The following is a 139,827-nucleotide window of genomic DNA, read 5'->3' as shown; positions in this document are numbered from 1 at the left end:
GCCACCCGCCGGGTGTCGGGCACCCAGGGAGGCGCAGCCCGCTTGGGGTGGCACTGAGGACAGAGGCTCAGGACGCGGCCTCACCCCAGCCCACTGCTGTCAGGCGCGCTCTCCTGTCCCCGCTCCGCTCCCTGGGACCGGGTTTGTTAGGTTTACCAGCCGAGTCCGTGCCCGTGAACTTAAACGTGGGCCCCACCACGAAAAGCAGCTTCTTCAATTTTCTGTTCTTTATTCCCCACCCTCCCCAAACCCCCCAAAACGGACAAAAACTTAAGAAAGAAAGAAAAAAAACACACCTAACTTTCAAAGACTGAAATCTAGGGATTTGCATAATTCAGTATCGGCCTTGCCCGGCTGGGTGGCTCCGTGGGTGAGCGTCGACCTAGGAACCGGGAGGTCAGGGTTCGATTCCCCGTCAGGGCACAGGCCCGGGTTGTGGGCTCGACCCCAGCGTGGGGCGTGCGGGAGGCAGCCGGTCCATGATTCTCTCTCCGTTGATGTTCCCATCTCTCTCTCCCTCTCCCTTCCTCTCCGAAATAAATAAAAAAAAAAAACATAAATACATAAAAGTATCTGCCTTTGGAAGTTTTTTCCAAGGTTTAGGGGCCTTCCCTCTACAGCTGTGGGCAAACTACGGCGCGCGGGCCGGATCTGGCCCGTTCGGCTGTTCTATCCGGCCCGCGGAGCCGAAAGAGCGGAGGGTTCTCTTGCTCTCCCCTCCGCTCCTTTACTTTGAATTTATATTAGTTCACAAAACACTCCATCCATGCTTTTGTTCCGGCCCTCCGGTCCAGTTTAAGAACCCATTGTGGCCCTCGAGTCAAAAAGTTTGCCCATCCCTGCTCTAGAACATGCACGGACTTCTCGGTGAAGCAGCCCGCACCCAGCCCCAGCCCCAGCCCCAGCCCCAGAGGTCGCCGCTTAGAAACGCTTAGAAACGGGTAAATAAAACGTCCTGCGGCTGCTCTGGGAGGCGCTCCTGGCGTCTGTTTGTTCGTTTTGTGTTTCCTTCTCTCTCTGTGTGACCCGCGCGGGGTCTTCGCAGCTGCGGGCTCGCGCTGAAGGTGGAGGTAACGGGGTCGTTGTCCTGGGTGATTCCCGCAGCCATGCCAGGGCGGCCGCGAGGCCGTCGGATCACCATCCACGGGGAATCGACTTGTTTCTCTCTCTCTCTCTCTCTCTCTCTCTCTCTCTCTCTCTCTCTCGCAGTCGCCCACGTTGATAAACACACACACACACACACACATTTCATGCGGACGGCGTGCTAAGAATAATTGCCACCAATATTGATTGGCCCTCGGGGAGCCGGCTGCGTTTAAAAATTGCAGCCTGTGGACTCCCCGCGGAGGCAGCCTCGGGGGGGTGGCGGCTTCTTTGTGACACGTCCCTGTGTTTCACCTCATCTGTGGAAACCGTGCAGGGAGCACCCACGCTGAGCACAGCCGGCCGGAGACACCCGGCTGTAACCACGGCGATTCCTGTTCTGCCAGTCTCCCTGATGATGAAGTCCACTTCTTTCTTTCTGTTCAGAGTGTCTTTTTATTGATGTGAGAGGGAGAGGGAGAGAGAGAAACATCCATGATGAGAGAGAATCATGGACCGGCTGCCTCCTGCACGCCCCCCGCTGGAGATCGAGCCCACAACCCGGGCCTGTGCCCTGACCGGGAATCGAACCCTGACCTCCTGGTTTTTAGGTCGATGCTCAACCTCGGAGCCACACGGCCGGGCGTGATGCTGAAGCGCCTTTCTGAGGCCACAGGCCCTTCGCTTCCTCGCGTCCCCGTGGTCTTGCTGCGTATTGTCAGGGGCGGGGCAAGACGTGAGGTTTCTCTCTCTATCTCTCCATTATTTTGCTGCCGGTTCCTGGGGCAGGTGGTGCCCTCACGGGCCCTTGAGGTCCCTCCGGCTCAGTGTGAACCTACCGCAGTTGTGTTCGGAGCCTCTCCGTCACCCTCCGCGCCCCGCACGGGAGGCTGGGAGCCAGTTTCCCGAAAGGGCTTTCGTCCGTTCACGGCAGCGAGGAAAGCGCGCCGGAGCCTTAACCTCAGATCCACCTGATGAGGCTGCGAGGTTCAAGGGCGAGGTTCGAACGTTTCTGAGAGTAGTCAGCCAGGAAGGAAGCGTGTACCCTGCTCCTTCCTCCTTAAATCACACAGAACTGCGCTTTGCACCCACACGGACATATGTGGCTGATGATGGAACTGGAGGGTGTCACAGGCTGTGGCCGGGACGTGAGTGACAGCGGCGGGGAGCTCACAGCCGCTCTCCATCTGCCCGGCGCTCGCTGGCCCGCGTGCTGTCACAGTCCTTGCAAATCGCATCTTCCTCCTCCGTCCCCCTTCCCACGCTCCCCTTCCTTGAATTATGCACAGATTGAAGGGCAGCTTTCAAGGAGCCGAGGCCACGGCATTTAAAAAGGAAAGAAAACGGGAAGAACACGCAGCCACCCTCTCTGCTTTTTATCTGGTTACCGGAGGCCCGGTGCACGAAATGCGTGCCCTCGGGGGAGCGGGGAGGTCCCCTCAGCCCGGCCTGCGCCCTCTTGCAGTCTGGGGGCCCTCAGGGAATGTCCGACTGACGGCTCAGGCCCGCTCCCCGCCGGTCTAAGCCGTCAGTCGGGCATCCTTAGCAGCGCCGCGGAGGTGGGAGAGGCTCCGGCCACTGTGCTCACCGGCCGTGAGCCCGGCTTCTGGCTGAGCGATGACGCTCTCCCGTGGGAGTGCCCTGGCAGCTCCTGCATTGAGCTTCTGCCCCCTGGTGGTCAGTGCCCATCATAGCAACCAGTCATTCTGCCATTCGGTAGATTTGCATATCCTATCTAATAAAAGAGTAATATGCAGATTGACCATCACTCCAACACACAAGATGGCTGCCCCCATGTGGTCAAAGATCCTGCCCCCATGTGGACACAAGATGGCCACCACAAGATGGCCAGCAGGGGAGGACAGTTGGGAGGGACCAGGCCTGCAAGGGAGGGCAGTTGGGGGTGATCAAGTCTGCAGGGGAGGGCAGTTAGGGGTGACCAAGCCGGCAGAGGAGGGAAGTTGGGGGTGACCAGGCCTGCAGGGAAAGGCAGTTGGGAGGGACCCAAGGCTGCAGGGGAGAGCAGTTGAGGGATACCAGGCCTGCAGGGGAGGGCAGTTAGGGGTGACCAGGCCTGCAGGGGAGGGCAGTTAGGGGCAAACAGGCTGGCAGGGGAGCAGTTAGGCATCAATCAGGCTGGCAGGGGAGTGGTTAGGGGGTAATGAGGCTGGCAGGCAGAAGCGGTTGGGGCAATCAGGAAGGCAGGCAGGCGAGCAGTTGGGAGCCAGCAGTCCTGGATTGTGAGAGGGGTCCCAGATTGGAGAGGGTGCAGGCTGGGCTGAGGGCCCCCCCTCCCCTGTGCACGAATTTCGTGCACCAGGCCTCTAGTTTTATTATATAGGATTAGTTGGTGGGTTGGTTTTGTTTGCTCTTTGATGGTAGTTTTTCACTTTTATTGAGCATTTTACTTTGTTGTCATCCTGGGGTTTCTAACAAAGGGCCCTGATTTCACGAATCTAGGTCCTAACTTATGAGTAGGAACGTGAAAGACACAAATGCAACACACACACACACACACACACACACAGACACACACACAGAGACACACACACACACACAGAGACACACCGACACACACACAGACACACACACACAAACACACAGACACACACACAAACACACACACACAAACACACACACACAAACACACACACAAACACACACAGACACACACACACGATTTCACAACACACACACACAGACACACACACACGATTTCACAACACACACACACACACACACACAGACACACACACACGATTTCACAACACACACACACACACACACACACACAGGATGTCACTGCTCCACGTTTTGAAAATAGTTTTTTAAGTCACAAACCAGCTATTTCAACGAACACGTTCCTGTGCACTGGAGACCAGCAGGAAGCCATTCTAAACTCATTACGCCCCGACACAGGCACGGAGTGACTCAAACAGCAACGCGGCTTCCTTTCCTACCGGCCTGCCCCCTTTGTGCTGGAAACAGAGCGTGAGCAACGGAGATGCCCGGAGCCCTGGCCACGTGGGCACACGGTTGGCTCCGGCGCTGCTTTCGAAGCACGCATCGCACATGGCTCCCAGCTGCGTCCCCAGGGGTGCTGACACCTGTACAAAACATTGGAGGGCCTCGGTGGGGAGGCCGCGATGTGATCTGAGAACGGAGACGGAGCCAGGTCACCGTGCGTGGGCCCCGCTGTCCTGGCAGACGTGTGCTCAGTGATGCCTTGGGTGCGGGGTACGGGGGTGGGGGAGGCCTGGAGGTCCCGCGTCCTAACAGCTCCTCCGTGAGGCTGAGGTAGCCCGGGGGTCAGGTCAGAACGTGAGTGAAGTAAAGGAAGGAGCAGATCTCAGCCTGAGGTCCTGGGGCCCTGCGCCTCGGCGGGCAGGCATGGGGGCTCTGAGTGCCTGGGGGACCGTGTTTCAGAAGATGGAAATCGTCCTCCTGAATCCAGTAGGTGCCTATTTCAGGAGCCACCCCGTCTGATCCGTCCCCTGAGCCCCTCAGGAAAAGGCCAGGCAGGAGCGATGCGCACCCGCCCCCAGCTGGCCAGGGCAGCCTCGATGCTGACAGGACGTCTCTGCTGCATCAGCGTCTCCAGAAAAGCTGCAGCGGGGCCCAGATCAGGGTGCAGGCCCCGCCTCCTCAGCGGCCTTGAACTCTGCTCCCCAGGCTCCGCTCAAACAGCTGGAGCACCCTCACCGTGAGAACGAACACAGCACGCTCTCCGCTCAGTCCTCCCTCGCTCCAGAAAGCGAGAAGCAGGTCACGTAAAAAACAAACAAACAAAGTAGCCCTGGTTGGAGTGGCTCAGGGGTCAGGGCTCAGGGGTCAGAGCATCGGCCCATGCCCCGAAGGGTCCCAGGTTCCGGTCCCACGCCAGGGCGCATACCTGGGCCTCAGGTTCCTCCCCAGCCCCTGGGGCTCGTGCAGGAGGCAGCCCATCGGTGTGTCCCTCACATCGGTGTTTCTCTCTGTCTCTCCCCCTCTCTTCCACGATCCCTAAAAATCGATGGAAAATATCCTCGGGGGGAGAATTTTTTTTTTAAGAGAAAAAAAGGGCCAAAACCGGTGTGGCTCAGTGGATAGAGCGTCGGCCTGCGGACTGAAGGGTCCCAGGTTCGATTCCGGTCAAGGGCATGTACCTTGGTTGCGGGCACATCCCCAGTGGGAGGTGTGCAGGAGGCAGCTGATCGATGTTACTCTCTCATCGATGTTTCTAGCTCTCTATCCCTCTCCCTTCCTCTCTGTGAAATATCAATAAAATATATTTTAAAAAAAAAGAGAGAGAGAAAAAAGGATGCCCTGGCATTTCCGGAGCTGCGACACCAGGCAGCAGCCCGCCCGCCTTTCTTCCTGGAGAAACAGCGCCACCTTCAGGCCACAGTGACCGCAACGAGCAGTGGCGATGCGAGCTTTGGGGCCTCGTCCCACATATGTGGGTGGGGTGGGGGGCAGGGGGCGGCTGGGCTCCAATCAGTGTGTGTGGACATGGAGCTCGGCTGAGCCACAGGCCGCAGGGAACAGACGGTGACCTTGGTCTAATAACCAGCCCCCACAAAGGGAGTCGCCCCAGAGCAGCTCCTGGTGGAGGCAGGAGGAGTGGCGCCCCTGGACCAGCTGAAGCCCTGAAACCAGACCAGGACGCACCCCTCCTCTGGGCCGCAGGACGGCCCCACCTGCTCTTCCTTCAGCGCCACGTCCCCTGGGAGACACCGCTGGTGGATGCCGCTCAGAAAGTCACAGCCCGGCCGGCGTGGCTCCGTGGACAGAGCGTCGGCCCCAGGACGGAAGGGCCCCAGGTTGAATTCTGGTCCACGCATGTGCCTCGGTTGCGGGCTCCATCCAGGCCCTGGTCGGGGCGTATGTGGGAGGCAACCATCCATGTGTCTCTCTCACCTCTCTCTCATCTCTCTCTCTCTCTCTCTCTCTCTCTCTCTCTCTCTCTCTCTCTGTCGCAGAGCAGTCCGGCCAGGGCAGCTACAGGAAGCAACCGCTGAGTGCAAAAATAAGTGGAACCTCAAAGCGATGCCCCTCTCTCCCTCTAAAAATCAATCCATTTTAAAAATGACAGCGCCCACGCGTGAGTGAGTACCATTGTCCTCCCGGCCAGTGCTCCTGGAGCCACCTGCACGCGGCACAGAGCTGAGGGCTCCACACACTCACCCGCGTGGCATGTCCACGCTAGCCCTTGCCAGGCAGGCGCTAAGGTCCCCCCGTGGCAGCGCGAGGACACTGAGAACCAGAAAGCCCCGGCGAGGACGGTCTGCCTCCCTGCTGGGCGGCGCGGGCACACACATGCACGCGGTCCCCTGAGCGAGGAGGGCCCCCCCCCCCCCACGAGGAGGGGCAGCCACTGCCGCGTTCAGGCGTATCCCTCAGCCGGCGCCGCTCTGCCCGCTGCACCCGGGGTTCTCAGGTTAAGGCAGGTCAAGACCTCAGTTTACCCCTTTTTTTAAAAAATGAACTTTATGTTGTTGATAGTGTTAGATATCTCCCCCTTTCCCCTCCTTTACCCCCCTTCCAGCCCCTCCCCTCCCCCCAGGTCTTCACCCGCTATGGCCCGCGTCCAGGGCTGTGCCTATAGCACATAAGGTCTCTGCCTTATCTCCTCTCGTCCCCATCCCACATCGAGGTGTGTCAGTCTGGTCCATGGGCTGTGCCTATAGCACATAAGGGCTCTGCCTTATCCCTCTCGTCCCCATCCCCACATCGAGGTGTGTCAGGCTGGTCCATGGGCTGTGCCTATAAGGACATAAGGGCTCTGCCTTATCCCTCCCGTCCCCATCCCCACATCGAGGTGTCAGTCTGGTCCAGGGCTGTGCCTATAAGCACATAAGGGCTCTGCCTTATCCCTCTCGTCCCCATCCCCACATCGAGGTGTCAGTCTGGTCCATGGGCTGTGCCTATAAGCACATAAGGTCTCTGCCTTATCTCCTCTCGTCCCCATCACACATCGAGGTGTGTCAGTCTGGTCCATGGGCTGTGCCTATAAGCACATAAGGGCTCTGCCTTATCCCTCTCGTCCCCATCCCCACATCGAGGTGTCAGTCTGGTCCATGGGCTGTGCCTATAAGCACATAAGGTCTCTGCCTTATCTCCTCTCGTCCCCATCACACATCGAGGTGTGTCAGGCTGGTCCATGGGCTGTGCCTATAAGCACATAAGGTTTCTGCCTTATCCCTCCTGTCCCCATCCCCACATGGAGGTGTCAGTCTGGTCCATGGGCTGTGCCTATAAGGACATAAGGGCTCTGCCTTATCTCCTCTCGTCCCCATCACACATCGAGGTGTCAGTCTGGTCCATGGGCTGTGCCTATAAGCACATAAGGTTTCTGCCTTATCTCCTCTCGTCCCCATCCCCACATCGAAGTGTCAGTCTGGTCCATGGGCTGTGCCTATAAGCACATAAGGGCTCTGCCTTATCCCTCCCGTCCCCATCCCCACATCGAGGTGTCAGTCTGGTCCATGGGCTGTGCCTATAAGGACATAAGGGCTCTGCCTTATCCCTCCCGTCCCCATCCCCACATCGAGGTGTCAGTCTGGTCCATGGGCTGTGCCTATAAGCACATAAGGTCTCTGCCTTATCCCTCTCGTCCCCATCCCCACATCGAGGTGTGTCAGTCTGGTCCATGCCTCCGGCTGCGGGTCTCATTTTGTTGGCCAGTTTGTTTTGTTCATCAGACCCACAGGTGAGCGAGGTCATGTGATCTGTGTCTGCCTCGCTTTGGCTTATTCCACGAGCATCGTGCTCTCCAGGTCCCTCCGTGCTGTCCCCAAGGGCGAGCGCTCCCCCTTTTTACAGCCGCACAGCGTGCCACGGAGCACCTGTCCCACAGCCTCTATCCGCTCGCCCCGGTGGCCCCGGGCTGTTTCCGGCTCTTGGCCGTGGCAGGCCTCGGGTTCCTTCTTGGGAGTGTGATGCGCACACCGAGGACGGCCCTGCCCTCGCCCTCCGTCCTCCCGCTCCCACACCGCACGGGGCTTCTCTGAGCCAAGCACGTTGAACTCGCGGCCCGCGGGCCCCACGCGCCCGCAGCAAATACGCCGCGGCCCAGCCGATAGAACGGTATGTAAGAAACACTTCAATCAAATTTCCGTAACTTAATCTTTACAACATCCTGTTATACATAATTATTAATAACGAACTACAACGTGTGCTAATGACTGGTGACTATCATTGTGTTGCATATTCGTTTCCCTGTGGGACACCTAAATATGAAGGCACTGCCTTAGCCGGTGTGGCTCAGTGGAAGGAGTATCAGCCTGCGGACTGAAGGGTCCTGGGTTCAATTCTGGTCAAGGGCACGGAGCATGTGGGAGGCAACTCATCACATCAATATTTCTCGGTCTTCTCCCCTCCCTTCCACTCTCTCTAAAAATTAATGGAAAAATATCCTCGGGTGAGAATTTAATATGTATGTGCTAGAGGCCCGACGCATGAAATTCGTGCAAGGGTAGGTCCTCGCAGCCCCAGCTTCATCCAGAAGGTCATCCGGAAGGTCATTCCACTGTTTGGCCGTTCAGTCGATTTGCATATAATGCTTTTATTATTATAGACTAGAGGCCTGGTGCATGAAATTCATGCACGGGGTGGGGTGTCCCTCATCCCAGCCTGCACCATCTCCAATCTGGGACCCCTCGAGGGATGTGCAACTGCCCGTTTAGGCCCGATCCCGGTAGGATCGGGCCTAAACGGGCAGTCGGACATCCCTCTCACAATCCAAGACTGCTGGCTCCCAACTGCTCACCTGCCTGCCTTCCTGATTGCCCCTAACCACTTCTGCCTGCCAGCCTGATCACCCCCTAACCACTACCCTGCCAGCCTGATTGATGCCTAACTGCTCCCCTGCCAGCCTGTTTGCCCCTAACTGCCCTCCCCTACAGGCCTGGTCACCCCTAACTTCCCTCCCCTGCAGGCCTGGTCCCCCTAACTGCTCTCCCCTGCAGGCCTGGGTCCCCCCAACTTCCCTTCCCTGCAGGCCCAGTCGCCCCCAACTTCCCTCCTCTGCTGGCCTGGTCACTCCTAACTGCCCTCCCCTGCAGGCTTGATCGCCCCCAACTGCCCGCCCTTGCAGACCTGGTCCCTCCCAACAGCCCTCCCCTGCTGGCCATCTTGTGGTGGCCATCTTGTGTCCACATGGGGGCAGTCATCTTTGACCACATGGGGGCAGCCATCTTGTGTGTTGGAGTGATGGTCAATTTGCATATTATTCTTTTATTAGATAGGATGTATATGTATGTGCATGTGTGTATATGTATATGTATATGTATATGTATATGTATATGTATAAGTATATGTATATGTATATCTATGAGGGCACTAAATAGCTATTTATGTATTCGGGGTAAGGAACAGGGCCCGCAGGCAGAGAGCAGGCGTTACCCGAGCTGGGCTGAGGGCGTATCTGCGGTGACAGCTGAGCTGTTGTAGGGTGGAGCCTGCGGGAGGAGCCCGGCTGAGGCGGGTGAGGGCCGGGCCCTGAGCTTGGGACATGGTGGGTGCAGGCAAAGTCCCCGAGGGAACAAGACAGCCCAGCTGGGGGAGCTTTGGGGAAGGAGAAGCTCTGATACAGCATCACCTGAGCGCAGGCAGAGGCCAGGAAGCTAAAAAAGACGGACATGCTGCGTAGGCGGGAGCTTCTCCCCGTGAGACATCTCCGACGAGAGGGGTGGGGCCCTCCGCGGTGAGGGGCCGCCAGGCGCAGCTGGGCGTGGAGACCGCGTGCCTGGCGGTGGTTGCCTGCTGTTTGAAGGTCATCAGAAGGGCAAGGGGGGCTCCGTGGTCCCCGGAGCCAAGGCTGAGGAGGAGGAAGCGGAGGGAGCCCGCCCGGCTCCGGGCTGACATCACGGAGCCGGCACCAACGGCGACCGAAGCAGGAAAGCCGAGCTGTCCACCGGCACGCGTCCCTGAGAGCGTGGGTGCCGCGGCCACACGGGCGCAGCGGCGGATCGGGGCCCATCGGAAGCTGGCCCGCCCTCAGGCCCGCGGTGATGAGGGTAGGGGAGCACGCTGCGGTCACTGGCCACGTTGTCCTTGTTGCTAACCCGCTGGCCTGGCCTCCCTCGTTCCCACTCACCCTCAGCTGCCCAGGCCTCCTTCTGGTTTCTTTATTTTTTATTTTTTTAAATGGATTTCAGAGAGGCAGGGAGCGGGAGAGAGAGAGAAACAGCCATGATGAGAGGGAATCATGGACCGGCTGTCTCCTGCACGCCCCCCACTGGGGATCGAGCCCGCCACCCGGGCCTGGGCCCCAACCGGGAATCGAACGGTGACCCCCTGGTTCCTAGGTGGACGTCAACGTCTGAGCCACGCAGCCGGGCCCCATGCCTCCCTTTTACAGTCTCCTCTGCAGGAGGCCGGGGCAACCGAGATCGCACTGGTCACCACTGCGTGCAAGCTTCGCAGGCCCAGGCCCTGCCCCCGAGCGCTCTTCTCCGAGGCGCCTTCCTCTGGGCGTGGCGGGGCCTGGAGGGCGATGTCGCTGCAGGGGGGGGTGCCAGGGATGAAGAGGTGTGCGCAGGAGCGAGGGCTGGGCGGTGGGCGGACAGCGAGGCTGTGTCCGCTGTTCCCATGGCGGGAGGGGGAGCATGTTTTGGAAAACAGATTCACTCAACGACACGTTTGTGGCGCATCTGCTAAGCGCCACGCACTGGGCATCCAGCTCCGACGGCAGCAAACGAAGGGGGCAGCTGGAAGGGAGGCGAGCAGCGGGCACGCGGGCATGGGGAGGCGGGCGTCTGTGCAGGAGGGTGAGCAACCACTCCCTCGGGGGCCCCCAAGGAGGGGAGTGTGGTTTTCGCGCACGGAGGCAGCGGCCTGTGGGGAGCAGATAAGGGGGTGCTGGGTGCCGCTTGGGGGCAGGCAGGCCTCTGGGCGGGAGCAGCCCGGGTGGGGGCTTGGCGAGCGGAGGACGTGTCGGTGGGAACCAGGTGAAACCCACAGCCCCCGGGGCGCGAGCCCCAAGCCCCCCAACCCTGCGCCCCGCGTGCTCGCTGCCCGGCATTCACTGGCTTGTTCGTCTTCCTGACCCGCTTCCCTCAGCCCCCTGCCCGGCCCCTCAGGCCCACCTGGCAGGTGACCGCCTCGCGTGCTGTCCAGCCTCCCCCCCCCCCCCCCCCCGGTTTTCCACGGGGCGGCGGCCGGCCTCTCCCACCAGCTCAGGGCGATGACGGGCTGGGGTCTCTGCCCTGAGCACGGACGCTCCCGGGAAGCAGGGTGTGGGCCTCGGTTCCTGCCGTGTCCCCCGCCCGGGCCGCACACAGGAGCTGCTCCGGATGCGTGTGTGACGGGTGGTGGGGGGACACGCGAGGAGTCCCGGGAGCCCCTGTCCTTGGAAGAGGCGGCTCTGACACCCGCTCCCGAGGAGCAGCCAGGTCCCCCCCAGCCGGGCCGGAGGGAGGCGGGGCTGCCGGGCCCGGGGCTGTGTGCGTGTGTGTGTGTGTGTGTGTGTGTGTGTGTGTGTGTGTGTTTGGGGGGGCGCTCTGTGCGCCCCGGGAAGACGGAGGCTCCGGGGGCCGCCGCAGAGCCCTCTCAGAAACGGTTTCTTGGGCGCCTACCACGTGCCAAGCACATCCCAGGGCGGGCGCTGCCGTCCACGAGGGCTGCACAGGCGCCCACCTCGCTCGGCGTGTCCCCCCCCCCCCCGTGTGGGGGGGACTGGACATCTGACTGCGGCGGGAGCTGGACGTCTGACTGCGCTGCGCCCTGCGTGGCCTCGGGACTCGCTGCCGGGGGACCAGCCTTGGTGATGCGACTTGACGGCGAGAGAGGGGGGCGCACAGCATGGAGCCAGCTCACGGGGGACGGGCGCTGAGCACCCACATGCACAGGACACCGAGCTCCCGCATGGAAGGGGTCTTGCCCGCAGACGGCTCCTGGGAGCGCTGGCTCCGGGGGACGCGCAGGGTCATCGGCGGCTGGGAAGCTGTGTGCGCTCCTAACCCACCCGCAGCCAGAAGCTCGCACAGGCGGCCGCGTGTCCCACGCAGGGGGTGCAGCCTCGGGTCTCCCCACCCCCCTGCCCTCCATGCACGTGGGTGCAGTCCCGGCCCTCCCCACCCACCCCCCGGCTTTCAGCCCCGCCCCACAACCCTCCCACCCACTCTTAGTCCAGCCCCGCTGGGCCCCAGGTGCTGAGCACGCCCACGTCAGCCCTGAGGAGAGGTGCAGGGGCCGCAAAGAGCCCACCGCCTCTGCGCCCCCCACTTTACAAGGCTCCCAGGGGTTCTGTGAGGAAGCCCCCGAGCGCCTTTGTTTGTTTGTTTGTTTGTTTGTTTGTTTGTTTATTTATGGGCGATAAACAGCTCGGGCCCCTCCCCCTGCAGCCCGGGAGTCCAGGGTCCAGGCGCACGTGGTCAGGGAGGGGTGTGTTCAGGCAAAGGCCCAGCAGGGAGCCATCGCCCAGCACCAAGCGCACAGACAGGACCCAGGGGCCCGAGCAGCCCTGGCCGGGGGCTCGGCGGTTAGAGCATCTGCCCCCCCACCCCCCCGCAAAGGGTCACGGGTTCCATCCCGCATGCAGAAGGCAACCAGACCATGTGTCTCTCACCTCCTCCCTCCCTCCCGCCCTCCCTCTCTGAAAAGCAACGGGAGAACCCTCACTGAGGATTATAAAACACAGTGACCCGGTGCACGGATTCGTGCACATTGAAAGGAAATTAATTAGAAGGTGGCCAGCCGGGCAGGACTGGGTGAGACGGGCTGGACACACCCTGGAACCAACCTCCCACGGTCCCTCCCTGGCCGGCCACACCTGGGGCGGCGCTGCAGCTCGAAGGGCGTCTGTGGAGTGAGCAGGGTCCCTGTGGCAGGTGGGGTCCCACGGCAGGTGGGGTCCCTGTGGCAGGTGGGGTCCCGCGGCAGGTGGGGTCCCTGTGGCAGGTGGGGTCCCGCGGCCTGGTGGGGTCCCAGGACCCTGCGAAGAATCAGGCTCCCTCCTCTGGTTCCGGGTGCATCACCCAAGAACCACAGCTGCCAGGTCACGGCAGCTCGGCAGCTCCCGCGGGAGCGTCTGCCCCCTGGTGGTCAGTGCCCATCATACCCACCCTGGCCGGGCGGCTGCCTAGCCTTTTATGTAGAGATCATCGTTGTTGTTACTTTAAAAGAGGGCTCTGTGTTCGTCTGGCCGGGCGGCCGCAACAAAGTCCGTCCCCGCCCCGCCCCGCCGTGACCCCGTGACCGTGGGCTGCGGGCGGTGCTCTCGGCCCAGGGGGAGCGGCTCTGGCACAGTCACCTGCACTGCGGCTTCGCCTCAGCCCGCCGGGGGCCGCGGGCCTGGCCGATTGGACCAGCAGTCACCTCACCAGTTCCTGCTCTCACCACCCCCCCTGCAGGGCCTGGGGGTCCTGTGCCTCCCTCCCATCAGTGCTTCCAAATCGGCAGCGCGGGGACGCTGGTGGTCACGGGGTCGCTTCTGTGGGTCCCAGACATCATTGAAGAAGAAGGGATGGGATGGGATGAATGCAGCAGGGGGAAAGGGAGGGGAGGGGAGGGGGGGAAAAGGGAGGGGAGGGGAGGGGAGGGGAGGGGAGGGGAGGGGAGGGGACCTGGCACAGGGGAAGGATGAGTCCTGACTTATTTATGTGTGTATGTGTATGTGTGTTATGTGTATGCATGTTATTGTTGTGTGCGTTGTGTGTGGTGTGTGGTGTGTGTTTGTACGTTATGTGTGTATGTGTGTTATCTGTATGTGTGTAATTTGTGTGTGTTTATGTGTATGCATGTTATGTGTATTGTGGTGTGTGTTTGTGTGTTATGTGTATGTGTGTTGTGTGTGGTGTGTGTATGTGTACTATGTGTATGTGTGTTCTGTGTGGTGTGTGTTGTGTGTATGTGTGGTGTGTGTTGTGTGTATGTGTGTTGTGTGTATGTGTGTGTGTGTGCGTGTGCGTGCTCTGTTGTAGCTTTTCATCAAACCAGCTGCCAACACGGGCAGAGAGTGGGCGAGCCCAGTGACTCAGACAGGGAAGCACAGAATGGAGCAACTGGAGAAACTCCGCCTGAAAACCGAGGAGGGGCCGATGCCCCAGCCGCCCCGATGGGCGGGGATGACTCAGAGAGCGGGGGGGGGGGGGGGGGGGAGAGGGGGGTCTCTCTCAGCCAACTTTCTGGTTAATATTCAATCCAGCTGACACTGCCCTGGTTCCAGCCCCGAATGGACTGGGCCGCGGCTGACAGTGCCTCACCCGCCCAGAGCCAGCCCTGAGCCCAGGCCGGAGCCGCTCAGCCCCTCCCAGGTCCCGTGGGAACTCGCTCTGAGTTTGCCTCCTGGTGATACCAGCTTTCCTGGAACTGTTAGAATGTCCGAGACCGGTTGGAGTTGTTTCTTAAAAACAAGAAAAATATTTTTTCACCATAGCCAGTTTGGCTCAGTGGACAGAGCATCGGCCCATGGCCTGAAGGGTCCCGGGTTCAGTTCCAGTCAAGGGCACAGACCTCGGTTGCAGGCTCGATCCCAGCTTGGTGGAGCTGTGTGGAGGCCACTAACCCATGTGTGTCTCCCACATCGATGTCTCTCTGTGTCTCTCCCTCCCTTCCACTCTCTCTAAAAATCAATGGAAAATACCATCGCGTGAGGCTTAACAAATATATATATATATTTTTGCAACGAAAAATTGTGATGAGGAGTTTTAATTTGATAATATTTCTGTTCTGTGTGCATTATATGCAGATTCTAACAAAATTATGAAGTTAAATGAATCGCCTTTGTGGGAAGAATTCCATTTTTCATGGCACTGTCCTAAAAAATCCAGGATGTAAGCTGCCACATAGCAAGTGTGTCCACACACACAGGTCCGTGGGCCCAGACCCCGGCTGCCTCCATCCCCCTCCCCTCCCCTCCACACACTCTCCCCTGACCCATGTGGCTGTGTTACAGAGAACCGGAATAAATCAAGCAATGCTCGGAGAGTTTGGAGTCACACTTTATTCACCGGTGGGCTTAGAGAAAATGAATTCAAATTCTAAGCAAAGGTACAAGCAGGACTTCCCTTTTTATTAAAGAGCCAGCCCTGTGTGCACTTAGTGGTTATCTCGCTGCTGGCCTTGAAAACAACACAGTTCTATCCAATTAAAAATGCACCTGGCATGGCATTGAGAGTATGGGCGTATCTAGTCTCTGGCCTACAAGGTCAGAAGGCTAAGTGTATCTTCCTCATTATTCCAGCAGGCTAAAGCAGGCTAGAAAACAGTTATTTCTTTAGAATAAAGGGCCGTCTAAAAAAAACAGCAGAGAATTCCAAAGAGGAGTATTAGAAAATAGGGGTCAGCCTTCTCAGCTGAGGGCCCCGACCCGGCTGCCTCCATCCCCTCCCCCCACTCCACGCACTCTCCCCTGACCCGCGTGGCTGAGGGCCCCAGCTACAGGCTCTGAAAAGCGATGCACACGTGGGTCTCTGCAACCGAGGTCCGTGCCCCTGACCGGAATCGAACCCGGGGCCCTTTGGTCCACAGGCCGACGCTCTAGCCACTGAGCCACACCAGCCAGGGCTCCATTCGTCTTCCAAAACAGCCCTGCTGACCCTGGCACCACCCCACTGTAAGGTGCCAGTGCTGGCACCGCGGCCCAAACCCTGACTGCGCTTCGGGGGAAACCCTGCGCCTTCACGCCGCTCACCCGGGCCAGACGCCCACCCAGGCGCCGGCTGGCTCCTCGACGGGTATGCACCCAGCTGCTACGTCACTTTGTTTACCTCCCAACATAGCGACTTTGGTCCCCGAAGCAACTTTTTTTGAGACTTACCAGCAAAAATGCACCGTTCTGATCGCTTACATAAACACAGGGTGGGGCAAAGTTAGGTCCGCAGTTGCTCCTCTGGAAAATAAAACAATAATTAACGGATAATCGAACCTCAGAGGGAGGGGGAGGAAAGAGGTTAAGCAGAGATCTTGCCTGTGGCCACAGAGGGTGGGGTGAAGGCCTGGGGTGGGCTGGGAGCCAGGCAGGGGCGGCAGGGAGAAAGGAGGACATCGGTGATGCTCTAGCAATAAAGATTTACAATCATTATTATTAAGGTAACAGTGATAAAAAGGAGTAAACGGGCGCACACACTCAGAACTGCAAACCCCCTTGTGCGCCCCTGGATGCAAATGGCTTCTGTTAAGCAGACCTCTCGGTAACGAACTCTAAGTGCATGCACAATCTTTAAAACCCCGCACTGAGCAAATGCCCTCCCTCCTGGCCGCCCCCCCCCCCCCCCGGACGCCCGCCCCGGCTGAAGCTACATTTCTCCGCTCTCACCTCTGATGCACTTCCCCCCCTCCCCCCCCAAGCCTCTCCCACCCCCCAAGCCTTCCCCCCCCCAAGCCTCCCCCACCCCCCAAGCCTTCCCCCACCAAGCCTTCCCCTCACCCAAGCCTTCCCCTCCCCTCCCCCCCCCACAAGCCTTCCCCACCCCGGGGGAAGTCCCAGGAGGCTCCTGTCTGTCTCCTTCCCGGATCCGGTCTCCAGGCCAAGGATTACCTGTTTGTGTGGCTGTTGATGGAGTGCCTTTCGTTTTGTCTGCTGCTGTGGAAGCAGCCCTGAGGGGGGAGGACGGAGGCGCCCAGCTGGGGGGGGAGGGGGGCCAGCGGTGGGGACACAGCAGCCCTAAGGGGGGAGGACAGAGGCGCCCAGCTGGGGGGGGAGGGGGGCCAGCGGTGGGGACACAGCAGCGCTGAGGGGCGAGGATGGAGGCGCCCAGCTGGCGGGGGGGGGGGGGGGGGGACAGCGGTGGGGACACAGCAGCGCTGAGGGGCCAGGATGGAGGCGCCCAGCTTGGGGGGGGGGGGGGAGCGGTGGGGACACAGCAGCCCTGAGGGGCGAGGACGGAGGCGCCCAGCAGTGGGACAGTTGGTCAATGTCTAACAAGCCAGTTGCTGCTTTCCTTTCAACTGAGATGCTGGTTGGCCCAAGAGAAACCCAGAAGGGACCGTGGGGGGAATGGATGAAATGATGGAAAGCTCCGGGGGGGGGGGGGGGGGATGAGTGGGTGGGGCTGTGTGAGGGACAGGGCTGCGGGCTGCGGCGGGAGGGAAGCAGGACGTGGGGGGCTGACTGTGGCAGGGACTGTGGGCTCTGTGCTTGCCCCCCCCCCCCCCCCCCGCCGCCGCGGCCGGGCCAGACAGCGCCTCCCTCCGCGATGCCCACTGGGACCAGCCCCGGAAGTCCTGGCTTTCCAGAAGTCGTGCACGGCGGGCCTGCGGTCGACTCCCGTCTCTGACACCCCCTTTGCCAAACCTCCTCCCGGGGCCCAGGATGGAGAGAGGGCTGGGGAGACGGTTCTGCCGGGTGTGGAGGGCCGGAGGGCGGCAGGGGCCCGGGCGGGTCAGGGAAGACGACGGGCAGGTGGGGGGCGTGGGGGAACGCAAGGAGGCGACCGCGGGCTGGTTAGGGTTCTGTGCTCCCACGTTGGGAGGAGGAGCCTGGACGGGGGCATTTCAAAGGCTGTCCGCCCAGGTGCACAGGCACAGTGGACAGGGCGGGCTGGAGGCCCAGAAAGCCTTTTGCTAAAGAAGCTGCAGGCCTGGGGCGTGACTGCCCGCCAAGACCTGCCCACTTAGGACCCGCCTAGGGATTTAGGATGGACTCCCCTATGGGGTCACTTTCCACAGAACCCCTTTCTCATCCACCGGCCCACCAGCATGTTCTAAATCAGGGGTGGGCAAACTTTTTGACTCAAGGGCCACAATGGGTTCTTAAACTGGACCGGAGGCCGGAACAAAAGCATGGATGGAGTGTTTGTGTGAACTAATATAAATTCAAAGTAAAGGAGCGGAGGGGAGAGCAAGAGAACCCTCCGCTCTTTCGGCTCCGCAGGCCGGATAGAACAGCCGAACGGGCCGGATCCGGCCCGCGGGCCGTAGTTTGCCCACGGCTGTTCTAAATATTTCTTTATTGATCTCAGAGAGGAAGGGAGGGGAGAGAGAGACAGAAACATCCTTGATGAGAGAGAATCATCGATCGGCTGCCTCCTGCACGCTCCCTACTGAGGATGGAGCCCACCACCCGGGCCTGTGCCCTGACCGGGAATCGAACCATGACCTCCTGGTTCCTAGGTCCATGCTCAACCCCTGAGCCACGCCAACTGGGCCATCAGGCTGTGCTAGATGACCAAGCTGATTCTAATCTCCTCACTTCCTTTTTTCTTTCCCTTCATTTCCTGCTTTCACCCACTTCTCAAGCAAGCCTGGGGTGACCTGGGTCTGTAGGACTGCGGGGGCCGCAGGCCCTGACACCTGAAGAGCTCTGGTGGGTGAAGGTGAGGGTGCCGCTGGCTTAGCAAGAGGCGGAGGGGGTGGAGGGGATGAGTGATTCTGAAAACCAGGGAGGAGAGTGTCACGTGCATGGGTGTGACCCCTGGGCCGAGCCGGATGTGCCGGAGGCCACTGCCTCGACGGAGCCGGCAGACGGTACCGAGAAGGGGCTGCAGCACTTCCTCTTTCTGCAGCTGCTGAGTGCGGTCAGGGAGGGTTTCTGGGTCGGAGGCTCCTGGGAGGAACCGGCCCCCACCGTCCTCATACGCACACGCTGGGGGGAGAGGTCCCAGCTTCTCGTGGGCCCAGCCACCCAGACCTCAGCCAGGACCTGCCGAGGGGACGGGAACGGGGGGCCTCGGGCCTCGGGCCTGGGAAGTAAACTCGACGGAGGAGAGGCTCAGGCAGAGTCCACACCAGCCCCAGTTCTCCCAACGCCTAGCGACGCCCTCTCCCTGGCTCTTGGGAAGAGCCAGGAGCCGGGGGGGGGGGGGGGGGGTGCTCTGCGGGAGGGTCGACCCCCATCAGAACGCTCTCCAGCCGGAGCGGCCCCTCCCTCGGACACCTGCCGGTCGATTCTCCGTATCCGAGTCTGTTTCCATGTTGATTGTGAGTTTATCTTGTTCGTTAGATTCCACCTCTGAGTGAGATCACAGGGCACTTGTCCTCTCTGGCCGGCTCATGCCCTCAGCGTACTGCTCTCAGGTCCCCCCCACGCTGTGGCAGAGGGTAGGAGTCCCTTCCGTTTACCGCCGAGTGGGGTTCCACGTGGGGACGCACCGCGCTGCCGATCCGCTGTCGGCGATGGGCCGTCCCAGACCTTGGCTGTGGCGAATACGCTGCCGTGAGCCCCGGGGTGCGTGCCTTCTTCCCAGCGTGTGGCTCCTGCTCCTCCCTCTCCGCCGACAAAGTCCGCCACGGGGACACTCCCATCCCACCTGTCCTCCTCCGCACACCGCCCTCTGGCCTCCTGCTCACCTCGGACTCTGCCCCACGCTCCCTGCAAAAAGCAGAAGCGGTCAGACTCTCTTACCTTCCGCCCAAGTCTCCCCACTTTGTCTGCCTTCCTTTCCCCCCCCCCCCCAAAAGAACAAAAGGTCCCTGCTCCTGCCTCAGACCAGCCCCACGGGGTTCCCTCCCCCTCCCTCCGCAATGGCTTCATCCTGCCTTTCTCTCTCTCTTCCTGTGATCCAGTTATCTCTTCCCACAGGCTCATTCTCAAGAGACTGTGAACTTGCATCATGATCTCCATCATAAAAACACCCACCCTTTGTTTAAATAGCAAGGAGGGCGCTAGCCGGTGTGGCTCAGTGGATAGAGCGTCGGCCTGCGGACCGAAGGGTCCCGGGTTCGATTCCAATCAAGGGCACGTACCTCGGTTGCAGACTCCTCCCCAGCCTGGGCCCTGGTCTGGGCATGTGCAGGAGGCAACCAATCGATGTGTTTCCCTCACGTGGATGTTTCTCTCTGTCTTTCCCTCTCTCTTCCACTCTCCCTAAAAGTTAATGGGAAAATACCCTTGGGTGAGGATTAACAACAACAACAAACACACACACACACACACACACACACACACACACACACACACACGCCAAGGAGAGACCACCTGACGTCTGTTAGAATAGCTAAATCCCAACGCAGACAACCCTAAAAGCAGGTGAGGATGTGGTGCGACAAGAACGCGGGTGTAAACTGGGACAAGCCACTTGGAAGTCCCGCCTGACAGTTTCTTACAAAACTAAAACGATCTTTCTTAATGCATTTACGGGGGTGGCATGGGTTAATGCAATTAGGCAGGTTCCAGGGGTACAATTCTCTGCATATTGTACTGTGCGTTCACCACCCCAAGTCAAGTCTCCTTCCATCACCATTTCCCCCCTTTCTTTCCCCTCTCCTCCCGCCCCCACCCCTCCCCTCAGGTAACCACCAGCTGCTGTCTGTGTCTGAGGTGTGGTGAGGAGTTGACACGCCCTCCCCTCTGACAGCTGTCGGTCTGTTCTCTGTCTCCGTGAGCCTGTTTCTATGCGGGTGGTTTGTTTTGTTCATTAGATGCCACCTCTGAGTGTAGAGGGCCCCCTGGGAAGGCACATGGGCGTTTCTTTCATTGGTGTCAGCTGAACTCAGGGAGACAGGCCCCGGGGACACGCTTTGCCAAAAAGGCAGGAGTGTTATCAGTTTGGCCTTCATGTCAGCCCAGGTGTCGGGGAGTGGACTTTGATATGCAAATCCAGTCAAGCACCAGGAATGCTCGGGCCTGCTCAAGAATGCAATAAGCTCCTTGGATCCCAAGTTCTGGTGAAACCCCCTGGTATTTGGGTATGTGGGGTATAAAATAAACTTGCTGCGTCGGCGCTGGGTCCTGTCCCTCCATCAGAGAGGACGGCGGCGTCCCACCCGGCTCCCAGCTTTCTCTATCTTCCTGTCTGGTCTCTTTCTTCCTTTATGTCTCAATCCCCAGCTCCTCTGCTCAGGAACCGGACCCGCTCTTTTCCGTGCTGGACTCGGAAAAGAGAGAAACACCTACATCTGAGTGAGATCCTAGGACGCTGTCCTCCGGATGGGCTCAGTGCCCTCAGCAAACTGCTCTCGGGTCCCTCCACGCTGTGGCCAAAGGTGGTAAGATCTCCTTCCTCTGTGGGATGCATCGTGTACACGCACCATCGTGTTTAACCCCTCGTCTGCTGACGGGCACCCTGGCTGCTTCCGGACCTTGGCTGTTGTAAATAACACTGCGATGAAGACGGGGGTAGATCTGTTATGACCCCCCGTCTCGCTGGGTGGCCTTCCATCGTGCGTGTCCTGTGGGGCCCAGGGGGCGGGTCCCTTGCTCACTGAGCCGGGTGCTCCAGGAATGCCCCCCGAGTGGGAAATGCGGGCCCTCCTGGTGGAGGCGAGTCTTGATTGCTATCGGCCTGTTCGTGGCCCCGGGTCGACCCTCAGGGCTGGCTGAGTGTGAGCACGGGGTCTGAGCCGCCGTGCAGGGCTGACCCGCGGTGTGGGATTCGCCCACGCGGGTCCGGTGCCTGCGAGCTCTCCCCCTGGATACGCCGCTGGCTCGGAGGCTCGCGGATCCCGCTCCCTGGGAGTGCTGGTTCTGGCTCCCGAAGGGGCCCCTGGTCCAGGCCCACGTCCGACGCTGCCCGGACTGGCTGGGTGGCCTGTCTGGAGCTGCACAGCATCCCAGGTTGTGGCGTCGCGCTCGGCCTGGTGTGTGGGAGGACCGGCTGTGCGCGAAGGCTGCGCTTACCAGTGGCAGCGGCATCCCTGCGCCAGAGGGTGGTGGCTGTGATTCCTGGTCAGGGCGCACGCCTAGGCTGTGGGTTCAGTCCCCAGCTGGGGAACGTACAGGAGGCAATCGATGTTTCTCTCTCACATCAATGTTTCTCTCTCCCTCTCTCCCTCTCTCCCTTCTTCTCTCTAAAATCAATAAAAGCAATCCTCAGGTGAGGATTTAAAAGGTCCCGAGCACCCCGAGATGCCCCTCCGCCCGCCCCTGCCTGCTGGCTGTCTGTGGGCCCGTCGCAGCCGGAGTGTCGGGCGGTACTGGAGTCCCAGGGCGTAGGCTCCCCGGAGTCACCAGATGGACACTCGGTGCCAGGGCTGCGGCTGAGGCCCCGCAGCAAACGTCCCAGGCACACCAGTCCTGGGGGGGGCGGGGGGGGGGCCAGGGAGTCGTCAGGGTGAGGCCAGCAGCGTTTATCAGGCCCGAACAAACCAAGGTCTGGCTGTGCGGAGGGAGGGCACTGCACCCCCTGGGGGAGAGGAAAATGGCCCCATCCTGGGGCCCACAACTCCGTCTGTCCCGGATTCTGCCAGAGCCCCATGCCAGCAGGTGAGGCCTCCGGGAGCCGGGAAGGTGGGGCTAGCGGGCCTCCCGTGAAGGCGAGGCGCTCGTCAAGTTCATGGGAAGGTGGGGGGAGGCCCCAAAGCCACGACTCGGTACTAACATCTCGCTCGGTGCTCTGGGCTGGGAAGGCTGGCTTGGGGTGTAGGGCCCAGGCTTTGCAGGGGGAACCCCCACAGCAATGTCCCTGGGAACCTCGGCTGCCCCTCCCCCTGTGCAAGTGGACACACACCCTGTGCAAGTGGACAGTCACCCTGTGCAGGCGGACAGACACCCTGCGCAGGCGGACAGACACCCTGCGCAGGCGGACACACACCCTGCGCGGGCGGACACACACCCTGTGCGGGCGGACAGACACCCTGTGCGGGCGGACACACACCCTGTGCGGGCGGACAGACACCCTGTGCGGGCGGACACACACCCTGTGCGGGCGGACACACACCCTGTGCGGGCGGACACACACCCTGTGCGGGCGGACACACACCCTGTGCGGGCGGACACACACCCTGTGCGGGCGGACACACACCCTGTGCGGGCGGACAGACACCCTGTGCGGGCGGACACACACCCTGTGCGGGCGGACACACACCCTGTGCGGGCGGACACACACCCTGTGCGGGCGGACACACACCCTGTGCGGGCGGACAGACACCCTGTGCGGGCGGACACACACCCTGTGCGGGCGGACACACACCCTGTGCGGGCGGACACACACCCTGTGCGGGCGGACAGACACCCTGTGCGGGTGGACACACACCCTGTGCGGGTGGTGGACACACACCCTGTGCAGGTGGACACACACCCTGTGCGGGTGAACAGACACCCTGTGCGGGTGGACACACACCCTGTGCAGGCGGACGGACACCCTGTGCAGGCGGAAGGACACCCTGTGCAGGCGGACGGACACCCTGTGCGGGCGGTGGACACACACCCTGTGCGGGCGGTGGACAGACACCCTGCGCAGGTGGACAGACACCCTGCGCAGGTGGACAGACACCCTGCGCAGGTGGACAGACACCCTGTGCAGGCGGTGGACAGACACCCTGTGCAGGTGGACACACACCCTGTGCGGGCGGTGGACACACACCCTGCGCAGGTGGACAGACACCCTGCGCAGGTGGACAGACACCCTGCGCAGGTGGACAGACACCCTGCGCAGGCGGACACACACCCTGTGCAGGCGGACACACACCCTGTGCAGGCGGACACACACCCTGTGCAGGCGGACACACACCCTGTGCAGGCGGACAGACACCCTGTGCAGGCGGACGGACACCCTGTGCGGGCGGTGGACGGACACCCTGCGCGGGCGGTGGACAGACACCCTGCGCAGGTGGACAGACACCCTGCGCAGGTGGACAGACACCCTGCGCAGGTGGACACACACCCTGTGCAGGTGGACAGACACCCTGTGCAGGCGGACGGACACCCTGTGCAGGCGGACACACACCCTGTGGACACCCTGTGCGGGTGGACAGACATCCTGTGCGGGTGGACAGACACCCTGTGCGGGTGGACAGACACCCTGCGCAGGTGGACAGACACCCTGCGCAGGCGGTGGACAGGCACCCTGTGCAGGTGGACAGACACCCTGCGCAGGCGGTGGACAGACACCCTGTGCGGGTGGACAGACACCCTGCGCAGGTGGTGGACAGACACCCTGTGCGGGTGGACAGACACCCTGCGCAGGTGGTGGACAGACACCCTGTGCGGGTGGACAGACACCCTGCGCAGGTGGTGGACAGACACCCTGTGCGGGTGGACAGACACCCTGCGCAGGCGGTGGACAGACACCCTGTGCAGGTGGACAGACACCCTGTGCAGGCGGTGGACACACACCCTGTGCAGGTGGACACACACCCTGTGCAGGTGGACAGACACCCTGTGCAGGCGGACGGACACCCTGTGCGGGCGGTGGACAGACACCCTGTGCGGGCGGTGGACACACACCCTGTGCAGGTGGACACACACCCTGTGCAGGCGGTGGACAGGCACCCTGTGCAGGTGGACAGACACCCTGTGCGGGTGGACAGACACCCTGTGCGGGTGGACACACACCCTGTGCAGGTGGACAGACACCCTGCGCAGGCGGTGGACAGGCACCCTGTGCAGGTGGACAGACACCCTGTGCAGGCGGTGGACACACACCCTGTGCAGGTGGACACACACCCTGTGCAGGCGGTGGACAGGCACCCTGTGCAGGTGGACAGACACCCTGTGCGGGTGGACAGACACCCTGTGCAGGCGGACACACACCCTGTGCAGGCGGACAGACACCCTGTGCAGGTGGACAGACACCCTGTGCGGGTGGACAGACACCCTGTGCAGGCGGACACACACCCTGTGCAGGTGGACACACACCCTGTGCAGGCGGTGGACAGGCACCCTGTGCAGGTGGACAGACACCCTGTGCGGGTGGACAGACACCCTGTGCAGGTGGACACACACCCTGTGCAGGCGGACAGACACCCTGTGCAGGTGGACAGACACCCTGTGCAGGTGGACAGACACCCTGTGCAGGTGGACAGACACCCTGTGCAGGTGGACAGACACCCTGCGCAGGCGGTGGACAGACACCCTGTGCAGGTGGACAGACACCCTGTGCAGGTGGACAGACACCCTGCGCGGGTGGACAGACACCCTGCGCGGGTGGACAGACACCCTGTGCAGGCGGTGGACAGGCAAGCTGTGCTGCGTCCCGACAGTGGGACACTCACTGTCCAGCACCAGAAAGAAACGAGCTGCAGAGCAGGAACAGCCGTGGAGGAAGCGTAGGGAGCGTTGCTAAGCGAAAGGTGCCCATCGGAGAGGCCACACTCCGCGTGATTTCAACAACATGTCACGCAGAGAAAAGCCGAGCCACGGAGACGGAGACAGGATCAGTGGGCGCCACGGGTTAGGGGGAGGGGGGGGGTGGGTAGGAGGGGCATAGAGGCTCTTTAGAGCAATGAGCCCGCTGGTGTGATCCTCTGATGGTGGACACGTGGCCTCATTCCTGCACTTGTCCAAACGCACAGAACGTACAACACAAAGGGTGAGCCGTCACGTAAACCAGGGCCTTCGGTGAATAACCAAGTACCAATATTGGCTCCTCAGTTGTAACCAAGGGACCTCACAGCGCGTGTTATTAGGGGAAACTGAGGGAGGGACAACAGAGGCGCTCTCTCTACTTTCCACTCAACTTCTCTGTCAGTCTAAAGCTGCGTTAAAAATAAAACTACTCAGCCCGGCCGGCGTGGCTCAGCAGGGCACAGGCCCAGGCTGCGGGCTCGACCCCCAGTGGGGGGCGTGCAGGAGGCAGCCGATCCATGATTCTCTCTCGTCACTGATGTTTCTCTCTCTCTCCCTCCCTCTCCCTTCCTCTCTAAAATCAATAAAATAGATTTTAAAAAATAAATAAATAAATCTATTCATTTTTAAAAATAAAAATATCCACTCTTGTCCCCCGTACCCCCCCGCCCTGGCTCCCATTTGTTTATGGTTTTGTTTGTTTCCCTTGCCCGAGAAGACGTATCCAAATATGTACCGTATCACTAAGCAACGTCGGAGGGATGGTGCCTACGTGTGGGTTTTCCGCCAGGACTTTCATGGTCTTCCATGTTAAGGCTTTAACCCATTTTGAGTTTATTCTTGTATGTGGGGTAAGAAAGGGGCCCGGTTTCATTTTTTGTGTGTTTGTTCATCTATCCAGTTTTCCCAACACCATTTATTGGAGAGACTCTGTACCCCATCGTATGTTCTTGCCTCTTTTGTTACAGGTTAATTATTATTATTTTTTAGTTAATTTTCTTTTTTTTTAATTGTTTGAAGTATTACAAATAGTAGTACATATGTCTCCTTTTTTGTTACAGGTTAATTATTATTTTTTTAGTTAATTTTCTTTTCTTTTTTAATTGTTTGAAGTATTACAAATAGTAGTACATATGTCTCCTTTTTTTGTTACAGGTTAATTATTATTTTTTTAGTTAATTTTCTTTTCTTTTTTAATTGTTTGAAGTATTACAAATAGTAGTACATATGTCTCCTTTTTTTGTTACAGGTTAATTATTATTTTTTTAGTTAATTTTCTTTTCTTTTTTAATTGTTTGAAGTATTACAAATAGTAGTACATATGTCTCCTTTTTTTATTTTGTTACAGGTTAATTAACCATAACGGTGTAGGCTTGTTCCTGGGCTGTCTATGATGTCCCGCTTACATACGTGTCTGTATTTACGCTATTTTGATTACTATGGCCTTGTCCTATGGAGCCTGCAACCCAGCAAGTGCCCGGGCCGGGAATCGAACCCTGACCTCCTGGTTCCTAGGTCGAGGCTCAGCCCCTGAGCCACGCGGCCGGGCTGTCCCGGCGTTTTGAGACGGAGTGCATGGGGTCCCGAGGGCGTGGGCAGGAGGGGCCTTCTAACCATGTGGCTTCTTGTCATCGTTCGTTGAGCACATTTTTACGGAATGAACAAAACGCGCCGGGCATTGTGCTGAGCGCCAGGCGGTAGCCTGAGGCCCCCGCGGGACACCCCACAGCCGAACCCCGGGAGGAAGTGGGGCGAAGGGCGCGTGCGGGGGCGGGGGCGGGGGTAGGGCCGGGGCGAGGCGGGTGCTGTCAGCAAATGTCAGTGAGCTCTGTGATCCGTGTCCCCGCCCCCCGCGCGCCCCGCCCACGACCCCGAAGGAGGCGGGCACTCCGCGCGCGCACCCGCGGGGACTTCCCCGCGCCCGGGGTCTGGGGAGGACGCGGAGGGTCCCGCCCGGCGCGTCGGGAGCAGAGTCTCCAGGCCCCACGGGCCGCTCCACCCGCTGTGCCGGCTCGGCCCGCTCTGCCCGCTCTGCCCGTGGTGCCCGCGCCCGCGGGAGGGGTCGCCGCGGGCACCGCCGCGGAGCCGGGAGCGCGGAGCCCGGCTGCAGGGGGCCCACGGCCCGCGTCCCGACCGGAGAGGCGACCCCAAGCTGCCAAGGTAATGCGGGGACCGCGGGGCGGCGGGCACGGGAGAAGGGTCCACCAGCGCGGCGACCGCCCGGCCTGTGCGCGCCCGCAGCCGCTTCCCGGAATCCCTGCGGGGCGCGCCTCCCCTCCGCGGCCCGCGGGCGTCTGTCTGTCTGTCCCCGGCCGCGCTGGGCTGGCCTCATCCCTGTCCCACCTGGACCTGCACCCTCCCTCCCCGGCGAGGATGCCCGAGACCCCCCCACCCTGCCCCACCCCACCCCACCCCCGCACCAGGCTCTGGGCGCCGCGGGGTGTGCGCGAGCGGAGGGGGGCGCAGAGGAGCGGCCGGGCCCAGTGCCCCAGGTCCTGCCGATCCGTGGCTGGGGAGCTGGAGGGGGCGAGAGGGAGGGGGTCGGGACGGGATGAGGAACTGGGTGCGAATCGAACTGCCTTTCAACCCCGAGCAAATGGACCAGTTAATTAATCTCAGTTCCGAGTTCTGTCCGGCAGCTCTGTCCGGCGATGGCCTTATCGGAAGCGGCTAGCTGTCCGCCTCCTTTCAGCAGTTCATTCATTGACGCCTTGCTTCCTCGTTTATTTTTCTAGAGGTCTTACAAATGCCCGGTGGTCAGATCTGAGCGGCGAGGTGGGAGGGGCAGAGGCAGGCTGGGGGAGTCCTGGAGTCCACCCCCCACCCCCAGGCCCCACTCCCGCTGGGTGTCACAAGCCACAGCTGGCCCACACTTGGGCCAGGCTTCTAAGCGCCCTCCCCAGCCCCACACACCTGGCCCTCAGGTGTAGGGAGGAAAGGGGCCGGGGCCGGAGCCGCAGAAAACCCCTGGGACGCCCTAGCCACCAGGGGTGCCTGGGGAGACGTGGCCACCTGTCCCGGGAAAGGGCTTGAGCGTGCAAATGCTGTAGTTCACACGTTGTTTTTTCATTTCTGATCATCAGAAACCTGCATGGCTCTTTTATTCTTATCTGCATTTCCTCTAACGTTTCTCGGGTGTTTGTTTGAAAGTGAAAGACAATCTGCCTCGAATTGGGCTCCTAGGATTTGACAAATGGTCATATGTCTTAAAAAAAAAAAAAAAAAGGAATTAGAAGAACCACCGTCCCAGAGGCACTGACTTAGGAGTGAAGCTTTCCGAAACCCAGCCCCAGGCCTCCCACCTGCACGCAGAGCCACATGGGTCTCTTCCTGTTTCCGGTGTAAACCGTCCCGCTAGGGCAGGGGCCGTGGCACATAGATCCTATGTCTCTCGGTCATTACATTTCACCAAATCTAAAATGCTGTTGAGCCGAAACCGGTTTGGTCAGTGGATAGAGCGTCGGCCTGCGGACTGAAGGGTCCCGGGTTCGATTCCGGTCAAGGGCACGTACCTTGGTTGCGGGCACATCCCCAGTGGGGGGTGTGCGGGAGGCAGCTGATCGATGTTTCTCTCTCATCGATGTTTCTAACTCTCTATCCCTCTCCCTTCCTCTCTGTGAAATATCAATAAAATATATTTTTTTTAAAAATCAATAAGATATATTTAAAAATACATGCTGTTGAGCCCTAGCTGGTGTGGCTCAGTGGATAGAGCGTCGGCCTGCGGACTGAAGGGTCCCAGGTTCGATTCCGGTCAAGGGCATGTGCCTTGGTTGCGGGCACGTCCCCAGTGGGAGGTGTGCAGGAGGCAGCTGATCGATGTTTCTCTCTCATCCATGTTTCTGACTGTCTGTCCCTCTCCCTCTCTGTAAAAAATCAATAAGATATATTTAAAAATACATGCTGTTGAGCCCTAGCTGGTGTGGCTCAGTGGATAGAGCGTCGGCCTGCGGACCAAAGGGTCCCGGGTTCGATTCCAGTCAAGGGCACGTACCTCGTTTGCAGGTTCCTCCCCAGCCCGGGCCCTGGCCGGGGCTCGTGCAGGAGGCGACCGATCCATATGTCTGTCTCACATCGATGCTTCTCTCTGTCTCTCCCTCTCTCTTCTACTCCCCCTAAAACCAATGGGAAAACATCCTCGGAGGAGGCTGAACAAAAAAAACCTAAATAAAATGCGGTTGAGTGTAAGATGCCCTTTTATTTCCTGTGACCAAGTGAGAAACGCACTGTGGGCCACACCGCGGGGCGCACGCAGATTCCAGGGGTGTCCGCCTGTCCGGAGGAGGTGAGCACTTGCGATCTGGGAGACACAGTCAGGCTCCTGCTGGGATGGGTGCAGGCGGGCCCAGGGAAGGTGCTGAGAACTGGGAGAAGAGGAAAGAGAGGGCGAGCCCAGCTGGGGCTGCAGGCACACGCCCGCCCGCCCGCCCGCCCCGTGTCCCGCAGGCCGGGGCTCTCCAGCCGTACGGGGGAGAGGTACTCCTAAGCATTGCCGTCGCTGTTTTGGTTCTGAGGTTTGAAAAAAGATTTAAAAGGTGCGTGTGCACAGCCACCAGAAACTAGACCGGGGAATCGGCGCGATTGAAAGTGCCCCGACGAGGAGGGAAGGAGGGAAGGGCTCCTTTTCTGACAGAGCAGCAGGCCCTTCGTGCTGGTCAGAGGCCAGGGCGGTGGGCAGGTCCCTGGGCGAGCGGGAAAAGCCAGCCCGGACCCAGGAGGCCCTCCCGCGGACCAGTGGTGGCCAGGAGCCGGGAACCTGCCCGCAGAGAGCCTGCCCGCAGGACACTCCACAAAACCGTCCCGGAGGGTCCAGGCATTCCCACCGAGGTGCACCCCCTTGTCCCCATCCCAGCACCACCCTCTGGCCACAGTCTTTACAGAACAGCCCAGCCGGCCGCTGTGGGTCAGGGGTTGAGCATCAACCTAGGAACCAGGAAGTCGCGGTTCGATTCCCGCTCAGGGCACAGGCCCGGGTTGCAGGCTCCATCCCCAGTGCGGGGCGGGCAGCAGGAAGCCGATCCATGATTCTCTCTCATCACGGATGTTTCTATCTTCCTCTCCCTTCCTCTCTGACATCAATAAAAATGTGTTTTTAAAAATAAGTAAAGCCTTTCCAGAACAAACTGGAATTGGGCACCGTTGTGAGAAGCGTCAGGATTCCACGCCGCTGCATCGCAGTCACAGGTGGCAGCCGCCGGGTCCTCGGAGCGAGGTGGGCAGAGACGCGGGGGGAGGACCGTGCCCACAGGGAGGCACAGGCCGCGCCCGCAGGGAGTCTGACAGCAGAGGAAGTCGCGCTCTTGTTCGGGAGGAAATGCCTTGCGATCGCCTCCGATCCTCCACCAACTTGATAGCAGTAAGAATGCAGTGAGCCCTGACCGGTGTGGCTCAGTGGATAGAGCGTCGGCCTGCGGACTGAAGGGTCCCAGGTTCGATTCCAGTCAAGGGCATGTACCTTGGTTGCGGGCACATCCCCAGTGGGAGCTGTGCAGGAGGCAGCTGATCGATGTTTCTCTCTCATCGACGTTTCTAGCTCTCTGTCCCTCTCCCTTCCTCTCTGTAAAAAATCAATAACATATATTTAAAAAAAAGAAAAAGAATTCAGTGAAAGGAGCGCAGAGGTGAGAGAAGAAGGCTGCAGCATCGAGAACGAGCCGAAGTCGCCGGAAACGTGCCAACAGCAGAAACGGGGAGCCGCAGGCTGGGCCCTGCCGGGCAGGCGCATCCACCGCTGGCACAGGGATGGCGTCTGAGAAGGAACCTGGTGTGGGGCACACGCAGCCCCCCAGGCCGCGGGGCGCGGGCTGCCTGCGAGGGGAACCCGCCAACGGGACCGCCCGTGCCCGTACGCACGGGATGAAAGAGATGGTGTTGGAATGAAACAAAAATGGTCCTGGGCCCGAAGGCAGCGCCGGTCCCGGAAGAAGGCCAGCCCCGGTGCTGCCCGTGAAGCCGCTGCGTGTCTTCGTCTGCGCCCCAGCCTGGCGTGTGAGACTGCCACGGAGCGCCATTCGAGCTGGAAAGTGAAGCTCTGAACCAGGCGCCTGCTTCCCCGCCTGCTCTCCGCTGTGCAGCCCCATCCAGTGCACGGACGCGCGTGGGGAGTCCCCGAGGCCACGCTTGGCATTTCCGAGCGCCGCCTGGACAGGGGGCCCGGCGCAGGGCCAGCCCGAGGGGCGCCCGCTCCTGACGGACACCCAGGCCCGGAGCACCTCCCGCAGGCAGGCACCGGGGCCCACGTGGCGACTCTGAGCACCCAGGCCCTCGGCCTGAAGGTGCCAGGCCCTCACCCAGCCGGGGGGGCTCGCGGGAGTCAACTCTCCCTCCCCAAGGACCTGCCCCCCAGGCCTCGGCTGGCTGACAGTGCCCGAGGGCCCTTACCCTCCGCTCCCGCCCTCTGGGATCAGGGCGGCCCTGGATGCCACCCCCGGGGAAGCCGCTGCCCCCTCCCTGCACACATCCCGAAGGCATCACGGCCACGTGGGCTCCCCGGCCGTGGGGGCCCCCTCAGCCTGCAGAGGGAGGACGGGGAGCCAGGCCGAGCGAGCCCAGGGCTCGGGGTCCCGTGGGGGCGTCCGGCTTCGCTGACAGAAGACCATTGGAAGATGAAGTCATTCAGAACTTGGCACGGCCACCCGGGAGCAGCCACACGTGTGGGCCCTTCTGCGCTCGGGCCTGGGGACAAAGCCGCCGGCTGCGGGGGATGGTGGCTGGTCTGCTGTCGTCAGGGGGAGACAGGCAGCTTCGGGAGCAGTGTGGGGCGGGACGCCAGGGCGAGGCAGGGACCTGCGGAGGGAGCCAGCGAGAGCCCAGCTCCCAGGCATTCCGGTGGGGAGCGGGGTGTGAGCCCCACGGGTGTGGCTGAGCATTGACCCATGAACCACGAGCTCACGGGTTCGATTCCAGGTCAGGGCACATGAGGAGTGGGGATGGGAGGGGGGTTGTGGGTTCGATCCCCAGTGTGGGGCGTGCAGGAGGCAGCGGATGGATGATTCTCATCATTGATGTTTCTCTCTCTCTCTGCCTTCCTCTCTAAAATCAATAGAACATATTTTTAAAAAGAGCGGGGGTGGGGGTTAGTCACGGGGAACCACCAGGGGGAGGGGCATTTCCTGGGTCCTCTGGCCCAGAGTCGGAGAACAGACTTCTTTTTCTATTGCCTCAAAATGTTTTAAAATCTTTATTGTTGAAAGTATTACATGCGTCCCCTTTTTTCCCATCAGCCCCCTCCACCCCACCCCCACCCCAGGCCTTCAGCACCCTATTGTCTGTGTCCGGGGTTATGCAGGCATGCACACAGTCACCTTCCTGCCCGCCCTCGGAGATTTGGAGAGCGGACTTCTCATTGTGTGGCTGTGTGTGTGTGTGTGATTGTGGTTGTATGTGTGTGTGTGTGTGTGTGTGTGTGTGGTTGTGTGTGTGTGTTTGTGTGTGTGGTTGTGGTTGTGTGTGTGTGTAGGGTGTGTGTGTGTGTGGTTGTGTGTGTGTGTGGTTGTGTGTGTGTGTTTGTGTGTGTGGTTGTGGTTGTGTGTGTGTGGTTGTGTGTGTGTGTGGTTGTGTGTGTGTGTGTTTGTGTGTGTGGTTGTGGTTGTGTGTGTGTGTAGGGTGTGTGTGTGTGGTTGTGTGTGTGTGTGGTTGTGGTTGTGTGTGTGTGTGTGGTTGTGTGTGGCTGTGTGTGGTGGTGTGTGTGTGGTTGTGGTTGTGTGTGTGGTTGTGTGTAGTTGTGGTTGTGTGTGGTTGTGGTTGTGTGTGTGGTTGTATGTGTGGTTGTGTGTGTGTGGTTGTGTGTGGTTGTGTGTGTGTGGTTGTGTGTGTGTGGTTGTGTGTGTGTGGTTTGTGTGTGTGGTTGTGTGTGTATGTGTGTGTGTGGTTGTGTGTGTGGTTGTGTGTGTGGTTGTGTGTGCGTGTGGTTGTGTGTGCGTGTGGTTGTGTGTGTGTGGTTGTGTGTGCGTGTGGTTGTGTGTGGTTGTGTGTGTGTGTATGGTTATGTGGTTGTGTGTGTGTGGTTGTGTGTGTGTGTGGTTGTGTGTGTGTGTGTGTGTGGTTGTGTGTGTGTGTGTGTGTGGTTGTGTGTGTGTGTGTGGTTATGTGGTTGTGTGTGTGTGGTTGTGTGTGTGTGTGGTTGTGTGTGTGTGTGTGTGGTTGTGTGTGCGTGTGGTTGTGTGTGGTTGTGTGTGTGTGTGTGGTTATGTGGTTGTGTGTGTGTGTGTGTGTGTCTCAGCTGCTCAGGGCACTGAGCTAGCTCGGTAGATGCAGACGCAGGGCGGGGCCCCCAGGAAGAGCCCGCGGGGCGAGCAGACACGCATACAAGGTCTTTGGTTGCTTACCTCCCGCCCACTCCCCGCAGCAGAGGCCCCGGGGCCGGTGGGCACAGGGAGCCACCGGTGGCATTCTGCAATGTGGGTGCGCCCCGTCTAAGGAATGGCCCTGCCACGCTGGCCTCTGCTGAGGGCGTGGGGGGCGCCACGGGTGACAGAGACAGCTCTGTGGGCGTACCGAGTGGGTGCAGGGTTAGGGGCTGCTCTGGGGCAGAGGGGCCTGGGATCTCGCGGGGGTGGGGGGGTCCTGGAGTCCCAGGTCCCTCGAGGGGAGCACCTGCTGGCACCCTGCCCTGCCCCTGCAGGCAGGAGGACTCGTCCTGTCAGCGTGAACTCAAGTCTGCCCTTTGCGGGCATTTTTCCTGTGGAGGGGGCTTGCTGCTGCCTCGTGCTGGGCCGGGGACGCCACGCATCTACAGAGCCCCCGTTTGGATGCGGCGGAAGCTCTGAGGGCGACACGTCCCTCGTCACCTCGGAGGAAGGAGGCTTTCGGAGGCAAAATGCCGTCGCTGAGGAAGAAAACTCCTTTAACTCTGCAAACACAAAGCTCAGAACCTTCTGCGTGGTTCGAGAAAAACAAGCACAAAATCCAGCATCAACAAATCGATGGGCAACTGGCAAGGAAAGGAGAGAAAAGGGGTTCTCACCCCCGAGGGCCGGGCCTCCTCCCGCCCCCCCCCCCCGCCCCCCACCGAGGGCAGCGTGTGCGTTGCTGCGGCCACCAGGGCGAGAATGCGGCCTTTCCCGTGGGAGTCGCAGCCGCAGGCCCTCGGTGCCACTGCCGGTGCCTGCCGCTGCCCCCCACACCCGCCTCCACTCCCCGCCCTCTGCTTTGCCCAGGATCCTGTCTTCTGCGGGGACAGCCACCGGCACCCTGCTCGCTGACTTCCGGCTGGTTCAAGCCCGAGGGGAGGGCGGGAAGACCGTGGGGGGTCGTTTCTCGGTCCTCAGCACCCTCCCTGCACGTCCCGTCCGGGGCTGGCTGAGTCTGGCTCCGGCCACAGCCTCACACGGGGGCCTCCCCTCCCAGAGCCCTGAGCTGGCACCGCCCCTTTGCCCCTTGAACCCAGCGTGGGAGACAGCCCCTGCCGTGGTGTCTTTCGCTGCTGCATTCACAGTTTGCCTACATCCTGTTCACACATTTGGTTAAAGACTGTCTCACCATTCCCTAACGTACAGGTGCCATTTGCTGTGGGGACTCTGACTCACAGGCCCTTTGGCCATCGGTCCAACCTGTAAAGTTCCCTTCACTCAGACACGCCCATGAGCAGAGGCGTGCAGGAGGCAGCTGATTCTCTCTCATCATGGATGTTTCTATCTCTCTCTCCCTCTCCCTTCCTCTAAAATCAATACAAATATCCTATATAATCCTATCTAATAAAAGAGTAATATGCAAATTGACCATCACTCCAACACACAAGATGGCTGCCTCCATGTGGTCAAAGATCCTGCCCCCATGTGGACACAAGAAGGCCACCACAAGATGGCCAGCAGGGGAGGGCAGTTGGGAGGGACCAGGCCTGCAAGGGAGGGCAGTTGGGGGTGATCAAGCCTGCAGGGGAGGGCAGTTAGGGGTGACCAGGCCAGCAGAGGAGGGAAGTTGGGGGCGACTGGGCCTTCAGGGAAGGGCAGTTGGGGGGGACCCAGGCCTGCAGGGGAGAGCAGTTGGGGGTGATCAGGCTGGCAGGCAGAAGTGGTTAGGGGCAATCAGGAAGGCAGGCAGGCGAGCAGTTGGGAGCCAGCAGTCCTGGATTGTGAGAGGGATGTCCGACTGCCTGTTTAGGCTCGATCCTACCGGGATCGGGCCTAAACGGGCAGTCGGTCATCCCTTGAGGGGTCCCAGATTGGAGAGGGTGCAGGCTGGACTGAGGGACACACACACCCGTGCACGAATTTCGTGCACTGGGCCTCTAGTCCTATATAATAAAAGGCTAATATGCAAATCAACGGAAGGGCGGAACGACCAGTTGCTATGACGCGCACTGACCACCAGGGGGCAGACGCTCAACACAGGAGCTGCCCCCGGGTGGTCAGTGTGCCCCCACAGGGGGAGCGCCGCTCAGCCAGAAGCCAGGCTCACGGCTGGTGAGCACAGTGGGAGTGGCGGAAGCCTCTCCTGCCTCTGCAGCAGCGCTAAGGATGTCCGACTGACAGCTCAGGCTGGGGAGCAGGCCTAAGCCGTCAGTCAGACATCCCCCGAGGGCTGTGAGAGGGCTCAGGCTGGGCTGAGGGACCCCTCCCGAGTGTACGAATTTCGTGCACCGGGCCCCTAGTAATAATAATAATAAAAGTAAGTTTTCTAAAGGAAGCAAATCTCTGCACTGTTCCCTTTTTTTGTGTGTTTAAAATTTCGGAACCAGATTGCTGTGCTACCTGCTCAAGAGTTAAAAAATTTCTTCCTGCTGAACCCGGTTTGGCTCAGTGGATAGAGCGTCAGCCTGCGGACTGGAGGGTCCCGGGTTTGATTCCGGTCAAGGGCATGTACCTTGGTTGCAGGCACATCCCCAGTGGGGGGTGTGCAGGAGGCAGCTGATCGATGTTTCTCTCTCATCGATGTTTCTAGCTCTCTATCCCTCTCCCTTCCTCTCTGTAAAAAATCAATAAAATATATTTTTTTTAAATTAATTTCTTCCTGCCTCGGTGGGGACTTGGTTGCTCGCAGACGTGGGGGAATGGTCCAGCTCCCAGCCGTCTCCCCTCATCTGGCCTCCGCCCATTTTAACGAGACACTTCCGAATTTTGATGGCCCGATATTGATTCCCTTTCAGATGTGAACGGGAGGAAGGACGTAGGAAGCCACAAAGATGCTGTGGACCCGCAGTGCTGTTGCGATGAGACTGGCTAGTTTGTATCTCATGGGTAAGGGACACTTTTTATCGTCGCTCTTGTGGGAGCCAGCCTGTGACACCATCGTCACTGAGCCCGGGGCGGGGGGTGGGGGGGGAGGGGGAAACGCCAGCACGCTGAGACCGGTCTCGGCCTGCCCGCGGTCCAGGGCCAGGGGACGTGGACAGGAGGCCGGTGCCGATAGGTTTCTGCCTGATGGTTGCTTTTATTTTTTTTTTTTAATATATTTTATTGATTTTTTACAGAGAGGAAGGGAGAGGGAGAGAGAGTTAGAAACACCGATGAGAGAGAAACATCGATCAGCTGCCTCCTGCACACCTCCTACTGGGGATGTGCCCGCAACCAAGGTACATGCCCTTGACCGGAATCGAACCCGGGACCCTTCAGTCCGCAGGCCGACGCTCTATCCACTGAGCCACACCGGTTAGGGCTGATGGTTGCTTTTAGGAAAACAGACAAGAACAAGAATGACCGAAGGCTCGCTCGGGACGGGACCCCGCCTGTGGGCCTGGGGGAGCCGTTTCTCTTAACGCCTCCTCGGGGTCCCCGGGGCGTGAGTGCGACTCCGATTGGGAGCGAGGCCAGGCCCTTACCTCCGAACCTGGGCGTAATGCTCCGTGTATTATGGGTTTTCCTCCCGTCGTGTGTGTGCCTTGCTCCGCCTCTCCGGTGACTCTGCTTTAGCATCCCTGTGTCCTCTGTCTGTCACCTGTTCCGGGCAGGACTGCCCGTCACCGCAGCGTACCCGCAGCATCCGTGGCCTCCGCGGGCGGAAAATGTCCCCAGCTCACCGTGACATCCGGAGGGCAAAGGACAAGCGAGTCCCCATCCCCTGCGCCCTTCCTCCCCCCCCAGCCCCCCCGCACCCTTGGTGACCATCCTCACCTTTGAGGTTTATTAACGAGCAACATGCTTCTTTATATCCGGAGGATTTCTCCAGGCGGATGACTGCTTCTCCGACAGTCCCTCAGCCCGCAAGGCAGCCACCCCTGTGCTCCGTATCCGCTCCCACGCCGCTCTCCCGTGGGGTCCACGCAGCCAAGGAGGTCTCCGTTCCGTGCTTACACGCGCGTGGGAGACAAGGCCCGACGCGGAGCGGCAAGTGTGCATTGAGCCCCGAGGATGTGCCGTCTGTCTAACGTGGCTTTCTTCTTCCTAGTGCACGTGGGGCCCGCGCTCGGCACTCCGCAGGCTTGGCTTGGTAAGACACGCCTCCTGACGGGCTAAGTGCTGTAGCAGGGGTCTTCGGACTTTTTAAACCGGGGGCCAGTTCCCTGTCCCTCAGACCGTGGGAGGGCCGGACTATAGTTTAAAAAAAAACTATGAACAAATTCCTATGCGCCCTGCGGGCCCGGGACGCGTCGGCTGCTAAGCAGGACAGGCAGCGGCCCCCGGCGGGCCAGATCCGTGTCCTCGGTGGGCCGCATGTGGCCCGCGGGCCGTCGTTTGAGGACGCCTGGGGGGGTCGGAGGTTGGGGTGACCGTTCAGACGTCTCAGATGTGGGAAATGTTCTTTCCCATCCCAGATCTGTTGCCCGTTTCGTTCGAATCTTTTTTCCCAAATGCTTGTCTCTGTGGAAGGAGCCAATCTGATGTTCCCATCTGCCTCACAAAATTATCGTAAGAAATGAACACCAGAGGCCGTTTTAAAACCCCTTAGAAGATTCTCCCCTTTCAAACCCCTTCACAGAAGAACGAGGGAGACGCAGGCTATGCCCAACAACAAAAAGGATCCAGGAATAATTCCCCTGCATTTGGCATCCTTCCACCACTTACTCCATGCCCGGTGCCAGATAAAGGAAGGGAAGTTTTTAATTGAACGTATGGGGGTGACACTGGTTCATAAATGTACACAGGCTTCGGGTATACACTTCCACACACATCATCTGTGTATAGTATTGTGCATCTACCACCCCACGCCGAAAATCATCTTTAAACTAAACTTCTTTTTTATATATATATATATTTTATTGATTTTTTACAGAGAGGAAGGGAGAGGGATAGAGAGCTAGAAACGTCGATGAGAGAGAAACATCGATCAGCTGCCTCCTGCACACCTCCTACTGGGGATGTGCCCGCAACCAAGGTACATGCCCTTGACCGGAATCGAACCTGGGACCTTTCAGTCCGCAGGCCGACGCTCTATCCACTGAGCCAAACCGGTTAGGGCTAAACTAAACTTCTGGCGCACACATGCAAACCTGTCCACCAACCCTCGCCCCGTGTTAAATGCGTGTCCAGCTGAGACGGTCTGAAGCACTGTGAGCAGACCAGGCAGATTTGACAGGCGTGGCTTCCAAGCCTTGGAGCTCCGGGTCCCAGCTGCCTAGCCCTGGGTGCCTCGGGGCTCAGTCTCCCCGTCTGCAGAATGGGTCTGCAGCCCTGCGGCAGCATTGCTGTGGGGACTCTGCCTGGGGCACAGGTTCTTCCCCCGCTCCCCCCGGGATGGGGAAGGAGGTCAGTGGGGGATTCCCGGAGGAAGGGCCTGCGGGGGGCGGGCGGGCGGGGCAGCGTAGGAGGGGCCGGGAGAGGAGGTGGAGGGGAGCTGAGGGAACGGGGGGGGCCAGGGCGGCACGGGCATTGGGGTCCAGTGAGCCACTGAGCTGGGTGAGACTGGGTGGGCCCGGCGCCGTGTACACGTTGCTGACGGCCTGTGTGTGCCCTGAGCGCGCCTGTTTCCTGTGCTGCTCGTTGGCTAATGCGATCAGGAGAGCCGTTGCCGTCCCGAGGGTTCCAGAGCCCCGGGCTGGCTCCCGGGGTGCTGTGCCGGGAATGTGGGCTCCAGATCGCAGGGGGCGGGCTGCATGGCCAGGACCCGGCCCTGGGCTCCCCGTGTCAGCCTCATGTGTGTCTTCTCCTGCTCCCCTCTTCAGATGAATCCTGCATTTTCAGCCTGACCCTGAGGAACTTCCGGCCCATTTTATCCTGGGAATTGAAAAACCGTTCCATTGTACCAACTCACTACACGTTGTGGCACACGGACATGAGGTCAGTTTCACGTCTCGTTCTTCTTGGCTCAATACATTACCGTTCCACTTGGTGGGAGGGGAGGGTCGACCCTGAGACAGAGCTCTCTCTCTCCCTCTCTCTCTCTCTCCCCCCCCCCTCTCTCTCTCCCTATCTATCTCTCTCTCTCCCCCCCTCTCTCTCTCCCCCTCTCCCCCTACCTCTCCCCCCCTCTCTCTCCCCTCTCTCTCTCTCTCTCCCTCTCTCTCTCTCTCCCCCCCCCTCTCTCTCTCTCTCTCTCTCTCTCTCTCCCCCCCCCTCTCTCTCTCCCCCTCTCCCCCTACCTCTCCCCCCCTCTCTCTCCCCTCTCTCTCTCTCTCTCCCTCTCTCTCTCTCTCCCCCCCCTCTCTCTCTCTCCCCCTATCTATCTCTCTCTCCCTCTCTCCCCCTCTTTCTCTCCCCCTCTCTCTCCCTCTCTCTCCCCCCCCTCTCTCTCTCCCCCTCTCCCCCTACCTCTCCCCCCCTCTCTCTCCCCTCTCTCTCTCTCTCTCCCTCTCTCTCTCTCTCCCCCCCCATCTCTCTCCCTCTCTCTCTCTCTCTCTCCCCCCCCCTCTCTCTCTCCCCCTATCTATCTCTCTCTCCCTCTCTCCCCCTCTTTCTCTCCCCCTCTCTCTCCCTCTCTCTCCCTCTCTCTCCCTCTCTCTCCCTCTCTCCCTCTCTCTCTCTCTCTCTCCCCCCATCTATCTCTCTCTCTCTCCCTCTCTCCCCCCCTCTCTCTCTCTCCCCCTCTCTCTCTCTCTTTCTCTCCCTCTCTCCCCCTCTCTCTCTCTCCCTCTCTCCCTCTCTCCCCCTCTCCCTCTTTCCCTCTCTCTCTCTCCCTCTCTCTCTCTCCCCCCTCTCTCTTTCTCTCTTTCTCTCTCTCTCTCTCCCTCTCTCTCTCCCCCCCCTCCCTCTCTCTTTCCCCCTCTCTCTCTCCCCCCCCTCTCCCTTGCTCTCTCTCCACCCCGAACCCCCGCCCTCTGGGGGGTGGAGGTGTGTGTGGGTGTATGGTGTTCTATTGGGAGCTTTAAAAACCCAAAGACAAACGCACACCCTTGTTTGATGGAGTGGCACACGTGGACAGTTCCCGGCTGTTAGGGACAAAGCTCACACTGATGACCAAGCCAGTTCCTGCAGCTCGGAGCCTCCGGCGCAGAGGATGCTGGGGTGTGGCTCCCACGGTCCCGTCCTCACCGGGGACGGGGCTGTGTGAAAGGGCGCCCAGAGGCCGGACCAGCGCCAGCGATGGGCTCCCTTCGCTGAGCTCGGGGAGACGGAGACACAGGGAAAGGCTCCCGGGCCCAGAGTCCGACTTGGTCGCCGTTGTGACCCTGTGGCCCGGTGACCCTGTGACCCTGTGGCCCTGGCCACAGAGCTCCGTCTGAGCTAAGCCTTCCGCCTGGGGGCCTTGCAGGGTTAACGATGTGATGGGAGCGCCTCCTTTGCTCTCCCCTTCCCACGTGGGACAGTCACCCCCCCTTCCCGCGTGGGACAGTCACCCCCCTTCCCGGTGGGACAGTCCCCCCCCTTCCCACGTGGGACAGTCACCCCCTTCCCGGTGGGACAGTCACCCCCTTCCCGGTGGGACAGTCACCCCCTTCCCGGTGGGACAGTCACCCCCCTTCCCGGTGGGACAGTCCCCCCCCTTCCCGGTGGGACAGTCCCCCCCTTCCCGGTGGGACAGTCACCCCCCTTCCCGGTGGGACAGTCACCCCCCTTCCCGGTGGGACAGTCACCCCCCTTCCCGGTGGGACAGTCACCCCCTTCCCGGTGGGACAGTCACCCCCTTCCCCCGTGGGACAGTCCCCCCCTTCCCGGTGGGACAGTCACCCCCTTCCCGGTGGGACAGTCCCCCCCCTTCCCGGTGGGACAGTCACCCCCTTCCCGGTGGGACAGTCACCCCCTTCCCGGTGGGACAGTCACCCCCCTTCCCGGTGGGACAGTCACCCCCCTTCCCGGTGGGACAGTCCCCCCCTTCCCGGTGGGACAGTCACCCCCCTTCCCGGTGGGACAGTCACCCCCCTTCCCGGTGGGACAGTCACCCCCCCTTCCCGGTGGGACAGTCACCCCCCTTCCCGGTGGGACAGTCACCCCCCTTCCCGGTGGGACAGTCACCCCCCTTCCCGGTGGGACAGTCACCCCCTTCCCGGTGGGACAGTCACCCCCTTCCCGGTGGGAGAGTCACCCCCCTTCCCGGTGGGAGAGTCACCCCCCTTCCCGGTGGGGACAGTCACCCCCCTTCCCGGTGGGACAGTCACCCCCCTTCCCGGTGGGAGAGTCACCCCCCTTCCCGGTGGGAGAGTCACCCCCCTTCCCGGTGGGACAGTCACCCCCCCTTCCCGGTGGGAGAGTCACCCCCCTTCCCGGTGGGACAGTCACCCCCTTCCCGGTGGGACAGTCACCCCCTTCCCGGTGGGAGAGTCACCCCCCTTCCCGGTGGGAGAGTCACCCCCCTTCCCGGTGGGACAGTCCCCCCCTTCCCGGTGGGACAGTCACCCCCCTTCCCGGTGGGACAGTCACCCCCTTCCCGGTGGGACAGTCACCCCCCTTCCCGCGTGGGCCAGTCACCCCCCTTCCCGGTGGGCCAGTCACCCCCCTTCCCGGTGGGACAGTCACCCCCCTTCCCGGTGGGACAGTCCCCCCCTTCCCGGTGGGACAGTCACCCCCTTCCCGGTGGGACAGTCACCCCCCTTCCCGGTGGGAGAGTCCCCCCCTTCCCGGTGGGACAGTCACCCCCCTTCCCGGTGGGACAGTCACCCCCTTCCCACGTGGGACAGTCACCCCCCTTCCCCCGTGGGACAGTCACCCCCTTCCCGGTGGGACAGTCACCCCCCTTCCCGGTGGGACAGTCACCCCCTTCCCACGTGGGACAGTCACCCCCCTTCCCGGTGGGACAGTCACCCCCCTTCCCGGTGGGACAGTCCCCCCCTTCCCGGTGGGACAGTCACCCCCTTCCCGGTGGGACAGTCCCCCCCTTCCCGGTGGGACAGTCACCCCCCTTCCCGGTGGGACAGTCACCCCCCTTCCCGCGTGGAACAGTCACCCCCCTTCCCGGTGGGAGAGTCCCCCCCTTCCCGGTGGGACAGTCACCCCCCTTCCCGGTGGGAGAGTCCCCCCCTTCCCGGTGGGACAGTCACCCCCCTTCCCGGTGGGAGAGTCCCCCCCTTCCCGGTGGGAGAGTCCCCCCCTTCCCGGTGGGACAGTCCCCCCCTTCCCGGTGGGAGAGTCCCCCCCTTCCCGGTGGGAGAGTCCCCCCCCTTCCCGGTGGGAGAGTCACCCCCTTCCCGGTGGGACAGTCACCCCCTTCCCGGTGGGACAGTCACCCCCTTCCCGGTGGGACAGTCACCCCCCTTCCCGGTGGGAGAGTCCCCCCCTTCCCGGTGGGACAGTCACCCCCCTTCCCGGTGGGAGAGTCCCCCCCTTCCCGGTGGGAGAGTCACCCCCTTCCCGGTGGGACAGTCACCCCCTTCCCGGTGGGACAGTCCCCCCCCTTCCCGGTGGGACAGTCCCCCCCAGGTCCCATCGGAGCCCAGGAGCCCCACGTTGTGCCCTTTGGTTCTCTGCTTATTTGGCATCAAGCTGTTGCCACTCCTGACGGACACGGGGCGCCTTTCCTTTGTAAACCGTATTTTCATTTCAGAGGGGAAGGGAGAGGGAGAGGAAGATGGGAACATCCGTGATGAGAGAGAGTCACGGATCGGCTGCCTCCTGCACGCCCCACACTGGGGGTCGAGCCCACAACCCGGGCCTGTGCCCTGACCGGGAATCGAACCCTGACCTCCTGGTTCCCAGGTCGGCGCTCAGCCGCTGAGCCGCGCAGCCGGGCCTGGAGGGGCCTGGGAGCCTGCCGCTCTGAAGCCGAGGAGACCGAGGCCGTGCCGCCCTCGTGGCACTGGCCGGCTGAGCACAGGGCCTTGGGGCCCTCAGCTGGGGAGAGACGGGGTCTCGGCGGGGCACCCGGGTTGCCCGGCAGGGGCAGGGAGCCCCAGGGCCTCCCCCATGAACGCCCCAGGTTCGCTCGCTCATCCATCGGCGGGTGTTTCCTGAGCGCCTGCTACATGCAGGGGACCGCGTGACCCCGCGCCCTGCCTGCTGGCACACGCCCTGGCAGTAGGCGCAGAGGCAATAACCAAATCCCGATACCCTGAGCAGGTGGGACATGCTCTGAACGGACACGCACGGGGAGGGGGTGGCGGGGGAGAGGGCGGGACAGGGGGGAGAGACTGGGACCCCGGCCGCACCCCGGATGGGGTCTCCTCACGTGAACACCCGTTTTCCTTGCCCCGTTTCTTTTCCCATCCAAGTAAAAGAGTCCCCCTGGAGCTGGTCCCGGGGTGCACCAACATCACGCGGCCCTCCTGCGACCTCACGCACCAGTGGCGCAGCCTGGCCGAGATGTACCTGCCCAGGCTCGTCGGGTCCCGGGGGAGCGCCACGCTGGTCGACTGCGGGGGCTCGGTCTACCCGGACGTGGACAGTGAGTTCCCCGTTTCTCAGCCTCAGCGTCGCCAGGAGCACAGTGTTGTTTTCTGCCGGGAGGCAGGCAGGTCTGCCAAGGTGCTGGTCCAGGGGTGGGCAAACTTTTTGACTCGAGGGCCACCGTGGGTTCTTAAACTGGACCGGAGGGCCGGAACAAAAGCATGGATGGAGTGTGTGTGTGAACTAATATAAATTCAAAGTAAAGGAGCGGAGGGGAGAGCAAGAGAACCGGGTAGAACAGCCGGATCCGGCCCGCGGGCCGTAGTTTGCCCACGGCTGTGCTGGGGCCTCGGCCCGGGCTCCCCTCCCGGCCGGCCGCGGCCCGGCTCTGTGGCCGAGCGGTTCCTCGCTGCTCTGAGCCTCGGTTTTCCTGCCCGGACAGAGGAGCGGCTCCCTGTGGGAGGCAGACACGGGCAGTAGCCGCTGCTGCCTGTTGGCTTGCTTTTTGTTTTGTTTTGTTTTATATATTGTTATTGATTTCAGAGAGAGGAAGGGAGAGGTGGAGGGAGAGGTAGAAACATCCGTGATGAGAATCATGGGTGGGCTGCCTCCTGCACACCCCACACTGGGGATCAACCCCGCAACCCGGGCCTGTGCCCTGACCTGGAATCCAACCGTGACCTCCTGGTTCGTAAGTCCATGCTCAACCCCTGAGCCACGCCGGCCGGGCCATGTTTGTCTGTTTCACCGCCTGATGGAAGTGGCAGCAGTTCCCCCCGCCTGTTCCCTGGGCTGTCACCCCTCTTGGGGCCATGTTCTCCTTAGTCCCTCAACACCTCCCCCCGATCCCATCTCAGGAGCCTTTGACATGTGGGCGCCGGGCTGGGCATGCCCGGGGCCCAGGCTCAGACAAGGCTGTGCCCGGGGTTGCGGGGGGGGGGCTGCCCTCCCTCCGCTCCTGAAGGCGCCTGTGTAGGTTCACAGCCCCATGGCAGTGGACGGCGGCCTCAGCCAGACCCCTTGGCTTCTTGCTTTCTCAGTGTCCTCGTTGGCAACCGTTTCCAAGAGAAAGATTCGGTTTTAGCTCCTGTGGAAGGCAGCCAGGGCGTGCTCAGCAGAGCCAGACAGCCGCCTGCCCCCGGGTGGGCAGTGCTGATCCGAGGAGGCCCCGGAGGTGGGCCGTTCCCTGTGGGCGTGTCCCCACGCAGAGAAGAAGGAAAGCATCACTCACAGGCCGTGGCAGTGCGGGCATTAAAGAACGTTTATTAAAGTAATAACAAGATCCCCGGCCGGCGGGGCTCAGTGCTCAAGCATCGACCTGTGAACCCAGGAGGTCGAGGTTTGATTCCTGGTCAGGGCACACGCCCGGGTTGTGGGCTCCATCCCCAGTGGGGGGTGTGCAGAGGCAGCCGGTCCATGATTCTCTCTCTCTCTCTCCCTCTCTCTTCCTCTGTGAAATCAATAAAAATATATATGTATTTTTAAAAGAAAGTAATAATGAGATACCGTTTTTCAAGACTCCGAACGGCAGGTGTTAAAAATATATAAATGCCCAGGTTTAAAGGAAAGATAGGGCGTTTGGCACCGTCTTTCTGAAGGTATTACCGTGAGTATTAGAAACCTGAACACCTGCCTGTCCTAATCCACAGTTCCACCGTAGTGATGTACCCTAAAGAGATGATGGGCAAAAGCAAAGGCTGAGCTCCAAGAATACTCATGGGGCCGAAACCGGTTTGGCTCAGTGGATAGAGCGTCGGCCTGCGGACTGAAGGGTCCCGGGTTTGATTCCGGTCAAGGGCATGTACCTTGGTTGCGGGCACATCCCCAGTGGGAGGTGTGCAGGAGGCAGCTGATCGATGTTTCTCTCTCATCGATGTTTCTAGCTCTCTATCCCTCTCCCTTCCTCTCTGTAAAGTATCAATAAAATATATTAAAAAAAAAAAAGAAGAATACTCATGGAGACACAGATTCTATTCAGGAAAATTAGAGTCAGCCTAAGTGTTCAGAGCAGTGAGTCCGTTCCATCGCGGTGCGGCCGCCTTGCGGGAGAGAATTGGCCGTGAGAAATGGTGAGGAAGGTCAGGGGGTCAGCCGACTCTCTGTTAGGGCCAGAGAAAAACACGTTGTTAGACTGTGTGGGACACATACGGTCTCTGTGACATAGTCTTCATTTGTTAACAATCTTTCCAAAACTAAAAACCCTTCTCAACTTGCAAGGCTGTGCAGAAATTCACCCACAGGCCAGAGTTTGCCAACCCTTCATGTAGATAAATATGCGTTGATGTATGTATGAAATAAGTGGAGGCATGTACCGTGTAAAGCAGTGTGGGTAAAGAATGGTTTAATTTCAGCTTAGGAGGGTGTGTGGGTCTAGTTCAGCCGTGGGCAAACTACAGCCCGCGGGCCGGATCCGGCTGTTCTACCCGGTTCTCTTGCTCTCCCCTCCGCTCCTTTACTTTGAATTTATATTCGTTCACACAAACACTCCATCCATGCTTTTGTTCCGGCCCTCTGGTCCAGTTTAAGAACCCATTGTGGCCCTCGAGTCAAAAAGTTTGCCCACCCCTGGTCTAGTTCCATTTATATGTGTCTGTATATGTGTACACACATACCATAGAGACAGAAGATGACCAGCCACATTCAGAAACAATTGTCCGTATTCTCTGATATTTCTGCAGTGGTTGTATATTACCGTGGTTGTTAGGGTTTGGCCGGTGTCTCGGGCTGTGAAAGAATTCACACGGAGAGAGGAGATGCAGAGAGGAAATTTATATTACTTTCCGAGGGAGGAAAGGGCCAAATACTGCTGCTGGTTGATTCAGGGCAAGGGACAAAGGGTGGCCTGATCTTTTAAGCAGTGGCTGTTGCTAACCAACAAGGAAGGGAGGGGGTTTGGGGCTGGGTTGAGCAGATACCAGGGGCTGTCCTGAAAAGTCAGTTTGTTTTCTAGCAACCAGGCAGATGTCCTAGGGAAGTGTCTTATCGCTATTTTCCCCAACCCTGTAAAACATGCTTAGAGCAAAGGTCATAGAGTTCAAAAGAGGCCTGTTTGGAGGGGAGGGGAATGGGACTTTGCTTCCAACTAGAGATTCCTTGGTGTGAATTATCCCTGAGTTGTAGAAACAGCAGGGAGGAGGGGGATGCAAGAATGTAGCCTTGAGAGTAGCTTATCTTGTCCCGTTTGAATCAGAGGAGCCCTCGATCTTGGGGTGTAATTACCAGGTGCTTCTCATAAATTGTGGGAAGGCCACAGCTAGGAAAAAGAGAGGCCTTTGTCCCGTCCTTACGATTGTAATGGGGAAGGAAGTCACTTTTACTTCTGTATTTAGAATATAGCCGGAAAATTGGCTAAGGACTGACTTCTATCCCACTTCTTGCGGTAATAGGAAGCAAATCGCTTTTGTTGGTCCCAGCTTTCCACCAGTTAAAAAGGGAACTAAAAGAATGCGTCTGAAAAATAATTAAAAACAAATAAAACCCGGGCCTCAAGGAGGACCGCAGGCAGATTGAAAAGAAGACAGCTGGCCCTAGCTGGCTTGGCTCAGTGGATAGAGCATCAGCCTGCAGACTGAAGGGTCCCAGGTTCGATTCTGGCCAAGGGCACATCCCTGGGTTGCAGGCTCGATCCCCAGTAGGGGGCGTGCAGGAGGCAGCCAATCAATGATTCTCTCTCATCATTGATGTTTCTGTCTCTCTCTCCTTCTCCCTTCCTCTGTGAAATCAATAAAGAAATATATTTTTTAAAAAAAGAAAGAAAGAAAGAAAAGAAGACAGCTGGGTGGAGGAAGGCCCTCTGGGGACGCGGGCGCGATGGCTGACTGGCATGGGGGTTGCTTCTGACTCTGTTTTCTGCGCAGTGACTTTGGAACCCCCCGAGTTTGAGATCGTTGGCTTTGTGGACCACATTAACGTGATACTGAAATTCCCACCCTCCTTGCCCAAGTTGCCACCTGGGGAAGGATTATGGCTTCACTTGTCACTTTCCATAGAAGAGGAGTCAGAGGGGATTGTGAAGAAGGTAAGAGGTCAGAACAGTTCTGAGTTGGTAATGACACGCTTTTACAAATACACTAGGGGCCCGGTGCACGAAATTTGTGCACTCGGGGATGGGGGGGGTCGCTCAACCCAGCCTGCACCCTCTCGCAGTCCGGGAACCCTCGGGGGATGTCCACCTGCCAGCTTAGGCCGTTCCCCGCTGCACTCGCCATCTGTGAGCCCGGCTTCTGGCTGAGCTCCACAACTCAGGGATAATTGACCACCCGGGGGCAGCTCCTGCGTTGAGCGGGATCAGGCCAAAACCAGCTCTGTGACATCCCCCAAGGGGTCCCAGATGGCGAGAGGGCACAGGCCAGGCCCAGGGACCCCACCGGTGCACAATAGGGGATGCGGGAGGTTGGCCAGCCGGGGAGGGAGCACGGGAGGGCTCCAGGGCATGTCCAGCCCGTCTCACTGAGTCCCAATTGGCCGGACTCCAGTAGCAAGCTAACCTACCAGTCAGAGCGTCTGCCCCCTGGTGGTCTGTGCACGTCCTAGCGAGCGGTTGAGCGGCCTTAGCATATCATTAGCATATTATGCTTTGATTGGTTTGAATGGCCAACCAGTTGACTGGACACTTAGCATATTAGGCTTTTATTATATAGGCTATACACTTTTTAAAAAAAATAGAGTTGTTTTCGCCCTAGCCAGTTTGGCTCAGTGGATAGAGCGTCAGCCTGTGGACCAAAGGGTCCCGGGTTCGATTCCGGTCAAGGGCACGTACCTTGGTAGCAGGCTCCTCCCTGGCCAGGGCCCTGGTCAGGGCTCGTGCAGGAGGCAACCAATTGATGTGTTTCTCTCACATCAATATTTCTCTCAGCCTTTCCCTCTCTCTTCCACTCTCTCTAAAAACCAATGGAAAAATATCCTTGGGTGAGGATTTAAAATAAATAAATAAAATAAAATAAAAATAAAGGTATTTGTAACGATTTGAGCAATTAGGCCCGTAGGGTCGAGGTCAGTGTGGTCTGATTTCAGGAAAGAGGTCTCCAGCGTTCGTTCATCATGGAACTACACTGACTTGGCCCGCAGCGCAGACTCCGTCCGGGGAATTAGCCGTGTGCAGGGGACACACAGGAGAGAGAGGGGCGTACGGTGCAGGTGGGAGAACAGGCACATCTCGACACTCTGGGGAGATCTCTGAAGGGGGTGGTTTAGCGGCACATAGAAGGCATCTGCCTGTCCCGCTCCTGCCCCCACGCACTGTAAGGGACAGGGCTGTTCCCGCCGCTCTGCTCCCTCCCCATTCCCCCGAAGGACTAACTGGAGGTCAGGAGCCTCGGTGATTCTGGTGTCAGAGAGACCTGGATCTTCCGTGATTTGTGCTCTGGATTAGTTCCCTAAGAATCTTGGAATGAGTCCGGCCGGCGTGGCTCAGGGGTGGAGCGTCGACCTATGAACCAGAAGGACACGGTTCAATTCCTGGTCAGGGCACATGCCCGGGTTGCAGGCGCGATCCCCAGTGTGGGGCGTGCAGGAGGCAGCCGATCCGTGATTCTCTCTCATCATTCATGGTTCTGTCTCTCTCTCCCTCTCCCTTCCTCTCTGAAGTCAATAAAAATATATATTTTTTTAAAAGATGCTGGAATGAGGGAAGATGGACAGCCCGTGCTTGCTGGTGGGCCTTGCCAGAAGAGCGGCTCACATTTGCATCACCAAAGCCCTTGCATGTCACGCCAAAACACAGCCTGCCAGGCAACGGGCGGGGCATTCCAGGCAGATGGCACAGGAGGTCAGAGGGCCTGCGGCCAGAGTGGGCCCAGTGTGTTTGAGAAACAACAGGAGCTGGAACGGAGTGACCGAGACAAGAGAATAGAAGGAGGAGAGGTCAGGGAGACGTGGGGCCGGAATTGGCAGGTTTTTGTGGGTCTGAGTCTTTGGAGTAGCATGGAGCATCCTGGCTGGGGTGTTAGGAACAGACCAGAGGGCCCAGCCGACGTGGCTCAGTGGTTGAGCATCGACCTAGGAACCAGGAGGTCAAGGTTTGATTCCCAGTCAAGGGCACATGCCCGGGTTGTGGGCTTGATCCCCAGGAGGGGGCGTGCAGGAGGCAGCCGATCGATGATTCTCTGTCATCATTGATGTTTCTATCTCTCTCTCCCTCTCTTCCATCTGAACTCAATTAAAAATATACGGATTTTTTTAAAGAAGGAACAGACCAGAGGGAGATGGTGGAGGAAGAGGAGGCACCCAGACCTACATCCAGGGGGGCTGCCAGGTGCTCCTGGGAAGAACTCACCGGCACGGAGGTGCTGGCCAGGCAGCCACTGCAGGGCAGGCAGCGCATCCGACCAGAGTGTGGACGCTTGAGAAACACGAACGAGAAGCTAAAGAAAAGACCCAGAGACGTGGTGCTGGTCTCGGGCCGTGGACACAGCTGAGGAAGAACGCGAGGGGCTCACCGGGCCAAAGTGGGCCGTGCCTATTTCGAAACCAAAAAGATAGCCCCGGACTTTGAAAGCTGTAGATCGTTATGCAAAAGGACCTTCCTAGCGTCTAACTCAGCCGTGGGCAAACTACGGCCCGCGGGCTGGATCCGGCCCGTTTGGCTGTTCTATTCGGCCCGCGGAGCCGAAAGAGCGGAGGGTTCTCTTGCTCTCCCCTCCGCTCCTTTACTTTGAATTTATATTAGTTCACACAAACACTCCATCCATGCTTTTGTTCCGGCCCTCCGGTCCAGGTTAAGAACCCATGGTGGCCCTCGAGTCAAAAAGTTTGCCCACCCCTGGAAACGGCGCGGAACTGCCTGGGAAGGAAGAGGCCAGGGTTCCAGGGAGGAGCCAGGGAGCCAGGCATCAGCCTCGGTTCTGCCCCAGGCTGTGTGGCCTCGGGGAAGTTGCTTACCCTCTCTGGACTCCAGGCGCCTCCTCCGGGCAATAGGAATGACGCCTGCTTTGCAGACTGTTCTGATTGTCCGTGAGCGCATGTTAAAGAGAGCACTTTCTGCCGAAACCGGTTTGGCTCAGTGGATAGAGCGTCAGCCTGCGGACTCAAGGGTCCCAGGTTCGATTCCGGTCAAGGGCATGGACCTTGGTTGCGGGCACATCCCCAGTGGGGGGTGTGCAGGAGGCAGCTGATCGATGTTTCTCTCTCATCGATGTTTCTAGCTCTCTATCCCTCTCCCTTCCTCTCTGTAAAATATCAATAAAATATATTTTTTTAAAAAAAGAGAGCACTTTCTGGAATGTAAAGTGGAAGATACCCTTAATACAACAAGGTCCCGGATGGCGCAATAAGACCGGCTTGCGAAAATGACTTCACGGAGACTGTATTCCTCCTTGGGGCGTTCTCTCCTCGTCTGTAGAATGCGATTTCATAGCGTAGACATGTGAGCGTGTGTAGGCGTACATGTAGATTCGTGATAAACGGCTCGCCCCAGGTGACACGTGACCCCCTTTCCTTGCCGAGCGTCGGATCTTCCTACCCCTCTGTGAGGTCTGAAGGCCGCGCCCCCAAGGGGCTCTCAGAGCTTGCTTCCCAATAAAACCCCACGCCACGTCGTACTGACCTTTTGTTTTTGCTTCGTCTTACAGCATGTACTCAAAATAGGTGAGCACACCACCGGAAACTTCACCTACGTCATCGACAAGCTAATTCCAAACACGAGCTACTGTGTGTCTGTTTCTCTGCGGGGCAACACCCTGTCCAAATCACTGAGGTCTCCCTGGAAGTGTGCCCGCCTCCCGCCCAGACCGGTCACAGGTACGCCAGGCCCTCAACACCCCGCTCCGCTTCCCCTCGGAGGGTTCGCCCGTCGAAAGGGAGGACCCTGAAGGCGGGGGCCCTGCGTTCTCCTCCGCAGACACGGGCTGCGGGCTTCCGGTGGGTGGGCAGTCCCCGCTGCGTGGCGAGTCACACGTCTGCCGCCGAACCCCGGGGACGGTCTGAGATCTACCTGCATAAGGTCCGCCACCCTCCTGCCGTGGGAACACTTTGATGTCAAGGAATCGGGATTAAATTCAGTTCTTTTCTTTTTTTTTAATCTTCACACGAGGATATTTTTCCATTGATTTTTAGAGAGAGTGGAAGAGAGAGAGAGAAAGACAGAAACGTTGATGTGAGAGAAACACATCGATTGGCTGCCTTCTGCATGCGCCCTGACCAGGAGAGGACCCCGGGGAGGAGCCTGCAACCGAGGTACGTGCCCTGGACCGGAATCGAACCCAGGACCCTTTAGTCCACGGGCTGACACTCTATCCACTGAGCCACACCGGCCAGGGCTGGACAGGATTCTAAGGGGGAACTCATAGTAGAACAGAGAGAGTTACTCAGAGCCCGGACTTGGGGTCCTGGCGTGACCCCAGTCCACCTGAGGGTGACCAGCTGTTGATTTTAGGCCGAACCCCGTCGCCCACTTCTTCCCGCCCACAGCGCACACGGACATGTGGCCCGTGTGACTCAGAAGCTGAGGGGTGTTTTCCGTTTTGATCGATTGAATTTCAGTGGTCACGTCACGTGTGGCTGATGGCTGCGTGTTGGACGTGCTGTCACAGCGTAAGAATAAAGCAGAAGCGCCTGGCCGGCGTGGCTTCGTGGCTCCGTGGCTGAGCGGCCACCTAGGAACCAGGAGGTCGCTGTTCGATTCCAGTCCAGGGCACACGCCCGGGTTGTGGGCTCGATCCCCAGTAGGGAGGCGTGCAGGAGGCAGCCGATCCATGATTCTCTCATCATGGATGTTTCTATCTCTCTCTCTCTCCCTCTCCCTTCCTCTCTGAAATCAGTAAAAATACGTCTTAAAAAATGAAACGGAGGTAATTTTACTTTTAAAAATTAAATCTTGCCGAAACCGGTTTGGCTCAGTGGATAGAGCGTCGGCCTGCGGACTGAAGGGTCCCGGGTTCGATTCCGGTCAAGGGCATGTACCGTGGTTGCGGGCACATCCCCAGTGGGAGGTGTGCAGGAGGCAGCTGGTCGATGTTTCTAGCTCTCTATCCCTCTCCCTTCCTCTCTGTGAAATATCAATAAAATATATTTAAAAAAAAAATTAAATCTGTCGTTTTTATCGTTGGAAAACGTGTATTTGGATTACTTTCCATCTTCACTGTCATATTTCACAGGAGTCTTTCCAGCTATTGCTCCTTCGACGTCCCCTTCGCCACCAGACCCAGGGGCCTTTGCCCCCCCCCCCCCCCCCCCCCCCCCGCGCGCGTTTGTCGGATTTATTTTGAAATAAAGCCCTTTAATTTTTCACCCGCAGAGTTCTCAGAATCTGCCGCGGTGGGAGGCCTGGTCGTGCTGTTTTTGCTGGTCGCCGTCCTCGGTAGCGCCGTCACAGTACTGAAGCGGGTTGGTTACGTCTGCTTACGAAGCAAGTTCCCCGAAGTGTTGGTATGTGGTGGTTGTTTTTTCATTTCTGTCTTTTTTTATTGTAGCTTAAGAACTGTTTTTTTCCGGCACTGGCGTATTTGCACAGCCGGATGTCCCATTTTCCGAAGACACCAAGGTGTTCCGTGGCTCCGTGTTCTTTTCCGTCCTCGGAAACACGCCTTCTGCATGTTATGGTTTCCTTTCCACGTTGCCCACGTGTCGCTCTCGGGGCTCACACGGTATCCCGTTGGCATGAATGTACCGCCTTGCCCTCCGTCATATCCCAGCTGGGGAGCACTGACCTGGATTTCCTTTTCCTTTCTTTTCCTTTCATTTCTTTGGCCATTAAGAATAACACAGGGGCCTGGCTGGTGTGGCTCCATGGTTGAGCATCGACCTAAGAGCCAGGAGGTCACTGTTCGATTCCCGGTCAGGGCACAGGCCTGGGTTATGGGCTTAATCCCCAGTGTGGGGCGTGCAGGAGGCAGCCGATCCATGATTCTCTCTCATCACTGATGTTTCTCTCTCTCCCTCTCCCTGCCTCTCTGAAATCAATAAAAAATATTTTTAAGGTTTTTTTTTTGTTTTTGTTCTTTTTTTTAAATATATTTTATTGATTTTTTACAGAGAGGAAGGGAAAGGGATAGAGAGTTAGAAACATCAATGAGAGAGAAACATCGATCAGTTGCCTCCTGCACACTCCGTACTGGGGATGTGCCCGCAACCAAGGTACATGCCCTTGACCGGAATCGAACCTGGGACCCTTCAGTCCGCAGGCCGACGCTCTATCCACTGAGCCACACCGGTCAGGGCAATATTTTTAAGTTTTAAGAAACAACAACGCAGTGAACGTGTTTGTACAGGTGACCTTTTTACTTGGCATTACCGCAGTGGCGCGTGCACACCACGTGGACTTACCTGATCAGAAGGTAAAGAAGGAGCTTAGACGCCAGTGCTGACACAGGCGTGCACCCCCCTCCAAAGCTCTGCTGACGTTGATCGGTCCCAGGGACCCCTTCTGCCCTCTGTCGGTGGGTGATGCCCCCACGCATGCTCTCCTCTGCGTTCCCTCTGTTGTCAGTTGAAACCAGCCGGGCTTCTTCCCTGCGCTTCCCGAGGCAGCGTTCCGGCTCAGAGCCTCTACGCATCGCCCCGTCTGGGTATTGTACATGTTCCTAAAACCTCCTCCTGTCTTCGGGCTCAACTGCGTCTGCCCATCCTTTATCATCTTCCCGATCCCGCCGCTTTCTCCTTTTTTAAAGTATATTTTTATCGATTTCAGAGAGGAAGGGAGAGGCTGAGAGAGAAAGAGAAACATCAACGATGAGAGAGAATCATTGATCGGCTGCCTCCTGATCGAGCCTGTAACCCAGGCATGTGCCCTGACCGAGAATCGAACCTGGGACCTTTCAGTCTGCAGGCTGACGCTCTATCCACTGAGCCAAACCGGCTTTGGCTGTGACCTTCTTCTTGGTTCACAGGTTGACGCTCAGCCACTGAGCCACGCCGGCCAGGCCCACTGCTTTCTTTCTATATTAGTTTTGTGATTTTTTTTTTATTATTCAGGAAAATCTTATTTTTCTACTAGAGGCCCAGTGCACAAATTCGTGCATGGGTGGGGTCCAGTCAGCCTGCCCCGATGGGAGCCCCTCGGGCTGGGCCGGCGGGGGGGAGGGGCCACGGGCAGTTGGCCAGCTGGCCCCGCCCCCAATTGGGGTGTTGGGGGCTGGGCTGGCCAGGAGTGAGGGGTGGGGGGACACAGAGGGGAGCCAGTCAGAACCCGCATCAGGCTGGTTGGCTGCTGCAGTGTGCGTCCTAGCCACAGGTCGTTCTGGTCATTCCACTATTCCCGTCATTGGGCTTTGATATACATGTAGATGTTTGAACTCATTCACCTTACACTTGTAATCTTTTAACAGCCGCATATTTAAATATCCCTCCACAGTTGATAAAATTGTACTCTTCTTCCTCTTGCTGTTTTTATTGGTTCGGGTGGGTTGGGGGAGGGTTTATTGGGGCGGTAAGTGTACTTTTGGAGATTTTAATCCCCGTTAGTATTTGAGCTCAGCTGGCATGGCTGTGCCTGTGAGAGGCAGCCGGCTGGGTGGGGTTTCACCCGCACTGTGGTGGGAAAGGCAAGACTGTCTGTGTTTTAGAAGCAACACGGGGTTCCCTGGGGCCCTGGGGTGAGGAAGGGTCTCAGACACAGGAAGCAGCACCGTAAAGGAAGACACCGTGACGCTTTCTGACATGAAAACAAAGAACCCCCTTTTCTCCTCGGAAAGAGAGCAAATGATGACACCACGGACGGGGACAGTCCAGGTGACATAACCAACAGGTAGTCAGCATCCGGGTTACGGGAAGAGCTCCCGTGAGTCACTAGGGGAAAGGTGGACAGCCCAGTAGGAGACCCACCCAAGGCTGGGTCTGGGGAGCAGGATGTCGGATGCAGGCCGCCGGGGACCAGAGAGAGCATGCTGCCGGGGCCCGGGCCCGCAGATAGCCATGCCCAGCTCTGTGTCACCGGCCCTCTGTGGTCCGTGGGAGACAGTGAACGCTCACCCGCCTGCGTGCTCCTTAGTCTCTCCTGTGTGTCCTGGAGGCGTCTTGGCTAAAGGCTGGACTAGAGGGGGCCCCAGTCTCAGTTCCCCAGACCCTTTCGAGGTCAGTCGGGGGGCTCTGACACCAATGGGATCAGCTGCCTCAGTCTCTCCTCAGTTTCCTGACACCCCTCTAGAATGTCTCGGCAGTCCAGAACTGGGGTGTCTGGCCAGAATGCAGGTGGCTGCGAGGGGCAGGTGCAGGACAACTGGCCCAGACGTGGGCTGAGCCTCAGGGGCTAGTTCACATCTCAGGTCACACTCACCATTCATGAGCCCTGGGTGTTTCTTAACCTGTATGCCTCATTTTCTCATCTGTAAAGTGGGGGTAAGAATAATAAGCTTAGCCCGGCCGGTGTGGCTCAGTGGTTGAGCGTTGACCTATGAACCAGGAGTCACAGTTCAATTCCCCATCAGAGCTCATGCCTGGGTTTCGGGCTGGATCCCCAGTGTGGGGCGTGCAGGAGGCAGCCAATCAGTGATTCTCTCATCATTGATGTTTCTATCTCTCTCCCCCTCTCTCTTCCTCTCTGAAATCTATCTATCTATCTATCTATATATATCTATATATATATCTATACATCTATATATATATCTATATATCTATCTATATATCTATATATCTATATATAGATATATAGATAGATATATAGATATATATTTTTTTTTTTTTTTTAAGAACAGTAAACCTACATCCCGGAGCGGGTGTGAGGATGAAATGAATGCCAAGTGCTCGGCCATGCCTGGCAATCAGAAAACGTTCTAGAACTAATCGCTGTGATTTTTGTTGTTGCCATCACCACCCCCATCTCTGTGCAGTTCATCTCATTAAGTTTTTCATTTTATTTTGTTAATCCTCACCCGAGGATATTTCTCCATTGGTTTTAGAGAGAGTGGGAGGGAGAGGGAAAGACAGAGAAACATCTATGTGAGAGAAACACACTGATTGGTTGCCTCCTGCACCCGCCCCGACCAGGGCCTGGGCCAGGGAGGAGCCTGCCACCGAGGTACGTGCCCTTGACCAGAATCGAACCCGGGACCCTTCCGTCTGCAGGCCGACGCTCTATCCACGGAGCCACACCGGCTAGGGCGATCATTCAACTTTTATTATATCCAAAAATGAAAAGCAAATACTCAGCTCTCTCTCTCCCCCCGCTCCCGCTCCCAGAACTTCTACGGTGTGGCCATCTGGACGTTCCCCGAGCTGCCGCCCCGGGAAGCGCTGGCCGTGGCCGAAGTCGTCCACGTCCACAGGAAGAGGAAAGTGTGGGATTACAACTACGACGACGAAAGCGATGGGGACGATGAGGCCGCCCACCGAGCCAGCGCCGGGGGCTACACCATGCATGGGCTGGCAGTCAGGCCTCTGTGCCCGGGGTCCCCCTCCTCGGCCACCCTGGGGGGCGGCGAGGAAGCCGAGTCCCTGATGGCGCCGGGGCCCGGGCCCTGGCCAGCTGAGCGCACAAGTGGGGCCTACGAGGGGAAGGGGAGTTGGGGGACAGAGCACACGAGTGGGGCCTACAAGGGGAAGGGGAGTTGGGGGACAGAGCACACAAGTGGGGCCTCCGAGGAGGAGGGGACCTGGCCGGCGGACCCCTTTCCCAAGGAGGACAGCAGCCCCACCGAGAGCCCCGGGGACCGGATCTTCTTCAACGTGGACTTGAACTCCGTGCTTGTGAGGGTCCCTGATGGGGACGACTCCGGAGCCCCCGCAGCGTTCTGTCTTCCGGAGGAGAGGGCGGGCTTTGATGACCCCGAGGACAGTGCCGCCGGGCCTGAAGATGCTCCTTGTGATGAAAAGGACACCTCCAAGTCCAACACGGGCATCGGGGACGGTTATATGATGAGATGATCCCAAAATATGGCCTTCCCCGGCAGCGACCTCTCCCATCCCTCGCTGCTCCCGTGGCGGGCAACTGTTGGAGGGGGCAGAGCGCCCCTTCCTGGGACATCACCTATGCAAATCCCCGTGTGGGGAGGGGAGAGGAGGGAGGGGAGACCGAGTGTCACAGTGTCTTCGCCGGGGCCTCTTTTACATGTTCAGAGGGACAGGCTTTGGAGGGAATGCCCTGTCCTCTCGACTCACACACTGATCCCGTTTCTGCCTCTGTCTCCCAAAGGAGCAGGGTCCCCTGGGGAGTAATTAAAGGGGCAGGGGAGGGCGTGGGGGAGAAAGCAGACAGTCCGCAGTGGCTCCCGCGGGCTCCAGGACAGAGCAGGAAGGCAGGGGGAGGACCCCGGAGGCCTTCCTGGCCTCAGAAGAATGAAGGCCTGAGATTCCTGGACCTTTAGCCATCGCCGTGGGTGCTGACTCCAAATGCCCTGCTTGTGACTACAGTCCTGTGGAGGGGGGAGGGGCAGGCTCCAGAGTCGCCTTAGTAGCAAACGCCCAGGTCTCCTGCCTATGAGCCCATTGTGCTGTGTGGCCCTGAGCACGTGGCTCAGCCTCTCTGAGCCTGTGAAATAAGGAGACGGGACCAGATCATCTCCGAGACCCTGTGATGCTGGGAGAAATACTAGGAAGCTAGAGGCCCAGTGCACGAAATTCGTGCACCGGTAGGGTCCCTAGCGGCTGCCAGCTGCCGGCCGGGGCCTCCCTTCATTCCATACCGCTCCCTGGTGGTCAGCGCACATCACAGCGAGCGATCAAACTCCCGGTTGGTTGAACTTCCAAGGAGACACTGCATATTAGGCTTTTCTATATATAGATACCCAGGCCTGATGACGGGTGGAGGGGCCACAGCCCAGGAGGCTCCGGGGTGAAGGGAGGGTATAGAACCCCCCCGCTGCCCCCGGCCTCAGCCCCTCACCCAGGAGCAGGGTCCTCAGACCTTCCTTCTGGATCCTTTTGAGGGGGGGAGGACCAAAGTTTACAGCAGTCCTACTAGGTCAAGGACGTTGAATAGGTTATTTTCTTGTTGCTCTAAAGCAGTGGTCGGCAAACTCGTTAGTCAACAGAGCCAAATATCCACAGCACAACGATGGACATTTCTTTGGAGAGCCCAATTTTTTAAACTTAAACTTCTTCTAACGCCATTTCTTCAAAATAGACTCGCCAGGCCGTGGTATTTTGTGGAAGAGCCACGCTCAAGGGGCCAAAGAGCCGAGTGTGGCTCGCGAGCCGCAGTTTGCCGACCACGGCTCTAAAGTAACTCAAACGACAGGTCCGAGAGAGAGGCGGCGTCGAGCTGATGGGTTCTGTAGCAAAGGGACAGTGTCATAGACCAGCGGTCACCAACCTTTCAGACCTCACGGACCACCGGTTGGCGAACGCTGCCATCGACGTCCATCTCTCTGCCTCCCAAGTGCAGCGGCCGGCCGTGCCTTGGAAGATTTCCAGAGTGACCTTTCCTGGAAACCTGTCTTTGGCAGCGTGTATACCCGTGTTTTTATTTTTTTTATTTTTTTTAAATATATTTTATTGATTTTTTACAGAGAGGAAGGGAGAGGGATAGAGAGTGAGAAACATCAATGAGAAACATCGATCAGCTGCCTCCCGCACACCCCCCACTGGGGATGTGCCCGCAACCAAGGTACATGCCCTTGACCAGAATCGAACCCGGGACCCTTCAGTCCGCAGGCCGACGCTCTATCCACTGAGCCAAACCGGTTTAGGCATACCCGTGTTTTTAAATTTTGTATAAGGGTTGGAGGTTGGGAAAGGATAATACAGAGATACTTTTTAATACAAATGTGGTGTATTTTGTTTTCTTAATCCTCGCCTGCCTGCGGACATGCTTAGAGGGGGGGAGGGAGAGGAACATCAGGGTGACAAACATGAATCGGTTGCCTCCCATGTGTGCCCCCACCAGAGGGAACCGAAGCCAGGCGTGCGCCGCACCCTGACCAGCCGCCTGTGGGTGCACAGGATGCTCAACCCACTGAGCCACCCAGGCCCACCCAGCGAGCCCGCTTTGAGGGCTGTTTCCCAGGGAGAGCGCACATGCCGTGGACTGGGGTTCTGCTGGCATCGCCACGTTGCACCAACAGCCTCACCTCTGCGGGAGGACCTGTGGGAGCCCTTGCCTCGGGCATATGGGTGTCTCAGTGGCAGACACGGGCGGTCCGGTCCGGCCCTGACCTGCCCAGGGACTCCCAGTCTCTCCCTGTGCAAGTTTAAAAAGAGGAAATTAACCCTTTCTCGGCAGCTTGTGAGAGAGATGAGTCGTTGCCAAATGACTGACGGGTCTGTGTCTCTTGTTCCCGGAGGGGAAGGGGAAACGGGATTTGCCAGTGAACTGCTGTAAAGTCAGCGCGTGTGCGGGAAGGGGACCGGGACTCGGGGATGGGGACTCGCTGGTTCACGGAGGACAGGGTGCCAGGACACACCCAGCCAGGTGATGCCAGCAGACACCCAGCCAGGTGATGCCAGCAGACACCCAGCCAGGTGATGCCGGACACACCCAGCCAGGTGATGCCAGCAGACACCCCAGCCAGGTGATGCAGGAGACACCCAGCCAGGTGATGCCAGCAGACACCCAGCCAGGTGATGCCGGACACACCCAGCCAGGTGATGCCAGCAGACACCCCAGCCAGGTGATGCAGGACACACCCAGCCAGGTGATGCCAGCAGACACCCAGCCAGGTGATGCAGGAGACACCCAGCCAGGTGATACCAGCAGACACCCAGCCAGGTGATACCAGCAGACACCCAGCCAGGTGATGCCAGCAGACACCCAGCCAGGTGATGCCGGCAGACACCCAGCCAGGTGAAGCAGGAGACACCCAGCCAGGTGATGCCGGCAGACACCCAGCCAGGTGAAGCAGGAGACACCCAGCCAGGTGATGCAGGAGACACCCAGCCAGGTGATGCCGGACACACCCAGCCAGGTGATGCCAGCAGACACCCAGCCAGGTGATGCAGGAGACACCCAGCCAGGTGATACCAGCAGACACCCAGCCAGGTGATACCAGCAGACACCCAGCCAGGTGATGCCAGCAGACACCCAGCCAGGTGATGCCGGCAGACACCCAGCCAGGTGAAGCAGGAGACACCCAGCCAGGTGATGCCGGCAGACACCCAGCCAGGTGAAGCAGGAGACACCCAGCCAGGTGATGCAGGAGACACCCAGCCAGGTGATGCCGGACACACCCAGCCAGGTGATGCCAGCAGACACCCAGCCAGGTGATGCAGGAGACACCCAGCCAGGTGATGCCGGCAGACACCCAGCCAGGTGAAGCAGGAGACACCCAGCCAGGTGATGCAGGAGACACCCAGCCAGGTGATGCCGGACACACCCAGCCAGGTGATGCCAGCAGACACCCAGCCAGGTGATGCAGGAGACACCCAGCCAGGTGATGCAGGAGACACCCAGCCAGGTGATGCAGGAGACACCCAGCCAGGTGATGCCGGCAGACACCCAGCCAGGTGATGCAGGAGACACCCAGCCAGGTGGCGCCTCGGACGGCCTGGCCTGTGTGAGCTCCATTCCGGGATCCTGAGCGCCAGTTTCGCAACCCGTTTCACTATATCGGTGTTTTCCACTCACCCCAGGGCGGGCCTCAGGCGCTGGGGCGCGCGCGGGGAGGGACGCGCGGCGGCGGGGCGGGACGCGCGGCGGCGGGGAGAGGGGAGGCGGGGAGAGGGAGGCGGGGCGGCGGGGAGCGGGGCGGGGCGGCGGGGAGAGGGAGGCGGGGCGGCGGGGAGAGGGAGGCGGGGCGGCGGGGAGAGGGAGGCGGGGTGGCGGGGAGCGGGGCGGGGCGGCGGGGAGAGGGAGGCGGGGCGGCGGGGAGAGGGAGGCGGGGCGGCGGGGAGAGGGAGGCGGGGCGGCGGGGAGCGGGGCGGGGCGGCGGGGAGAGGGAGGCGGGGCGGCGGGGAGAGGGAGGCGGGGCGGCGGGGAGAGGGGAGGCGGGGAGGGAGGCGGGGCGGCGGGGAGAAGGGCGGTGCCAGCGAAGGGGCGCCGGCGGCCCCGCCCTGCGAACCCGGAAGCGGCCTCGGGGCTGGGCCGCGGTGCGTCGTCGCGGAGGGGACACGGGGGCGCGTGCGGCCGCCTGCCCGCCGCCCCCAGCGCCCTCGGGGCGGGGACCCCGGCGCGGCCATGGCGCGCGGCCTCCGGAGCTGGCTGGGCGGCTGCCTGCTGGTGACAGGTGAGGCCTGCGACGCGGCTGGTCCCCCCCCGCCCTCACCCCCACCCCCAGGCCCGGCCACCTGCGCGCGGACCGGACCCGCGTGGGCCCGCGCGTCCCGGCAGAGGCCGCTTGGGAGCCGGGGAGCCCCGTGGCGACGTCGGGCAGCGATGACCCCAAGGGCCACCCTGAGGGGTCCCCTTAGACACCCTGGAAGTAACCAGTGTTCACTGGCCCACTCGGCGCTCTGCACCCCACCATCTGAATTCTGCCCCCCAACTCCAAGCTCTGTGGTTCCGAGTCCTAAGTCCAGGGAAACCTTTCCTGCCCTGGACGGACAGAATGGGTCCCCACCCTCACCCCTCGCCTCACCCTCACCCTCACCCCTCGCCCCCCCCCCTCACCCTCACCCCCACCCCTCGCCCCCCCACCCGGCTGCCAGAGCAAACACTAGACAGGGGCGCAGGGGAGAAACACGGTGCTTCATCCTGAATGGCGCCCCCAGGAGGACGGGAGGCGATAGCCCAGCTCCCCAAAGCCGGGGAGGTAACGGCCTATGGTAGGGGGGCGGGGGGGCCCTGCGGGGAGCTGGTCTCTGGAGGGGCGGAGGTGAGGAGCCCTCTCTCCCCGGCTTGGGGCAGCTGACACCGCCCCTGTCTGCCTGGGCTCCCCGAGAGTCGCCAGGGGGTCGGCCCACCCCAGGGCTCAGGAGCTGAAACCGAACTGAGGCCCAGGTGTTCCCTTCCACCTGCCGGGGTCCCACTGGTGACCCGACCTCCGGCCAGGCTGCTGCCCTGGGGGCTGATGATGGGGGACCCGGGCTCCGAGGGTGTGGGAAGCGGTGGTTTCCAGGCGAGGATCTAAAACAAGGCGGTCACCGTCCGAGCCCCTTGTCTCACGCTTCTCGGAACGGCCTCCCCGACACGGGGACAGGGGGACACGTCTCTCCCGGAGTCTCCATCCCCTGTGTGTTCCCACTCGGACCCTCTACCCTGCCAGCTCCTGGCCAGGTTCGTGCGGGGCCTGCCTCTCCTTCCCCGCACCCGTCCTTCAGCCGCACCACGGGCCACGGCTCAGACCCCCCTCTGCCGGCACTGGCTGGGTGACGGGCCAGTGGTGGTTTTTTATTCTCATCTCTGCTTTTATGGATGTTTGACTTTTCCTATTAAGTTTAAAAAGGGTTCCCATCTCTGGCCCAAATCTGCCCTCGGTGCCTCGGAGTCACTCATCCCGCCGTCCCAGACACCCCTTGGGCATGTCTCCAGCACCCCAAATCTCGTGCTGCTAGAATGGGGCGCTCGCCTCCCCTGCCCCCAGCCCCACCCCGGCGTCAGGTGCTCAGGCCAGGGATGGAGATTAAGTTCCCCATCTCCACTGCAGACGTGTCTGAAATCTAGAGTCGATGCCTCTGGGAAGTGTCTAAACCAGGGGTGGGCAAACTTTTTGACTCGAGGGCCACAATGGGTTCTTAAACTGGACCGGAGGGCCGGAACAAAAGCATGGATGGAGTGTTTGTGTGAACTAATATAAATTCAAAGTAAAGGAGCGGAGGGGAGAACAAGAGAACCCTCCGTTCTTTTGGCTCCGCGGGCCGGATAGAACAGCCGAACGGGCCAGATCGGGCCCGCGGGCTGTAGTTTGCCCACGGCTGTCTAAACCCATCTGCCCACCCTTACCCCTTCCTCTTCCTCACGCTGCGCCCCTATGCAGGCATGGAGCCGTAGGAGAGACCTGAGGGTTGGATCTGGTCATTTTCTTGGGCGACCTTTTTTTTTTTTTTTTAAATCCTCACCCAAGGATATTTTTCTCATTGATTTTCAGAGAGAGTAGAAAGGAGGGGGAAGGGGAGAGAGAGAGAGAGAGAGAAACATCAATGTGAGAGAGACACATCGATTGGCTGCCTCCCACATGCATGTGGCCCAACTGTAAACGGGGATCGAACCTGCAACCCAGGTACGTGCCCTTGACTGGGAATCGAACCCTCGACCCTTCGGTGCACAGGCAGGCGCGCTAACCACTGACCCAGCTGGCCAGGGCTGCGGGGACCTTCCAGAGGGGAAAAAGTTGCAACCGTTTCCCCTTTATTTTTACAGCCTTAGGAATGGTGCCTCCTCCAGAAAACGTCCGAATGAATTCCGTTAATTTCAAGAACATTCTGGAATGGGACTCGCCTGCGTTTCCCAACGGGACGGTGACTTTCACAGCTCAGTACCTCAGGTGAGTCTGGGACGTTGGTGGTGGGAAGGCGCCGAGGACGGTGGCCCTGGGCCTGGGCCTGGCTGGGCCTCGGGCAACGCGCCTGCGTCACCCACGTGACCGTGACAGCCCACAGAGCCGCCTGCGGCCTCTCCCTGCCCAGGACGTGCCTGTGAACGCGCGGTCCCGGCAGACAGGTGAACCACGTTTTCCTTTGTCCGGGTGCCTGGCTGGGCAACCGCAGGGACGGTGGTAGAGGGAGGCGGTTTACCACAGGGACGTGGAGGCCGCTGGCCACCGTGGTCACCGACGACGATGAAGCGAGCTTCTCGGGTTTGTCACCTGGGTTTTTTGTGTGTTTTTTAATAGGAGACATCTCTCTGGGACTGACACAAACCGCAGTTTTTAAATTTTATTTTATTTTAAAACTAGTGGCCCGGTGCACGAAATTCGTGCGCAGGGGGGTGGGTGTCCCTCAGCCCAGCCTGCACCCTCTCCAATCTGGGACCCCTCGGGAGATGTCTGACTGCCGGTTTAGGCCCAATACCTGTGGGATCGGGCCTAAACGGGCAGTTGGATATCCCTCTCGCAATCCACGACTGCTGGCTCCTAACCACTCTGCCTGCCAGCCTGCTTGCCCCCAACTGCACCCCCCTGCCAGCCTGATCACCCCCAACTGTCCCCCCTCCAGCCTGCTTGCTCCCACCTGACCTCCCCACCGGCCTGCTCACCCCCAACTGCCCCCCCGGCCTGATTGCCCCCAACTGACCCCCACTGATGGCCTGCTCGCCGCCAACTGGCCCGCCCCTGCCAGCCTAATCACCCCCAACAGCCTGATCACCCACAACTGCCCTCCCCTCTTGGCCCCTAACCACCTCTACCTCAGCCCCGCCACCATGGCTTTGTCCAGAAGAACATCCAGAAGGTCTCCTGGAAGGTCTCCCAGTCTAATTAGCATATTACTCTTTTATTAGATAGGATAGAGGCCTGGTACACGGGTCGGGGCCAGCTGGTTTGCCCTGAGGGTGTCCCAGATCAGGGTGGGGGTTCCCTTGGGGGGCAGGGCAGCCTGGTCCAGGGGCCTGTGGTGGTTTTCAGGCCAGCCATGCCCCCATTGGGGTGGGGGTCACCACTGAGGACGGTGCCAGCCTGGGCAAGGAGCTGGGGCAGTTTGCAGACCAGCCACGCCCCCATGGGGTGAGGGTCCCCGCTGGGGGGCGTGGCCAGCCTGGGTGAGGGGATGAGGGCCACACCCCCTTCAGGGTGGGGGTCCCTGCTGGGGTGCCTGGCCAGCCTGGGTGAGGGGCTGAGGGCCGTTTGCAGGCCCCTCCCTCAGTGGCCGGCCCAGGTGACCCAAGTCTCTCACGCGCTCAGGCTGGCTCTGTAGCCCCCGCCCACAGACCCCTCCTTCAGCAGCCAGCCAGGGTGGGTGGGAAGCTTGGGTCACCCCTGGTAACGGAGGAAGCCAAGCTTCCTCCATCACCGGGGGTGACACAAGCCTCCCGCCCACTCCAGCTGGCTCCATGGCCACCACCATCTTTGTCCCACTAATTTGCATATTCCTATCTGATTGGCTGTGGGCGTTGCGGAGTGACAGTCAATTGCCATATTTCTCTCTTATTAGTATAGATATATTTTTATTGATTTCAGAGAGGAAGGGAGAGGGAGAGAGAGATAGAAACATCAATGATGAGAACTATTGATCGGCTGCCTCCTGCACACCCCCTACTGGGGATCCAGCCCACAACCTGGGCATGTGACCTGACTGGGAATCGAACCTGGGACCCTTCAGTCTGCAGGCTGATGCTCCATCCACTGAGCCATACTGGCTAGGGCTATTTTTATTTTTTTTAATATATTTTTAATTTCAGAGATGGAGGGAGAGGGAGAGAGGGATAGAAACATCAATGATGAGAGACTAATTGATCGGCTGCCTCCTGCACACCCCCTACTGGGGATGGAGCCCGCAACCCGGGCCTGTGCCCTGACCAGGAATCGAACCCTGACCTCCTGGTTCATAGGCCAACTCTCACTGCTGAGCCCCGCCGGGCGGGCACATGGATGTTTTTAAGAGAAACTGTCGCTGGTAGCACCCCCAGCTACAGAGTCGTGTTGCTAGAGGTCAGCAATAGCCCGTGGGAGCCGTCCAGGAGGGTGGAGGCCAAGTCCGAAAGCCCTTGCCATCGCCCCTCCCCCCAGTAACAGACCATAAGCCCCCCGCGCCGTGGGTGCAGGTGGTTCGCACAGCGGGGGCCAGTGGCCGTGGCCTGAGACCGAGCAGAGACAGCTCCTGTCTGGCAAGGCTGGCCTCCAAAAGCCGCAGGGACGTGCGAGGTGAGGGAGGGTGAGTGTCGGACCCGAGGATCTCCGTGGGGTGCCGACCTCCCAGACCTGGCCTGCCTGCTGGTTTCCCTCTGTGCCGGCCTCCCTTCCCAGCCGCCCCCCCCCCCCGCTCCACCCCCCGCTGCACACCACGGGCTGGCCTGCAGGGGACGCGCCTGTGCGCCAGGTACAGAGGCACCTGCTGGCGGGTTGACACAGAAACCCACAAACAGACGGTCCCCTCGTGGAGCAGGAGGAAACGCGGGTCCGGGAGTCCCTGAACCCCATGCTCCTTCCCACCCAGCCTTCCGTCCGCAGACACACAGGCCTGCTGGTGCCAGAGGAGCGGAAGGATGTGTAGGACGGCCTGGTGTGCCTGTATTCCTCACTTCACGGTTCCGCGTAATTCCGCGCTAACCCTGCAGCCCCAAGAGCCTCCCAGCAGCCTCTGCCCAGGCTCCCCGCGCTCCGCCGCTCCCACGCGTGCCCGTTGCCCGGTTTCCCTGCGCGTTTCCCAAGAGCAGGGACGGTCTCGGCTCCACGGCGCCAGCACCGCAGCGTTCACAACCCATTGCCCTTGGCTCTGGGGAGCTTGGCTGAGAATTTCGCCCGCAGTCGCCTGGCACAGACTGCCTCCTGTGTGCGCATGGCGGGGGGGCGGGCAGGGGGCGGGCGGGCAGGGGCGGGCACTCATGACTTTAATGTAGAGACATCTAAACCAGGGGTGGGCAAACTTTTTGACTCGAGGGCCACAATGGGTTCTTAAACTGGACCGGAGGGCCGGAACAAAAGCATGGATGGAGTGTTTGTGTGAACTAATATAAATTCAAAGTAAAGGAGCGGAGGGGAGAGCAAGAGAACCCTCCGCTCTTTCGGCTCCGCGGGCCGGATAGAACAGCCGAACGCGGGCCGTAGTTTGCCCACGGCTGACTAAACAAACATAAATATGGGGGAAGGGTCATCTTGCCTATTTAACGGGGAGAAAAATACATTTAAGTGCGATACAGGGGACCTAGCGGAGGAGAGGTGACGCAGAGCCACTTGGAAATAATCTGTGTTCCCCCCAATGGATGCTTCAGTTTAAGGGAAGGGGGTCCCCTGGGAGGAAACCCCCTTAATGAAAGAAGGACCCTGGGGTTTTCCCAACGGCGGGCGCGGGGCAGCGGGGACAGCTGCTTGGCTGGCGAAGTGTTTGTGGTGTGTGGAGTGGAGAGAGCAGGTTGTAAAGCGAGCGTCTCGCCTGCTTTTCCCGACACCGTCCTGCTTCCCCGTGAAGACCGTCCCCCTTCCCCGTGAAGACCGTCCCCCTTCCCCGTGAAGACCGTCCCGCTTCCCCGTGAAGACCGTCCCGCTTCCCCGTGAAGACCGTCCCGCTTCCCCGTGAAGACCGTCCCGCTTCCCCGTGAAGACCGTCCCGCTTCCCCGTGAAGACCGTCCCCCTTCCCCGTGAAGACCGTCCCGCTTCCCCGTGAAGACCGTCCCCCTTCCCCGTGAAGACCGTCCCGCTTCCCCGTGAACGGGCAGGCGTGCCAGGTCCCTGAACCCGGGCCCTGACGCCCAGCAGGCCTGAGCCCCTCATTCTCCCGCCTGCACATCACCTGTGATACAGGAGCCATTTCAGCCGCCCTCCTGGGTGGGGACAGCACACCAAGTGCTCACCTGACACCACGGGCGACAGGTGTGCGCTGTCAGCAGTTTTATCGGCAGCTTCCTGGTCACCTCCGAGCGCAGCCTCGCTGGCTGTGGCGCCCAGACGGGCAGGTGGCGAGGAACCGTGGGACAGAGCCTGGCTCTCCTCGGGCAGGTGGGGCTGCGGGAGGAGAAGTCACACACCTGGGGGTGCTCCCAAACACCCCTGTTCTGCCACCTCACGTGGCGGCCCCCTCCCTTCGGTGGCTGGTGTCGGGGCCGGGAGCGGAGGTCAGCGAATCGTTTCCCATTTCCCCAGAGAGATCGCAGCAAAGTCACGCATAGGACGTTTTCGAAGTCACTGTCCTGTGCTCTTTGCGGCTAAGCCGTGCGTGTCCACCTTGCACAGCGTGTCCCCGTTCTCGGAAGCGCATAACCGGGGAGGGGGCTGCCTTCGTCACGTGTGGAGTGCTTGGCTCCCTCTGGGGAGGCACATGCTCCCGGGACAGGAAAGCCTCAGAACTTCCGTTGCGAACACAGCCACCTCTCCACGTTCAACTCAAGTTTTTGCCCCAAATGGTTTGACCCTGGAACGGACCTTGTTTTAAAACAATATGTATTTTTTTATTAACTTCAGAGAGGAATGGAGAGGGAGAGGGAGAGAGAAACATCCATGATGAGAGATATCTCCTGCACACCCCCTACTGGGGATCGAACCCACAACCCAGGCATGTGCCCTTGACCGGAATCGAACCCAGGACCCTTCAGTCCGCAGGCTGAAGCTCTATCCGCTGAGACAAACCGGCCAGGGCTGGAACCGAACACTTTAAAAAACATATTTTTATTGAGTTCAGAGAGGGAGAGAAAGATAGAAACATCAATGATGAGAATCATTGATCGGCTGCCTCCTGCCTGACTCCTACTGGGGATCGAGCCCGCAACCCAGAATCCTAGACCTCCTGGTTCACAGGTCAACACTCAACCATGGAGCCACGCCCACCGGGCTGGAATCATTTTTTTAAATCTCTCCATTTTTTAAGTAGTTCCCGGAGTATCCAAGTCCCGTGGGACTTGGTGTGTAAAATGCTCATGAGTCATGCATCCTAGTCGTCAACATTGACGATGAAGAATTTGCTTGCTCGCCTGGCTGACGTGGCTCCGTGGTGACCTAGGAACTAGGAGGTCACAGTTCGATGCCGGTCAAGGTCACATGCCTGGGTTGCAGGCTGGATCCCCGTGGCGGGGGGTGCAGGTGGCCGCCGATCAGTGAGTTAGCAGCCTCAGGCGTCCCGTCTCCGGTTCTGTAGTTACAGGAAGTTCCAGGACATTTGCGTGGGCACCGCCGCCACGGAGTGCGACTTCTCGGAGCTGTCCAAGTACGGCGACCACACCCTGCGCGTCAGGGCCGAGCGCGGGGACGAGCACTCCGACTGGGTGAACATCACCTTCTGTCCCGTCGACGACAGTAAGTCGCCCTGCTTTCCGAATTCCGTTGTGATGTCCTCGCCACGCCTGGGGGTTTTCCCCGTCGGCTGCCCGTCAGCCAGAATCCTTTGGGTGCCCACAGAGGGGATGGCCTTGTACCAGGAACTCAGGGAGTACCCAGCAAAGAGGATCGTGGCCTTCAAGAAGCTCCTGGGAGAGACGGGAGGGTAGGCAGAAAGTAAGATGACAAAGTAGATTAGCGGCGGAATGCCTTCAAGGTGAGAAGCGTTGGGGCCAGGGCTGTTAGTGAGAAGACCTGGTGCCGGAGCCGGCCGGCATCCGTCGAACAGTACCTGCAAGGGGGGGAGAGGGTGAGAAAAGACAGACAGAAAACAGAATGGGGTCGGGAGGACTGTAGCACTTCCCGCTTACAGTCCCGAGTTTATTTTTCACCATACATTTATACAGGGTCTGTTACATTCCATACAATACATCATTCCCATAATGTGGTAAACATAATTATACCCCTTTGTTTCAGGTTTCCTGCTGACCTTTACACAAAGCTCCTTATCTTGGCTAAGATTCCAACAGCTATACCTGTACATACACCTCCAACGCCACCTAAGTTCCTTTCCATGAGATAATCTAGCCATGCTTCTTCTTTTTTTTTTTTTTTTTTTATTTTTTATTAAGGTATTATATGTGTACATATCTTACCATTGCCCCCCCCACCCCACTCCCATACATGCCTCACCCCCCCATGTTTTGAATCCGTTGGTTACTCTTATATACATGCATATAAGTCCTTCAGTTGATCTCTTATTTCCCCCACCTCTCCCTAACCTTCCCGCTGTAATTTGACAGTCTGTTTGATGCTTTACTGCCTCTGTATCTATCTTTTTGTTCATCAGTTTATAATGTTTTTCATTATCCCCAAATGAGTGAGATCATGTGGTATTTTTCTTTCATTGACTGGACTAGCCATGCTTCTTGCTTAAGGACAATTAACGCTTATACGTAAACTGTGCTTGAAGATTAACTAAGCTCTAGGGGGCAGAATGTGTGATTCCTAAACTATTGTGCTGAAGGGTCTCTAAGCCTAAGGGGGGCAGGATGCATGACTAACCTTGGGAACAGGCAGGCCCCTTTGTGAAACCTGCCCTCTCAGGACTTTGTCCACTGAGGTCGCTCCCAACAACCTGGGATGGTTAATGTACAGTCATGCACCGCTGAGCCAGGGGGAGCCCCGGAGAAATGTGTCACCAGGTGATCTCAGTGTGCAGTCCGCATAGCGACCCTCGCACACCTGGACGGCACAGCCCACTGCACACCTGGGCTGCGTGGCCCAGCCTATGGCTCCTCGGCCACGGCCTGACCGGCTCGTTGCTGCACTGAATTCTGGAGGCGGTGGGACGCCATGGAGAGCATCTGTGTATCTAAACACAGAGAAGGGCCCAGCCGGGGTGGCTCAGCGGTTGAGCGTCGACCCAGAAACCAGGGGGTTTACCGGTTCAATTGCCAGGCAGGCCACATGCCCACAGTGCAGGAGGCGCCCGATCCATGATTCTCGCTCATCATTGATGTTTCTCTCTGTCTCTCCCTCTCCCTCTCACTTACGCTCTGAATTCAATTAAAAGTATATGTATATGTATGTATATATACACCGAGTGGCCAGATGATGATGATCTCTGAACACATAATAATCTGGCCACTCAGTGTGTGTGTGTGTGTGTGTGTGTGTGTGTGTGTGTGTGTGTGTGTGTATTAGAGGCCCGGTGCATGAATTCGTGCATGGGTGGGGTCCAGCCAGCCTGGCCAGGGGGAGGGAACATGGGCAGTTGGCCGGCCTGCCTGCTGGTCGAACTCCTGGTCGAGGGGACCATTTGCATATGAGCCTTTTATTCTATAGGATATACACGGAGTGGCTAGATTATTATGCGTTCAGAGATCATCATCATCTGGCCACTCAGTGTGTGTGTGTGTGTGTGTGTGTGTGTGTGTGTGTGTATGCTGGGGGTCTTAATCCAGCATCTAGAAGGGTTCAGGAATCTGGAGAAGCACTGTGTGTAAATTAAGAGTCCAGAGATGAAACATAATTTTGGAAGGCATTTGGGGGGCCAGAGGAGCTTAGCTAAAGAAACCAAGTTCTCCCTTGTCTCAGGACCCCTTGCTTTTTATTAACACAAATTGTCCTAAGGCGAGGTAGATATACACATCAAAGGCCAGGGTTTAGTACACAGAATCCATGGTCAGATTGGAGGAACTACCTCCGGCTGTTCAGGTGTTTGGCCAGGAGGAGGCAATAACATGTAGATTGAAATGCCCTCCGCTGTCTGGCAGCAAAGCAATCATTTATGCATCCTTTTCAGGTTTGGGGAAATGCCCTCAGCCATCTCCAGATGATTCAGCCCTGCTGACATGCTGGAATTGGCTTCCGGCATATCCTCCTATCTAATAAAAGAGTAATATGCAAATTGACTGTACCTCTGCTACACCCACAAGCCACGCCCACCAGCCAGTCAGTAGTGAGCATGCAAATTAACCCAACCAAGATGGCTGCGGCCACAGAGAGAGCAGGAGGCTTGGGTTTCCCCAGCAATGGAGGAAGCCAAGCTTTCCGCACACCCTGGACAGCCCAGGCCACCGCTTAAGGCTACAAAGTTTAAATTATAAAAGATAAATAAATCCCAACAGAAATGGCTGTGGCCACAGAGTGAGCAGAAGGCTTGGCTCCGCTCCAGGCTACAAAGTTTCAATTGTAGAAGATAAATAAACCCCAGATACCAGGGCCTCCGGTTGGGCCGCCGGGGAGCGTGGCCAGCCTGCAAACCACCACAGGCCCCTCGCCCAGGCTGCCTCACACCCCAAGGGAACCCCACCCTGATCCGGGACACCCTTTAGGGCAAACCAGCTGGCCCCCACCCGTGCACCAGGCCTCTATCCTATCTAATCCTATCTAAGAAAAGAATAATATGCAAATTGACTGTCACTCCAACACACAAGATGGCTGCCCCCATGTGGTCAAAGGTGACTGCCCCCATGTAGACACAAGATGGCTGCCACGAGATGGCCAGCAGGGGAGGGCAGTTGGGAGGGACCAGGCCTGCAAGGGAGGGAAGTTGGGGGCAATCAAGCCTGCAGGGGAGGTCAGTTAGGGGTGACCAGGTCTGCAGGGGAGGGCAGTTAGGGGTGACCAGGCAGGCCTGCAGGGGAGGGTAGTTAGGGGCAAACAGGCTGGCAGGGGAGCAGTTAGATATCAACCAGGCTGGCAGGGGAGTGGTTAGGGGGTGATCAGGCTGGCAGGCAGAAGCGGTTAGAGGCAATCAGGAAGGCAGGCAGGCGAGCAGTTGGCAGCCAGCAGTCCTGGATTGTGAGAGGGATGTCCGATTGCCCATTTAGGCCTGATCCTGGTGTCCACATGGGGGTAGGATTGGGCCTAAATGGGCAGTCAGACATCCATTGAGGGGTCCCAGATTGGAGAGGGTGCAGGCTGGGCTGGGGGACACACCCCCCCTTGCATGAATTTCATGCACTGGGCCTCTAGTGTGTGTGTGTGTATATATATATATATATATATATATATATATATATATATATATATACACACACACATACATATGTAATACTAGTATCAGTCTTTAAAAAAAAAAAGTTTTTTGACACCAGCATCAGCACAGACCCGTTAGTAACGCGTTGCTCTATGACATCATGACGCTTATGACATCACTAGGCGATGGGAATCTTCAGCTCCATTATAATCTTAAGGGGCCACGGTCACACATGTGGTCCGTCATTGGCCGACATCATTATGCGGTGTATGACTGTAGAACGTTTTCTGGGGGGAAGTGAGTTTGGAATTAGGACTTAAAGAAATGTGGCAGAGACAAAGAATAAAGGTATTCCGGGCAGGTGTGGGGCGGGAAGACCAGGTGCAGACAGCGTACTTGCCCAGAATGAAGGACAGAGCAGTGGACACAGCACATGGCAGGTGTGTTGGGTCAGGCTGGCTGGGAAGCATAAACAGTGTTCCCAGGTGAGACTGGAGGGTCCTGGGGACCCCCAGAGGTTAGGAGGTGAGCGTAACCAGGAGCTCAGGAATTGAAACGGATTCAACCGCTGGGCAGCCATTGCGAGAGGTTACAAGGACCTCGTGAACGGACGCACGCGCAGCCTTCCGGGGCATAGAGACACACCTAGGAGGGTCGTCTCTATAGCGCCCTCTGCCCTGAGCCCCGGGGGCTCCCCCAGTTCCGCTCACTCGGGGAGCGAGTGCAGCCAGGGAGTGCTCCCGCCCTACCCCAGTTCCCAGGCTTGCACAAAAACACTCTTTTTTTCTGGAGTCAGAAATTATTCAAGTTATATTATCTTTTCTAAAGGTATCTCTGTTAAATCTAAGGAAAACGAGCCCTAACCGGTGTGGCTCAGTGGATAGAGCGTCGGCCTGCGGACTGAAGGGTCCCAGGTTCGATTCCGGTCAAGGGCATGTACCTTGGTTGCAGGCACATCCCCAGTGGGAGGTGTGCAGGAGGCAGCTGATCAATGTCTCTCTCTCATCGATGTTTCTAACTCTCTATCCCTCTCCCTTCCTCTCTCTAAAAAATCAATAAAACATATATATTTTTTAAAAAATCTAAGGAAAACGTGATCATTGAAAAACACAGAGCACTTGTCAGCAGTCAAGTCTCCAGAACATAGCACGGGTTTCTGCTCCTGGAACTGCGGAGCGACTGGCCAGGTCCTGACTCGTTACAAACCCTGTTTCAGAGAATCTTGTTCTGGAAGTTCCCTTTAGGAACGGGTACAGAAATAGGGAAGAAGCCTGCCCAGGGTCACAGAGGGAAAGCGTGAGGGAGCAAGGGTTCCGACCCAGGCTTCTGCACCCCGCTTTTACCAACAAGTGCCCTATATCGGACCTTTGCCTCTCAGAGTTTATATGGCAGGAAAATGCTGCGGTACCGTGTGGAGCTGTTGATACTTGCTTTGGAAAAACAGCTAGCGGGTTCTTATGCCGGGTGGTTAGCCACCGGCAAGCAGCTTAGAAACGAGGTGGGAGGCAGGGAGTCAGGCAGCAGGCCCACTCACGGCAGCCGGAGAAGAATGCAGAACAGGACGCACAGCGGGGTTGCGCTGAGCCAGTCATTCTTCGCTCTAAGTTGCCCCTGCGCGCCTGCTGTGTGGCCGGCACGTTCTCGGGGCTGACGCTGCAGCCGTGAGCAAGACAGTGATGAAGTCCTGCCCTGTGGGGCCTCCTTTCTCATGGGGAAGGCAGATAACAAGCAAATAGATGCGTATTTTTTAAACATTTTTATTGACTTCGGAGAGGAAGAGAGTGGGAGAGAGAGAAACATCCATGATCAGAGAGAATCACGGACCGGCTGCCTCCTGCACGCCCCACGCTGGGGATGGAGCTCACAACCCGGGCCTGTGCCCTGACCGGGAATCCAATGGTGACCTCCTGGTTCGTAGGTCGACACTCAACCACTGAGCCATGCCGGCCAGGCTGGATACATGTTCTGTGACAGAGAGTGACCGTGGCTGTCAGGAGAGTAAAGCAAGGCCCAGGGCAGGAGGTGGGGAACTGCTCTTCACACCGGGGTGAGAGACGGCTCCGGCTGTGGAGGCAGCGTTGGAGCTGAGACCCAGCCACGTGCACGTCTAATCTAGTAAAAGAGCATTTGGAAGGCAGCAGTTTCAGACTCCACTGGAAAAACGTATGTGGTTCATTGCATCCGTTAAACTAAAAATAGCAGCAGTACCATCTGTAGCTTCTAACCCAGCCAAGGAGATCAAGCCAATTCAACCTAGTAAGCCGGGGGGCGGCGGGGGCGGGGGGAACAGTCTTTACAGGAAACACAAATAAGGTGCTTAGAATAGTTTGGAAGGCATCAGAAATTACAACAAATATAAATGAACCAACATGGTTAATAGAAGCAAAGGCCGTCAGATTTATTTTTCAGAAACAAAACCCAGCTGCCCCCCTTAGCCACGTCCGTCCGTGTCCCGGCAGTGGGATATCCAAAGCAGAGCACTCCAGGGGACCGGCGGGTCTGCATGGCTATGAAAACTAAACGTTGACCTTTTTTTTGTTTTGTTTTGTTTTTTTATATATTTTATTGATTTTTTACAGAGAGGAAGGGAGAGAGATAGACAGTTAGAAACATCGATGAGAGAGAAACATCCATCAGCTGCCTCTTGCACACCCTCCACCAGGGATGTGCCCGCAACCAAGGTACATGCCCTTGACCGGAATCGAACCCGGGACCCTTCAGTCCGCAGGCCGACGCTCTTATCCACTGAGCCAAACCGGTTAGGGCAACGTGGACGTTTTTAAACGATGATTTCTTATTGTCACTTTGCTTTGTTCTCACCCTCAGCCGTTATCGGACCTCCTGGCGTGCGCGTAGAAGCACTTGCTAATTCCTTACACGTCCGTTTCTTAGCCCCGAGGATTGAGAAGGAACACGAGACGTGGACCATGAAGAATATTTATAACTCGTGGGTTTATAACGTGGAATATTGGAAGAACGGCTCGGACATAAAGGTGAGCTGGGCAGGTCGCTGGTACTTCAGACGCAGGCTCCCTGCTCTTTGCTCGGTGTGGGTCTGAGGCCATGATGATGGGGAGGGGGCCAGGGGGGGGGGGGGAGTACGCTAGGGGGCCCTCTAGTCAGGGTCTCACAAGGAGGCAGCAACCTAAGGTCCAGAGGACCTAAGGCCTGTGAGCACCCAGCGCTCCCAGTCTGAGGGAGGACCAGCGTCCCCGGCTCACGCTCCCAGGCCCCTAGGGAAGTGCGTGGAGCAGACGTGTGGGTGCTGGGGCGGCGAGAGCAGACGTCCCGTGCCTTCCCGAGGGGAAGTTGCAAAAGAAGGCAGCGCTGACTCGGCGGTTGGCTGGGGAACTGGGGGAGGCTGAGTCGGGGGATCCACGGAGTCAGGTGGTCGCTGAATGACGACCGTTTCATGGCCTGAACCCCAAGCCCCACCTACACCACGGACAGTCCAGTCCACGGTCAGGCAGCCCACCCCGGGCTGAGCAGTGTCACGTGGTACCTGCTGCGGCCACTTTTCCCCATCGCTCTCCTCTTCTTCGGGGGGCAGTCCCTTCCAAACCATGGGCTGGGGAGGGAAGACGTGGCCCCTGCCACCGAGGGACCGGTCACATGCTTGACCTCAGCTTCCTCATGTCTGCGCAGTGGCCACCGTGACCCCCTTCGTCAGCAAAACGGGAGGAGAGCCCGCGGCTTGGGGTGTCTGGGGGGCCGGATGACGAGGGAAAACCAGGCCGCACCCCCTCGCCTGGCCAGTGGGATGGTCAGCACCCGGGGCCCCTTCCCCAGACGCAGACACGTGGAGTGGTTTTCTCTCGGCCCGGGTCAGGTTTATCCCTGTTCTTAGTGCTTCTCAGCTGAAAGCCACGTGTGGCCCCAAACGGACGTACCTGTATGTTATGTACCTTACGTTACATACATGGGTGTTATCTCCTCCGCATCCGGTGTTGATTTTATCACTTAATTCCCAGGCGTTTGGCGGCAAAGGGTCAGCCACGTGTATGGTCTTAGGAATGTTGTAATTAAATTTACGTATACGTACCGCGTAGCCCCCCGCAACATTTCAAGGTAACTTTCCCCCCAGAAAATGCTCCATTAAAGTATGCAAGATATCCACCTTACTTTTAAAAACAAAAATTTAATTGATTTCAGAGAGGAAGAGACAGGAAGAGAGAGATAGAAACATCAATGATGAGAGAGGATCATTGATTGGCTGCCTCCTACACGACTGGGGATTGAACCCACAACCCGGGCCTGTGCCTTGACTGGGAATCGAACCGTGACCTCCTGGTTCATAGGTCGATGCTCATCCACTGAGCCACGCTGGCCGGATGCCATGGCTGGTTGATCTGTGCCGTGGCTGGATGTCTCTGTCCCCCACCCCAAGTCCACGTGTTGAAACGTAAGCCCTCGTGGGATGGTGGCGGAAGGAGGGGTGATCAGGTCACGAAGGGGGAGCTTTTATGCACGAGACCCCGGAGACTCCTCGCCCCTCCCGCCCTGTGAGGACTCCGAGGAAGTAACAGCCTTGGGCAAACTATGGCCCCCGGGCCGGATCCGGCTGTTCTATCCGGTTCTCTTGCTCTCCCCTCCGCTCCTTTACTTTGAATTTATATTAGTTCACACAAACACTCCATCCATGCTTTTGTTCCGGCCCTCCGGTCCAGTTTAAGAACCCATGGTGGCCCTCGAGTCAAAAAGTTTGCCCACCCCTGATAGTAGCACCTTCGAGCCAGGAAGTGCGTCCCCACCAGACACCAGGTCTGCTGGCACCTGGACCTTGGATCCAGCCTCCGGAGCTGTGAGGGCTCTTGTTTATAAACCCCCGTTTCTGGTTTCCTGCCCAGGCAGCCCCCCGCTCCCCCAGCAACAAGACCATGTGGTCTCTTCGCGCCTGCAGATGCGTCCTAGAGGCCCGAGTTAGGTCCCTAACGGAGAGCAGACGCGGCTTTTAGAAACGCTATTGCTTCCTGATGGGAGAGAGTGAGACCAGAAGTTGCCCAGGAGGGAAGGAGGGCTGGAGAAGCCATCGGAGGGCCCCGCCGCTCGCTCTCTGCCGTGGCTCTGCCTCCCAGGGTCGCCTTCAATAAGAGAGCATCGCAGGGTGCCAGAGGGATTAGATCTCTAGGAACGAAAGCAGGAGTTGGGGCTTTTCCTTTTGGTTTGAATTATTAGGAGTCACGCCAGACACTTCATGTGCCCGGTGGGTATAACCCAGTCCCCGCCCTCCGCCGATTTAGCTTCTCGTGCAGTAAAGGAATATCAACAAGATGTCGGTCAGCGTGCTGAAACCGGTTTGGCTCATGGATAGAGCGTCGGCCTGCGGACTGAAGGGTCCCGGGTTCCATTCCTGTCAAGGGCATGTACCTTGGTTGTGGCCACATCCCCAGTGGGAGGTGTGCAGGAGGTGGCTGATCGATGTTTCTCTCTCATCGATGTTTCTAGCTGTCTATCCCTCTCCCTTCCTCTCTGTAAAAAAATTAATAAAATATATTAAAAAAAAAAAAAAAAAAAGATGTCGGTCAGCCCAATCCCCAGGGAAAGATAACAGGCTCCCAACGTCCACAGGTCTGTGCTCCCTCCCCGTGCGGTTCCTGCGCCCGCAGCAGGCTCGCCAGGGGCCCCGCTCCTAGGCAGTTCCAACCGGGATGGACATGCAAGGGGCAGGTGCTCCTAACGCCCCGGCTTGGGGTTCTCAGATCCAGTCATGATATCTTACATTCAGATCAAGCTGAGAGGAGTCGGGATGCCCCCTCCAGGCAGGCGGTGGTGTGGGCCCTGCGGGTGAGGTGGGCCCCTGGGGGAGGGCACCCGGGGTGCAGGAGCGGAGAAGCGATGCAGAGGGAACCCCAGCAGCCAGACTGAGACTCGTACTCTTGTCTCGGAAGGAAAGTCACGCTGAGTCTTCCTGTCGACGACCGTGTATCAGTCAGCTCGGGCTGCCGTAACAAAACAGCCCAGGCGGCGACCTCAGGACAGGGTGATGGCCTCCGGGTTCTGGAGGCTGAGGCAGGTCACGGCATCTGCAGGGCTGGGTCCCTCGAGGCTGAGGGACCGGCTGCTCCAGGCCCCTCCCAGCCTCTGCTGGTCGCTGATAACCTTGGGCACCCCGGTTATCGCTCCCATCTCTGCCCTCATCTTCACACGGCCGCCTCCCTGCGTGCGTGTCGGTGTCCACACGTGCTCTTCGTATGAGGACACAGGTCATGCTGGCATCCTCTTACCCTGATTGCCTCCTAATGACGTCATTGTAACATGCTTGTCCCTGGAAAGCCCACCCTATATCCAGCTAGGTCTCTCTCCAAGGCACAGGGGTTAGGACTTCAGCGTGTGAACTGGGGGTGAACAATTCAACATGTGCAACTAGGAGGTCCTTTTTTCAAAGGAAGTGGCATGGTTTGTGTGTTGTTTAAACTAGAGAATTGAGGAAACACGTTTGTGCTCTGGCCGGTGTGGCCCAGTGGATAGAGGGCGTCGGCCTGCAGACCAAGGGTCCCAGGTTCGATTCCGGTCAAGGGCACATACCTTGGTTGCAGGCTCCTCCCCGGCCCGGGCCTGGTCGGGGCACCTGCAGGAGGCAACCAATCGATGTGTCTCTCTCACATCGATGTTTCTCTCTTTCCCTTTCTCTCCCACTCGCTCTAAAAATCAATGGGAAAATGCCCTCCGATAAGGATTAACAAAATAAAACAAAAAACAAAGAAGCTCGTGTGTGAGGATCGGTCAGTGCTTGCGCCCCTCTTAGAAGGGACCCCGGGATGAACTGGGAGATGTGTGTGGTCCCTTCATCTTCCTGTCTCTAGCCTGACTTTCGGATTATACCTGGAAAGAGGGGGGCGGTGGGGGAGTCCCTCCCTGCTGAGGCCTGTTCTTACCTTTGTCTCCCTCACTAGTACGCAGTGACCTGTCAGTATGACTTCGAGGTCCTCAGAAACCTGGCGCCGTGGACCACTTACTGTGTGCAAGTCCAGGGCTTTCTTCCCGACCGGAACAAAAGCGGGCAGTGGAGCGAGCCCGTCTGCGAGCGAACCATCAGCGACGGTGAGTCTGCGCCCCCCGCCACGCTTCCAAGAGCTTTGCACGCGCCGTGCAGCCCAGGCTCCCCCAGGTCCGCCCCGCCTGCTGGGCTCCGTGCTCCTGGGAGCAGGGCGCTGGGCTGGGGCCACAGTAACAGCCAAGCCCCTCCGAGAGGGAGGCCTTCCCTCGTCCGGTCCCAGGGCGCTGCCACGCTGCGTTTGTTACCGGACAACCCAGGGGTCCGGCGGCCTGTCACTCCCTGAGCCAGTTCAGCAGAGACAGGGTTGAATCCCAGAGGAGCGTTTATTCCAGTCCTGCCGGCGGCACGGGAGAGCAGCGGGTCACCCACAGAAATCTGCTCTGCCCCCGCATCAGCCGGCTGCTTATATCAGGTAGAAGGACGCGGATTACAGGGGAAGGAGGCAGAACGGTGCCAAATGGGCAGGTTACAGGCAAGGCAGGTGGGAGACTTGCAAAGGCCTGTGGGTGTGCAAAGGGCCCGGGCCTTCAAAGGGCCGGCGGCTCCGGTCTCTGCTACAGGTTGTCAGTCTTCCCACGATCATAGGCAGCCCCGACGGGGAGGACGGGCCACGCCTCCAGGTGAGCCCCCAGGTCCCCAGTGCAGCCGCCAGCCAGGGCGGGACGCGCCTTCTCTCATCAGAACAGCACAGTCACGTGAACAGCACGGCTGGTGTTCCTTACAGCCCCGCTGGCTCCCGGCATTCTGTCGCTGCCCCTGTCGCTGTCCCTGTCGCATTCACGCTGACTCAGCAAATTGGTTTTTGTCACGGAACTCATTTCTCGCCCCATTTTGCTTTGTCTCGTCTGCGGCTTTGCCCAGAGGAGTGGTGAGACCCTTGCCCCCTGGTCCTCAGAGTCAGAGCGTTGGTATGCTCCGGGGCACCCCACCCACCCCCCCCTTGTGGCTGCACACCAGCTGCCTGCAGGGCGCCGGCCCCTCTGAATAGGGCGGGCTGTTACATAAGCTGCTTGCTCTTCCTTGTCCACAAAGTCGTGGGAAAGACTTTGCAAATATCAGCTGCCTTGGGCACCCTGGGCCGAGGACGTCTGGGGCTAAGAGCCTGCGGTCAGGCGTGCCTGCCAAGGGTGTGTTTGCTCCCAGAAACGCTGCCCTGGGGATCCGCATTCTTAGCGTGTTTGACACCTGTTGGGAGGGTCTGCCACGCCTGCCCGGGCATGGCCCGCTTGACCTGTGGTTAACCTCGTCCCAACGGGAGGCAGCCACCGGACGCCCCCTCCGTTCGGGTGCCCGCTGCTGTTCCCCTAGTTACCGTCCTCCGTGTGAGGGTGCGAGGTGCCGCCGGAGGGTCCCTTCTGGAAAGTGTGTGCTGTTCCCGGAGAGCGGCCTCCGGCTCCATGTCCTGTGGTTCCCGGAATCAGCTTGGTCTTTCCTCGCCTTTGGTAAACGCACCAGCCGTCGGGGCGGAGGCGGGACTCTGCCCTGTCCCGGGCTCGTGCCCTGCGGCTTCGTCTGAGCGGAGGGCAGAGGGCGGGAAGTCTGCTGCCTCTCCGGAGGGAGGGGACTCCCTGGCCACCCTCCTTTCTCTTCCTGCTGCCCCTCCATTACCACACCCTCTTGCCCCACCGGCCCAAGGTCAGTGGCCGGGACACTTGCCTGCCCCTCCCCGGTCTCAGCCACACCTTCAGATAACAGCCGCCAGCCCTCGGGGCCCCACCTCCGGTCCAGACCTGCCCTGCGGGTTTCCTCACTGCATTCCTCTCAGCAGTCATCTGGGCTTGAACCTTGGGGGCCCCCATCCTGCAGAGTCACTAGAACCTCTGACCTTGCAGTCACCCCTCTTTCCTCTGCTTGCCATCTGCCTTCCCAGAGCTTCACTAGGGCCCGACTGTCCCCACACCCCGTCCCTCCCGCTGTGAACGCCGACCTCATGGGACCCGGGCCAGGTCCTGAACTGGCCTGTGTGAAAGGGGAGGAATAAAAAGTGCTGTGGGACCCGGCACAGAGCGAGCCCTGAGTATATGCCAGACATGTTACTGTCCCTAATACCGATCGTGTTAAAATCACATCGCTAAGTGTTCCTCAAGGGCGATACCATCCGAAGTGTCAGGAGCCATATAACTTAATCAAAAAGAACAGTTTTGCCGAAACCGGTTTGGCTCAGTGGATAGAGCGTCGGCCTGCGGACTGAAGGGTCCCGGGTTCGATTCCGGTCAAGGGCATGTACCTTGGTTGCGGGCACATCCCCAGTGGGAGGTGTGCAGGAGGCAGCTGATGGATGTTTCTAGCTCTCTATCCCTCTCCCTTCCTCTCTGTAAAATATCAATAAAATATATTTTTTTTAAAAAAAAGAACAGTTTTTCAAGTATGTGGGGACGATAAATGATCGCCCACTAACTAACAAAAACCAGCCTTTTCTACAAGAAAAGGGAAAGTACGCCCCATTGAAAGGGGCTTTTGTCACACCCCCTCGAGGTCTGTTTAGAGGGGTGACCTCATGGAAAGCTCGCCGCCCTTTTCCGTGCAAGCTTTGTAAGGTCTCTGCTTCCCCAGGAGGAAAAGCGAGCTGTGGAGGGTGAGCTGACGCCCAGGGTCGCTCCCCTAGTAAACGGCAGAGCACAGGCGGGCGAGGCCCAGGCCGCGGCGCTGTGATGCCCACCGCAGGTCCCTTCCCTGGGTGGCTCGGCGCGACGTCCCTGCGGATGAAGCAGAGACGCGAGTCCGCGCCCGTGCAGCGCTGTGTGCAGGGCGTGTGGGCCGATGGGCGCCGGAGCTCCCGGCCTGTGGGAAGCAGGTCCTCTCTCGCCCTCTTCTCCCTCGGGGTCCTTCTGGCCACGGGCTGTGGGGTGTGTGTCTGAGTGGGGCTCCGGCCTCGGGAGAAGAGGTTTTTCCAGAACAGGGGGCTCCTTGCCGCGGCGAGGGGATCGAGTTCTTGTTTGGTGTGTGTGTGTGGCATGGGGGGGGGGGGGGGGTGACACTTGTTTGCGATGCTAGGTCCTCAAACAGCTGCTGGGTTTCTTCTCCTCCCCCCGCCCCCACCTCCTGGGGTGGATGGATGGGCCCTGCTCCCAGGAGTGGGGACAGGATCCAGTGGTGGGGACAGTGTTAGGTGGCTGTGAGCCACTTGGTAGGAACAGAATGTAACCCGCGCTGTCTCCCTGCAGACAGCGCCCCCTCCTGGATCGTGGTGACCGTCGTCCTGGCGGCCTCCGTGTTGGCGGCCTGCCTGCTGCTCGCCGGCTGCTTCGCGCTGCTGTGGAGCATCTACAAGGGCACCAAGTACACCTTCTCCCCGAGGAACGCGCTCCCGCAGCACCTGAAGGAGGTAGGTGGTGGGGGGCGGGGGTGTCGGGTGCAGGGCGGGGCCTGACCGCAGGGAGCTTCAGGCCTGCAGGCGCCTGCTGGTCCTGCCTGGGGCCTGCTGGTCCTGCCTGGGGCCTGCTGGTCCTGCCTGGGGCCGGCTGGTCCTGCCTGGGGCCTGCCGGTCCTGCCTGGCGCCTGCCGGTCCTGCCTGGGGCCTGCTGGTCCTGCCTGGGGCCTGCCGGTCCTGCCTGGGGCCTGCCGGTCCTGCCTGGCGCCTGCCGGTCCTGCCTGGCGCCTGCCGGTCCTGCCTGGGGCCTGCCGGTCCTGCCTGGGGCCTGCCGGTCCTGCCTGGGGCCTGCCGGTCCTGCCTGGGGCCTGCCGGTCCTGCCTGGGGCCTGCTGGTCCTGCCTGGCATCTGCTGGTCCTGCCTGGGGCCTGCTGGTCCTGCCTGGGGCCTGCCGGTCCTGCCTGGGGCCCGCCGGTCCTGCCTGGGGCCCGCCGGTCCTGCCTGGGGCCCGCCGGTCCTGCCTGGGGCCTGCTGGTCCTGCCTGGGGCCTGCTGGTCCTGCCTGGCATCTGCTGGTCCTGCCTGGGGCCTGCTGGTCCTGCCTGGGGCCTGCTGGTCCTGCCTGGGGCCCGCTGGTCCTGCCTGGGGCCTGCTGGTCCTGCCTGGCACCTGCTGGTCCTGCCTGGCACCTGCTGCTCCTGCCTGGGGCCTGCTGCTCCTGCCTGGGGCCTGCTGCTCCTGCCTGGGGCCTGTGCTCAGCCACAGCCTGAAGGGAGGAGCAGAGGTCGTCCCAGGAGCTGTCCCCCCACCTGGAGGCCGTGCCCTTTCCGACCTTCCTGCCTGAGCCCCAGGCCGTCAGGGAGCCCAGGTGCCGATGGCTCTGGGACAGGAAGGCGGTGCTCCGAGTGGCACCAGGAGAAAGAAAGGGAAAACCCTAGGCTCCGGGCCGGCAAACAGCTGGGAGCAGGGATGGCTGTGTTCACGTCGGGGGGGTGGGGGGGGGCGCCCGAGTGACTGGAATGATGGGCGTGTGCCCTGGACGTAGAGGCTGTTTCAGAGGCTTAGGGAGGAGAGGCTGTGTCTGGATGGAGCCGGGAGGACTCAGCTCAGCGGCACAGGGCCGTGCGCGGACACTTAGAATGAAAACAGGCCTGTCCTAGCTGGGGTGGCTCAGTGGATGGAGCGTTGGACTGAAGGGTCTCAATTCGATTCCGGTCAAGGGCACATGCCCAGTTTGTGGGCTCGATCCCCAGTGTGGGGTGTGCAGGAGGCAGCCAATCCATGATTCTCTCTCAACATCGATGGTTCTCTCTCTCTCTCCCTTCCTCTCTGGAAAAAAAAAAAAAAAAAAAAGGGCAGGCCGGGCCCAGCCCCAAAGGGCCCATCGCTGGTCTCACACACCAGCAAGGGCTCCAGGTTGGAGGTTGGCGTCCAGGAGGCTTAGTGGGGAGCACCCGTGGGAATAGTGCCTCTAGGGGTGCAGGGCAGCAGGATGTGGGGGCACAGAGCTGGGATGCAGTCATAGCAGCAGCCTCAGCCAGTCTGGGGGCCCTGGAGCTGGGACGGCTCTTTGGAGGTGCCCTACGCTGAGGCCAGAGGGCCTGCGAGCCCCACATTCCCCCGGGGGTGGGGGTGGCTACGCCCAGGAGGGAGTTACCGGCAAGGGGACCACTCAGCTGTGTTAGCAGCCAGCAGGCTCTGGGTACCCAGGGGGCAGTGCCCCCCCCCCGCCCCACCGAAGGAGGTTGGGTTGCACCTCAGCGTCCACTACAGGCCACCCCTGTGCCCCAGGGTCCACCGGAGCAGCTCCTGCAGGGGTCAGCCGGCTCCTGGGAAGTTAAACAGGCGGGCTGGTGGTGTCAGTCACAGGCCTGGCCTTGCCGCTCCGAGATCCCTCCACAGCCTCCGCCCGTGACCAGGCTCTGCTGACCTGGCGGGGGGGCTGCTGACCTGGCTGGGCACCCGGACCCTTGGCTCTGCCAGGGCTGCACCTCTGACCACCAGGCCCTTCTCCGGCTGTGGCTGCAGCCTGTAACCACCGCCTTCAGAACTGGGCGGGCGCCACCAGGGGGCGCCACCAGGAGACGCCCGGGGACTCCGAGTGCCACCCATGGAGCGCAGCCTTGGCGTCTGCCTGGCGCCGGCTGGTCCTGCCTGGCACCTGCTGCTCAGCCACGGCCCGAAGGGAGGAGCAGAGGTCGTCCCAGGAGCTGTCCCCCCACCTGGAGGTCGTGCCCTTTCCGACCTTGCCGGCTGGTTTCTTGGCCAGAGGGGCCTGGCGTGCGGAGGGGCAGCCCTGACTTAGGGTCCCAGGGGTTTCTGCTGGGTCTCCTGCGGGAATCCTCTCCACCAGAGGTCAGCAGATATTTTTAAAGGGCCAGAAAGCAAATATTTTAGGCTTTGCAGGTCTAGAGGCAAAACCGAGATTTTATGTGGATATTTATATAACCACTTAAAAATAAGCATTTAAAACTCTAAAACCAGCCAGACCCGTGTGGCTCAGAGGTTGCGCGTCGACCTGTGAACCAGGAGGTCACAGTTGGATTGCGGGCTCCATCCCCAGGGTGGGACGTGCAGGAGGCAGCCGATCAATGATTCTCTTTTATCATTGACGTTTCTCTCTCTCTCCCTCGCCCTTCCTCTCTCTCTAAAAAGCAATAAAATAATTAAACAGAGTAACTTTAAAAAAAGAATCTCCTAGAGGTGAAAGGCGAGATGTGGCGTTTGCAGCAGGAAGAACAGAGGGGCGGCCCCTCACTCTGGGTAGAAGGCGCCTTGGAAATGGAGACCCGAGAGGAAGCCACACTATGGTGTTATTTTTGCTCCAGGCTTCACCATCAAAGAGACGGGAAAGGAGGGGTTGGGGCTCTGTGACAATCAAAGTGGAGGGCCGCCCCTCCTCCCCCCCGCCCCCCCCCCCGCAGGGCTGGACAGCTCTGCCGACGTGACCAGGCGCCAGCTCTGTAACAGCTGAGAAACAGGCGGGGCTGCTGGACAAGGGCCCGCCAGGACGGGAGCTCAGGAGCTGGGAGCAGGTCCGGCTCCTCCCAGGCCGCTCTCCCCCTGACGGCCATGCAGAGGGTCACCCCCCCCCCCCCCCGGAATGTTACGGGGCTGGGGAGGGTTGCTGGGGGTGGGGCGTGGCGGCTGTGAGCTGCATGCGGCTGGACTGCACTGTGCCACCACCAGCTCCGGGTCCACCACCAGCTCCGGGTCCACCAGCTCCGGGTCCACCAGCTCCGGGTCCACCAGCTCCGGGTCCACCAGCAGAGCCACCTGATGGTGCGCCGGAGCCCTAGCACGCCTCCCCGTTCTCGCCTCCCCCCCTTTACCAGGGGAATCGACACAGCTTCTAGTCCAGGGGTGGGCAAACTTTTTGACTCGAGGGCCACCATGGGTTCTTAAACTGGACCGGAGGGCCGGAACAAAAGCATGGATGGAGTGTTTGTGTGAACTAATATAAATTCAAAGTAAAGGAGCGGAGGGGAGAGCAAGAGAACCGGATAGAACAGCCGGATCCGGCCCACGGGCCGTAGTTTGCCCAAGGCTGTTCTAGTCCATTCTCTGCACCCCGGGGTCTGAGGACCGGGGCAGGCTCTTCTTTCCCCCAGCCTCCCCCTTTACCCACCGGAGATGGGACATACTTCCCTCGCCCTCCCCCAGGGCAGATCCTGGGGGCTACCCCAGGGGGCAATGCAGCCAGCAGCTGAGATCAGTCATGTCGGGGCGAGTGAGGTCACATTATGTTGCTACAACACGTCAACTATCTGTAATAATAAAGGCGCAATATGCAAATGGACTGAATGACCCAACAGCAGAACTACCATCTGGACGACCTTCCAGATGACCACGCTATGACTAACACTGGCGCCAGGCCAGCCAAGGCGGGTGCGATGCGATTGGGGGGACGGGGGGTGTCCCGCCATCAGTCCACGATCAGTCACCCCGCCGAGGGAGGCCCAGGCCACCCGGCTGGCGGTGCTGCGGTGGGTGGGTGGGGCCTCCCTCTGCGGGGTGATCAATCGGGGGTCCCTGCAGTCGATCTCCCCACAGAGGAAGCCCAGGCCACTGGCCAGCGATGCTGTGGCGGGTGTGCGGGGTCAGCCGATGGGTGTGCAGGGTCAGCCAGCGATTGCCCCGGAGAGGGAGACCCAGGCCAGCCAAGCAATCACACCCCATGCCTGTCACCCGCAGAGGGAGCCAACCGGTGGTGGGGAAGGGGGACAGCACCCCACAGATGGCAAGTAGTGGCAGCGGCGGGGGGTGGGGGACCAGCTGCCATCAGCCAGGGGAAGGAAAGCCCCGATAGGCCCTGATCACCGGCCAGGCCTAGGGACCCTACCCAAGGGGTCCCGGATTGCAAAAGGGCGCAGACCAGGCTGAGGGACTCCCCCCTCCACCCCACTCCCGTGCACGAATTTCATGCCCCGGGCCTCTAGTTACGGAATAAAACCTCAACACGGTGGGAAGTAACAGGTGGAAGGCTGGAAAGAGCCCAGGTACAGAGCAGACACGGGCCTCGCCATGAAGCACAGCAGTGAGGTGTCACCTTCCGGAGGGAGGCAAAGTGGAGCCAGACTCAGCCCCCCTCCTCCTCTTTGGCAGCGACCTGCACGGGGACGCGTCCGGGAGGGGCCCGCTGCTGGCCCAGAGGGAGGACGAGGAACAGGCTGGGGAAGGGTGGGCGTGCAGAAGGGTGCTTTCGTCGTTGAAATGACCTCCTCGGGGTCATGTTCCTCCTGTTCTAAAGAAGGCTCCTCCGTCTCACCCTCGAGAGGAGGAGCGCGGGTGGCCCCCGGAGATAGAAACGCAGCCGTGAAATCAGCAGGCTGTTCAGGAACCGAAGAGCTGGACACCGGGGTGGCTAGACGGTGGCTCGGGCCTGACTCGCCCCGGCTGCCGTGAGGAGTCCGTGTCCATAACATGCACCGGGTGGACACCCAGCACGAGCCACGCAGGCTTTAAATTGCCAGGAGCCACCATTTTCAAGGTGAAAAGGGGCAGACAGCCATAGTGGTAACCACCGTATGGGACCCAGCATATCGGAAAGGCCTCGGCAGGCAACCAGGGTTTCGGCAGTGACTGAAACACGCCCTTCTCCACGCGTGCCTGGGGAGCCTGGGTGTGCTTGGCGCTTAGCGCGCCTGCTGGTGGGGACCGGCTGTGTCTCGGGTGGGCTGGTGGCTCCCCAGCTGGACGGGAGGACTGAGGGCTGACTCCAGGGACAGGGACCCAGGATGCTGGGAGCACCCGAGGCTCCCCCCGCCCACGACAGCCCTGCTTCCTGGAGGAGATGGCGCGTGGGCTGTGTCAGGGCAGCCGCAGTGTGACTGGCCCCCAACCTCCTCCCAGGCACCTGTGGGCCCTCGGAAAACGAGGTGCTGATTTGTTGTTTCTTTCTCCTTTATATATATATATATATTTTTTTTTTTTAATTGATTTCAGAAAGGAAGGGAGAGGGAGAGAGAAACATCCATGATGAGAGAGAATCACTGATCGGCTCCCTCCTGCACGCCCCCCACTGGGGATCGAGCCCGCAACCCGGACATGTGCCCTGACCGGGAATCGAACTGCGACACAGCTCGACACAACCACCGAGCCACGCGGGTCGGGCAGAACTCCCTTCCCTTCTAGGCCGAATAACGTTCCCTTGTGTGGGTGGACCACACGTTGTGTGTCCGTTTATCTGCCAGTGGGCACCCGGGTTCTTTTCACCTCTTGGCGGCCGCCGCGATTGTTGCCGTGAACTTGGGGGTGCAGGTACCGCTCCGAGACCCTGCCTCAGGCCTCTGGGGGTCTCCCCGGGAAGGATTGCTGGGTCACATGGTCACCAATTTTGTGAGGAACTCTCCTACTGTTCTTGTCATATTTTTTAAAACCACGTTTTCCAGGCCTAGCCAGTCTGGCTCAGTGGATAGAGCGTTGGCCTGTGGACTGAAGGGTCCCGGGTTCGATTCCGGTCAAGGGCACATACCTCGGTGGCGGGCTCCTTCCCAGCTCAGGCCCTGGTCGGGGCGGTGCAGGAGGCAACCCATCAGTGTGTTTCTCTCACATCCATGTTTTTCTCTCTGTCTTTCCCTCTCCCTCCCACTCTCCCTCAAATCAATGGGAAACACCCTCGGTGAGGATTAACTAACAAGTCAACACGAAGCCGCATTTTCCAGCCCAGAGACCAGTGAAAGCTCTGAGCCCAGGCCAGGGGGCCTCCGCTCACTCGCTCTCTCTCTCCTCCCCTCGCAGTTCCTCAGCCGCCCCCAGCACAACCGGCTCCTGTTCCTCTCCTTCCCGCCCTCGGACGAGAGTGACGTTTTCGACAAGCTGAGTGTCGTCACCGAAGTCTCGGAAAGCAGCCAGCAGCCCCCGGGGGACAGCAGCGGCCTCGGGACCCCGTAGGGGCGGGGCCTGCCCCCCAGCTCGTCCCTGGGAAGGGTACACCCCACTTCTCAGCGCTGCCTCTGAGGGCGACAAGCGACGAGGCCGGGACCCCAACCCAGGACTCGGACGCTGGGCCCGGTCCGGAGCCTCAAACCCAAGCCTGGGTTGACCTGCCAGTGGACGCTCGCCAGAGGACGCCTCGGGGGGGGGGGGGGGGGGGCCTGGCTGCTTCACAGGGGCCGTGAGTAAGCAGCCGCCTCTCGGCTCACTGGCGAAGGAACCGCGCAGTCGGGAGAAATGGAAGCACAGCTCAGGGATCCGATGGGAAGCGGTAAAACCCAATCAGGAAGGGCGCTGGACGGGACAGCACGGACTCAGGTGCTTGGGGTCATGTTCCTCCTGTTCTACGTGGGGCCGGCGCTCCAATAAAGTTCTCCTGTTTGGTCTGCATGTGTCCCCAATGCCACCCCCGCAGGACTGCCTCGCTGCATGAGGCTCTCGCGTGCCTTTATTATTATCATCATCATCATCATCATCATCATTATTATTACTAGAGGCCCGTTGCACGAAGAGATTCGTGCCATAGGCCTTCCTTCCCTTGGTTTTCCTCCAGCACCGGGACCCAGGCCTTCGCTCCGGCCGGAGTCCGCCGTCTTCGTCTTCGCTGTAGACTCCGGAGTCTGCAGTCTTGTCTTCGCTGCGGCACTCCGCTCCTGTAGATCCCTTCACCCGCCCCCCCCCACCCCCCCTCTCATAACAGGCGTCCTGCCCCGCCTGGCCACTCCGCGCCTGGAGCAGCTGGGCGGCCGCCATCTTTGGCCTTCTAATTTGCATACTCACTCTGATTGGCTGTGGGCGTAGCGGAGGCACGGTCAATTTACATGTTTGTCTATCATTAGGTAAGATTATTATTACTACTATTATTTTGGTTACTCCTCACCATTTTTCCATTTATTTTTATCTTCTGTTTGTTTGTTTTCTTCCATTGCTTTTTGGAGAGAATGGAAGGGAGGGGGAGAGACGCAGAGATAACATCAATGTGAGAGAGACGCATCAGTTGGTTGCCTCCTCGCGCGTGCACCCTGACCAGGGCCGAGGATTGAGACTGCAACTGAGGTACATGCCCTTGACCGGGGTCGAACCTGGGACCCTTCAGTCCACAGGCCAATGCTCTATCCACTGAGCCACACTGGCCAGGGCTTGCTGCCATTTTTTATGTCCATTCACTCAGCGGGTATTCGGTAATCCTGCCTGCTGTCCGCCAGGAGCCATTTCCCCACCTGGAGGAGGGAGGCAGGGACCTTGGGCTCAGTGCACTCGTTAAACACGCCTCCTCCCTGCCCACACACAGTAGATGCTCTTGCTGCCTGCACACAGTAGGTGCTCCCACTCCCCGCACACAGTAGGCACTCCTGCTGCCTGCACACAGTAGGTGCTCTTGCTGCCTGCACACAGTAGGCACTCCTGCTGCCTGCACACAGTAGGTGCTCTTGCTGCCTGCACACAGTAGGTGCTCTTGCTGCCTGCACACAGTAGGTGCTCTTGCTGCCTGCACACAGTAGGCGCTCTCACTGCCTACACACAGTAGGTGCTCCCACTCACCGCACACAGTAGGCACTCCTGCTGCCTGCACACAGTAGGTGCTCTTGCTGCCTGCACACAGTAGGCACTCCTACTGCCTGCACACAGTAGGTGCTCTTGCTGCCTGCACACAGTAGGCACTCCTGCTGCCTGCACACAGTAGGTGCTCTTGCTGCCTGCACACAGTAGGCACTCCTACTGCCTGCACACAGTAGGTGCTCCCACTCCCTGCACACAGTAGGTGCTCCCACTCCCTGCACACAGTAGGCACTCCTGCTGCCTGCACACAGTAGGTGCTCCCACTCCCCGCACACAGTAGGCACTCCTGCTGCCTGCACACAGTAGGTGCTCCCGTTCCCCACACGCAGTAGGCGCTCCACAAAGCTGTTCTTACCTGAAACATACCCTCGTGGGTGTGACCTGAACTCCACAAACAGCTCTGCCACACACCCCCCTTCCTTCCCTGTGCCACATCACCCAGCAAAGCAGATTCAGAGGCCCCCAAAGAGGGAAAACATAACCTGAAATAATGGCATTTTTAATGACACTCCCCGGGTGGAGACCAGAAGTCTGCGCTTTCCTGGTGTCATTTTACGGTGCAGAACTTTAAAATTATTCCCATCGGGGAGTGTGAGGGCGTGACCGCCGTGTTTTCCGTTCTCGGTGCCTCACTCTAGCTGGGGCTTGTCTCCAGGAGAAATTGCTTCTCTCCTCCCGCAGGCTCCTCCCCCGTGAGTGGCTGGAGGCCTGTGGACGCCTGGGGCTCAGGAGAGAAGAAAGGAGATGCCCATCAGCACCCTCCCTGCCCGGTCCTTCCGCATCCTTTCTGCTGAATTGCCTGGACCCCACGTCCTCGCCCTCTCTCTTCCTCTCTGACAGCAATAAAAACCATATTTTAAAAAGAGAGAGAGCCCTGACCGGTGTGGCTCAGTGGATAGCGCATCGGCCTGCGGACTGAGAGGTTCTGGGTTCGATTCCGGTCAAGGGCATGTACCTTGGTTGCGGGCACATCCCCCGTAGGGGGTGTGCAGGAGGCAGCTGATGGATGTTTGTCTCTCATCGATGTTTCTAACTCTGTCCCTCTCCCTTCCTCTCTGTAAAAAATCAATAAAATATATTTTTAAATAAATAAATAAGATAAAAATTAAAAAAGAGAGACCCTCTGCGTGGGTTCCCAGTGGGGAGTGGACAGAGCAGCTTCCCCGCAGGTGGGAGTCCTGGGGGGACAGGACGAGATGGAGGCTGAGGCTGCAGCCCCCTCCCAAGGACGGGCAGGTCGGGAAGGGAGGGGACAGAGGGGCGGGGCGGATCCCGGGTTGATGCTGTGGTGGGAACAGGCATCTCCATCTCCACGAACAAGGGCTGGGCTCACCTCCCCCTGCACACACCTCCCCCTACACACACCTCCCCGACACACCTCCCCCTGCACACACCTCCCCCTTGCATACACCACCCTCTGCACACACCTCCCCTCTGCACACACCTCCCCCCTGCACACACCACCCCCTGCACACACCTCCCCAGCACACACCTCCCCCTGCACACACCTCCCCCCTACACACACTCCCCCTTGCACATACCTCCCCCTGCACACACCTCCCCCCTACACACACCTCCCCCTGCACACACCTCCCACTGCACACACCTCCCCTCTGCACACACCACCCCCTGCACACACCTCCCCCTGCACACACCACCCCCTGCACACACCTCCCCTCTGCACACACTACCCCCTGCACACACCTCCCCCTGCACACACCTCCCCCTGCACACACCTCCCCCTGCACACACCTCCCACTGCACACACCTCCCCTCTGCACACACCACCCCCTGCACACACCTCCCCTCTGCACACATCTGCCCCTGCACACACCTCCCCCTGCACACACCTCCCCCTGCACACACCTCCCCAGCACACACCTCCCCCCGCACACACCTCCCCCTGCACACACCTCCCCCTGCACACACCTCCCCAGCACACACCTCCCCCCGCACACACCACCAAAGGGCAAGAGCTCCCCCTTTTCACAGCTGCACAGCGTCCCACGGAGCACCTGTCCCAGAGCCTCTATCCGCTCGCCACGGTGGCCCCGGGCTGTTTCCAGCTCTTGGCCATGGTCTCCGATTATGTCTTGACTGCCGCTTTAAGGGTCAAATCTGCCACCCTGGCCCGTGTGGCTTAGTGGTTGGAGCGTGCCCCCCCACACACACACCAAAGGGTCGCAGGTCCCATTCCAGTTGCAGGTCCCATCCCCAGCCGCTGGGGGCACGTTCGGGAGGCCACCCGTCGGTGTTTCCCTCCCTCCGTCTCCCTGCCCCTCCCACTCTCTCTAAAAGTCCATGGAAGAATATCTTCAGGTGAGGATTAATAAAAAACAAAAAACACTTCAGGGCTATGCCCTGGCCGGTGTTGCTCAGTGGTTAGAGTGTCAGCCGTGCACCAAAGGGTCACGGGTTCAATTTCCGGTCAAGGGCATGGACCTGGGGTGCAGGTTTGACCCCTGGCTCCAGTCAGCGCGCATGTGGGAGGCAACCAATCAATGTCTCTCACGTCAATGTTTCTCTCTCTCCTCCCCTCCCTCCTTCCCTTCCCCTCTCTCTAAACCCCTAACTCTCATGGGGAAATATCCTTGGGGGAGGATTAGCAGAAACAGAACGCTTCAGGGCTGGCTGTGGGGCATCGCAGGACCCACACGGGAAGCACCGTGAGCCAGAGCAGAAACAACCCGATGGAAACAGCCCGCAGCCCGGCGAGCCGGCGCAGGGTCCAGGCCTGGCTGTAACAGGACCCACACCCGCAGCTTTTAGAAACAGCTCCCCTACGCGGGCTGGTTCCTTCCTCCTGGCGTGGGGCTGAGCCCGCCGTGGCTCCGTCCCACCCTCGGCGGCCTCACTCTCGGGTCTGGGCTGAAGGACGTGCCGAAGGGGAAGGAAGTGCCACCCTCGCGTTCCTGCGGCTTCTGCTGGGCATGGGCCACGCGTGGCAAAGGTCAGCGTCCGCAGGGTGGGGAAGGGCTGCTCCCGGGAGACACGCAGGGGGAGCAGGAGGGCGAGACGGTGCTCTCGGAGGCGGGGAGGGAGGGACCGGGAGCCGTGCACGCGGCACCCTGAGAAGTGGAAATGCCTTTCCCGAGGGGCAGGCAGACGCCTCCTCAGAGCACAACCAGGGAAACTCAAAAGTCAGAGCATGGGCCCAGCCCGTTGGCTCAGCGGGTAGAGCCTCGGCCTGTGGACTGAAGGGTCCCGGGTTCGATTCCGGTCCAGGGCACATGCCTCGGTTGCAGGCTCCTCCCTGGCCTGGGCCCTGGTCGGGGCTCATGCTGGAGGCAACGAATCGATGTGTTTCTCTCTCGTCGATGTTTCTCTGGGTCTTTCCCTCGCCCTTCCCCTTTCTCTGAAAATCAGTGGAGAAATACCCTCGCGTGAGGATTAAAAATAACCCTGTGTAATAAAAGCGGAACGACCAGAACGACCAGGCGACCGAGGGGTCACTCCACGCAGGAGCTGCCCCCTGGTGGTCCGTGCACTCCCACAGGGGGAGCGCCCCTCAGCTGACCGGGATAAGCGGCTAGCTGCTCCTGCAGTGGGCCCATCCCCGCAGGCCACGCCCCCCACCAGTGCACGAACCCTGTGCACCGGGCCTCCGGTAAATAAATAAGTGTCAGAGGATGGGCTTCACAGCAGATTCGACACAGTGGAAGAGAGAGGAAGTTAACTGGATAGAAGGACGAGTGTATCGGGGTTCTGCAGAGAAACAGAACGAATAAGGTGCGATGGGTGTATAGAAAGGGAGAGACAGAGACAGAGACAGAGACAGAGAGAGAAACCCTTATTGTAAGGAGCCAGCTCACAGGATCGTGGAGGCCGGCAGGTCCAAACTGTGGACGGAGTGCCGACAGGCAAGAGTGGAGATTCCAGTTGAGTCCAAAGCAGTCTCCGGACAAAGCCCCTCTTCCTCTGGAGACCTAGAGTGTTCTCCCTCAGGGCCGCCAGCTGATTCGGTGAGACCCACCCACGCCTGGAAGGGAACCTGCTGGACTCCGCCTGCTGCCTCGAACTGATCTCTCCTACACAGTACCCTGCAGCAGCGCTCAGCCTGCGTGTCAGCCAGCTGATCGATGTTTCTCATCGATGTTTCTAGCTCTCTCTCCCTCTCCCTTCCTCTCTGTAAAAAATCAATAAAATATATATTTTTTAAAAAAATAATAAAGTACCTGCAGAACACATCGGGCTAGGGAAAAACTGGAAGTAGAGAGAAGGCACAGGATAATATACCAGGCGGACTCTAACCAAGAAAGCAGATTTCACTCTATCCGTATCACGCGTAATAGAGGTTAAGGCGAAAGGTATTGCTAGGGTGAAAGAGGGCCATTATCCTCCACTAGAGGCCCGGGAGTGGGCCTAAGCCGGCAGTCGGACATCCCTCTTGTAGTCTGGGACCTCTCGCTCCTTACCACTCGGCTCGCTGCTCCTTACCACTCGGCTCGCTGCTCCTCAGCGCTGCCACGGAGGCGGGAGAGGCTCCTACCGCCGCCGCGCTCGCCCGCCGTGAGCCCGGTTTCTGGCTGAGCAGTTCCCCCCTGTGGGAGCGCACTGACCACCGGGGGCAGCTTCTGCATTGAGCGTCTGCCCCCTGGTGGTCAGTGCGCATCATAGCGACCGGTCGTCTGGTCGTTCCGCCGTAACAGTCGCTTAGGCTTTTATTATATAGACTAGAGGCCCGGTGCATGAAATCCGTGCACGGGGAGGGTCCCTAGCGGCTGCCGGCCGAGTACTCCCTCCTTTCCCCCGGCCGCCTGCTGCCGCTGCCGCTGGCCAGGGCCTCCCTCCCTTCCCCTGGCTGGCCCCGCCCCCTGGTCGAACTCCCAGATGAACTCCCGGTCAAGGGGACAATTTGCATACTATGCTTTTATTATATTCTGTATAATAAAAGCCTAATATGCTAAGTATCTGATTGTCCGGTTATTCATTCAACCAATCAAAGTGTAATATGCTAAAGATATGCGAAGGCCACCCAACCGCTCGTTATGATGTGCACTGACCACCAGGAGGCAGACAGTTGACCAGTCGACCAGTCGCTATGACGTGCACTGACCACCAGGAGGCAGACAGTTGACCGGTCGACCAGTCGCTATGACGTGCACTGACCACCAGGAGGCAGATGCTCCGACCGGTAGGTTAGCTTGCTGCTGGGGTCCGGCCGATCGGGACTGAATGAGACAGGCCAGACACGCCCTGGAGCCCTCCCGCGGTCCCTCCCTGGCTGGCCAATCTCGTGCATCCTCCCCAGCCCCAATCATGCGCTGGTAGGATTCCTCAACCTGGCCTGCGCCCTCTCGCAATCCGGGCTGAGGGACACCCCCCTCCAAGTGCACGAATTCTGTGCACCGGGCCGCTATCCTATCTAATAAAGAGGGAATATGCAAATTGACCATCACGCTGTAACAAGATGGCTGCGCCCTGTAATGAGCCTTAACGAGCAATCAGCAGGAACCTGAGGCTGCATGGCACTGGACTGGGGCAGGGGACCTGAGGCTGCGCCCCCTGCCTGGTGGGGCTTGACAGGGGGCCTCAGGCCATGCCCCCCCACCCAGCAGGGCTTGACGGGGGACTTCAGGCTGCGTCCCCCACCCCAGAGCCTGGCCAGGGGGCCTCAGGCTGCACCCCCCGCCCCGGCACCGGGCCAGGAGACCTGAGGCAATGCCCCACACCCCAGCGCTGGGCCATGGGACCAGAGGCTGTGCTTGACAGGCGGGGCTTGACAGGGGATCTCAGGGCTCACCCCCCACCCAGCGGGGCTTGATGGGGGACCTCAAGGCGCACCCTCCACCCTGGCCCGGGCGACCTCAGGCCGCTCCCCCTGCCCCGGCGCCGGACTGGGGGACCTAAGGTCATGCCCCCCGCCCAGTGGGACTTGATGGGGACCTCACAGCATGCCCCAGCCCTGGCCTTGGCCGGGGGAACTGACACTGCACCCCCCACCTGGCTGGGCTTGACAGGGGTGGGGCCAACTGGGTCTGGATCTAGCCCAATGGGGGTGGGGCCAGCCTGGTCTGGGTCATGGGTGGGCGGGGACTTGACTCTGGTTCCTGTGGCGCACCCCAGCCTCTGACAGGAGGAAGGTTTTCATATACATTTTACTAATTTTCTTTCATCTCTGACACTCCTATTATAGAGAAAGGGCAAATAGCAATATTAAATTATTTTCTCTAATTAATTCCCTTTTAATGTGCATGAATTTTGTGCACCGGGCCACTAGTTAGGATAATAAAAGCCCAGTGACCAAACGGCGGAACGACCAGTACAACCAGTTGACCAGTCGCTATGATGCACACTGACTACCAGGGGGCAGACACTCAATGCAGGAGCTGCCCCCGGTGGTCAGGGCGCCCCCACAGGGGGAGCACCACCAGCTGACCGGGATAAGCGGCTGCGCCTGCAGTGGGAGTAGCTGCTCGGCTGACAGGGATAAGCAGCTGCTCCCTCAGCAGGCTGATCCCCACAGGCCACGCCCCCCACCAGTGCACAAATGCCATGCACCAGGCCTCTAGTATAATCAAAAAAGCTCCAGTTCACAGGGAGATAACACAGCTCCAACATATAGGTGTGCTTAGCAACATAGCTTTGAAATAGGTCTGGTTGACAGAGCCGGGGGAAACCAGACAATTCACCATCGTATTGACGTAGTAACAATAGACAACCCCTGTCCAGCCGTGGCTGGCGCCAACCCTGTCTCCCCCAGTTCCGTCTGCAGAATCTAAGCGGTGAGCACCTGCAAGAGGCACCATCAGCATTGGGATCTGGGGGAGAACACGAGATGTGGTCATTTAAGCTGTTCCTCACCTAGCTTGTTAGGCACTGCTGAATGTCAGAGATGCTAAATGTGTGCACGTGTGTGTGCAGGTGTGTGTGCAGGTGTGTGCTGTGGGGGGTGTGCACAGGTGTGTGCTGTGGGGGTGTGTGCAGGTGTGTGCTGTGGGGGAGTGTGCAGGTGTGTGCTATGGGGAGGTGTGCACAGGTGTGTGTTGTGGGGGTGTGTGCAGGTGTGTGCTATGGGGGGGTGTGCACAGGTGTGTGCTGTGTGTGGGGTGCGTGTGTGCAGGTGTGTGGTGCGTGTGGTCTGTGGGGTGTGTGTGCAGTGTGTGTAGGTGTGTAGAGGAAAGCAAATGCGGTGAAGTGTAAAGAGATTCCGGTTGAAGGGTATCTAGGCATTCAACGTTTTTATAGATTTAAAAGTTCTCACAATAAAAAGCTGGAGAAACTGTGATGAATATACAAACGCTTCAAACAGTCGTCTTTCCACATGTATTCAATTCCCATGCGAGTTCCACCCAGAATCTTCTCATCTCCGCCGACAGCGGCCTCTGTCAGAACCGGTCTGTGGCCTTTCACGTGGCCTCTGCTCCGGCTCAGAGGGTGTTCGTCCCGGTAGCTTCCTGACGTGCCCGTTCCCTGCAGTCTGACGGGGAGGGGAGGCTGGGGGACCCCCTGGCGGCGGCGGCCCCACACCGCTGAGGAGTGCTGGGCACGTTCCCTGCGCACAGTGTGTCCGCACGGGCTGGGCTGGGCCTGCAGCCTTCGGGGCTCACTCAGAGGGCGGGGGCCTCGGACTCGGCGTCCCACTGCCCCCGGAGGACGCGGCAGGGCCCTGGGAGCCGTCCTGCCCTGGCGAGGCCCTCACACCTGCTTCTTCCGTTAACCCTCCCTGACGATGCGTGTTTCTCATGGATTCTACGGAGAGAAGAAGGGAGAGAGAGAGAGAGAGAGAGAGAGAGACACCAATCGGTCGCCTCCTGTACGGTGCCTGACCAGGGCTCGAACCTGAAACCTGGGTACGTGCCCTGACCGGGGAATGAACCTGAGCCCCCGGTGCCCGGACGACGCTCCAACCACTGGGCCACACCAGCCAGGGCTTGGCATTCTGGCTTCGTCAGCTCAGGACCCGAGGCCTTTCCGCCCCAGGACGGCCCGCTGTCTGCGCACGTCCTGGAGCGGTGTGAAGGTCTTCCTCTCGGCCGTGTGTGACCCTCCGCTCTGACGGGATGGACGAAGGGCCAGGCCCGTGCGCCCGGCTTCGTGAGGAAGGCGTGGCATTTACTATCCTTCCTCCCGAGGCGTCGCGGGTGACCCGTCGCAGGAACTGCTGCAGCTGCCGAAGGAAGACCCGTCTCAGACGCCTGCACAGGCCGCCGTGGCCCTGGGCCCGGGGCCTCCGGGGCCTGGGCGGGTCCCTGGGGCCGGCGGCATCGAGGGGGATGTGGGCGCCCAGCCGGCTGCTGCGGAGGCTGGAAACCTGGCAGCTGGGGGGGGGCGAGGAGGGAGGGGCACACGTGGGAGAAAAGGCCCCGAGTCTGGCCCAGAAAGGGGTCAGCAGGTCACCTCGTGAGCCGTCACTGCGCATGGAGCCATTTCCACCGGCAGCACTCCTGCACGTCCCTCGTCCCGTCGGTCATTGTACCCGCGTGACACCCTAGGGCTGTCGGGGGGCTGTGGGCGGAGAACAACCTGCGGCACCACTGGCCGCCGTTCCCTCCGACCGATCTTCCCAGGAGTGGCCCCTGCGATCAGTTCTGCTGGCTTCTGGGAGCCCTCGGCTTCGGCTTCGGTCTGCACACACCTTCCCACCTCGGCGGCCAGCACCTTGCCCCACCGGCAGACGCTCACCCAGAGGCGAGGAAGAAAGAAACGGAGGCCTGCGATGAGGGGGGACCATCCTGCGAAAGAAAAGTGTGTGTGTGCCCGGCCCGCGGGCTCAGTGGCTGAGCACCGACCGACCTGTGAGCCAGGAGGTCAGGGTTCGATTCCCGGTCAGGGCACGTGCACGGGTTGCGGGCTCCATCCCCAGTGTGGGGCGAGCAGGAGGCAGCCGATCCATGATTCTCTCTCATCACTGGTTTCTCTCTCTCTCCCTCTCCCTTCCTCTCTGAAATCAATAAAAAAATAGATGTATATTTTTTAAAGATGAAAAGAAAAGTGTGTGTGTGTGTGTGTGTGTTTTAAATCAGTGTCTTCCCTTTCTCTAGCTTCCGGAAGTTCTATGTGGAACTCACGGCAGGCTTATACGCTTTGTTAAATGACAACAGGTTTCATTTGCTTGTTTATTTAAACGAAGGAACAGGTAGTTCCTGTTTTAACCCAGAGGAAGCCTCTGTGGCTAACAGCCTGGGGGCCTCTGAGAAGCAGCGCAGAGCAGCGAGCTGGGGTGTCAGCTGGAAGAACACAGGCTGCTGGGTGGGGGGCGGGGGGGCCCTCCTCGCCCCAGCCGTCCTGTGTGCACCGCAGCCTCAGAACTTAACCAAAACCACACCAGCTGCCCTGCGGTGCGGTGCAGACCCTCCCAGTTCACCTGCTGGAAACGCGCAGTCAGCACATGCTCTGCATCACTGTCTCCTCGGAGAACTCTGTCCCCTCCCCCAGAGCCCCCCCCCACCATGAGCCGTCCCTCCCTGCCCTCCAGCCCTCAGCCACCACTGATCTCCTTCCGGTGCCCCTGGGTTTGCACGGCGACTGTGTGCATTGGCTGAGCGTGGGCCCCGATGGTTCTTATTGCACATCCGCTCCGTGGCCGGACGGGCCGCGTGGTGTTACCGTCGTTAGTTGACAGACATTTGTGCTGTTGCCACTTTATAATTTTTTAATATGTTTCATTGATTTTATAGAGAGAGGAAGGGCGGGGGAGAGCTAGAAACATCAAGGATGAGAGAGAATCATGCATCGGCTGCCTCCTGCACGCCCCACACCCCGGGCGTGTGCCCTGACCGGGAATCGAACCCTGACCTGTCTGTGCATGGGACCACGCTCCACCGACTGAGCCACACCAGCCGGCTCTGCTTCCTCATGGCTATGAGCAACAATTCTCTCTCCTCGCTGATGTTCTCGCTCCCTCCCTTCCTCTCTGAAATAACCACATGTACCCCGAGTCCAGGGGATTCAGGAGGTGCACAGTCCTGATGGTCCTTGGAAGGGCCGAGGATGCACCCTCAGGAGAGGGGCGGCGAGCTGGCCGCGGGCTGGGCCTCCGGCTCCCTGAGCGCAGTCGGCCACGGCTCTCCGGCATCGGCACTGCGCTCCGGGCTGTGGAGGGTGGAGGGCTCAGCGCCGGAAGGCTTTGCTGGAAAACAGTGGTGACCATTTGTTCAACGGTCTTACCGTTTGCAAACCAGAAACACAGCTGAACAGAAAGCGGACAGCCCAGAAGTGCTCTGAGGAACAAGCAGAAGCTGCGAGCTCTCACAGCAAAGAGCCCGCCCGGACAATGTCGGCCTGTGCTCAGCCCCGGGCCAGGACCGCCCCGGTGTAGGGTCTCCGGTGTCAGGGTCCCTGGTGTCAGGGTCTCCGGTGTCAGGGTCTCCGGTGTCAGGGTCTCTCTCGGGTGTCAGGGTCTCGAGATGGCCACGGGCCAGAGGGCTGTTCTCACCCTTCCATCTCAGCACTCAGACTAACCCCCCAGTTCTGTGCCGCACCCAGAAATGCGCTGTGTTCTGACCACCTGACCAACAATAGGCCTGGTTCTGCTTCGTTCCCACTGGACAGTGATGGTCATGTTGGCTGCTGTCCTTTTTCACGGACAGCCTGAGGGAAGGTCACTGTTAGGTCGAGGTGGGGGGGCGGGGGGAAGTCCAGAGCCCATGCCTGCATCTGCAAGGTAGATGGTGACAGAGAGAATGGCGCCTTCCCAGACCCCTGGCCCCAGGCGGAATTCCACACCGCCCATGCCCTCCGCCCTCCCCCCACTAAACAGCTGCATAAGAGAAGTACCAACCACCCCTTTTGGCTCGAACTCCCCTGGCCCACCCTCGGACCCGCGAATTTCGCCCTGGAGCACAAGATGAAAACCTCCCCCTTTTTATAGCCTGGACTCTGTGTTTGTCTCCTGCGTCCCAAACCTCTGAGTCACCACCCGGCCCGCAGGCAGGTGCTGCCCGTCCCACTCCTGCTGGGGGGGTGCAGGCCACGGGTGTTGGCTGCCGGAGGTGGGGTGGCTGGCGGGCGCTGACGGGAAATGTCCAGTGGAAGCTGCCCGGCGGGCTGCCCCCCCCAAGCACGGCATCTTCTCTCCCTGCCTCAGCCTACTTGGTTCTGCGGACCGCACAGCCTGACCGCGCTAACTACGTCCTGTCTTCCCTCGAGTCCGCGGGCCGTGGCCGACGGCCCTCCACACTGTGAGCCCGGGGGAGAGCGGCCGGGGGGTGACGGGGGGAGCCTGACCCGCTCCCAGCTCCCCGCTGCCTGGTCCTCACGGGGCCCTTGTCCAGCAGCCCCGCCTGCTCCTCAGCTGTTCCAGGGTGCCCCCACCCCTCACGTCTGCAGAGCCGTGCAGCCGGGAAGTGGGGCTCCTGCCAGCACCCGGTTACCACGTTCCCTCTGTTGTGGGGTCGAACCCGGGAGTCAGAATAAGACCACCGGAGGCTGCTGATGGATTAAAAAAGCAGGCGAGGACTGATTGAGCTGGCCAGGACGGCCGCGAGAGCACCCCACGCAGGTGGAGTCCACCCTCACGACCGCGCCGTTCCAGGTGTGGGCAGTCCTTCTGAAGGTCTAACCCACAGAAATTCTCCTTTGTTCTAAACGAGCCCCCAGCCACATCCTGCTGGACGTCGGATTGGAATGTGGACCTATCTTGCGAAAGCGGATGGTACAGAAGCAGAACTGAGCAAAGTGAATCATCTCTGAAAGTTGTCTGCCGTGTCAACCCCTGGAGCTACTGAGTCAGTGGGGATCCATCTCCTGTGGTTCTGGTCCACAGGCCCAGGAAATAACCTCTGTGATGTGGGATGGGTTTGTGTGCTGAGGTAACTACCCTATCGTTTAAGCAAGTGAGTGTGTGCAGAAGCCGGAATAGCAGGGTTAACATTCAAACGGCAGTTTTCACCCAGGTATGGTTGCTCCCACACTTCAGTTTGAGGTCTCTCTCTCTCTCTCTCTCTCTCTCTCTCTCTAATATATTTTGATTGATTTCAGAGGGGAAGGGGGGGGGAGAGAGAGAAACACAGGCGTGTGCCCTTGACCAGAGTCGAACCTGGGACCCTTCCAACCACAGGCCGGCGCTCTACCCACTGAGCCCCCCTGGCTGGGGCTGGCCCACCTCTTGGATGGCGAAGGCCGGAGTCAAAATAACACCGTAGTGTGGCTTCCTCTTGGGTCTCCATTTACAAGGCGCCTTCTACCCAGAAAAAAAAAGGGGCCGCCCCTCTGTTCTTCCTGCTGCAAACGTGGTTTCTCACCTTTTATCTCTAGAAGCTTCTTGGCTCGCTCTAGGGCTGCCGTCCCGCTGGCCGTCTTTTGCTAAGTAGAAGGCTCCAGCTGCTCTGAAACAGTTTCCTTTGGCTGTGTGCCCACCTTGAATCTTTAGAATAAACCCTTTCAAGTCCGGGATCAAAGGAAACATTACGGGGGAAACCCACCGAGTTCCACTCCTCTTTCATCTGCACCTGGGACCCACGTCATGCTTTCTACTCTCAGGGCCTCTTCCTGCCGCTGTGCCTGGGGGCCACGCAGCCTTCGCTTGTCCTAAGACATCCGGAAAGGACTTCCCCACACCGTCCGAGCATTGAGCACCTCTCAGCTTTTCCTTGACAGAGGCCGCCACGGAGGCCGCGTTCCTCCACTTTGTCCACGGGGCGCCAGGCATTATTAAACCAGGGGTGGGCAAACTTTTTGACTCGAGGGCCACCATGGGTTCTTAAACTGGACCGGAGGGCCGGAACAAAAGCATGGATGGAGTGTTTGTGTGAACGAATATAAATTCAAAGTAAAGGAGCGGAGGGGAGAGCAAGAGAACCGGATAGAACAGCCGGATCCGGCCCGCGGGCCGTAGTTTGCCCACCCCTGAATTAAACCATGGGATTCGATAGGCGGCAGGACGGGTGATGTGGTGGGCTGAAAAAACGGCCCCTCCAAGATCCCCAGGTCCTAATGGCTGGAACCTGGGGAAGTGGTCTTCGCAAAAGGGGTCTTTGCAGATGGGATAAATTCCGGGTCCTGAGATGAAGATATTACCCTGGATTGTGGTGCGGGAGCCCAGATGCCCCTGCTGTCCTCGTAAGAGAGGCAGAGGCCGATGGCACTGACGGAGTAGGAGGATGTGAACACAGCGGCAGGTCGGGGTGAGGGGGCCACGGGAATGTCTGGAACCCGGGCAATCTGGAATAGGCAAGGAACAGATTCCTTCCGAGAACCGGTGATGGCGGACACCTTGACTTTGGCTCAGTGGTACGTGGGAGGATCGGAAAGGGGTCTTTCTTTGTCTTTGCTGTGGCCTTCCACCGTTTATGAGAAGCACCTGGTAATCAAACCCCAAGACTGTTAGCGCCTCTGATTCAAGCAGCCCCTCTATTCAAACCGCAAGGCGAGAGAAGCTACTCTCGAGGCTACATTCTTGCACACCCCTCCTCCCTGCTGTGTTCACAACTCAGGGGTCATTTGCACCAAGGAGTCTCTAGTGCAGCTGTGGGCAAACTACGGCCCGCGGGCCGGATCCGGCCCGTTCGGCTGTTCTATCCGGCCCGCGGAGCCCAAAGAGCGGAGGGTTCTCTTGCTCTCCCCTCCGCTCCTTTACTTTGAATTTATATGAGTTCACACAAACACTCCATCCATGCTTTGTTCCGGCCCTCCGGTCCAGTTTAAGAACCCATTGTGGCCCTCGAGTCAAACAGTTTGCCCACCCCTGCTCTAGTAGAACTTCCCTGGCCCCGCCCCTTCAAGCAAGCCTCTTTTGAACTCTTCATACCTTTCCCTCTAAGCATCCTTTACAGACCCGAGGAAAAATACTGATAAGACACCTTCCTAGGACATCTGCTTGGACCAGGGGTCCTCAAACTATGGCCCGCGGGCCACATGCGGCCCGCCGAGGACATGGATCCGGCCCGCCGGGTGCCGCTGCCCGTCCTGCTTAGCAGCCGACGCGTCCCGGGCCCGCAGTGCACATAGGAATTTGTTCATCGTTTTTTTTTTAAACTATAGTCCGGCCCTCCCACGGTCTGAGGGACAGTGAACTGGCCCCCTGTTTAAAAAGTTTGAGGACCCCTGGCCTGGACTGTCTCCTGAGGAACTAAAGGAAGACAACCCCCTGCTGTCCGCTCCATTTCACCTAGCAACAGCAGCAGCCCCTCCCTTCTCGTCACCTAGCAACAGCAGCAGCCCCTCCCTTCTCGTCACCTAGCAACAGCAGCAGCCCCTCCCTTCCTCGTCACCTAGCAACAGCAGCAGCCCCTCCCTTCCTCATCACCTAGCAACAGCAGCCACTCCTCTTTAAACGTGGACACGCCTTTCGTTTCTTTCCCTGTACTGATTAGCAGTGCATCGGCCCTTTCCTATGGTGGAAAGTAAAAAGTAAATAAATAGATAAACAGACTTTCTCTCTGCACCTCTCTCTTCTCTGAGCTGTGAATTCTTTTTTTTTTTTTAAATATATTTTATTGATTTTTTACAGAGAGGAAGGGAGAGGAATAGAGAGCTAGAAACATCCATGAGAGAGAAACATTGATCAGCCGCCTTCTGCACACCTCCTACTGGGGATGTGCCCACAACCAAGGTACATGCCCTTGACCGGAATCGAACCCGGGACCCTTCAGTCTAAAGGCCGATGCTCTATCCACTGAGCCACACCGGTCAGGGCTGTGAATTCGTTCACTGCCCCTGTCACCGGCCAAACCCTACCAGCGCTGAGTTTGGGCTTCTATTCTCCAGGGCTGTGGGAGAATAAATTTTTATTGTTTCCCGTCACACCCTCTGGGGTACTTGGGAAGGCCTTACAGGTGGGGACGTAACCTTGGACCCTGAGGCAGCCGCCTGGCCTGTGTTTCGGGCTGTGTCATTGCTGGCTGAGCGACCTTGGTCAAATAGTTACCCTCTCTCTGTCCTAGGTTTTCTAATCTGTCACAGGAAAGGTGATGAAATGGGGCAAGTACATACATGACCTCTGATTGGGGGAAGGGGTTCTAAGGAAAGTGACCTCCCGGGTGATCTGATCCTCCGTCCCTAACTGGGCAGCTCATGGTGGGGAGCCAAAGGCTTATCTTTGCCTCGAGCAAGCCCTGCCCACTGTGTCTGTGCGTCCAGGTGAGCACACCTTTAAAGTAAGTCTCACCCACCCGCCAGAGAGCAAAGACTCTTGTTAACCACCCTGTAACCCCATCCCCCACCTTGCTTTCTCCCACCTTCCTGGCATCTTCCTTACAGTCCCCGCGGGGACCCTGAGAAAGAAGACACCTCCGGAAAAAGGACCCCTGGCCTCAGGTTTAAAAGCAGAGTCCGGCAGCCATTTCTGCCCAGGAGCCTCTCAGCAAGCCGACTCGGGGGGTGGGGGGGTGGGGGCGCCTGCATCAGCAGCCCTTACTGGCCGCCGCTTCCGACCTCCTTCAACCAACAGTGTTGCCGGAAAGGGGACCTGGCGTGGGACTGCCTGGGGCCGCCTGTGGTGTGGGGGCTCTTGACTTGTGCAGGACAGACTTCACAGCCCGAGGCCAGGTGATTGGGAGAGAAGGTCATCGAAGCTGGGACAGTGAAACAAGGAAGGACCCAGGGGAGAAGAAGCCGCAGAAGAGGAACTGCGAGGGGAAAGGAGCCCGCTGGGTGGGGCTGCTCGGGCTCACGGGGAAGTCAGAGGAAGGGGGACCTCGGAGCAGGGGCAGGGGTGCGCCCAGGACGAGCTGCCGCTGTTAGAGAGTGGGAATTTTTGAGCGCTCCAGAAAGGCTGTGGACTCTGCCCCAGATAGGGTGGTCAGTGCTGACACCAGGCCAGGCCTTGAGATATAGTCTCATGGCCCCTTTCCCCTTGCACCTCACAAAATAGCCTTGCAAGATAGAACCCTGTCCGCTTTCTGAAGAACAGGATAACCCTGTAAATAACATGGTCATCAATAGCATGGCCCTGACATTATTTGGGAAAAACTGTTGGGTTACTCACTCTGCAAAAACAGGATGTGGTTAATGTGCTTAAAAGCGGTCTTGCACAAAGGGTCGGGCTGCTCTCTGACCTCCCCAGGTAGAGGGGGCAGTTGCCGGCCGGCAATAAAGGCTCCCTAAATTTTATTTATTTATTTTTTAAATATGTTTTATTGATTTTTTACAGAGAGGAAGGGAGAGGGATAGAGAGCTAGAAACATCGATGAGAGAGAAACATCCATCAGCTGCCTCCTGCACACCTCCCACTGGGGATGTGCCCGCAACCAAGGTACATGCCCTTGACCGGAATCGAACCCGGGACCCTTGAGTCCGCAGGCCGACGCTCTATCCACTGAGCCAAACCGGTTTCGGCAAGGCTCCCTACATTTTAATTTGGTCTGGACTCCAGTGTTCGCTCCACAACACCACTGCCCGCTGCTCCCGGTTTACAAATCTCATGGGGTCCCTTGGAGTTTAGGAGACGCGTGCCTGTGGGGGAGGGGATGGCACAGGCGTGCTCCCCAGAGGGACGCGCTGGGACAGAAGGCCCTGGACGCAGCGAGATGGCCACCTGCCAGCCTCCGGAGAAGCCAGCCCTCTGGTGCCAATTCCAGCCGCTGACGTGAGAGAACAATGCCTCCTTGGAGCCCGGCCCTGGGCCTGTGCTGCGGCAGCCCCAGCACTCACCCAGAGAGGCAGGCAGACAGCAGCAAAAGGGAAACAGCTTCAACCTGCGGACCAGGAGGTCAGGGTTCGACTCCCGGTCGGGGCACGGGCCCAGGGTGCAGGTTCCATCCCCGGTGCGGGGCGTGCAGGAGGCAGCCGATCGGTGATTCTCTCTCATCACTGATGTTTCTCTCTCATCCCTCTCCCTTCCTCTCTCTGAAATCAATAAAATAAAATTAAAAAATAATAAAAAATAAAAGGAAATTGACGCATAGTTGATGACTAAGGTCTCCAGAGACAAGTCTGCTTCCCCATGTTTCAGACACTCCTGGGGAGCGGTGGCTACACTGCTGCTGCTCCAGCCGGGGTGCTTTTCCCCCCTCCCCCCTCCTCCGGCGCCCTCTCCCCCGCGGCCTCGCCCCTGCGTTCCTCCCCGCTCCCACCTGCCTGCGCCCTGCGGCCTCCTCCCGGGTTAGGCTCTGCGCCCCCCCTCTGCCGTGACTCCCGCTGAGGTCTGCCCGCCTCTCCCTCCCCTGCCATCCCCCTGCCACTTCCAGGACACACCGTGGCCCACAAACTCCTCAGGGGCCCCGTTCTCCCTCCTGGGAAACAGGGCAGACGCCTCCGCGTTGGGGAGCGCTGCCCGCAAAGGCGTCACTTTCCGCGTCCCCGTGTGTCCGGAAGACTGGCACCTCCCTGCCTTTGGCAGAAACCGCACTGCATCTGCCATAGGTTCGGCACGTTGATGGTTATGGGAAAAGAACGCGCTTGCTGGCCCACAGGCGTCTTGTGGGCCCACAGACAAAGGGTCTCGGGTTCAATTCTCAGTCGGACATGTGCCTCGGTTGCAGGTTCAATCCCTGGCCCCGGTCAGGGCGCATGCCCGAGGCAACCAATCGATGTGTCTCTCTCACACCCATGCGTCTCTCTCTCTCCTCCTCCTCCTCCCACGCTTGCACTCTCTCTCTCTAAATATCAATAGAAAAAATATCCTTGGGTGAGGATTTAAAAAAATAATTTCCGGTGCTTTTTTTTAAAAAAAAAAGAAATGCATTTTTATTGATTTTAGAGGGGAATGGAGAGGAAGAGAGAGAAACATCAACGATGAGAGAGAATCCTGGATCAGCTGCCTCCTGCACGCCCCCCACTGGGGATCGAGCCTACAACCCGGGCCTGTGCCCTGACTGGAATCGAACCCAGGACCCTTCAGTCCGCAGGCCAACCCCCTTTCCAGTGAGCCAAACTGACCAGGGACATTTTAGGTGCTTTTGAAATCAAAGAAAAACAACCACCTTTGACCTTTTCAGTATAAACGGACAGCTGAGGTGTCCTAGGCAATGAGAAAAACTTGTCTCTGGAGACCTTAGCCATCAACTATGTGTCAATTTCCTTTTATTTTTATTATTTTAATTTTTTTATTTTGTAGACGGGGGCGACAAAGCGAAGTAAACAGGACCACGCGTCCTTTGCAGAAATTGTGTTTAAAACTGAATGGAGCAGGCTGATCCTTCCTGGGGTGACAGAACGGCCACGGTGGGGTGAGCCAGCCACGGACAGGTGGGAAATCCTAGGCACCCTATCGCCACGCATCGGTGACTTGGACCGTCCACAGCTACAGCAGCCGATCCCGTGGAAAGCTACGAAGATCGATCGCAGCAGGAGATCCGCCAAAGGGCCGAGGCCCCGGGAGACCGCCGTCAGCTGTGGGGGGAACATCACGTTCCTGGCCGCGATGGCTCTCCAAGTGCGCTTCGTGGACAGACTGGCCTCCGGGGGACCTATTAGAAACGCCACGCCGCTGGTCCCACCCAGGCCTGGACGGCACACCGGGCGGGCGAGGCCTGTGTTTTCACGTTCCGACGGACGAGCCCGCTGACGCAGAGTTCAGGAACCACTCCCTAAGGGACAGGAAATCGTCCGGTGAGCACACGCGTGCGGCTCCTGTGCTGTGACTCTGTGTCTGCGGGAGCGAGGCCCCTACGGTGGTGCGGATGCACCTGCGGTCCAGGCTCCCCAGGCGGCGCCCCGCTCCAGCGGGTCTCGCGGGCCGCGTCCATCCCGCTCCCACAGCCTGAGAGTCACCCCTGTCACCCGGGCACCTGGGCTCCTCCTGCCACCGCGGACCCGACATCCCAGGGAGCGGGGCGGGCGTCCACCCCGGGCCACGCCCTCAGGGAGCTCGTGAGGAGAGACGGGTGGGGCCCTGGGTGCAGGGAGCTTGGGAAGGGTGTCTGCCTGGGGCCCACATCACCTGTGTCTTCACCGGATCCCCCCGAGATCCGGAGACGCTTCGTGAGAGCATGTCGTCTGTCTGGGGGCTGCAGGGACCGCCCCGAGATCGGCTTTCCACGTGATCGGCTGCTGTAGCTGTAGACCAGCCGTGGGCAAACTACGGCCCACGGGCCGGATCCGGCTGTTCTATCCGGTTCTCTTGCTCTCCCCTCCGCTCCTTTACTTTGAATTTATATTAGTTCACACAAACACTCCATCCATGCTTTTGTTCCGGCCCTCCGGTCCAGTTTAAGAACCCATGGTGGCCCTCGAGTCAAAAAGTTTGCCCACCCCTGCTGTAGACGGTCAAAGTCACCGTTCTCTCACGCCAGGAAGTATCAACCTGCTCCATTTAGTTTTAAACACAATTTCTCCCGAGGAGAGGGAGCTGATAGGAGGAGGGCAGGACTTCCAATGAGCCGGACCTCTAAGAGGGTGAGTCGCCCCACCCCGCGGAGAGGCTCAGGGATGGTGTAGAGCCCCTTCCTCCGGTCCCTCCTAAGGCGTCAGGCCGCGCCCACCCGCAGAGGGTGCAGGCTGATGTCCACAGGCAGGTGAGGGGCCCGGTGGCGGGAGGGGTCGCCGAGCCGGAGGCCAGCTCAGGCCGGAAGCTGAGGACTCAGTCCTGGGAAGCATGGAGCTCTGGCCGGGCTCACGCCGAAGCAGCAAGCACGCTTCGCAAATGGTCAGAGTGAGAGGAGAGGGGTGCACAGGGCTCGCCGCCCCCTAGGTGTAGTCTCAGCAGCTGTTCTGAGAAGAGCCCGCTCGGGGCGGGGCGGGGGGGGGGGTGCGGGGGGCTCATGACCTTCTATTGCCTCCGAGCCGGGAGCAGCTCGTGAACCATCTTGGCGCCTGGCCTGCTTCGCTCAGCGGTTGAAGTGTTGGCCCCCGGACGAAGGGTCAAGGGTTTGATTCCCGGTCAAGGGCACAAGTTGCAGGTTCAATTCCCAGCCCTGGTCAGGGCATGTGCAGGAGGCAGCCAATTGAGGTGGCTCGGTGGATAGAGCATTGGCCTGTGGACCAAAGGGTCTTGGGTTCGAGTCCGGTCAAGGACACGCACCTCGGTTGCAGGCTCCTCTCCGGCCCAGGCCCTGGTCGGGGCTCGTGCAGGAGGCAGCCCCGATGTGTTTCTTCTCTCTGTCTTTCCCTCTCTCTCCCACTCCATGGAAAAGTATCCTCGAGTGAGAATTAAAAAACAAAACAGCTGGAGAGCTTATCCCTCAGCTGGAGGAAGGGTGTCTGCCCCCAACAAAAGGCAGGCAGGAAAGCAGGGCGGCGGTCCGGTGCGGCACAGGTTGTGCTGGCGGCGGCCGAGGCCTGCTCTGGGCGTGGCTTGGGTTTTGTGAGCAGCCGGGAGCCGGCGGGAGGGCACCTGCTGAAATGACAGGTGTGGCACCGAGATGTGCAGGAAGCGCAGGCTTTCGGTTTCAGCCTGTGGAGGTTGGAGAATGAAAGTGTGAGAGGTGGGTCCATGTGACCCCTCAGGTTTTCTCTAGCAGAACTGACTCTTCCCCCCGAGCCTTTCGCGGGTGAAAACAGCCAATATTTAGCCCGGCTGGTCTGGTTCAGTGGTTGGAGGTCATGGTTGAGGGCTGAAATAATATATATATATATATATATATATATATATATATATATATTCAAAAACCAATATTTATTGAACACCATATGCCAGACACCGAACTCTTTACATGCATTAATGAATGTAACCTCATCCCAGCCCTATGGCGTGTCCTCTTACGGCCTCCATAAGAAAACAAGATTAGCCAAAACCGGTGTGGCTCAGTGGATAGAGCATCGGCCTGCGGACTGAGGGGTCCCGGGTTCGATTCCGGTCAAGGGCATGTACCTTGGTTGCGGGCACATCCCCAGTGGGAGGTGTGCAGGAGGCAGCTGATCGATGTTTCTCTCTCATCGATGTTTCTAGCTCTCTGTCCCTCTCCCTTCCTCTCTGTAAAATATTAAAAAAAAAAAAAAGAAGAAGAAAACAAGATTAAACTGCCAGGTCCCAGGCTGACAGAGCTGGGAGAGCAGCCCAGGTCAAGTCCCTCCAGAGCTCACTCTTTAAAAAAAAAAAAAAGTTTTTATTGATTTCAGAGAGGAAGTGAGAGGGAAAGAGAGAAACATCAGTGATGAGAGAGAATCATGGATTGGCTGCCTCCTGCACGCCCGCTATGGGGATGGAGCACCCTGGGCAGGTGCCCTGACTGGGAATCAAACCGTGACTTCCTGGTTCATAAGTCCACGCTAAACCACTGAGCCACGCCAGCCGGGCTAACTCTTGCATTTTAAAATATATTTGGGGATATTTTCATTTGGATGTGATTTTTGTTACCAAAAACACTGTGTGCCTCTATAAAAACTCTAGCTGTCCAAAAAAGTGTTTCCATCCGTTTTGATCTCCGTCGTCTCCGGGGTATTTTTCCATCCACCACAGCGACACCGTTAACACACAGCAGAACCCACCCAGAGAACCACGGAATGGCGAAGGGACCACGCAGTGCCCAGCTGGGTGCGGTTCCTGGAAACCGCTGTCCTCCTTAAACGGGCGGCTTTCGCGGCCCGTGACCGTGGCCGGGAGCCCTTGACGTCCAGTCGCCTCGTTCTCTACAAACACTCACTTGCCACGTGCTGGACCCTCGGTGCAAGGTGCTGTGATCAGCGAAGCGTGCGATTGCTCATTTCACTTCTCACCCTTCATGTTTTTTTCATTTTGCTCTTTTCATCATCCGTGAAGGTACTTAGCCGTCTGCATGGCGGACTCAAGTGATGACTGATAAGGGTCGGCGGTCCCCGGGCCCGGGGCCTCCGCACTCTCTCCCGCCCGCTCGCCCCTCCGCCAGGCCGCCGCCCCGAAAACGAGCGCGGGACGGTCTTGACCACCTGGCCTGCCCCGCAGCCCCCCGTTCCGCCTCCCCACTCCCCGAGGCGCCCCGATGGGCAGCCCCCCCTTCCGGCCTCCCCACTCCCCGAGGCGCCCGGATGGGTAGCCCCCGCTTCCGCCTCCCCACTCCCCGAGGCGCCGCGAGCAGGGCGGGGCCCCGCGGGGAGGGGGCCAACTCCCGGACGGCGAGGCCTGCGCAGGCGCAGTGGCAACGCGTCGCCCCGCTGTGAGAACCCAGGGCGCCCGGGAGGCGCGGCTCTCGCGGGGGGGGGGGGGGCGGGGGAGGGGACCTCGAGTGGGCAGTCACTGCCGGGAAAGAGGGGGCGCGAGGAGGAGGCGGGCAGGCTAACACTCCCCAGGCGCGGGCGCCTCCCACGCCGCGGGCACCAACCCTCGCGGAGGGATCGCGGCGCTTGCGCAGAGGGAGGTGGGGAGCGCGTGCACGGAGGGCGAAGTGTGCGGGGCGGGAGGCGCGTGCGCGAGGGAAGTGGGCGGAGTGGGCGGGGCGGGAGGCGCGTGCGCGAGGGAAGTGGGCGGAGTGTGCGGGGCGGGAGGCGCGTGCGCGGAGGGCGGCGCGTGCGCGGAGAGCTGGGGGCGGGGCTGTGGGGAGGGGGCGGGGAGGGGAGGGGAGGGGGCGGGGCGGGGAGGGCCGGGGGCGGGGCGAGCGCTGGGGCCTGGCCGCTGCCGGGAGGTAATAACCTCGGGCGGCACCGCTCAGCTAGGAGCGCGCCCGGCGGTGAATGGAGGGGTAGCTGGCGGGCCGCGGAGGATGCTCGCCCTCCTGGGTGTGACGACCGTGGCTCTGGTCGCCGGGGCGCCGTGGGTGTTGCCCGCAGCGGCAGGTGAGAGACGGGGATCCCGGCGCCGGGCGCCACGGCCCCGGGAGGTGGGTGGCCCGCCACGGACGTTCTGGGGGACCTAGGTCATCCGTGGCCACGACGCTCGTTGGGCTGGAAACTCAAACAGGAGGAAGTGGTGTTGGAGCTCCGTCCAGCCGCTGGCTCGGCGGCCCGCGCCGGGTCCCGGTCCCCCCCGCCCGGCGTTCTCCCGCCCCGCCGCTCCCCGGGCCCCGCCCATCCCGCGGCGCTGGGTGTGGAGAGCCTTCGGGTCGAGCTTGCTTTCTGTTTAGAAAGGCCATGAGCTGCGCTGCTGTTCCCGAAGCCCGTCTCCGTTCAGCAAGCAGCTCGTCCCGCGGGGGACGGCGGTGAGGGTCGCGGGGACTTCCGTGCCCCCGGGTGCATGTAATTGAAAGGAAGTCCCAAAGGAAACGTGCGCCGCCGGACCCCCCCCCCCCTCTCGCTGCAGCCCCAGCCCCAGGGGACGAGGGGACGGGGATGGCCTGTTTGGGCAGGAATCCAGGGGTCCGGGAGGCTGCCTAGGGATTCAGATGCTGAACTGTTGGCTCAGAAAACTGCACCCCAGTGTGGTACATGGCGCCCTCTTTCTCAAACTCTGCCGCAAACATGGTGTACAGGACAGTATGTGGGTGGTGTAGGGGCCTTGGTGCAATCCGTGGTAATTTCTTTGATGCCTTTGGTTCGTGAAAATTTGCATTAAACTAGTGTTTGCTTTAATATAGGCATTTCCCCCAGAGTTTTCATGTAAAATTAACATCCCAGGAGGATGTGCATTAAGATCTGTAATTGAAAATTTAAAAAATATTTTTAAAAAGATGCTAATTTTAATTTGGGTTAGCGGAGAGCTGCTAAAAGTAAGTTTTATTTTTATTTTTATATATTTTTTTATTGACCTCAGACAGGAAGGGAGAGGGAGAGACAGAAACATCAATGGTGAGAGAGAATCACTGATCAGCTGCCTCCCGCGCGCCCCCTCCTGGGGATGGAGCCCGCAACCGAGGCATGTGCCCTTGACCAGAATGGAACCCGGGACCCTTCAGGCCGCAGGCGGACGCTCTATGCACTGAGCCACACGAGCCAGGGCTAAAAGTAATGTTTATACACAGCTAGCATGTGCTGTGCTCTTAACTACACACCACGCACTCCTAGTATGTGAAGGGTACAAATGACCCCGAGGCACCGCTGTCCTCATGGCTGGGTGCTGCTGAGCAAGGAAAGACCTTGGGAGGCTGAGTCACTGGCCTGAGGCGGTGGCTGACTGGGAAATCAGACTCTGGGAATCCGGGCACAGAGCCCGCCTTTCATTAACCTACTTTTTTTTCTCCGAAGGAATAGTAATGTTCAAAGCTAAATGAAATGTTAACCCTAACTTGAGATCATCGTGTTGCCCTGACTTTCAAATACTCATACTTTTAAACCTACTAAGTGCAATTCTGGGACCCTAACGGTTCCAGTGGTCGGCAAACTCATCCGTCCACAGAGCCCAATTATCAACAGGACAACGATGGACTTTTCTTTGGAGAGCCAAATTTTTTAAACTTAAACTTCTTCTAACGCCACTTCTTCAACATAGACTCGCCCAGGCCGTGGTATTTTGTGGAAGAGCCACACTCAAGGGGCCAAAGAGCCGCGTGTGGCTCGCGAGCCGCAGTTTGCCGACCACGGCCCTACCCTAAGACAAGTATCCGAACTGTGGGAGGAGAGTTCTCTTTGTATGGATGTGTGTGCTGGGATTTATGTCACTTTAAAAATTAGTAAGCGTGTCTGGTTGTCCGTGTGAATGTGAAAGGTGGGAGGCAGCCAGTTGTAGAAATAGAAGTTTGGATCAAGTGCCGTTTATGTAATTTACATGCTAAAGGGGTGAAGTAAACTATTATCAGAAGGGTATTGCTAATAGTAATAGAACGAAATCTGTGAACTCTAAATCCTGTTGATGAATCTACCTCCCAGTCTCTGTCCACTGACGTGCGGATCTCACCAAGGCCCGGAGGCCTCGCCCTCAGGCTCTCCCTCCTTCGGTAGAAGGGCGGAGCCCCTGAGGAACCCCGTCACCCCATCAGAGCTCCTCCGCCTGTCCAGGCCCAGGATCGTAGAAGCAGGATGTTCTCGAGTGGACACCACAGATGCCACCAGATCCTTTGTCAACCCCCATAAACCCACCCTCTGCCTTTAGATGCATGGAACCTATACAACTCCAACCAGTGGGGTGGGAATTGAGTTTAGAGGAGGGACAGGGGAAGTATTCCGTTCAGGGATGAAATCTCAGAGAATATGAGTGTGAAATAGGAAATAGAGGGTGGGGACACTCACTGATCACCTCTGAAAATTTTTTAAAACGTCAGAAAATTTTCTCCAGGGGCCCCTCCCCCACTTTTGACTTTGTACCATAATCTCCAACCAAGAAGTAGCAGAAGCAGTCCAGGTGCAGAACGTGTTCTGCAGCCAGGCCCAGCCCCTGCTGTTGCAAAATCTACAAGGAGATAACAGGCTTGCAGAAGTAGGAACCAGAAATAAACCTGAAATCCGGCCATAGTTTGTCACCCTCAGGGAAAAGCCAGGCCCTTGTGCACGGAAGCTCGTGCGCCCAGCATGGCGCTCGGTGCTGAGGGATGCACGGGCGTGTGCAGCTGCGTAGACCCGCCCTCCGGGGCCTGCATCAGGTTGGAGATCTGTGTTTATTTAACACAAAGAAGCATTTAAAGACGCTCATTCACCCCGTTGTGAGAGCCTGCTAGCTGACGGGCACCGGGCTTTATGACTCCTCCCCGATTCGGGGTGGGATGGGGGGCAGCGCGCAGGCCCCCAGGTCCGCAGGGGCTGCCTGGCTGGAGGAAGGTTGTCCAGAAGGGCTCAGACGTGCGCTGGGTCTGGGAGGACTGGTGGTCAGAGAAGAGAGATGCGATTGCCGTGGCCAGAAAGGGGAGAGGGCACGCAGCGGTGGGAGATGTGCGCTGGGAGGCGAGAAAGAGTGGGCCTGTGCGGAGGATCTTGAGGGCCCCAGGAGGTCCCCCCTGATTCCTCAGGTGCCCGGAGGGCGTGGCCGACAGGTGAACGTGCAGACCTGGTCTCTGCGTGTCGCGCAGGGATGTTGCCCTTCCTGGGACGAGCCGGCAGCTCTGAAAGCACAGCCGCTCCGTGCTCTGTCCGTGTAGGAAGCAGAGGGTATTTGTCGGAACTTAGAACGTGAAACCAGCTTGAGGCTGCTTAACCGTGGGCCCTGTTTCCTTCGCATCACGTGCTTCCAGGCCGAACACAAACTGGCTTTTACACAGAGAGAATTCTTTCCAGTAAAAGACGAAGCCTGGCCTGGCCGGCAGGGCTCAGTGGTTGAACGTCGACCTATGAACCAGGAGGTCACGTTTCAATTCCTGGTCCGGGCACAGGCCCAGTGCGGGGCGTCCCGGAGGCAGCCGATCAATGATTCTCTCTCATCACTGATGTTTCTGTCTCTCCCTCTCCTTCCCTCTCTGAAATCCGTACAAATATTATTTTAAAAAAGACAAAGCCGCCCTGACCGGTGTGGCTCAGTGGATAGAGCGTCGGCCTGCGGACTGAAGGGTCCCAGGTTCGATTCCGGTCAAGGGCATGTACCTTGGTTGTGGGCACATCCCCAGTAGGGGGTGTGCAGGAGGCAGCTGATCAATGTTTCTCTCTCATTGATTTTTCTAACTCTCTATCCCTCTCCCTTCCTCTCTGTAAAAAACGTAATAAAATATATTTTAAAAAAAAAAAACGACAAAGCCTACTTTTCCCCCTTTGTTTTTCCACCTCCACTGGTATGTACCAATAGTTGACATACAATGTTTTTATAGGTTAAAGAAACTCAATCTTTCCCAGCCCTCAGGTGCAGAGAGATAACTAGTTAACAGCCTCCCTGTGCTGGGAGCAATCAGTGGGTGTTCTTAGATTTTCATACACTTACCTTTGTTATACGTAAATGTTTTCATGCTTAAATCAGCGATGTGGAGGGAAGGAGAACATCTTAAAGGCTGTCTGTGGTGTGTCTGTAACTCTGGAGGGAAGGAGAACATCTTAAAGGCTGTCTGTGGTGTGTCTGTAACTCTTTGGAGGGAGGAGAACATCTTAAAGACTGTGGTGTATCTGTAACTCTTTGGAGGGAAGGAGAACATCTTAAAGGCGGTCTGTGGTGTGTCTGTAACTCTTTGGAGGGAAGGAGAACATCTTAAAGGCTGTCTGTGGTGTGTCTGTAACTCTTTGGAGGGAAGGAGAACATCTTTTTTTTTTTTAAATATATTTTATTGATATTTCACAGAGAGGAAGGGAGAGGGATAGAGAGCTAGAAACATCGATGAGAGAGAGACATCGATCAGCTGCCTCCTGCACACCCCCCACTGGGGATGTGCCTGCAACCAAGGTACATGCCCTTGACCGGAATCGAACCCGGGACCCTTCAGTCCACAGGCCGACGCTCTATCCACTGAGCCAAACCGGTTTTGGCATGGGAAGGAGAACATCTTAAAGGCTGTCTGTGGTGTGTCTGTAACTCTTTGGAGGGAAGGAGAACATCTTAAAGACTGTCTGTGGTGTGTCTGTAACTCTTTGGAGGGGAGGAGAACATCTTAAAGGCTGTCTGTGGTGTGTCTGTAACTCTTTGGAGGGAAGGAGAACATCTTAAAGACGGTCTGTGGTGTGTCTGTAACTCTTTGGAGGGAAGGAGAACATCTTAAAGACGGTCTGTGGTGTATCTGTAACTCTTTGGAGGGAAGGAGAACATCTTAAAGACGGTCTGTGGTGTGTCTGTAACTCTTTGGAGGGAAGGAGAACATCTTAAAGGCTGTCTGTGGTGTGTCTGTAACTCTTCTTTCTTGTTACCTGTGTAGGGGGAACAACGCTAAAACCTCCCCAAAATGTGGAAGTCGACATCCTCGATGACACCTTCACGCTGCGGTGGGACCAGAGCAGGGAGTCTGCCGGGGACGGGACTGTTTCAGCAGATTACCAAATGTACGTGCCCCTCACTGGTGGCCAGACCATCTGGAGCATTTTTATAGTTTTAATGCCAGCCTTTCTTTCAGATTTTTGGGACGCTTAGGGCTTTCCCCCAGTCGTTAGAGAAATGGTACGTCTACATAATATCTAGAGCTTCCTTTCGGCAGACAGACACTTAGTCCAATTTCTCTGGGCTTTGCCGCCAGAGGGCTGTGGGGGTGGCGGTGGCGGCAGCTTAGTCCGCACCCGCACCGTCCCGCTCTGGGCGGCCTGTCCTGTGACTGGAAATCTGAGCCGGAGCCGGAGCATCGCGGTCACCGGAGGGGGCGGGAGAGGCTGCGAGGCCTGTCCCGTGGAGCAGGACACAGGCCTCCCAGGCCAGCGCTCCCTGTCGCCTCCATCACACGGCGTGTTCATGTTAGAGGCGAGGTGTAAACAGCAGCGTGCTGGCCCGGCAGCTCCGCGGGAATGTCAGTGTCTCCTCCCAGGGCTGACTTCCTGCTTCCTCATCGCCCAGAGGGTGGGCAGGCGGGAGCGGCAGCAGAGAGGCTTCCAGAAGGAAACGGAGCTCAGGGACAGTGCTTGGCGCCGGTGTCGGGCCTGTCTGCTGACGCTCCCTGTGCGGGAAAGAGGCGACGAAGAAGCAGGTGCAGGGCGTCGGGGACCGGAATGCCACCCCGCACCCTGTACCCCGCACCCTGCACCCCGCACCCCGCACCCCTGGCCACACGCTCTTGTTCTCCAGCGGATGGTCGATAAAACCGGGAGATTGGTAATCTCACAGCTTTGGTAATTTTTTTAACTTGATTTTTAGAGAGAGAGGAAGGGAGAGCGAGAGAAACATTGGTGTGAGAGCGAAACATGGATGGCTGCCTGCCGTGGAGGGGTCTCGGGCACGTCTATGGTGGAGTGAGGCGTCATGAACACCAGCTCGAGTCTAGAGCTCAGGCAGGTCAAGGAAGAGGTGACTGGCCAGGAAGGATGTGTTGTTTTTGGTAATTTTTTTTTTAAATGTGTCTTGATTGATTTTTAGAGAGAGAGGAGGGGAGAGAGAGAGAGAAACATCATCCATCGGCTGCCTCCTGCACGCCCCCTACCCGGGACCGAGCCCACAACCCAGGCATGTGCCCTGACCGGCAATCGAACCATGACCTCCTGGTTCATGGGTCGAGCTCTACCGGCTGGGCTATTTTTGGTAATTTTTTTAAAAATGTTTCCTTTTTTAAAAATAAGGTAGACTTGAAACTGGGTCAGCACCAAAATTTAATGGTATTATTTGGATACCATTCCTAGTTTCTGTTGTCATAAAGCATCTTTAAAATGACGTCTATAATATTACCCCCAAATCAGCTAATGCCGGGACTGTGGCCTGGACTGGACAAAACGCCTCCTCAGACCAGCGTCCCAGGTGGGCAGGCCTCGCTGGGCAGGGGCAGGGGTCGAACCCACCTCGCTGCCTCCACTCCTCGCCCTGTCACAGCAGGGCCTTCGCTCGAGGCGCTGGTGACCACGGGCTTCTTCCTGCGTCGGAGGAACCTAACGTTAGTCCCGGGGCTTTGGATTGAACGGGTCCGCTTTGAGGGCGTTGTTAGTGGAAGTTTCTGGGAGCCCCTCGTTTCCGGTGCTGGCATAGCAGGAACGCGGGATCCGCAGGCAGAGGGGGCCCAAACTGTATGGACCCCGAGGTCTCTTAGGGCCGGTGGCTGTTCATGGGAGCGGACCAGCGGGCCATCCGCTCCGGTCCCGGGTTCCCAGTAGGAGCAGGAGGTCCAGGAATGAAGTGGTGGGCTGGCGGGCACAGCTGCTGTCAGCACAGTCCCCTTGGCCTTGTGGGCCCCGCTTTCTCTGCTTCCCCCACCAAATTACAGAGCCGTGTATGTTCCAGTCACTCTGTCTGACCCTCCTCCTTCTGACCCAGAACCTGCTGTCTCCATGGAAAGGGTGGCAGGGGCACTAACCCGTCAGCAGGACAGAAACTGGAGTAGAAGCAGCCCCGAGCTGGCTGCACGCGGTGTGCACAGACCGCCCGGCTCGCTCCCGTGCTCAGACAGCCGCTCACTCATTCTCTCGCCTTTTCGTTTTGAAGACCCGGGTTGGTGGATCATTGGACAAAGCTGCCTGGGTGTCAACATGTGACGAATGCCACATGCGACTTTTCTTCCCTCAACATGAATGTTTATGAGGAAATTAAACTGCGAATAAGAGCCGAAGAAGGAAACCATACTTCTCCGTGGCGTGAGCTGGACCCGTTTATCCCGTTCCAGCAAGGTGAGAACAGCTGCCGGGATTACGGTGTGCGGTCTGTTCTCGTTACCAGCAGCTCACTGCCCACACCCGCTCATTTGCATGATGAACAATCTCATCTCTTTTTTTATACATACACTAGAGGCCCGATGCATGGAATTCGTGCAAGGGGCTCGGCCCTCAGAACCCCCCGCGGCCTCGGCCAGTCCTCACAGCCCCAGCTTCACCTGGAAGGTCGTCCGGAGGGTCGTTCTGCTGTTAGGTCTAATTAGCATATTAGCTCTTTGTTATATAGGATATTTTTCTTGATTGATTTCAGAGAGGAAGGGAGAGATAGAAACATCGATGATGAGAGACGATCATTGATCAGCTGCCTCCTGCACACCCCACACTGGGGATCAAGCCCGCAACCCGGGCACGTGCCCACAACCTGAGCATGTGCCCTGACCAGGAATCGAACCATGATCTCCTGGTTCATGGGTCGATGCTCAACCACTGTGCCATCCATCCCGGCTGGGCCCAAATATAAATCAGATCATGGCATTCCTCCAATCATGGCCCTCAGATTCCTTACCGCCTGGCCACGAGTGACCTCTGACCTCATTGTCCACCACCCAGCCATTCCAGGCCCCTCCTGTCTCTCGAACGTGGGAGGCCCTGCCCATCTTGGGGGCCAGGCCTGAGTGCCCGGCCTGCAGCACGCTTTCTCCCTAGACATTGGCGTGGCTTGCTCCCCGTTTCAGTCACGTCTCGGAGGCTCCCCCTGACTAACTCGCCTGACGTCCCTCGCTCATCCTCTCTTCCTGTGTAATCTTCATGTTTCCTTACAGCACGCCTGTCACCCACGTATGTGTCCACGGGGGTTCCGCGTCTCCCGGGACAGTGGGCTCACAGGGCCTGCGCTTCACGCTGGGAGGGTCAGGTTGACACCGAGGCGTGCGGGTGCGTGGCATCGCGGTCGTGAAGGCGCACAGTAAGAGTCTGGTCTTTACAGCTCGGATCGGCCCTCCAGAGGTCCACCTAGAAGCCGAAGACAAGGCCATAGCGGTAAACATCTCGCCTCCCGGAGCCGAGGACAGTGTCATGTGGGCCCTGGACCGCCTGAACTTCGCGTACAGCGTGGTCATCTGGAGCAACGCGTCGGGGGCGCAGGTGAGCACGGCCTCCGCCCGTGGCCGGGGAGACGGGCCCATTCGCCCTAACGTTTGGCTTGTGCGCTTCCGTTACAGACCAGAAATGAAACTCTTCACTCCAGATACCCCAGAATCAAGATTCACAAGCTCGTGCCGGAGACCACGTACTGTGTGAGAGTGAAGGCGCGCCTGTTCCTGCAGCAGAACCCCGCCGAGTTCAGCCCCGTGCGCTGCGTGAGCACCGCAGGTGAGGCCTCTCGCACGCTGGGTGCTGAACTGCATAGGGTGGTGTAGTGGATGGTTAAACCAGCATTTACACAAGCCAGAAACGGTTCAGAACCCACTAAAAGGGCCGGCAGTTGCTGGAAGAACAGTTAGCCGTGCAGAACTGCCTTACCAGCGCAGTGTTCACGTCGGAAAACATCCCGGTAGGTTCACTTCATCGGTGACATCGTGCCAACAATTCAGGTCCAGGGTGGGAGCTTACGTTTGTTTATTTCAATTATAAATGTAGTATACTTTGTGGGGGTTTTGTTTGTTTGTTTTTTAAAGATTTTAATTTATTTTTTTAATATATTTTTTATTGTTGTCAGAAAGGAAAGGAGAGGGAGAGAAACATTAACGATGAGAGAGCAGCATGGATCGGCTGCCTCCTGCACACCCCCTACTGGGGTTCGAGTTCGCAGCCCTGGCATGTGCCCTGAGCAGGGATCCAGCCGTGACCTCCTGGTTCATAGGTCGATGCTCACCCCCTGAGCCACGCCGGCCGGGCCGTGCTTTGTTATTTAAGTCAAACCGCAGGGCGGGATGTGAAGTGCTGTTTTCCTCTCCTGCCTCCCTCCCCGTTTCCACTCCTCAGAGAGCAGGTGGCTGGGCTTCTATCAGCGTGTACAGACTGGCAGTGGTTCTGGTTTTTATTTGTTTTGGTCTTCATTGTTCAGATGATTACAGATGTCCCTCTTTTTCCCCCATAGCTCCCCTCCACCCGGTTCCCACCCCACGCTAAGCCCTCATCACCTCACTGTCCTCATCCATAGGTGTACGATTTTTGTCCAGTCTCTTCCCGCACCCCCCACACCCCTTTCCCCCTGAGAATTATCAGTCCACTCCCTTTCTATGCCCCTGATTCTATTACATTCACCAGATTATTCTGTTCCTCAGGTTTTTAATTCACTTGAGTTTTAGGTTCACTTGTTGATGGATATGTATTTGTTGTTCATAATTTTTATCTTTACCTTCTTCTTCTTCTTCCTTTTCTTAAAGATTTCAGCATTTCATATAATACTGGTTTGGTGGTGATGAACTCCTTTAGCTTTTTCTTATCTGTGAAGCTCTTTATCTGACCTTCAATTCTGAATAATAGCTTTGCTGGGTAGAGTAATCTTGGTTGTAGGTTCTTGCTATTCATCACTTTGAATATTTCTTGCCACTCCCGTCTGGCCTGCAGAGTTTCTGTTGAGAAATCAGCTGACAGTCGTATGGGTGCTCCCTTGTAGGTAACTAACTGTTTCTCTCTTGCTGCTTTTAAGATTCTCTCTTTGCCGAAACCGGTTTGGCTCAGTGGATAGAGCGTCGGCCTGCGGACTCAAGGGTCCCAGGTTCGATTCCGGTCAAGGGCATGTACTGTGGTTGCGGGCACATCCCCAGTGGGGAGTGTGCAGGAGGCAGCTGATCGATGTTTCTCTCTCATCGATGTTTCTAGCTCTCTATCCCTCTCCCTTCCTCTCTGTAAAATATCAATAAAATATGTTTAAAAAAAAAAAAGATTCTCTCTTTGTCTCTTGTCCTTGGCATTTTAATTATGATGTGTCTTGGTGTGGTCCTCTTTGGGTTCCTTTTGTTTGGGGTTCTCTGTGCTTCCTGGACTTGTAAGTCTATTTCTTTCACCAGGTGGGGAAGTTTTCTGTCATTATTTCTTCAAATAGGTTTTCAGTATCTTGCTCTCTCTCTTCTTCTGGCACCCCCATAATTCTGATGTTGGTGGGCTTGAAGTTGTCCCAGAGGCTCTTTACACTATCTTCATATTTTTGGATTCTTTTTTCATTTTGCTTTTCCGGTTGGGTGTTTTTTGCTTCCTCGTATTTCAAATCTGACTTGATTCTTAGGATCCTCTAGTCTGCTGTTGGATCTCTGTATATTATTCTTTATTTCAGTCAGTGTATGCTTAATTTCTGACTGGTCCTTTTCCATTTTTTTGGCATTGTCACTAAGATCCTTGAAGGTCTCACTAAGTTCCTTGGAAGTTTCTAGAAGATTCTTGAGTAACCTTATAACTGTGGTTTTGAACTCTATATCCAGTAGTTTGCTTTCCTCCATTTCTTTCATTTGTGACCTGTTTCTTTGTCTCCACATTTTGGCTGCTTCCCTGTGTTGATAGAGTGGGTTTGTGTGGTAGGTGTCCTATGGGGCCCAGTGGCTCAGCCTCCCCAGTCACCTGAGGTGGACACTCTTGGTGCACCACTTTGTGGGCTGTGTGCACAGTCTTGTTGTAGTTAAGCCTTGATTGTTGTTGGTACACTGGGAGAAATTGACCTCCAGGCCAATTGTCTGTGAGGATCAGCTGTGTCTATGCTGGGAGAACTTCTGTGCTGGAGACACCCTTACGGGGCAGGACTTGCTTCAGTGGGGCTTTGGTGCTCACTGAGTCTGCCCCCTGAGTGTGTCCCTATGGGTCTGAGGAGTTGTAATCTGGTATGGTCTCACTCTGACCCCTGGGTACACTGGCTCCTGGATCTCCAGGGAGGTGCTAAGTCATCCTCTGCCTGAGGCCACCCAGCAGGAGCTCCAGAGAGATCTGCAGATTCCTCCTCTTTGTATCAGGTTTGGAGGTGCCCAGATGAGTCCCAGCTGTGAAGCAAGGCCGGCTGCTGCTGCCGGCCTTGGGCCTTCTTTTGATAGCTTTGGGGCTCCCTGACCCAGCTGCAGCTTGTTTGACAGGTTTTAGGCTGAGAAAGGACAGGCCATTCCTACGCAAAAGCCGCTGCCCACAGCTTGGGTGGGGTTGTAATTTGGGCGGGGCGGGGTCTCAGGGAATCACCAGGGCAGAGCAAACAGCAGTGGCTGCCAGTCAGCCCTGCACTGGAGAGGTCCCGGCGCAGGAACAATGACCGCTGCCAGCACCTCCATCTGGGAGAAAGCCACCCTCGCGTCCCTGCCCCGATGCTAGACAGCAGTTTCTCCCCGTATGTGTCTGGGTCCCCCAGAGCCTCACCCGGAACTGGAGTTCAGAGAAAGCTGGAGCTTGTATCTCCCTCCCGGTTAAAAAAGTGGCACACCCAGTGCCAGCCCGTTCCGCGCCTCCGCACCTCCTGCCAGTCTCACTGCGCTTTCTTCGCCTCTCTAGTCGTGGTACTTCCACTCAGCCAGCTTTCCCGTGGTTCTGGGTGATCGTTGTCCTGTCTTTCAGTTGTAATTTTGATGTGGTTGTGAGAGGCAGCAAGTACAGTGTTTACCTATGCCGCCATCTTGATTCTCTATCGGTTCTGTTTTATTTTGAATTTTAAAGAATGTCCTGCTTCGTACATGTGACAGTCGCTTATTTCAGCTGATACGTTGAGGCTCTCCTTGTATGTCAGCAGATACACATGGGCCTCCCCATCCTCTTACGTGGCAGCATAGCCGTGCACGCGTGGACGCGCAGCATAACTATCGGAACCACGCAATGACAGAGCGCACGCCTTCCCCCGCCCCGCTGAGAGTGAGCATTCTCGCCACGTGGATTTCGCTCGAGTAGACGTGCTTTTGTGTATTCTGTGTCTTCCAGCTGAAAATGAGCTGCCTGCTCCTGAAAACATACAGGTCGTTCTGGAAAATCAGACCTATGTTCTCAAGTGGGATTACATACAAGACAACGTGACGTTTCAAGCTCAGTGGCTCAAGTAAGTTCTGTCCCGCACGCCCCCTCTCACCTGCTGTCCGTGGGCTGCGCTCCTGCAGCCCCCCCCACAGGCTGGCCGGACCCCCCACTGGCTGGCTGGTCCCTACAATTGCATTGTTGGAGACGGGGCATCTCAGGCCAGCGCTGGCTCTGCCCATGGCTGCTGCTGACACAGCTGGTTGTGTGAACTCTCTGGGCCTCAGTGTCTTCATCTGTTGTAAGATGTGCGCGCTCTGTAACATGGATGATGTAAGATGTGCACGCTCTGTAACATGGATGATGTAAGATGTGCGCGCTCTGTAACATGGATGATGTAAGATGTGCACGCTCTGTAACATGGATGATGTAAGATGTGCGCGTTCTGTAACATGGGTGGTGTAAGATGTGCGCGTTCTGTAACATGGGTGATGTAAGATGTGCGCGTTCTGTAACATGGATGATGTAAGATGTGCGCGTTCTGTAACATGGATGATGTAAGATGTGCGCGTTCTGTAACATGGATGATGTAAGATGTGCGCGTTCTGTAACATGGATGATGTAAGATGTGCGCGTTCTGTAACATGGATGATGTAAGATGTGCGCGTTCTGTAACATGGATGATGTAAGATGTGCGCGTTCTGTAACATGGATGATGTAAGATGTGCGCGTTCTGTAACATGGGTGGTGTAAGATGTGCGCGTTCTGTAACATGGGTGATATAAGATGTGCGCGTTCTGTAACATGGGTGATGTAAGATGTGCGCGTTCTGTAACATGGGTGATGTAAGATGTGCGCGTTCTGTAACATGGGTGATGTAAGATGTGTGTGCTCTGTAACATGGATGATGTAAGGTGTGTGCGTTCTGTAACATGGATGAAGTAAGATGTGCGCGTTCTGTAACATGGATGATGTAAGATGTGCGTGTTCTGTAACATGGGTGATGTAAGATGTGCGCGTTCTGTAACATGGATGATGTAAGATGTGTGTGTTCTGTAACATGGATGATGTAAGATGTGTGCGTTCTGTAACATGGGTGATGTAAGATGTGCGCGTTCTGTAACATGGATGATGTAAGATGTGCGTGTTCTGTAACATGGATGATGTAAGGTGTGTGTGCTGTAACATGGATGATGTAAGGTGTGCGCGCTCTATAACATGGATGATGTAAGATGTGTGCGCTCTGTAACATGGATGATGTAAGGTGTGTGCGTTCTGTAACATGGATGGTGTAAGATGTGTGCGTTCTGTAACATGGATGATGTAAGATGTGTGCGTTCTGTGACATGGATGATGTAAGATGTGCGCGCTCTGTAACATGGATGAAGTAAGATGTGTGTGCTCTGTAACATGGATGATGTAAGGTTTGCGTGCTCTGTAACATGGATGATGTAAGGTGTGCGTGTTCTGTAACATGGATGATGTAAGATGTGTGCGTTCTGTGACATGGATGATGTAAGATGTGTGCGTTCGGTGACATGGATGATGTAAGATGTGTGTGTTCTGTAACATGGAGTGCCGACGGTTCTGTCTGGCGAAGGCGTGTCCTGGGTGCGATGTTGCCTCCCGATGGGAATGTTCCCTCCCTCAGAGCTCACTTCTCCGTGGGGCTCGAGTGGCCTCAGTCCCGGCCCAGGGCCTTGGCCGCACGCCCCCACGGCCGCTGCCAGGCGCCCCTGGCGTCCCTGAGGGCACGGGAGAGACCCGGGACTCCACGGCACGGAACGTGCCCACCCGGAGCCACCCTGCGGTGCGGCCAAGCAAGACACGGCGTGCTCTGGGCACCGCGCTCTCACTCCTGTCCTCTCCGTGTCCCAGCAGCTCCCTGGCCGAGCAGCCCTGCGCCCCCGGTGCTCCCCCAGGGACAGGCTCTCGTCCCCGGCACCCACTTCCCGAGGCACCGTTCACCTTTACAGCCCAGCCCCTACCAGGATGGCTGCCTGTTACAGACCCTCCCTACAAATACTACTAAGTCAGTGTGTTTGGAATTAAAAACAAACAAACTGTTTTTGTCTTAACAGCTCCTATTTGAAAAGGTTCCCTGGAAGCGATTCAGAAAAGTGGGCGCACGTGCAGGGCTGCGAACGCGCCCACGTGGCCCGGTGCGCCCTGCCCCAGGACATGTTCCAGAAGGAGGTCTACTTCCGTGTCCGGGCCTCCCGCGGGAACCGCTCCTCCCCCTGGTCCGAGGAGGAGAAGTTCGATGCTGGGAGACGAGGTAAGCCAGTCGCTTGTACTCTGGATTCTAATTCAACCTGGAGGCAGTCTCATCTGGTCTAAGTTAACGCCGGCCTTCCCTCCCCCAGCTGTCATCCCGCCTCCGGTCGTGGCCTTGAAGCCCCTGGACAGCCACTCGCTCCACGTCGCCATCGGCTTCCAGGACCAGATGGCGTTCCAGCACCTGCTCACCTATGAAGTTAGTTTTTGGGAAAACACTTCAAATACAGAGGTAAAAAGACCAGTACAGTTTTGTACTTGAGAGTTATAATTGATTGAGTGAAAATAAAGGTGTGGCTCAGTGATTGAGCGTTGACCTATGAACCAGGAGGTCAAGGTTCGATTCCTGGTCAGAGCACATGCCCGGGTTGCAGGCTCGATCCCCAGTAGGGAGCGTGCAGGAAGCGGCCCATCAGTGATTCTCTCTCAGCATCTCTCTCTCTCCATCTCCCTTCCTCTCTGAAATCAATACAAATGTATTTTTTAAAAAGCTTGACGTTACAATTATAGGGGAATTTTTAGACTTTAAGACTCTGTGGGCACACTGTCCCTCCAGGGAGCATGTCCGCACCGTTCCCTTCCCCCCCTCCCCCCCCCCCCCCGCCAAGGTGCGCCTCTCCTGACCTCAGGGGACCTCAGGAGACTTGCAGCCGGGGTGGGGGTGGGGGGGCAGCGGGCAGTTCCTCTCACTTCCCCGGGAGCCAGAGCACCGGCTTGCCACTTGCTGCTTCTGTTCGCGGTCCTCCCTGTCTCACTGTCCTCGGCGGTAATAAACGGCCTCCCAAAACAATCACAACGAAGGAGGACGACGCTGCCCTCCCGCCCCTGCACAGAGCAGTCACCGCCGGCGGGGCCAGGCTGGGCGGCGGGGCCGGTTCTCACATCCATCGCTGATGTTTCTGTCCCTCTAACCCTCTCCCTCTCTCTAAAGCCCATAAAAACGTTGTTGTAATTGAAATTTAAAAACAACCACATTGCTCTTCGGCAGCAGCATCGCTGACTTTCTGGCTGGGTCCTAGCGTGTTGTCCCAGTCGCCTGTCTCTCTCTTGAGCCTGTGTCCGCTGTGTGGGAGCCAGTCTCGGGGCGAATCTGTAGCGAATTGGGAAAGCGGACATTCCCCGTCCGAGTCCGCGGGGCCAATGCGGCTTGTCTTTCACAGAAGACCTTTGTGGAGCACAGAACCGACTTCACGGTCCCCAGCCTGAAGCCGCGGACGGTGTACTGCGCGGCGGCCCGGGCGCTGCTGGAGGGCGGGCCGAGGAGCCAGCACAGCCGCCCCAGCAACACGGCGTGCGCCAGGACAGAAGCAGGTGCGCAGCCCCCGGCGCGTCTTCCGAGAAAGGCATCTCCAGCGCCGGCCAGCGCGGCTCAGCGGGCAGAGCGTCGGCCTGGGGAGCACAGGGTCCCGGGTTCGATGCCGGTCAAGGGCATGGACCTCGGTTGCAGGCTCCTCCCCGGCCCCGGCCCTGGTCGGGGAGCATGCAGGAGGCAGCCCATCAACGTATCTCTCTCACTCTGATATTTCTCTCCATCTCTCCCTCTGTCTTCCACTCTCTCTAAAAATCAGTGGAAACATATCCTTGGGCGAGGACTTAAAAAATAAGATAAAATAAAAATGCAACTTCCTAAAAACCATTCCGCTCACTGAGAAGCGTGCAGTACTTCGTCCCACTGCAGAAGCGTGTCCAATGAGCTCAGGCTTCGAGCTTCGAGAACATTGTTAACGGCCACTTCACCTCCGAGTTTTTTAACGCTCTTCCGTCATCCGGCATCCGCCCAGTAGATTTCCTGTGGGTGCTGCCCTTAGCACTGGAGACCTCACCTTCCCGGCTCCTTGATGGGTTATCCTGTGGGAGCCGGCCAGCTCCACGGGAGCCGGGTTTTTCGTGGGAAGGGCGTGGTCTCGTCTGGTGTTCGTTCCTGGCGCTGGTCCCTGTGCGGCCGTGTGTGCGGCGCTGGGGGACGCGGTGCCGGGGTCTCTGTGTCACACTGTCCCTTCACCTGGGTCTCGGATGCCCTCCCAGGCCCCTCTTAGGAACGCCATGGCCAACAGATGGCGTGGGCTCGGTGCCACCCGAGGTATTTCTCAGGCTCTTTAGTAGACTTTCATTTACTAGATTTCCTGTCCTGGCTGGTGTGGCCCAGTGGGTAGAGCATCAGCCTGCGGACTGAAGCGTCCCGGGTTCGATTCTGGTCAAGGGCACAGGCCTGGGTGGTGGGCTCCATCCCCAGTGTGGGGTGCGCAGGAGGCAGCCGATCAGTGATTCTCTCTCATCACGGATGTTTCTATCTCTCCCTCTCCCTGAAATCAATAAAATATATATTTTTTTAAATAAACTTTAAAAACTAGATTTCCTTCACCGGCTCTTTCTCTGCTGCGAACTCTCAGGGCCTTGGGCGTGCTTGTGCCAGACCCCACCCGGCTGACGTCGTGTGCTTGTTTCAGGGGGCGCCCCCGGAGCCAGGCTGGCGGCTGGCGTGAGCACTGCGCTCGCCGCCCTGCTCGTCCTCTGCGCTGCGACCGCCCTCGGGAAGCTGGTCCATTACGTGTTCTTCCCATCGGGGGAGCCGCCCTCCACCATCGACGAGGTGGGTGCCTTTGCTCTGTCTGCAGCTGGACTTGCCCTCAAATGAACATGCGCGTCTGTCTCCTTGTTATTGGAAACAGCGCGGCCCTTGGGGTGTTGGCCTCCGAGTGCCCGTGGGAACGGCTGTCGGGCGCTGTACCCAGAGCGGGGCTGGCCTCGGCCTCCCTTTCCTGGCCGCCTGGGCTGGGTCCATGGGGGGCTCCGGGCCTGTCCCAGAGGACAGCGCAGCCTCAGCTTTGGAGCCGGAGACGCTGCAGCTGAGGGGAGATAGCTGATGCGTTTGCACTGCAAGCTCCGTGCCCTTGGCGTGCCCTTGGCTGTGAGGTGGGGCCAGTGATGCCTCCCGCAGAGCTGTGAGCGGAGAAGAACCGGACGGGCCGGGCCACGCAGCGTGCTGTGTGTCACTCTCAGGGCGCGGAGTCAAAACCTTTTCTACAGACTCTGCTTCTCGTGGCTGCTGCTTAAAGAGCTTAAATCTCGCTGGTGACAGCTAGTCCTGGTTGGACAGCTAGTCCTGGTTGAACAGCTAGTCCTGGCTAAACAGCTAGTCCTGGTTGAACAGCTAGTCCTGGTTGAACAGCTAGTCCTGGTTGAACAGCTAGTCCTCGTTGAACAGCTAGTCCTGGTTGGACAACTAGTCCTCGTTGGACAGCTGGTCCTGGTTGAACAGCTGGTCCTGGTTGAACAGCTGGTCCTGGTTGAACAGCTGGTCCTGGCTGAACAGCTGGTCCTGGTTGAACAGCTAGTCCTGGTTGGACAGCTGGTCCTGGCTGAACAGCTAGTCCTGGCTGAACAGCTAGTCCTGGCTGAACAGCTAGTCCTCGTTGAACAGCTAGTCCTGATTGAACAGCTAGTCCTGGTTGGACAGCTAGTCCTGGTTGAACAGCTAGTCCTCGTTGAACAGCTAGTCCTGGTTGAACAGCTAGTCCTCGTTGAACAGCTAGTCCTGATTGAACAGCTAGTCCTGGTTGGACAGCTAGTCCTGGTTGAACAGCTAGTCCTGGTTGAACAGCTAGTCCTGGTTGGACAGCTAGTCCTGGTTGAACAGCTAGTCCTCGTTGAACAGCTAGTCCTGGTTGAACAGCTAGTCCTCGTTGAACAGCTAGTCCTGGTTGAACAGCTAGTCCTGGCTGAACAGCTAGTCCTGGTTGAACAGCTAGTCCTCGTTGAACAGCTAGTCCTGGTCGAACAGGGAAAGTTAACTTACCATTTGTGCTGCTGGAGCTTTGTGGGTTGGATATTCTGTTTTTTATTATTTCCCAATGACAGGCCCGCAGTCCAGGGCTCTCGCTGTCCGTCCCTCGGGCCTCTGCCCGCCAGCACCGCGCATCTATCTTAGGTCCCGTCATACACGTGCCAGAGACGACACCGCATGTGCGTGACTCTCTGACGGATTTGTTCCGGACGTCGTGACGCACGCGACATGCTCGGAGCTGACTTCTTACGTGAAACCGCAGCCGTGAGAACCCGCAAGCCGACTTCACCCTTTAAATGACCCGCTTCCCTTCTTCTCCTTTTTGATTAGTATTTCCCTGAGGAGCCGCTGGAGAACCTGTTGCTCTCCACTTCTGTGGAGCAGACTGCGCAGTGCTTCGTCGTTGAGAATGCAGACACCGTCCCCACAGAAGTGAATCGCACGGATGAGGATCACAAAACATACACTTCCCAGGCGAGCCAGGACTCGGGCAACTACTCCATTGAAGACGAGAGCGGGGGCAGCCACATCGGCGAGGAGCCGGGCCCGCCGGGGGCGGGGACAGGCGCGTACTCAGCAGGCGGGAGGTTTGCGTGACGCTGGGATCCTGAGCCCCGGCTCCTCCAGGAGCTGCCGAGAGGGGGCTGCTTGTTGGAAAAGAAAAAACACCTTGGGTCACAGGTCCTGAACGTACAGGCGAGCTCTTGACCTGCTGGCCGATGAAGCTACAGGAATGGGGACCAGCCTGCCCCGCCCTGTCCACGCGGGAGCCGTGGAAGAGAAGCCACGGGCCTGTCCGTGCCGAGTCGGCCCCGACGGCGCTGCCCCCGGTGGGACCTGGGGTCCGGTGCCAGCTCGGCCCAGGGAGGCCTGGTGCTGCCAGTTACGCTGCCTGGTGCCCCGGCGGTGCCTGGCACGGACGCATCCCCGTGCCCCGGAGACAGCAGCCTGTCTGCGCTGAAGCAGACCCGAGGAGATGTCCTTGGAGAGGCTGAGTGCCCGCCCCCGACCCCTTTCTGAAGAGTAATTTGCTCTGGGAGACACCCCGCCCCACCCGTGTGGCTCCATGGGTTGGGCATTGTCCGTGCCCGGAAAGGCCGCCGGCTCGATCCCGGTCGGGGCACAGTGCCCAGTAGGGCGTGCCCAGCACGGGGGCCCTGGGCTTGCCTGCCTGTGTGGGGTGCGCCAGAGGGAAATCCCCAACGCCCCAGTTAACACACCAGTGGGGGTAGGTCCCTAAGATGGGGCGCAGGGCTCTGTGGTCCTCGGGGGCCTGCTCGCCGGCCCTGCAGCCTCCCGCGGTCAGCACAGCGGGCGGCCTTGTTTGCAGCTGACGGGGTTTTTCTGAAAACCGTGGACTCGGGAGCCCAGGAACCTGCCTCGGATTCCAACCCGATGGGCCTCGGGGAGGCCAGACAAGCATCTAGGAACGTACGCGAGGCTTCTCAGCGCAGCCAGGACTAGCATGTAGAGTAATGTAGGCGTGAATGGTGACACAGCTCTAGACGTGCACACCTGCGCGTGCACACCATCCGAGGTGGCCCAGGTCCAGGAGCACCAAGTACAGGTCCCATTAGAAAGCAGCAGCTCGGAACTTCAGCGTCTGACCGGGCACGGCCACCTACACAAAGCAACTTTACACTATAATCTGGGCCGCGCCCTTTCCCAGCGGTGCCCGGGGCTCGGGATTTGGAGGGTGCAGGGACACACACCCCGCCTCCACCCCAGCTGCCTGGCGCGTCATGCATTTGTTTTGTCTGCTGTCTGTCTGCCCCGCCAGGCCGGGCTGAGAGCAGGGCCTTCCCGGTAGCCCCGGTGCCCCCCGCGGGGCAGGGCCTGCACAGCACACAGGAGTGCGGGAGACGTGATCGCGTGGATGAAACAGGACATTTGAACCCCGTGCTTCTGACAACATCTGTGTGTGTATTGCGTCTGGAAGGACACACCAGTATTTTTATGCAGAAGTCTTTTGTACCAGTGATTTCATTGTACATTTGCCCGAAGCCCTGTTCAAGGGTCCTCAAACTTTTTAAACGGGGCCAGTTCACTGTCCCTCAGACCGCTGGAGGGCCGGACTATAGTTTAAAAAAAAAACTATGAACAAATTCCTATGCGCACTGCGGGCCCGGGACGAGTTGGCTGCTAAGCAGGACAGGCAGTGGCACCCGGCGGGCCGGATCCATGTCCTCGGCGGGCCGCCTGTGGCCCGCAGGCCATAGTTTGAAGACGTCTGGCACTGTAAATAGTTTTATGTAATAAAACTGGAGCCAAAGTCTGATTTGTTGTTGTGCTTGAACTTAGTAAACTTCTCTACACCAACGGGCTGCCCCTGGGGCCTTCCCAAGTTCTCATAAGGGAGGGCTGGGGCCAGAGCCTGGGGCCTGCGACCCCGCACAGTGTCCCCGCCCCCGTCCCTGCCCCCTCCCCTGTTCCTCCCCCCCGCCCCCCCACAAGCAGCCCAGGTGCTTTCCTTCCCAACCTCAGCTGCCTTCGGGCGGGAGCCGCAGGAGTGGGTGCAGGTGCTGCTCTGTGCGCGGGACTCCACGGCTTTCCTCGTGCAAATACTTCTTTTCCTACAGCATCAGCTCTTCCTACGGAGACTCCCACCCCACGCGGCCCTGCCTCCTAGGCTGCTGCATCCCACATTCCGTCGGGAACCCTTCCATTTTACTGTTCCCAACAAGCTTTCTCGGTATTTCCCCCAAAATGGACAGGGAAGCGAAATACTTAGCAAATTCACCTCTGATGCCCAAGAAGCGCCCTGTTCCTCAGCAGCAGCGACAATGCCAGCCAGAGGCCGCGGGTCACCCCTTGTGGCCGGTCCCCCTGAGCGCGAGCTCCCGCGGAGGGGCCTGCGAGTGAGGAAGCAGTGATGGGTGAAGACGAAGAAAAGAAACAGTGGGTGGAGCAGATACTCTGGCTTAGAAGAGAAAAGGCCTTGAGAAGGAGCACGTGGGGAAGGCGGGCCTCTCCACCGCGGGTTCAATGGGACGTCCCTCCACGTGACTCCTGCCACGAGTGACTCCGCCGCACCCCGTCCTGAGAACGTCCCAGACCGTCAGCCAGACGGGCTGCGGGGAGCGGACGGACGAGGAGGAAGAACATTTTCCTTCTCTCCAGTGGAAAGAGGAGACTATTCCCAGTTTTTTGTTTTTTTTTTTTAATATATTTTATTGATATTTTACAGAGAGGAAGGGAGAGGGATAGAGAGCTAGAAACATCGATGAGAGAGAAACATCGATCAGCTGCCTCCTGCACATCCCCCACTGGGGATGTGCCCGCAACCAAGGTACATGCCCTTGACCGGAATCGAACCCGGGACCCTTCAGTCCACAGGCCGATGCTCTATCCACTGAGCCAAACCGGTTTCGGCTATTCCCAGTTTTTATCACACTTTGGTACTCCGGAGTTTTGCTCATAAAAAATGATTATGGCCAAAACCGGTTTGGCTCAGTGGATAGAGCATCGGCCTGCGGACTGAGGGGTCCCGGGTTCGATTCCGGTCAAGGGCATGTACCTTGGTTGCGGGCACATCCCCAGTGGGGGTTGTGCAGGAGGCAGCTGATCGATGTTTCTCTCTCATCGATGTTTCTAACTCTCTATCCCTCTTCCTTCCTCTCTGTAAAAAAATCAATAAAATATATTTTAAAAAATGATTATGAATTTTATAGAATAAAAGTACATCATCCGCTCTGAAATCCACCCCAAAGACCCACATGTAGGGGTCTCGTGTCCATATGTCCGTGACCAGGGCCCGGCACGCTCCCTGGGAGAGAGTTTCTAGCGTTTGCCCGCAGCTCCTTGGCAGCAGGGCTATCTTTTCTGTTAATCCTCGCCCGAGGGTATTTTCCCATGGCTTTTTAGGGAGAATGGAAGAGAGAGGGAAAGACAGAGAGAAACATGGATGTGAAAGAGACACATCGATTGGTTGCCTCCTGCACATGCACCCTGACCTGTGCCCTTGGCCAGAATCGAACCTGGGACCCTTCGGTCCAGAGGCCGACGTTCTGTCCACTGAGCCACACTTGCCGGTCAGGACTCTGTTCTTAACTTTGCAGCTGACCCTTGAAGCGGTTAATAAATGATGAAGTGGATTCGCCACTAGAGGGAGACCGTTACCCTGTTTAGACTCACAACCAGCTGGTATTTTAGAAATTGATTCCTAACACGAAGAAGGCGGTGTGTGGCTGACGCTGCTGTTACATCGTTTAGAGTTGCTAGATTTCGCCAGTAGAAATGCTGGATACCCAGTTACATTTGAATTAAATTTGAATTTCAGGTCAACAATGATTTTTGTAGCTGAAATGTGTGCCAAATATTGCATGGGACATATTTATAATAAAAATATTTTTTGTTGTAGAATGCTTTGAATATTCTGGCATTTTACTTGTGGAAAGAGGTGATTGTGAATTTTTTAGTATAGGAGTATATCATTCCCCCTTTGAAATCTCCTAAATGATTTCTACCACATCAACCTGTAGAAGTCATGTGCCCCACCTGTAATTTCAGATAAACAACCACCTCTAGTTTATGTCCCTTGCAATACTTGGGACGTACTTGCAGTGGAATATTATTCATTGTTTGCCTGAAATCCGCATGTGGCTGGACGTGCGGCATTTTCATTGCAGCCCTCGAGATGTTAAGCTTCAAAAGGACTATTGGGCCCTCCCAGGACCACAGGACCACACACCAATATACATAATGCCCGACAGAGACGTACACCAGCCACATCACACATGACATGCTACACTCACCACTGAAAACAATGGTTACAAACATTATTCAGGGAGAGTTATAGTTGTTCACATGGAAAACAATACAAATATATATATATATATATATATATATATATATATATATATATATATATATATATGTAAAATATATATAAAGATCCAGGGTCTATAACGTCCAAAACGACTGAATGGATGACCGAACACCGGAAGTCAGTCCTGCAGTCAGTGCTAGGTTGCCGCGGCGACCCAGCACTGACTGCCGAGGGGGCTGCAGATCAGGCCCAGAGAGAGGCCCAGAGAGAGAAGCAGGGTCTGATCCGCAGCCTCCGTGGCAGCTGTTGATCAGTCCTTGCTTCTCTTTCTCTCTGGGTCTTGCCAGCAGCTGCGGAGGTTGCTGATCAGCCCTATCTCTCTGATCAGGCCTGGAGATAGGCCCAGAGACGCTGACTGGCATAGAAACTGACCAATCAGAACCAAACCTGGATGAACTGCAAGGAGCCAATGGCTGCCTAGGAAACAGAGCTTTTGACACTGACTGGCATAGAAACCGACCAATCAGAACCTAATCTGGGTGAACTGGGAAGGCAGAACCTGAGGAGGGGTTTTAAGGGCAACAGCTGTTTGGTGTAAGGTGTAAGAAAGCGGTTCAATTTTTTAACGACCGGTTTGGCAGTATAATACATATGACTGGCTATCAGTCCAGATATAGGGATTATGTATTTTTGTCTGCCAAGAGCATCTCCTCATGATGAAAAAGGCTCCCCCCCCATTTAAGCAATCATATCCTATATAACCTATCTATACTAATAAAAGGGTAATATGCCAATTAGACTGGGTCTACTGGCCATTTTCCAGGCGTCCGACTTCCTTCCAGACAAAGCCATGGTGGTGGGGGCCAAGGCAGAGGCAGTTAGGGGTGATTAGGCCAGCAGGGGAGGGCAGTTGGGGGCGAGATCAGGCTGGCAGGGGAGGGCAGTTAGGGGTGATCAGGCAGGCAGAGGCAGATGGGGGCAAGATCAGGCCCGCAGGGGAGGGCAGTTGGGGGCAATCAAGCCGGCAGGGGAGGGCAGTTGGAGGTGAGATCAGGCCGGCAGGGGAGGGCAGTTGGGGGTGAGATCAGGCCGGCAGGGGAGGGCAGTTGGGGGTGAGATCAGGCCGGCAGGGGAGGGCAGCTGGTGTCACCGCTTGTTCAAGAGATGAGAGAAAGGGGGTGAGTCAGTGTTCAAAGAGTCATCTCAGCCACAGGGTGTGCCGGCAGCCATCGTGCCCTGGGCCAGGCCTGTCCCCTTTCAGGTCCAGCTCAGCTCAGACTCACAACCTACTCCTTCTCGCCTCCCAAGGCTGTCACGAGGGACGCGGCGCTTCCTTCTCCAGGACTCCCTCACTGTAATGCCTGCTCCTTAGGAGACACGCTTGCAGCAGAGAAGGCGGTGGCTCCGTGTCTGCCCACCTGCTTCCATCCTGCTCAGGAAAACCAACAACCAGACCTACCTGGGTCCGGACACGGCGGCCAGCTCGAGTCTTCTTTCGCTTGCCTCTCCTCGTTGCTCAAAATGAGATGTTGACGAATAGAACTTCAAGAAACCCCCTGCACAGCCACACGCTGAGTACGTGTTGTGAAGGACTGATATCCAACCGAGCATGACCGCTGACCACAAGAGGATGAAATCGGAAATCAGTTCACAGAAGGACGGTTGAGACGTTCACACACATGTCGAAATTGAACAGCGTGCTCATGAACAGCAGGTGGGTCCAAGAAGAAGCCACAAGCGGAGGGAAACCTTAAAGACGTTTCAAAAGGAAGACACAACACACCCAAACCACGGGATGCAGCTAAAGCTGTGCGCAGAGGGAAAGTGATAGCCGTAATGACCGTACGAAGAAAGAAGAAGGGTCTCAAATCAACTCAACCTTCCCCTTCAAGAAACTAGAGAAAAGCCCTAACCGGTTTGGCTCGGTGGATAGAGCGTCGGCCTGCAGACTGAAGGGTCCCAGGTTCAATTCCGGTCAAGGGCATGTACCTTGGTTGCGGGCACATCCCCAGTAGGGGGTATGCAGGAGGCAGCTGATCGATGTTTCTCTCTCATCTATGTTTCTAACTCTCTATCCCTCTCCCTTGCTCTCTGTAAAAAAAATCAATAAAATATATTTAAATTAAAAAAAAAAAAAAAGAAACTAGAAAAAAGAAGAACAAACTAAACCCAAAGAAGCAGAAGGACTATTAGAGGGGGAAATAAAGGAAACAGGAAATAGAAAAGCAGTAAGGAAGATCAATGAAACCAAAAGCTTGTTCTGTGAGAAGATCAAGAACACTGACGAACCTTCAGCCAGGCTGGCCAAGGAGAAAGAAAGACTGAAATGACTAAAATCAGGACAGAGGCGACATTACTCTCAAACTTACAGACATCAAAGGGCTAGAAAGGGACGCTGCAAACAAGTGCACGAGAATATTAGATAACCTCGAAGAAGTGGGTGAATTCCTAGGACACACACGACAAAAACGGGCTCAAGAGAAAACAGAAAGTCTGCCGAGGCCTGTGGCCTGTGAAGGGATCGGAGGAGTAATCCAACCAATGACAACCCGCCGTCCCAGCGAAGGGGCCTGGGCCCGAGGCGCTCCATCAGCCAGCGTTCCGCGGAGAAGCAGAACTGCCGCGAGTGACACCGGACAAGGTTCTGCGGAGGCAGAAACAAAAACTCCAAAAACTGATTCAAGAAGAAACAGGAAACCCGACTAGACCTGTAGCCACCCGGGCATGTGCCCTTGACCGGAATGAACCCGGGACCCTTCAGTCTGCAGGCCGACATTCCTTTTTTTAAAAAATATATTTTATTGATTTTTTACAGAGAGGAAGGGAGAGGGATAGAGAGTTAGAAACATCAATGAGAGAGAAACACCAATCAGCTGCCTCCTGCACACCCCCTACTGGGGACGTGCCCGCAACCAAGGTACATGCCCTTGACCGGAATCAAACCCGGGACCCTTCAGTCCGCAGGCCGACGCGCTATCCACGAGCCAAACCGGTTAGGGCTGCAGGCCAACATTCTATCATCATTGAGGTTTCTCTCTCTCTCCCCCTCCCCCTTCCTCTCTGAAATCAATTTTAAAAATTTTTTTTTTTTTTTTAAAAAGAAGAAGGTAAAAGAGACAGCGTGACTGTTGGAGGGGCGAAGGGAGGGGCGTGGGGAGCTGTTGTTCAACAGACTGAGTTTCAGTTCTGCTCGAGGAGGAAGCCCCAGAGCCTGGACTCATCTGAACAACACACATGGTCACATGGTTAGCGCCGAGGGGCCCTAGCGAAGGAGAGGATGGTCCTTCCGCCGTGCGCTTTTGAAGCCTGTGCTTCATTGTTGGGGGAGAAAAGACCGGGTCCGCGTGTGCGTTACCATGTACTCAGAGGCTCGGGCCGCTTTGCCGTCTGCGCGTCCGTGTTTT

General features: G+C 58.3%; 2 protein-coding genes across 2 annotated transcripts; both read left to right on the top strand.

The window, feature by feature from the left end:
* Positions 1 to 26,978: 26,978 nt before the first annotated feature.
* On the top strand, positions 26,979 to 89,915 carry LOC308241347 (interferon alpha/beta receptor 2-like). Its single transcript, XM_080654730.1, has 16 exons — positions 26,979 to 27,112; positions 36,039 to 36,129; positions 37,277 to 37,318; positions 38,991 to 39,105; positions 43,407 to 43,579; positions 47,379 to 47,539; positions 51,090 to 51,258; positions 52,754 to 52,884; positions 56,632 to 57,298; positions 61,359 to 61,550; positions 63,623 to 63,746; positions 68,984 to 69,141; positions 75,476 to 75,642; positions 79,543 to 79,690; positions 82,811 to 82,971; positions 89,196 to 89,915. Exons 2-16 carry the CDS (start codon positions 36,075 to 36,077, stop codon positions 89,346 to 89,348), a joined length of 2,616 nt encoding a protein of 871 aa, XP_080510856.1. The 5' UTR covers positions 26,979 to 27,112; positions 36,039 to 36,074; the 3' UTR covers positions 89,349 to 89,915.
* A 23,360-nt stretch (positions 89,916 to 113,275) lies between these two features.
* Positions 113,276 to 133,932, top strand: IFNAR1 (interferon alpha and beta receptor subunit 1). The gene is made up of 11 exons (XM_080655238.1): positions 113,276 to 113,459; positions 118,316 to 118,439; positions 120,511 to 120,692; positions 121,663 to 121,820; positions 121,898 to 122,048; positions 125,565 to 125,679; positions 127,676 to 127,872; positions 127,961 to 128,103; positions 129,032 to 129,182; positions 130,319 to 130,461; positions 131,986 to 133,932. The coding sequence occupies exons 1-11, from the start codon at positions 113,387 to 113,389 to the stop codon at positions 132,250 to 132,252; spliced, it is 1,704 nt and encodes a 567-aa protein (XP_080511364.1). The 5' UTR covers positions 113,276 to 113,386; the 3' UTR covers positions 132,253 to 133,932.
* Positions 133,933 to 139,827: the final 5,895 nt, after the last annotated feature.

Source organism: Plecotus auritus, assembly GCF_963455305.1.
Source record: "Plecotus auritus genome assembly, chromosome: 2".
Taxonomy (NCBI): Eukaryota; Metazoa; Chordata; class Mammalia; order Chiroptera; family Vespertilionidae; genus Plecotus; species Plecotus auritus.
Note: the sequence above shows the minus strand (reverse complement) of the source record. Positions and strands in the feature narration are given on the sequence as shown.

Bases quoted from the DNA above. Each gene is read 5' to 3' on its own strand.
- LOC308241347 (XM_080654730.1), top strand. From the start codon at position 36,075: ATGCTGTGGACCCGCAGTGCTGTTGCGATGAGACTGGCTAGTTTGTAT. The intron at 51,259-52,753 runs GTACGCCAGGCC...TTTCACCCGCAG, and splicing joins CCCGCCCAGACCGGTCACAG to AGTTCTCAGAATCTGCCGCG. The intron at 63,747-68,983 runs GTGAGTCTGGGA...CCGGTTCTGTAG, and splicing joins TTCACAGCTCAGTACCTCAG to TTACAGGAAGTTCCAGGACA.
- IFNAR1 (XM_080655238.1), top strand. From the start codon at position 113,387: ATGCTCGCCCTCCTGGGTGTGACGACCGTGGCTCTGGTCGCCGGGGCG. The intron at 120,693-121,662 runs GTGAGAACAGCT...TGGTCTTTACAG, and splicing joins GTTTATCCCGTTCCAGCAAG to CTCGGATCGGCCCTCCAGAG. The intron at 130,462-131,985 runs GTGGGTGCCTTT...CTTTTTGATTAG, and splicing joins CGCCCTCCACCATCGACGAG to TATTTCCCTGAGGAGCCGCT.